General features: G+C 49.8%; 3 protein-coding genes and 1 long non-coding RNA gene across 7 annotated transcripts; 2 read left to right on the forward strand and 2 right to left on the reverse strand.

The window, feature by feature from the left end:
* Positions 1–29,994: 29,994 nt before the first annotated feature.
* On the reverse strand, positions 29,995–32,055 carry CEBPB (CCAAT enhancer binding protein beta). Its single transcript, XM_045771555.2, has one exon. It carries the CDS (start codon positions 31,659–31,661, stop codon positions 30,621–30,623), a length of 1,041 nt encoding a protein of 346 aa, XP_045627511.1. The 5' UTR covers positions 31,662–32,055; the 3' UTR covers positions 29,995–30,620.
* Positions 32,056–55,593: 23,538 nt separating this feature from the next.
* PEDS1 (plasmanylethanolamine desaturase 1) lies at positions 55,594–78,938 on the forward strand. 2 transcript variants are annotated; one of them, XM_045771528.2, is made up of 6 exons: positions 55,595–55,823; positions 63,501–63,620; positions 72,947–73,038; positions 74,185–74,329; positions 75,666–75,878; positions 77,871–78,938. In XM_045771528.2, the coding sequence occupies exons 1-6, from the start codon at positions 55,700–55,702 to the stop codon at positions 77,990–77,992; spliced, it is 816 nt and encodes a 271-aa protein (XP_045627484.1). In that variant the 5' UTR covers positions 55,595–55,699; the 3' UTR covers positions 77,993–78,938. The 2 variants fall into 2 exon arrangements, with proteins under 2 accessions (XP_087709635.1, XP_045627484.1); XM_087853509.1 differs by lacking the exon at positions 63,501–63,620 and having other exon boundaries at positions 55,594–55,823.
* Positions 72,457–74,189, reverse strand: LOC123775924 (uncharacterized). Its single transcript, XR_006775202.2, has 3 exons — positions 73,477–74,189; positions 72,930–73,129; positions 72,457–72,625 (listed from the first exon to the last, which is right to left on the reverse strand). It is a non-coding gene; the product is annotated as an uncharacterized LOC123775924 (long non-coding RNA).
* Positions 78,939–88,365: 9,427 nt separating the features above from the next.
* UBE2V1 (ubiquitin conjugating enzyme E2 V1) lies at positions 88,366–118,209 on the forward strand. 3 transcript variants are annotated; one of them, XM_045771529.2, is made up of 4 exons: positions 88,367–88,463; positions 105,504–105,652; positions 115,055–115,180; positions 116,413–118,209. In XM_045771529.2, exons 1-4 carry the CDS (start codon positions 88,442–88,444, stop codon positions 116,557–116,559), a joined length of 444 nt encoding a protein of 147 aa, XP_045627485.1. In that variant the 5' UTR covers positions 88,367–88,441; the 3' UTR covers positions 116,560–118,209. The 3 variants fall into 3 exon arrangements, with proteins under 3 accessions (XP_045627486.1, XP_045627485.1, XP_045627488.1); XM_045771532.2 differs by lacking the exon at positions 88,367–88,463 and adding an exon at positions 104,722–104,802; XM_045771530.2 differs by lacking the exon at positions 115,055–115,180 and having other exon boundaries at positions 88,366–88,463.
* The last annotated feature ends 3,687 nt before the right edge of the window (positions 118,210–121,896 follow it).

A 121,896-nucleotide genomic window follows, 5' to 3' on the forward strand; every position in this document is an offset into this window, starting at 1 on the left:
ATCCGTTTTGAAAATGACATCATTGTATAAATCAGATAATGTTCCTTCTTAGCTCAAAACCCTTCCACGGCTCCCACTGTCTTCGGGATCAAGTCTAGATGCCCTAAAACAGCCTACCGGGCTCTATGTGGTCTGGCCTCTGCAGACCTCTCTGGCCTCAGCCCTCTGTCCACTCCACTTGAGCCACACGGGTCTCCTCACCGTTCCTCCAACATGACAAGCTCTGTTGGTTCTCAGGGCCACTGCACATGCCGTTCCCTTCACCTGAGGCTCTTCCCCTCACTCTCCAACTGGCCAACTCCTCAACACCCTCCACCCCAGGTAGGCACATGGGGGCCCTGTCTTGCCTATCAGCTTGGCTCACTTGGCCTCCTTCCCCTGGCCCCTGCGAAAATCCACGCAAAACGGAAAGAAAAATAGTCAAGAAGGAGTGTGAGTCATTTGTTTACAGGCTAATTAATTACTAAGCTTGAAAACCTGATTTCCATTCTTCCTTTTTTTCCCCTCTCTGCCCTTTGAGAATGTTTGGAATCTACATTGTTTCCCAACGCAAAAGTATGTCAAGTTTATTTTTAGCAAACGCACATGATGGCTGGGACTGTTATTCATCCCCGCCCGCCCCCCATGTCAGTGAGGAGCCAGCCACAGAGCATGCTGGCTGCTTAATGCTCTTCAGATGTGGATCCTGGGAGGCCAGCAGGTCTGTAACAGCCCTTGTGGCCCTGGGTTCAGTGGGACCCTACCTGGGTCCAATGCCAGGGACTGGAGATAGAAGTTCCAGGCTGTATTTTCTCCTCCTGACCAGAGGTGGTGCTGTGGGAGGTGGGGAGCAAACTGTCCTACGCTGGCTGAGCAAATGCCTTTTCTCTGGACTAGCAAGTGGGGAACTTGGGTATTCCAGAGACTTGTCCCTCCACTTCTTGCCTTTACGAGGGCAGTGGGAGAAACCCAGTTGATTCACCTTTGGTTCAAGCAGGACAGAAAAGTGCTCATGCTTTGTATGGCTGATACTGTGCTTTCTCTGCTCACTCCCGCCCCCATCTCCACTCCCAGCCTTCCTACTCCCACCCTCCTCGCTCCCTCCCCCTAGCCCTGCCCACCCCTCCTGCATGGGGAGTAGTGGCAGCCTGTTGTGGGAACCCTTGCCAAGGGCTTCCTTCCAAGATGGCTGCCTCCAGTCCCTCTCCAGGGATGGGGGCCAGCAGCTACCCCAAGGGGATAAGAAAGGACCCGTCTCCAACAGACACTGTTGCCCAGCAATAAAAGTGACAATATGGCTGTGACATGGAAGACTGTCACCCCCAGAGGGCAGGACTTTGCCAATCGTGGTCCCTCTGTGTCCCCACTGCCTGGTATGCAGTGGGTGCTCAGTAAAGACTCGTTAAAGGTCTTTTAACAAGTGGCAACCTGAGTTCCAGCCTCGCTGTGCAATATCGGTTAAGTCACTTGCCTTTTCCAAGCCTCAGTTTCCCATCTTGCAAATAGGTAACTGACCTCTAACCCTAGAACAGGGGTTGCAAACTCAGCTGCCTACAGGAGCCAAGCAGGGACACAAACGTGAAGCAGATTGGGTGCAACTGTGGCCATCTCCCACCTGTGGAGACAGCCTCTCCTCTCCAGTGCACAGTTCCTGTGAGCCCAGAGTTCCTGGATCTTCCCATCTCTCAAGAGAAGCCAGAAATCTGGATGTTTTTATACAGTGTCCTAATTTTTCAGTGTTGGCCACTCATTTGACTTTCAGCAAAAGCACTCCACAGGCCAAACCCAACGCACCTCAAGGCTGACCCGCCCACAGACCCCCAGTTTGAGTCCTTGGTGGTTCATGTTTGTGGCTCACTAGGCCTTGAACAGGCCTGTCACACCCCAGCCTGGGACAGGGGGTTGGGATGGAGAAGGCAGCACAAGCCTCACCCCATGTGGGAGTAGCTATTATCCTGGCTTATGGGAGGGCCAGGCCGGACTCGTTGGTGCTGGGGCTGTGGGCATCGCCTGCAGAGTTTTGCCTTCCACTTAATTAAGGAAGCAGATAATCATCTAGGTGGAGCGTGGAGATAGGTCGAGAATGAGTTAGCAAACTGCGGCCGGTTGATTGTATCTATTGTAAAAAGCCTAGATATAATATAAGATTAGTACACTTTGTGTGCCTATTATAACACCGTGTCATTATGGGATGTGTTATAATTAAGGCCTGAGTGGGCCCCCTTCTCTCCCTGACTTTGCAGGTCCAGGCACTGAGGCTCCTCTTAACTCGCTCCTGGCCGTGACTGGCCCTATAAATGAGGCATGTGAGGCGAGCCCGGATCAGCCATCCACTGACCCATCCCACAGGATGCCAGGCCCAGTGCTGGGCCCGGGGGACAGCAGTGCCACTGAGGCAGACAGGTCCTGTCCTCAGAGAGCTCAGAGTCTGGGCAAGGGAAGGCTGATAATTATGGAAGCAAAACAGCACTCAACCTGCAGGCCTGGGTACCACTCTCAAGCCACCGGCCAGAGGAAGGAGGCTGGCGAGGTTTGCTGAGGCATGGTCTGGGCTGCTCTGGCCCCTCCTGCCCATCCATTCATGGATTCAGCCACTCTCTGTGGACCTACTAGGTGCCAGGCCCAGGCTGAGTGCCAAGGGAGCATGGTGACCAACACAGACAACCGTCCCTGCCCTGAGGAAGAGGACAATTGAAGGAAGAAGACAGACATTAAACAAATAAACAAATGTAGAATGATGGCAAGTCAGGAAGAAGGATTACGGGGATGAAGGTGACCATGGAGGGTGACACTTTAACAGGGTAGCCATGGAAGGCCTCCCCTAGGTGGTGACATTGAGATGAGATCTGAATAAAGTGAGAGATCCAGCTGTGTGAAAGAAATGGGGAAGAGCATTCCAGGCAAAGGAAGCAGCAAGTACAAAGGCCCTGGGGTGAGATCATCCCTGGTGTGTTAGAAGAAGAGCAAGGAGGCCACTGTGGCTGGAGTAAAGTGAGCAAGGGAGAGAGAATGGTGGTGATGAGGTCGGAAAGGCAATGGGGCCAGATGAGGCAGGGTCGTGTGGCCCTTGTAAGGACTTCAGCATGTGCTCAGAGATGGGAACCATGGAGAGTTCTAAGCAGAGACAAAATCTGACTTAGGATCCACGTGGCTCCAACAGAATCCCTTTGGCTACATGCGGAGAATGGATGGAGTTAAGGTAGGAGCAGCAAGACCAGAGGGGAAGTGCTTTGAATCCCATGTTCAAGTGGAAGGGGGGAACCTGGTTGGATTCTGGATGTATTTTAAAGGTAGAGCTGACAAGATTTCCTGACCACTTATTGGATGTGGGGCAAGACATGAGCAAGTTACCCAAGGCTTGGGCCTGACCACCTGAAAGGACGGAGCTGCCATTTCCTGAGAGTGGGGGGCTATGGGTGGACTCAGTGGCTGGGTCTGTTCTCTGCCCACTCCCCAAAAGCCCCATGCTGACCCCCACCCCAGCCTCTCCCAGGGTCAGGGTTGTGAAGGGAGAGAGTGAGGAGTCGGCCCCACCCAGGCCTCTGGGCAGGAAAGGGGCACCCAGGGCCTGGCCGCAGGATGACACAACACTTAATAATTTCTCCTCTGAGTTTTGCAATGGGCACCCTTTATCGGCTAGTGAAGGGAGTGGGGTTTTGCAATCACCCCAGTGGGTGATCATGGCTGGTGCCAGACCAGAGGGATATCAGGCCAGGCCACAGGCATCTTCTTCTTGACCCACAAGGATTGAGTCCCAAACAGGCCATCCAGGCCTGAGCCATCATTGTGGCGCAGAGGGCTGGGAGTGAGCACTGGCCTCAGACCCACGGGTTAAAATCTAGCCCCACCGCTCGGCTAGTGACGTTGGACAAGTCACTTCCTTCTCCGAACCTCAGCTCTTCCTCTAAAAAAAGGGGAGCAATTAAAGGAATTCTTTTTAAATCACTCTAATACTATTATCCAACATCCCTGCTAACAAGTACTGAGCACTTACTCTGTACCTGGCCCTGTGCTAAGCACTTTCTGTACATCATCTCATTTAATGCTTATATCAACAGGGGCGCCTGGGTGGCTCAGTCAGTTGAGCATCCAACTCTTGGTTTTGGCTCAGGTCATGATTTCGGGGTTGTGAGATCGAGCCCCATGGTGGGTTCTGTGCTCAGTGGGGAGTCTGCCTGAAGGATTTTCTCTCCCTCTCCCTCTGCCCCTCCTCCTGCTTGTGCTCTCTCTCTCCCTCTCTCTCTCAAATAAATGAGATAATAAACGAATAAATCTCTTAAAAAATCCTTTTATCAACCTTTAAACTGTTATTTTCCTATTTTACAATGTGAAAAGTGAGGCTCAGAGAGAGGGAGTGACTTCCCCAGATCACCCGGCCTGTCAGGTGTGGAGCAGGGACTCGGCCCCTGGCCTGCCTGACTTCAAACCCAGTTCTGTTGTTAGGAAGTCATTGCGGCTCTCTGAGGCTGTTTCCTCACCTGTAAAATGGGAATTACAAACTAAATGGAATTAAGCAGTGCTTCCCTCATGGGGTTGTTGTCTGGCACCTGGGAAGCCCTTAGAACACGGCAGCTATTATGATTATTATCGTTATTCCCAAAATTGTTGTTACTGTCTAGCACTACCCCTAGGGGTGCCTGGCAGCTAGGATACCCCCCTCCCTCCCCTCACTGCCCAACCTGGCTCTGTGGAGCACAGACAGGACAGGGGTTTAAGAATCACACCCACGGCCCGGATCCCTCCTGCCTTCCTGCTGTGACCCTGGGCCCATCACTGGGGCGACAATTCCCACCACTCCAGGCCATTTACAGGCCAAAGAAGGCCACTGGCCAATGGTAATCCCAGTGTGTTGGGCACCTCAGGACAGTCCCGTGAAAGAGGGCCATTTATCCCGTCCAGCAAAGGAGCATGCCAAGTTTCAGGCTGGACACACGACTCCCCCGGACATCAAGCCAAAGAGTAGGGAAGAGGGACGTTGCTTCCACCATGACAGGCCCTCCAACCATTCAAGGTGCTGATGGCAAAAGCCTTCCTGGCAAAGTCTCTCTCTCTCTCTGTTTCTCCCCTCTTTACCTCCCTGTCTCTCTTCTTCCTGTGTCTCTCTGACCAACCCTCAAAGTGTGGCCCCCTTTGTCTCTCCACTGTGTCTCTGTCTCTCCCTCAGTGTCTCTCCATCTCTCCATCATGTCTCTCTGTCTCTCCCTTACACACTCACCCTCTGGGCCCGCCCACCGTCTCTCCATTACTGCCCACAAACATTTACTGAGGGAAGGTGTCTGGTCACCTAATTTGCTTGAAACACTTACCCAACCCCACCTCCCTTCTCACACCACCACCCAAGGGCTCTCCGGCAAGGGAGGGCAGGTGGGGGATCCACATGAAAAAGGCCCCCAACTCAGGGGTCCACAGCTCATGGCGGGACCTGACCCCAGATGGAGTCCCGCTTCCCTGGGGAAGGGCAAACCACCTGGGGCTGAATGCTGATTGGCTTAAGTCAAACATGGCCCTCTCTCTCCCCCTTGCAGTGATTGGCTGAGGCAAGATCTGTAATGCGTCTGTGGCCAGTGAGATGGGGAAGTCTGCCAAGGGACTTCTGGGAATAGTTTCTTCATTCTTAAGAGGACACGTGAGGGCCTTTTCCTGCCTGGGCCATGGCTGTGTGACAAAGAGATGGCAGGAGCTTTGACTCCATCATGGACCTGTAAGGAGCTGGGCTGGGAGGAGACGGGAAGAACCTGGGGCCTCGATGACGCCCAGCCCCCCTAACCTCCAGCTCACCCAGCCATTACTCATTCCGTCAGTCAGCAAATATTTATTGAGCACCTACTGTGTGGCAAGCCCTGTAACAGGCACTGGTGATGCAGCAGAGAACAGAGTTAACATGATCTCTGCCTTGCTTTCTGGGAGAGGGGACAGACCTCAATCAAATAAACATCTGAGAAAGTGTAAAGGTACGGCCATAATGAGGGCTGCCAAGAGAGATCCATGGAGATGAGACCAGAAAGGGGCATCAAGGAAGGCTTCCCTGAGGAGATGTCTTAGGTCAGGTTGCCCAGAAGCAGAGCCTGAAACAGAGACTGGAATGTGTGTGATTCACTAAGAATGCTTTGGGGAGAAAAGGAGAGAGTGAAACAGGACATGTGGGTAGAGCGAAGCTAGGATATGGTCTCAACTTCAGTCTAGCTTTAGCCTAATCTGGAGTTCTGGAGCATGACAGTGCTACTGAGAGGATCCCACCTTGAACTAAGGCAGCTGAGCTTTGTTTCTCTGACTTAATCAGTCACTGGTTGTGTCCGTCCACCTCTTTGTCTGGGAGTGAGAGGACCACATAGGTGGGGCAGCTCCTGTTTGGTAAGAGCTCCAGAAAGCAGCTCTAGCTAGGTGCCCAAAGCCGCCAACATTGCATGCAGCTGAGAGATGAGTGCAGGGTCCAGTGTAAGGGTATCTGGGTGGGTCATCACAGTGCCCACTTCAGGAGGTCCCCCTGATCTGAGATCTGGGCCCTACCTAGATGAGGAGCAGTGAGGAAAGCATTTCAGTAGTGGATGCAGCATTTGCAAAGGCCCCGAGGCAGGCAGGAGCCAGATTTGCTAAAAGGAAGCCAAGGTAGCTCTCTTGCAGAATGAATGAGAGTGAGAGTAACAGGAGATTAGGAGACACGGGTCAGCCAACATGCAGCAACTGCAGGTGGTGATTAGCAGGCTAATCCTTATTCTGAGGGCAGCAGGAGTCATGGGAGACTGTTGAGCAAGGGACTATGGTGATCCAGCTTACGTTTTTCAAGGCTCCGTTTGGCAGCACGCGAAGAATAGACCTAGGGCTCAGGCTGGGAGCAGAGATCATTTGGACGCTATTGTAATCACTCAGGTGAATCACCCACGCTTGAATGGTGGTGGGGGTAGAAAGCACAGAGAGGTGGGGACAGGGTGAGGCAAGACTCTAGGAGGTGACAGTAATGGTAGTTATTGATCACTTCCTACGAGTCAGGCATTGTTCCAAGCACTTCGCAGAGAGGATCTCACTTAAGCACATCCCCGTGAAGTAGAAACTCATTGCCCCTGCTTCACAATGAGGAAACTGAACCATGATCAATGCCCTAGAAATGGCTCACACCTTATGTGCCAGTACTTTCTGTCCCACCTCGATGGGCCCAGGACACTTGTAAATCTCAGGCATCCAGGGGACCTTGGGCAGGACTCCCCCCACATACACACAACCCCCAGTTGGGAACCCATGGGAATCCAGCCATATGTCACCAATCACCTTCTCATTTCAGCCTCCTTGAGAAGTCGGTGTAATTATTACATCCATGGACTCCCAGCCACGGACCCCATTTCTACAGAGTTCCTCACTCTTTCCTACGGGGCAAGACACCACCCTGTGTGACCCCGTAACCCAGAGAGAGGCAGGGACTTCCCTGAGCCACTCAGCATGTCCCCAGGAGAGCTGCCTGCAGCTGAGGTGAGGCCACCAGGCCCTGCGCTGTTATCTGTGGCCAGAGGCAAGAGGCCCAGGGATACCTGGGGCCCCTGATACAGTGGCTTGTGGTCCCAGCCCCCATGAGGACAGGCAGGCCATGCGCAGCCTAGAGATAATCAAGACCAGATTCTGGCCAGTGATTCATTACAACACCATGGCCAGGGCTGCGCCATGGAGTCTCAAGACTCAGAGGCAGGATTTCCTGGGGCTGGAGCTGGGACTGTGGCTAGAGGAGGGATGGGGATGGAGAAGGGAGACCCAGGGGTCAGCAGACTCCCTTTCTAGGAGGAATCCATACGGAAAAAAAAAAAAAAAAAAGTCCAGGCTGCTTCTTGGCGGTCAGTGGCTTACTCGTGGAATACCTGTTGTGTGTCAGGGCCTGTGGGACACAGTGGTGACCAAGCAGACCTGGCACCTATACTCAGGGAGTCTCACTTGCATGGAGGAAGCAGGCATCAAATAAGGAATACCATTACGAGAATGGGTAGTGCTGAGCGCTGGAAGGAGAGATGTGGGGGACTGCTAAGGAATGTACCAGGGAGGCCTCCCAGTGACTTTGAGCTAAGGCCTGAAGCTTGTGTAGGGAGAGCTCTGAGAAGAGGTGGAGGAAGAGGAGGCTACAAGGGGATACAGCATATGTAAAGGTCCTGAGGTGGGCCAAGTATGGAATGTTGAGGGTAAGAGGGCAGGAAGGGAGGGCCACGGTGATTAGGCAGGAGCATGAACAGAGGGGCAGGTGGGTGGTGAGGAGGTGAGGCCAAGGTGAGGAGCTCGGATTATAGCTTAGGCCATGGGAGCCATAGAAGGCTTTAGGCAGGAGTTGTGGCAGACGTGATCAGACTGGAGTCCAGTGAATTTGCTGTACAGGATAGCAGGATAGCACCTGAGGATCCAGGCCTCCTGTGTCTCCCCACTTCCAATATACAGGGCTCGAACAGCCAGCAGGCAGAGGCCCGGCTGGGCCAATCCCAAGCACCCTGTGGCCCCTGGCCCTCTGCCCCCACCTGGACCTCCTAGGGAACATTCCAGACAGCGATTATCTCAGTTCTGAGCACTAATTAGCCCGGTTTCACCTCAGGCCTTCCCAGGGCTGCTCTGAGAGGGCCCCCTGGGGAGGCAGCCTCCAGGTACAAGGTCCCAGGGGAGGACTGGAGGGCCAAGAGGTAAGGGGCCCTGAGCTGCTTCCTAGGACTAGTCAGGCCTGCAGCTACAACCCAGAGGTGTGGAAAATGCCCGGCTGGGGATGTGGCTTCAGCACCCTGGGCCCCTGGCCTACACCTTCCCTCCCTGGCACTCCGCACCTTGGCCAGCCCCAGGCACCTGGCCAGCGCGCCCAGCCCCCACTCCCACACAGATCCAGACCCGGAGAGCTCCACTGTCTCCTTCCTCCCCATTGATTTCTTTGCTTCTCTCAGCCTGAATTTGGCTCCGCGCATGTGTGTGTGTGTGTGTGTGTGTGTGTGTGTGTGTGTGCGCGCGCGTCTTTCTCTTTCACTGTCTCTCTCCTGCCCTCTTTCTCTCTCTCCCTGTCTCCCTGTCTTTCCTTTGTTTCTTTCTCTCTTTCCTGTCTCTCTCTCTGTCTTTTTCACTTCCTAGCTGTCTCTCTCTCTATCTCCCTCCCTCTCTGTGTGTCTCCCAGTTTCTCTGTCTCCTAGTCCCCCAACCCTGGCCCAATGCCAGTCATTCTCCCCTTTCCCCTGGTCTCCAGCCTGAAGCTTGGTGGAGGGGGTGGGGGGCTGCTGTTATGGTCCCAGCCCTGCAGGGGCACCAGGTGGGGGTGAGTGTCCCTGGGCAGCCTCCAGGCAGAGGAGTGAAGATGGTGCCTGCACAAACTGCTCCAACCCTGCCGGTTTTTCCAGCTCAGCCCCACCCTGGACTGGGCCGCCCCCCTCCCCGGGGACTCACCCTCCCTGGGCCCAGTGGGGCTGCTAGAAGGTGAGGCCCAACCAGGAGTGTCCCAGGAAATGGAAGCTGAAGCAGGATCAAGTTGCCTGGGCCCTCCATGCTGGCTAGGCCCAGGCTAGAAGATTTACCGCCCATTTATACAAGGGGAAATTGAGGCTCAGAGAGGGGCTTCGGGTCACACAGCTAGTTAGGGTTTGAATTTCAACCCTGGACTTAGGAAGGGATTCAGACATAACCAAGGGTATTCTTCCTGCTTTTGGTCCCCCAAGTCCTTCCCCAGAGGCTACCGTGGCCTATTTCTCATGTGTCCTTCCAGAACTTTCCATGCATATCCATATTTCTCTTCTTGTATGAATGTTTTAACACAAGTGCTGAAACAACAAGCACAATTCTGCACCTGCTTTCTCACTGAACTGTATCTTGGAGGTCTTGCCTTAGCAGGACCTTCTTCCTTATTTCTAATGTCTGCTGGGTCCTCCAGGGAGTGGACCAGCAGCAACGTACTTAACTGGCTCCACCAATGGACATCCCAATTTCCAGGCTGTTTTTTTTTTTTAAAGAAAATGTCACAGCAACGCCCATCCCCCACAGCACACACACAGACACACACATGTACACACCGGGCTGCTGACCTGTAGGATCTAGTCATCCCGGAAGGTGGCAGTGAGTCTTACCTAGAAATGAGCTCAAAATCCTAGAGAAGAGCTTTTAAACCTGCGGAGTTCTGGGCCTGCTCCAAAGCACTGAAAGTGGAAGCTTAGGTGCAGGGACCCTGGAATCTGCATTTTTAGCAAACACCCCCGGAGCAGAGGGACTCACAGAGTCATGGACTGTGGACCGTCTGGCTGGGTTTTCATGCTCTGTTCCTGGCTCACTGGGCTGCTGGGGGGATGCCCTGCCCTCCCTGATGTTCTGTTCATGTGGTACGGCTCCAGAAAAATTGGGGTGGGGGGGCAGAAAGGGTTCTATGCAGTGAAATAAAAGCAACAATGAAGCAGAAAAACCGAAAGATAAGAAAACAGAGGCAAAGAGAGGCAACAAGCCACGCCCACGACTCCAGAGGCCTTGGTATTAATACGCAGCAAGGCTGAACTTGAACCCAGGTCTCTTGACTCTCAGGCCAGGAGTTTTCTGTTGCATTCTACCCACCTTGGTCCAGTCTCCTGTCACCTGGCCATTATTTACCCATGCACCCACCCACTTGTCCCTCCTCCACCCATTCCCTGCTTGCACCATCACCCAGCCCACGCCTCCCTGTCAAGTCCATCCCCTCACTTGTCCATCCATCTCTCTGTCCATCCATCTCTCACCAACCACCCAGCCTCCATCCTCCATCCTACTATGTGCAGGTGCTGTTCCCAGTGCTGGGAACACAGCAGCAACACGACAGACCTATTCCTGCCCCAGGAGCCCGGCGCCCCTGGGAGAGACTGACCAGAGACAGATAATCACACACTTATAGATCCCAAACGGGGGTCCTGGCGGTGCACAGGAACAGAGGGAAGAGGTGGGAGATCAACGAAGGTCTCCCTGAGGACCCTTTCCTCTGAGAATTAAGTAATGGGAAGGCCTGAACCCGGTAAGAAGGGAAAGAATAGAGCAGAAGGAGCACTGGCAAGTTGGAGGGATGGGGGAGACCGAGAAAAGGTACAGGTGGGAGGTAAGAAGCGGCTGGGGTGTAGGTGTGAGGAGGGGCACACCGAACATGGTGAGGATGTCCGAGAGCAGCCCCAGCTGTGGGGGTAGTGAGGGGGTGAGCAGCTCAGAGAGGCCAGGACAGAAACCCCAGAGCAGAAACCACCAAGGCAGGAACTGGGTTTCCAGGAAGTCCAGGGGAAGTCCATCCTGGAGAGGGACTGGGAAGCAAGGAAGCTCCACTCAGGGCCGGGTCCTGCCTCCTGCCTCTCTCTCCAGGAGGACCAGCCCCAGCCTGTCCTCCCAGTCTGAACACTGTCTCCCTGGCTCCCTGCCAGCTTCCAGCTCCCTGCCAGCCCTGGCCTGGCCTCCTCCTCCCACTCACCTGCTGATCCTGTCTCACTGCCGGGTTGGGGGGGGGGCCTCCTTCCCCGCCCCCAGCCCATCCAAGGGCACCCAGCCCTCCATGGTGGGAGGGGGTGGTAGATGGGACCCCTCAAGCATCACCCATTAAAGCTTAACAGGTCACTCCATTCACAGCCTCCACATACTCTCTACAGTAACAGAATGTTTACTGAGTGTCTACTGCGCACCAGACCCTGGGCTCAGCACTTTCCACCAATTCCAGCCCTCTGCTCCCTTCTCTCCCCATCTGCCACCACCTCCTAAACCTGAGAGGAAGTCAAATCATAACACTGCTGTGCTCGGAACCCCACCTGCCCACTACCCACATCCACACACCGCCCTCCAGCCCCCTCCCCTGCCCTCGCCCTCACTTACACGGGCCTCCCTGCCGCTCCCTGAACAGAGACCCGTGGTCCCACCTCAAGGCCTTACACTTGTGGTCGCTCCTTCCCCAGATATGCCCATGGCTCTCTCCCTTCCCTCTTTCAGGTCTGTGCTTCAGGATCACCTTCTCTCAGTGGGCACTCCCCCAGTGCCATCCCACCAGCCCCTCTCAAGGACCCTGGGACATCCACAGTGTCACTGTTCTTTTCCGGAAAACGCGGGGCTCAGTTCCTGGCGATACCAAATAGTCCATGCTTTTATAAGTTTCACAAGAAACTTCCATCAACCCAAACCCACCTTGACAGACCCCTCAATTATGCAGACCTAGGTGCTGTGGTTCTTGTCGTTTGCCATGTTTTCCTCTTATTTCCATCAGTTTATTTACCAACCATTTCCTTCCTGGGCACCAAGCATGTGGCCCTCCTGGGCTATCATGGACGCCTGCTTGCAGATGGGCCTGACGTGCAGAGACTCAGAAACGAGGAGCCAGAGATGGGCCAGAAAACAGGGAGCAGGGGCGCCTGGGTGGCACAGCGGTTAAGCGTCTGCCTTCGGCTCAGGGCGTGATCCCGGCGTTATGGGATCGAGCCCCACATCAGGCTCTTCCGCTATGAGCCTGCTTCTTCCTCTTCCACTCCCCCTGCTTGTGTTCCCTCTCTCGCTGGCTGTCTCTATCTCTGTCGAATAAATAAATAAAATCTTTAAAAAAAAAAAAAAAAGAAAACAGGGAGCAGCGTGAGGCCACAAGAAGATGTGCTCCATGAGTGGGCATGGGGTGGGCTGGGTTGCTGAAAATGTAGCAGCTCCTCTGGACCCAGGTTATGCTTCCATGGAAAGCTTACATTTTAAAAAGTATAACAGAGAGGCGCCTGATCTCATGGTTGTGAGTTCGAGCCCCATGTCGGGCATAGAGATTACTTAAAAAATAAAATGTAATCTTTAAAAATAATAAAATAACAAAAAATAAAAAGTATAATAGTAAAAAAAAGGAAGGACAGCATTAAGGCATAGGCGACTACTGCAAGTTTGCCCCCTCAAATCATAAAACCATGAGGAAGGGGCTGGCCCCAGGGTGGGTGGTCCAAGACTGACCCCAGCCTGATCGGAAATGTTTTCATGTTTTAAGAAAATGGATGTGTGTATTACTAGCATTGTTTTTGGGATTTTTAAAGATTTTATTTACTTATTTGAGATAGAGAGAGCACAAGCGGGGGGGGGGGGGTGCGGGCAGGGAGAGGGCAGAGGAAGAGGGAGAACCAGCCTCTATACTGAGCAGGGAGCCCAACATGGGGCTTGATCCCAGGACCCTGGGATCATGACCTGATCCGAAGGAAGACACTTAACCAACTGAGCCACCCAGGTGCCCCACTAGCATTGTTTTAAATCAAAATGTAATCGTGGAAAGGCAAAAAGACAGGCCAGCCTGGGGATCAAAGAGCAGCTTGTACCTACTAAGCACCTACTATGTGTTCCAGCAGCACACGCTAAGGCCTGCCAAGTCCCTATTTCCCCAAGTTTCATCTTTGCTCAGCCACCAATGGTAGCTGGGTACCAGGAAGCCCGGGTTCTTCTCATCTCCCTATGGCCTGGCACAAAGCACTTTTTCCCACTTCCCAGATGAAAGAACTGAGGTCCGCAAGGCTAAAGAATGTTCCTGAACGTCCAAGGACACAACCGAGGTGCACGTGCTGAGTGACCTTGCCAGATGCTATAGTCCTGCCCAGGACTAGCCACATGAAATGCCAAGGCCCTCGTTCTGAAATCATGAAGAATTTCAAGACACAGCCGCAGAGCATCAAACCCCGTGCAGGCCCCTTCTGAGCACGGAGCGCTGTGTGTGTGACCATCCAGGAAGCTCGCCCCAGCCCCGCCTTAGCTCACCAAGAACTTTTTCAAAACCCAGAATGGAAATTAGGAGTGTTTTCTAAGTAACCTCCAGGCAGTCTGAAAGCTCCTTTCTCCAGAACTTTCCATCCCATGCCAGCTGTCTTAACATGTAGGTGTTTGCAAGGCCTGAGGGCAACAGAGGCTCCCCCCTTCCCACATGCAGTGATAATAAACAACAATAGCAGGTACCCTTTTTGAGTACTTAGTATGTGAAGGCATCTTGTCAAGTTTTGAGCACACAGTCCACCAGTGCTATTAGGTACATGCTCTTGTGGGCAGCTCTGTAAGTGGAAACTGAGGCATGCAGTGGGAAGCCATTCACCAGAGGTAACATAGCCAGATGGAGGAAGAGCTGAGTTTCACACCCAAGGCTGTAGAGCTCCAGAGCCCACACTGGCCCAGGAAGGAAGGCAAAGGACAATAGGAGGTGGGCAAGGTTGGCAGGGCTGCCCTGGACCGGGGAGCGAGGCTCTGGGGATGAGAGCTGCTGCCCGGGCCAACCTCTGTCCCACTGCCTGCTCGCCCCACTTGGAGTCTCGAGCTCTGGGCTGGAATGGCCTTCGCCAGGCAGTGGTTTCGCCATCCCCACCAGGCCCCAGGGAAGCCTCTGGGAGCCAAACAGGCCCGTCCTGTCCAGTGAGTCCAGGCCAGAGCACTGGGTAAGGAGCACACCCCAGGGTCACCCAGCCCCAAGTTCAAATCCTGCCTCTGCAACCCACCAGCTGTGTGACCTCAGGCAGGGCAATCCCCTTCTCTGAGCCCTGTTGTCCTTTCCCGTTTTTCCCTTATTTATTTATTTATTTATTTATTTATTTATTTATTTATTTATTTTTAAGATTTTATTTATTTATTTGACAGAGAGAGAGACAGCGAGAGAGGGAACACAAGCAGGGGGAGTGGGAGAGGAAGAAGCAGGCTCATAGCGGAGGAGCCTGATCAGGGCTCCATCCCAGAACGCTGGGATCACGCCCTGAGCTGAAGGCAGACGCTTAAGGACTGCGCTACCCAGGCGCCCCTCCCGTTTTTCCTTTTGAAACTCAGGTATGAAGGGCCAAGTTATCCAACTCCTCAATTCCTTTTTCTTTTTTTAAGATTTTACTTATTTATTTGAGACAGTGGAGAGAGAGAGAGAAAAAGAGAGGGGTGCAGAGGGAGAGGGAGAAGCAGACCCCCCGCTGAGCAGGGAGCCCAAGGCGGGGCTCCATCCCAGGACCCCAGGACCATGACCTGAGCTGAAGGCAGATGCTTAACTGACTGAGCCACGTAGGCACCCCTCCAACTCCTCAATTCCTGCCATGCTGTCCGCATTGCCCTGCAAGCCCCCTCCCTGGTTTTATTTATTCCCTTCAACTCCACTCCCCCTCCCTGTCCACCTCATTCCCCTGTGTTTAATATGTATCTTCAATTTTTTTTTCTTTTTTTACTCTGATTTGGAGTTAAAGGTATGTAAAGTGCAAAAAGGGGATCTGTCTCAGTGAGTTTTTATCTCAAGGAGTATTTAGTTACATGTGTATAAATCCATCTCACCACCACCTAGGTCGAGATAGAACCTCTGCAGCAGCCCAGAAGGCTCCCGCACGCCCCTTCCCGAGCAGTGAAACTCCTCCACCCACAGAAGGAACCACTGTTGTGACTTCTAGATTCATCTGACCTGGCCCGGAACTTCCTATCAGAGCAATCACACAGGACGTGGTCTTTTGTGTCTGGCTTCTGCCCCTCGGCATAAGGCTCTCGACTGGCCCATCGTGTGTGGGGCTCCGAGCACTGCTGAAGAGTACTCCGTTTATAGATGCCCTACAATTTCTTGATCTTCTCACGTGCTGAAAGACATTGGGGCTGTTTCCAGCTTGGAGCTATTATAAATAAAACTGCCGTGAACATGCTTGTAGGTCTTTTTTGTGGACATATATTTTTGTTTCTCTTGGGTTTATTGGAGGTCAGATGTTTTGATTCACTTTTCAACTTCTGATGTCACACAACTTCTGAACTTACAGAAAAATTACAGGAGTTATAAGGAACTCCGGGATATCCTTCGCCCAGATTATTTACATTCTGTCCCACTTCATCATTTCCCACTCTATTTATGTTTCTCTCTTGTCCTGAATGATGGAGAGTCCGTTGTAGACGTGATGTCCTTTGATCCCCGAACCCTCCGGCAATGGATCTCCCGGCCCCCCTCCCCCACGACGCACACACAGTACACAAACTCATGACACTTATCTTCGATACAACATCACCGCCAAACCCACATGCCGCGTTCAACGTTCCATAATGGTTCCCAAAAAGGTCTTTACGATTTCTTTCCAGTCCAGGACCACACCTCACTTTCTTTGGTTGCATTAGGCTCTTTCAACAGCTCCTCAGACTTTCGTGGACTTTCTTGTCCTTGGCACTTTTGAGGATAACAGGCCAGCCTCTTTGTAGTTTGCCCTTCACTTTGGACTTGCCTGACGTTTCCCTCATCGCTAGCTGCAGGTCGTGCATTTTTGCACGGACCTCATAGAAGTGATGCTGTATTCTGGTGTGCCGAGTCGGGTGGCATGCAGTTGTGATCTGTCCCGCTGCTGGAAAATGGAGAAAATAAAAGCTCCCACCTCAACAGAGCTGTTACAAGGATTCAATGAGACAGAGCCCAAGGCACGGATTTGTACTTATTACCTCTCCTGCATTTGGAAGGAGGGCCAGGCATGGAGTAAAGAACGAACACGAGGCTGGACCCATCCAGACCTGTCGCCCGGGGCCCTAATCCTCATCCTGCCTCCTAGAAACAGGGATGCATAGGAGCTAGAAATCTAGGCAGACTGGGCTGGAGGCCGACTGATGCTGGCTCAGCCTGATCCCCTAATTAAGTGATGGGGACCTGAGGCCCTGCGAGTGCAGAGGGCTTCCCCAATGTCCCAGGGCAAGCCACTCAGCTCTGCCCAGCTGTTCGATCCTGCACACCAGGGATTTTCAACTGAGGGTGATTTTGCACCCCCAGGGGACACTTGACAATGTCTGGAGACATATTTCGTTGTCACAACTAGAGGCTGGGTTGTGGGGGGGGGGGGCTGCTGCTGACATCTGGTGCATAAAGGCAGGGAACCTGCAAATGCACAAGACAGTGTCCCCCCAACAAAGACCGATCCTGTCCTGGGGTGCCAGGGTAGTGCAGTCAGTCAGGCATCCGACTCTTGATTTCAGCTCAGGTCATGATCTTGGGGTCATGAGATGGATCCCTGCTGAGTGCAGAGTCTGCTTGAGATTATCTCTCCTTCTTCTTCTTCTGCCTCTCCCCCCCACTGCCAGAATAAATATATCCTTAAAAAAAAAAAAAAAAAAAAGAACGATCCTATCCTAAATGCCAATGGTGCTGAGGTTGAGAAGCCCTGGTTCCCACTAAACTAATGACAGCAGGCAGTGGTGAGCCTCTGGCCAACTTACGCTGTCAACTTTTATGGATTTTTTTTATTTTTTTATTTATTGGAGACACAGCTAGAGAGAGCATGAGCAGGGGGGATGAGGCAGAGGCAGAAGGAGAAGCAGGCTCCCCGATGAGCAAGGATCCTAAAAGACTTGATCCCAGGACCCCTAGACCATGACCTGAGCCGAAGGCAGACGCTTCACTGACAAAGCCACCCAGGTGTCCCAATGCCAACTTTCTCCTGGAGCCCAACTGGCTGCAAAGAAAAGTCCGCTTGGACCTTCAGCAGCATCTAGACCTTAAGAAGGACAGTCCTTCTTGTACAAAAGGGTTTTGCTACGCGAGGCTCTTTTTGTTCTGAGTCCGTGAGGGTTCCAATCAGCACTGCTGGAGAAGGTCTGAGGCTGTCCATCCTCAGGGTTGCTGAGGGGCAGGGTTTACAGGGGTGTCAGGATCCCTGGCCTGAAAATGCAGGGAGTGGGGATCTTAAACCACCCCCCGCAGCCAGACTGCTGGGTGGGAGTGGTTACACCCTGAGGTCCTGTCATGTTCTCTGGGTTCTGGTTTTATAGAACCTGGGGTTCCACATGCTTCCAGGTCCAGGTAGAGAGAGAGACAACAAAGCCTAGGATGGAGCAGGTTCCCAGTAGACGATTTGTTGAGGGAAAAAAAAATGAATTGTGAGGGTATATGATATTATTGAGCATTTACTATGTGCCAGGCAGTATTCAAGCACTGTGTATGCATCATCTCACTTAATCTCACCACCCCTGGGAGACAGGTTCTGTTGTCACCATCAGCATGTTGCAGAAGAGGGAGCACAGGCACAGAGAAGTGAAGTTACTGGCCTAAAGTCACGAGCTGTGAAGACGAACATGAATGAATGAATGCATGATGAAGGAATGAATACCAGTTCCCATCTACATTAGCATTTTTCCTTCAAATATTACTGAATCAAAAGCCTGGTTACAACTTTTCTTGGGACCTAACAACGCTAGTCCAAGTCCCCTGACCCCCTGGTCCTCTCCAGGTCAGCCCCCTCCCTCTCACTTAGTGGAACTATGTCCCTAAACCTAAGACTGAGGTAGAAACTTATGCCACAAAAGCCTCGGGACCCTAATGTAACGGGACCCTTTTGTTTATCAAGGGCTTCCTTTCCACCAAGCCCCACACTGCAGGACAGTCAGGGATGTGAAAAGACACACTGCACAGATGAGGAAACAGGCCCAGAAGGGAGAGGCCACTTAGATTAAATATCTAAGGGACAAAGCTGAGCTGTGAACACTTGCCCATCTGACTCGTGAGCCTGACAGGAAGACGGTGAGGGAGCAAAGGTCAGTGAGGGGAACTGTGGGACACCGGCAGGGGGACCATGGAGAGTCAACCTCAGTTCATCCATTGGTAACACTCTCCCCAAACTCCCTCTCAGTATCCAGACAACCTAATGGCAGCAGAGGCACGTTCAATGGTATTCGTCATAACGGTGGTTGTGGCCGTGGCACCATCAGTGTCCGTCACAAGGGGGAACAGTTCACGACAATGTGGCAGCTACACGCAGAGGCATATCATGCGTCAGAGCAAAAAGCAGTCAATTAGAGGGTCAGAGAGCAATGTGGAGACACCTCTAAAACAGTCTTACAGGCATCTACATTGCCTTAGCGCAAAAATGTGACCCATTTGATGTGGTTGTCCGATGTAGCATTGTGTGATCTGGAAAAGGGCTGGAAACAACCTCAATGCTCATCAAAAGGAGACTGGTTAAATCATTATGGTACCTCCATGCAATGGAATATTGTGTGATCATTAAAAAGAATGAGTTGAGGGGTGCCTGGGTGGTACATTCCGTTAAGGGTCTGACTCTTGCTTTCAGCTCAGGTCATGATCTCAGGGCCGTGACATCGAGCCCCATGTCAGGCTCTGCGTTCAGAGGGGAGTCTGCTTGAGTTTTTCTCTCCCTCTCCCTCTGCCCTTTATCCCCCCACTCTCTCTCTCTCTGAAATAAATAAATCTTTGAACAAAATAAAAATGAGGCAAAAAAAATTAAAAATAAAATAAAAACAAAAAGGGGGGGCACCTGAGTGGCTCAGTCATTAAGCGTCTGCCTTCAGCTCGGGGCGTGATCCCTGCGTTCTGGGATCGAGCCCCACATCGGGTTCCTCTGCTGGGAGCCTGCTTCTTCCTCTCCCACTCCCCCTGCTTGTGTTTCCTCCCTCGCTGGCTGTCTCTATCTCTCTGTCAAGTAAATAAATAAAATCTTTAAAAAAAATAAAAAATAAAAACAAAAAAGAATGAGGCAGCTCTACAGTACCAATATGAGCAACCTCTGAGATACATTGTTGAATGAGAAAAGCAAAGTTGAGACCAGCACGGACAGTGCTACAACGTGTGATGTGTGTGACTATCGTGTGTGGGCCCACAACCACATGCTAGCACAGACCACCTGAAACAGGAAAAACCCTTGGGAAGAGAAGGGGAATGTGAGGACCACAGAGGAGGAAGATCGGCTTCTCACTGTAAACCCTTTCATACCTTTTGAGTTTTGGACAATGAGTAGGTAGTATATATTCAACATAAAAAATTAAAATAAAAATGTGCAAATTCCGTGGGGTAGTGGAACTGAGATCACCCACAAGAAACATGGCACAGTGCAAGAAACAGGAAATTGGTTACATACAGGAGATTGATGAGATAAGGATATACATTAAGAACAATGAAAGCGGGGGCGCCTGGGTGGCACAGCGGTTAAGCGTCTGCCTTCGGCTCAGGGCGTGATCCCGGCGTTGTGGGATCGAGCCCCACATCAGGCTCCTCCGCTATGAGCCTGCTTCTTCCTCTCCCACTCTCCCTGCTTGTGTTCCCTCTCTCGCTGGCTGTCTCTATCCTGTCGAATAAATAAATAAATAAATCTTAAAAAAAAAGAAAAAAGAACAATGAAAGCGGAGGTCTCTGGGTGGCTCAGTCAGCTAAGCATCTGCCTTCATCTCAGGTTATGATCCCAGAGTCCTGGGATCGAGTCCCGCATCGGCCTCCGTGCTCAGCGGGTAGTCTGCTTCTCCCTCTGCCCCCTCCCCCCTACTTGTGTTTGCATGCGCTCTCTCTCCCTTCCTCTCGTAAATAAGTAAGTAAATAAATAAAAATTAAGAATAATGAAAGGTAATATTCTTCTGACTGTTGGGAAAGATAGTTCCAAACATGGAAAGAGAAAATTAGAATAAATTCTGTGGTGCTGGATTAGAAGCAGAATTATCTATATCAAAGCATAGTTTTCTAAATAGATACTACATAGAAGGTAGAAGGCAGATAATCAGTTACAGAAATGATACGGGTATAAATATATGTCCATGTACATACAGACACACAGTCTTAGGGTCTGGGAGCAGGGACACTGCAGCAGCGATGAGCACATTTTGTGCTGAGACCATTCCCACCCTGGAAGGGACCAGGGCTCCTTGGAGAAATGGCTGATCCCAGGGCTGGGGCAGGAAAGGGACCGGAGGAGCTGGAGCGCCTAGAGCACCTCATGCCAGAAAGTAAGGGAGCACACAGAGAATGAGGTTGACATGTCAGAAGGGCACAGAAGCCAGCTAGAAGTGGCTCCCAACCTCCCCTCAAACGCTTATTATTACAAAGAGGGGAAGGAACTTTACAGATGGGAAGACTGGCAGATTTATCTTCAATCAAGTAATCAAAGTAAACACCATCATTGTCATCACAAGGGGAGAAACTGTACCCACGAGAGGCAACGGATGTTAACTCAACTATTACGGTGATCATTTCATGATATATATATCCATCGAGTCATGATGTTGTACGCCTTAAACGTATATGATGTTATATGTCAATTTATTTCGATAAAACTGGTGGTGGGAGTGAACACCATTGATGATGGGACAAAGAGAAGAACACGGCATCAAGTCTGTGATTTACCTGCCAAGGATGCATAACCTGAGTCTAATCACAAGGAAACAACAGACAAACCCAAATTGAGAGACATGCCACAAAATAGCTGGCCTGTCATTCTCAAAAATGTCAAGGTCATAAACATCAAGGAAAGACTGAGGAGCTGTTCTAGATCAAAGGAGACTAGAGAGATGTGGGAACTAAATGTAACAGGTGATTCTGAACCGGACCCTTTTGCAGAACATGGTTAGGGCAGCTGGTGAAATCTAAATGGGTCCAAGGAGACGGCAGTAATGTGCCATGTTAATTTCCTGATTTTGATGTTTATATTGTGGTTATATAGCAAATGGCCCTGTTTGTAGAAAACATATATCAAAGTATTAGGGGGTGATAAGGCAACAGGTCAGCGATTTACTTATTTATTTTATTTTATTTTATTTTATTTTATTTTATTTTATTTTATTTTAGAGAGGGAGAGGTGGGGGGAGGGGCCGAAGCAGAGGGAAAGAGAGAATCCCAAGCAGACTTCCAGCTGAGCACGGAGGCCGAAGCAGGGCATGATCTCGCAACACTGAGATTATGACCTGAGCCGAAATCATGATCTGAGCCGAAATCAAGAGTCGGATGCTTATCCAACTGAGCCACCGAGGCGCCCCTATTCTTAAATAATTCAGGGGAAAGGGTGTTCTTTGTACTGTTTTTGTAATATTTCTATATAGGTGCCATCTTTTTCAAAACAAAAAGTGCTAGAGACTGAATGTGTTCTCCAAATTCGTATGTTGAAATAACCCAATGTGAGTGTTATTTCATGAATGGATTAGTGCCCTTATAAAAGGGACCCCAGAGAGCTCCCTCACCCCTTCCACCATGTGAGGATGCAGCATCTGTGAATCAGAAAGCAGGTCCTCACCAACACCAAATCTGCCACCAATTGATCTTGGACTTCTCAGCACTCAGAACTGTGAGAGATAAAATTCTGTTGTTTATCAGCCACCCAGCTTATGCACTCTGTTACAGCAGCCAAGCCGACTAAGAAAAAACTTTTAAATTGAAAAAAAAAAGTAAGAGGGGCGCCTGGGTGGCACAGCAGTTAAGCGTCTGCCTTCGGCTCAGGGCGTGATCCCGGCGTTGTGGGATCAAGCCCCACATCAGGCTCCTCCGCTGGGAGCCTGCTTCTTCCTCTCCCACTCCCCCTGCTTGTGTTCCCTCTCTCACTGGCTGTCTCTCTCTGTCGAATAAATAAATAAATAAATCTTTAAAAGAAAAAAAAAAGTAAGAAATAGAATAAGATCCAGGGTTAAATACCATTAACAGGAATTAAAACACGTTCTCACAGCATTTCCTATGACTCAGCACGCACTCCTAGGTATATGCTCAACTGAAATGTGTACCTATGTTCACCAAAAGACATGTATTCTAGAATGTTCATCACAGCCCAATTCTCAAGAGCCAAAAGTTAGAAACAACCTAAGTGTCTCTCAGTAATAAAATGGGTAAGCATACTGTGGGATATCCATGCAGTAGGATTCTAGTCAGTAGCAAAGAGGAGCAAATCTTAATACATGCAATTTGGATGAATGTTAGCTACAATACCAAGGAAAAGAAATCAGACACAAATGAGTGCATATCCTGTGATTCCATCTCTATAAAGTGTAGAAACAGGCAACTGCAGGGGAGCCTGCGTGGCTCAGTCAGTTAAGTTTCTGACTTTTGATTTCGGCTCAGGTCATGATCTCAAGGTTGTGGGATTGAGCCTTGCATCCGGCTCTGTGCTGGGTGTGGAGCCTGCTTGGGATTCTCTCTCTGCCCCTTCCTCTGCCCCTCTCTCTCCCTCTATAGAAAAGAAACAGGCAAAACGAATGTTTGCTGTTAGAAATCAAGATAATGATTTCTCCTTTCTCCACTTAGGTGGTGATGGGAGTGTCTGTAACTAGAAGGGGCACAAGGGGTTTCTGGGGTGCTGGAATGGTCTTTTTCTTGATCTGGGTGTTGGTTCCACCCATGGGTCTGGGCAGGGAAAAACCACCGACCCATCTGCCTATGTTGTGTGCACTTTCCTGTGTGTGCATATTTCAGTGAAAAGACATAAAACAGTAAGATGTACATATATAAGGACAGATATCAACCACAGTGGGGTAGGGGCTATGAGAAGTGGGTGGAATGGACATGGGGAGCTGAGATGAAGAGGGGAAATAAAACAAAAATGCAATGCAGGCTTTGCAAGGACTGGTAGCATCTTCAGAACTGAAAGGCAGGATTAGCTAATGCCCTGCACTTGAGTTTCAAGACTAAAGGAAGGAAAGAGTCCCATTATCTGTATGTCCCTCGCCAGCCCCCAGGAGTGAGCAAGGCGTGCTCGATGACCAGCCCTGTTTAGCATGAGGACTGAGGCCTGGCTTGAATCAGGCAGTCCCGACTCCTGCCCCAGTGTTCTCTCTTCCAGGGCCTACTGATCCCCACCCACCAGTTTCCCTGAGGAGCCTTCCTCCTCCCTGACCTCCTCCGTCCTCGCCAGAGCTCCAGGGCTAGGGCCTGTGAGGCAGGGATCTGGTGACAGCTATAAAAATAAAAGGTCCCCCAGCCTGGCTCCCTGGCCTACAGACTCACCCCATAGAGATCCCAGCTGCGCTGGCCCCAGGCGGGCTAGCAAAGGTGCCTCCCAGGCCTGGCAGGCTAAGGGCTCCATGGAGCAGGTGGTGGCAGAGGGGTTATTCAGGGTGGTGTGGGGTGTCGGGTCCCAGCACAGCTGCCACATGGCTCTGTGAGCTCTGCGGCAGGGACTGACCCTCTCCATTTCCAAACCGAGGACCTCCTTGGTGGTTTGCCTATGGAGCATGCGGGGCCACGATTTGACCTTGCTGGGGTTAGCAGAAGAGATTCTGTCCATTCCATATAGGCTGATTCCATGTGGGCAAATGTATCAGTCAGAAGTAGCTTCGGCTGCCAGTAACAGGGAGCCAAAATGACAGAGACCACCGTAAGATTTTTTTATTTTTATTTTTTATATCATATAAATAAGTCCAGACCAAGGCAGGCGAAGACTGGTGTGGCTGTTGCACTACCATCGAGAACCCAAGTGCCTTTTATCTTCCGGTTTCATCACCCTCAGTAGGTGGCTTCCATGCTTCAATGTTTGCCACATGGTTAAAACAGCCGCTGAAGCTCCAGCCATTGTATCTGAGTTCCAGGCAGAAAGTAGGAAGGAGTTGGGGGGGGGGGGTGGAGACGGTACAGAGGAAAGAGGCAAAAGGAAACGTACTTCATAGCTGAATCGCCCCCCCCCCCAAAGAGCTTTCCTGGAAACCTCACCTACAACTTCTATTTATAGTCATTAGTCATCCCTAGCTGCAAGAGAATCTGGGAAATGTAGTCTCTTAGTAGGGCACTTGCCCCCAACAATAGAGTGTCCCATTGCTAAGGAAGAAGGAGGGGAGCGACTATCAAATAGGCAATGTTAGCTACAATGAAGAAAAAATACACATGAAGTGAAAATTCTGGAAAGAATGGCATACAGAACTCGCTCTACCATTGCCCTGCATGAATTTACCTATCAAATCTTCACAAACACCATGAGGAATTTTATCATCTTCTTAGCACAGAGGGGGGAACTGAGGAACACCAAGATGCAGTCACTTGCCCCAAATCACACAGCCAGGAAATGAAGGATTCCGAACTAGAATGTAAGTTCAGCTCTGCAATTCAGAACTAGAATGCAGGCAGCTAAATTTCAGCGCGGGAGCTCACCAAAACGGTAATGACATTGTTAATAATAGTGATGATGGCCAATACTCACTGTTGCTGGCACTGATCTGAATATGCTGCATGGATTCACGCAGGTAATCCTCACAACAACCTTATGAGACAGGTACTATCATTCCATTTTACAAACACAGAAAATGAGGCACAGAGAGGTAAAGTGACTTGTCCAAGGCCACACAGCAAGTGTTAATGGGGTTTATTTCCAGGTAGTGGAACTATGGGTGCTTCCTGTCTCCTCCTTTTATTGATGCTCTGCATTCTCTAACCCTCCCAACCAGGATCGTGCACTGCTTGGGAAGTCAAATAAAAAGAAAACACCTCTCCTGGGGTGCAGCCTCCTGCTTACCCCCCAACAATCCCACCCCGGACGCCTCAGGGAGGCCAGGCCCCACTTCACTCTCCCCCCTGGCCATCCTCCCCCTGGTGCCCTCTCCTCTGCAGTCAGAGCTTCCCAAGGAACTCTCCCCCTCTTGGCTCCCAGCCTTTGCTCCTCCGGTACCCCTCCTGGCATGCCCTTCCCCTCATTCCTGCCTGGTGAACAGCTCGCTGTGGCTCCAGGCCCTGGGTCAGAGGCTGCTCACCCACGAGATCTCCTGGGCCCGGGCAGGCGGCCTCCCTGTGCCCTTCACCCACTGCACTTTGCCTCTTCCTGAGGCGTAAGGGCCTGTTCCGTTCCATCAACAAACTTGTCAAGGGCTTTCCAGGTGCCAGCCCCTGCCAGGGATACCCACTCATTCCTCCTCAAAACAACCTCCATCAGCCTCATGCTGGCCTCCCCAGCTCTGGATGAAAGGACCTGCCATCCCCCTGTTCTCCTCTGTCCATGTCACCAATCGCTGCCTTGACTTTAGCCACGCCAGCTCCTTGCTCTTTCCCTAAGACACGGAGCTCCGTCCTGTCTCAGGGTCTGTGCACCTGCTGCTCCTTCTGCCTGGAATGCTCTCTGAACACCCTCCCTTTGTCACGCTCTATCACTCCCTCCCCTTCATTTTCTTCTTTCTCCCATGCCAGAATGTCAACTCCGGGAGCCCAGAGACCGGCCCGGCCCACAGTAGGTGCTTGCTTCACAGTGACTAAATACGTGACTATACACCCAGGCCCAAAGAGGTCAAGCATCTTGCCCAAAGTCATCCAGCAAATAAGGGACAAAGTTCAGAGCATTTTATTTTTTTATTTTGGCCTGAGCATCTTACCCTCCAAAGGCTGTAAAATCGAGGTTTGTCCATCTGTGCCCCCAGAGTGCAGTGACAAGCAGAGAAGATAGGTAAGCTTGGGGCTCACACAGGCATGGATTCTAATATCTATTTTGTTTTCTGGGCAAGTCGTGTCCCCTCTCAGAGCCTCAGCTCCCCACTCTGTAAAATGGGACTCTTCATACTTGGCCTCAATGGACACCCAGGAGGGGCTCAAATTCTTGACAGGTGGGGGCCCCAGAAACTCCAATCTCCCCAGCACCCCCCAGCCTCCCTCACTCTCCTGCACATGGCCACAGCCAATACAAGGTTGAAAACCCCCAAGGAGGGGCAGCCAAATGGACAGCTTGACTCCCTCAGGGGTCACCCAGCAGGTCAGCCAGGTCAGGAAAGGATGGGGGAAGGGAGCAGGACAGGAAAACAGAGCAAATGAGAAATTTGGGGCCATGGGCACAGACAGGAAGAGAAGGCTTCTCAGGTTTCAAAGGTAAGACATGAATTCATATCTCATACCAAGTCACTCATCAGCTGTTGGGCCAGTGACTTCATCGCTCTGTGCCTCGGTTTCCCCAACTGGGGAAGTGGAATGATAAGCAGCACTCAAGTCATTGGGTTACTGAAAGAATAAATGCCACATAAAACACGGTAACACCCAGCATAGCGTGCGTGTGCCCAATAAACCAAGGCCCGTCCCCCTCACACCTCACCTGGCTCAGGTGTCTGCCCGAATTTCGCCTCCTAGGAGAGGCCTTCCTGGACCTCCCAGCCCCTCCCTGCCCCACTTTCCTTCCTTTGGAGCCCTTGTCCCCACCTGTCATTACCTCATTCTAGTTATTGGACACTTAGTGTCTGCCTCCCCCCATAAATTGTCACTTCTGTCTTGGTCACCACGTCCCCAGCACCAGCATCAGGCCTGGTACCCAGCAGGTGCTCAGCAAATGCTTGCCAAATAAATGGAAAAACTAACTGGACAAATAAATGTCTCAGAAACAAGGACAAAATGGTTCCAGGGACTCTGGGGGAGGAGGACACCTTTAAGTGTTTCCACAGGGGAGTCTCCCTTCTCTTTCCTACCCCAACTCCCCCCCTTCTCAGTTGTGCAACCTTGGACAGGTCCCTTCCCCTCTCTGAGCCTGTCTGCTTGGCAGGAAAATGCCCATAACCAAAGCCACAGCCTCCAAGAGGCGGCTGGGCTGATTCAACCGGCAAGCACCCGGCAGTGTCTCCAGCTTTCACTACGGACACCCACTTTTCTCCTTGGTGAAATCACCAGGCCGTGGGACAACTGCCTAAAATTAGGAGGTATGAATGTGTTTTTCAACTCTCCTGTCCTAAGCAAATACTGGTTGGGGTTCCCAGCTAGCCTCAGTGGTCAACCCCACTAAATGGGTCTGTGGTTAACATGACTAGTCTTCTTGGGCAGACAGAAGGATCCAGCGTGCCCATCTGAGCCAAGGCCTTGGAGTGGCACTTTGCCCATCCTAAGCACTGAACTCACACACACTGTTGTTACTATTCCTCGAGGCTCGTCTCTGGCCTCCTGGGCACCCCCTCACCCCGTCAGTGCTCCTTCCTCCAGCCTACTCTCTTGTTTCCTGACTTGTGAATGGCTTCCTCCCTCCTCCCTGCAAGCCTTCAGCCCTCCTAGCCTTGTGATCCATGCAGTGGCTGTCCCCCCACCTATGACATCTCCCAGAGTCCTTTAGGCACAGCGCTATCCACAGCTCTCCCACACCAGGCCACCCAGACCACCAGCAGAGCCCTCAACCTGTTAACTTTTTCCCAACCTTCTTCAGATGGGCTCAGGGTCAAATCCCCTTTCTTTTGCTTCCAATTTGTGAAACTGTATGCAAGTCACTTAACTCTGGCATTTGGGGTACTTGAACTTGGGGCCAGGCAAGGAGTCATCCAGGTAGGGCCCAGGATCACAAAACAGGCTCTTGACCCCAAGCTTTCCCCAGAGACCTGGGGGTCAGACCTAACTTTGGAACTGGCTTCACCCCATTCCTTGAGCACTAACCCCACTTTTGTGGGCCACAGCTTACTTTTATGAAATGGGTGTAACATCTTCCCTGGAGTGCTTCCGTAGATGAAATCCGGATGTGTGTGTGTAAAGGGCTGTACTCAAGGCTGGCTCCAAGACAGTACTCAGGAAAAAGAAGCTTCGGGGTCACTGTGTGGCTAGGCTGCTCCCCTCTCGCCTCCTCTGGGTATAGCGCAGCCACCAGCCAACTCTCAGTGACAAAGAAGAGAGGGGGGATTGGGAAGATTCAGTCCTAAATTGTGACCTCCCCACCCCCAGACAGACTGAGCCCCTCCTTCCCTGGAGCCAGGCTCCCAGCCTTTGCCCTTTAGCAGGTGAATCCTAAAGTTGGTTGAGCCAAAGTGCTGTCACTGGTACGTGACTGACTTGGCAACTCCAGGGATCCAACCAGTCACCCACCCACCCAGGACAGGGGGGAGACGTGCTGGAGGGTGGGAGGGACAATGGAGGCCCAAAGTGAGGTTTTCTGTGCCCAGCGTCCCATACAGCCCCAGTGCCACAAACAAAAGACGCTAGGGTTGAGGGATGGAGTTTGCCTTGACCCTCAGCTCCGTGATGGTGGGAGCTGCTTGTCTCTGTCCCCCATACCCTGGGCTCCCACAGAGAAAGCACATCCAGGCCCCCAGAAGGAAAAGCAGTGGAAAACGCATTTCCTCTTCTAAAACCACCGTACAGCAGCTGCTCCCAAGATCTCGGGCTGCCCCAGGCCCTTGGCAAACCAATCTATGAAGCTCCCATTCAACTCCACCCCTGAATTCCTAGGACACGGGGACCCCAAACCACCTTCATACTCTTAGGGACGGGAAAAAAGGCTGCTCCACGGCTCTGAAAACAGGCCCCATAACAGTACCCACCTGTGCGAAGGTTGTTGGGAGGCTTACATGAGATGGGTTAGGTCCAGGACTTACTGGACACCCGACCCCTGGCAGGCACTTGCGACACTCTCGCTGCACTGAAGACCAGTTGCCAAATGCCAGGAACCTCCCAGCAAAAAATAATAACAAGAGCAAACGCTTATATAATACCTCCTGTGTGCCAGGCACCGCGGGACGCCGAACATACGTGTATCCACACTAACCCCTCCATGTCCATCCTCAGCTCTCAGGAATGCTGTCCAGGGCTGGAATGGCTATGGGGGTGCAGTGCAGAGGGGCGGGAAGGTATCAGGGGCAGGGAAGCAGAAGCCTTGCCAGGGGTCCTTTCTGTCCCAGGGAATCAGAGACAGCGGTCCCAGGACCAAACCGGGCTCGGCCACCATGAACAAACAGGTGAGGCTGGACCTTGGTGTCCACACCGGTGCAAAGAAGGCAAGTGGTAAACTTCCCACCCCAAGGAAAGGGAATGGAAATGTAGGAACCCTTCCCCCACCTCTCTCCACCTGGCCCAGCTTCTCCCCTCTGGCAAGCCAGGGACACACAAACACAAGCTCGCCCACACACCCAGGCTCCTCTTAAAATAAATATATACACACACAAAGTACTTTTTAAACAGCCCACCCAACTACACTTACCAAAAAGAATCTGCCCCAACTTGGGCACCGCAGGACCAAGACCTGTACCCTCTCCTCCTACATAATCTGGCCTGCTGGCCCCATCCCGAAACACTGTACAGAGGTCAAAAACCTGCAGGCCCCTCTAAACCCAAGCCTGGCAGTCAGGACCAGTCAGCGGCCCTAGACCTCTCCCCAAGCAGGGCTCCCAGTCACTCCTCCCCAGCACCCAGGGGCGCTGAGTCACTCTGGGAGCCTGACCCAGCACTCCTCTGCCTCCCCCCGGACAAGCCTGGCACCCCCATCTCCAAGCACAGACCCTGGAGGGAGTAGCAGAGGAGGAAAAAAAAAAAAAGAAAAAAGAAAAGAAACAGCTGTAACACCCCCACCCAACCACCAAAAAAGCCAAAAATAGAACCCCCCCCAACACACAATAACCCCCCCAACATCAGGAAAGCAAATATAAAATCATATAAACCAAAAATTTAAAAAAATCAAAAGCCAACTACTGCCCCCAAAAGGCTTTCAACCATTCTCAAAAAAAAAAAAAAAGTTTATTAAAAGTGTTCTTAATGCTTGAAACGGAAAAGATTCCCAAATATACAGACGCCTCTTTTCTCATAGAAATAGATTATTTTTTATAATACAAAAAAAAAAAAAAGACCAAAAAACAACAACAACAACACAACATCAACAGCAACAAGCCCGTAGGAACATCTTTAAGCGATTACTCAGGGCCCGGCTGACAGTTACACGTGGGTTGCGTCAGTCCCGTGTACACACGCGTTCAGCCATGTTTAAACCGATTGCATCAACTTCGAAACCGGCCCGCCCGCCGGCGCCTGGAGAGGAGGCAGAGGGAGAGGCAGAGAGTTTATCATTCATCTGTACACATAGACATTTCTTCTTTAAATAACACCACGGGCGGGCGCCCCATCTGCATGTGCGGTTGGTTTGGACAAAAATATAGATATATATATAATAAAATATTAAAATTACCGACGAGCTCCCCGCGCTGCCAAGTGCCCCAGTGCCAAAGTTTTGCCGGCGCCACCAGGGGCGGGGGCGGGAGCGCGGGAGCTTCCCGGAGTCTCCGCGGCCGCGGCGCGCCCGGCAGCGCGGAGGCCGGCCGGCAGGGGGACGCGCGCGGGGGCCGCGCTAGCAGTGGCCGGAGGAGGCGAGCAGGGGCTCGGGCAGCTGCTTGAACAAGTTCCGCAGGGTGCTGAGCTCGCGCGACAGCTGCTCCACCTTCTTCTGGAGCCGCTCGTTCTCGGCCGTGAGCTCCAGGACCTTGTGCTGCGTCTCCAGGTTGCGCATCTTGGCCTTGTCGCGACTCTTGCGCACCGCGATGTTGTTGCGCTCGCGCCGGATCTTGTACTCGTCGCTGTGCTTGTCCACCGTCTTCTTGGCCTTGCTCTTGACCTGCGAGGGCGCCGGCGCCGCCCCCGCATAGCAGGCGGCCGGGGGCGCCTTGGCGTCGGCGGGGCTCGGCGTGCCGGGCGGGCTGGACGACGAGGACGTAGACAGGCTCCCGCTGCTGCCGCTCGGCACTGCCTGGTAGCCGAGGTAGGCGCGCAGCGCGTACGGGAAGCCAGCCGCCATGCCTGCGGCACCGCCGCCCGGCGCTCCGGCCTCCTCCTTCCGCTTGCAGTCCGCGGGCTCGAAGCCCGGCTCCGCCTTGAGCTCGGCGGGCTGCGGCGGCGGCGGCGGGGGCGGCGGGTGCAGGGGCGCGAAGCAGCCGGGGTGCAGCGCGCCCTTGGCGGCCCCCAGGCGCCCCAGGCTCACGTAGCCGTACTCGGACGCCTTCTTGCAGTTCTTGCCCCCGTAGTCGTCCGAGAAGAGGTCGGAGAGGAAGTCGTGGTGCTGCCCGGAGGAGGCGGGCGCGGGGGCGGGCGCGGGCGGAGCCGCCTCGAAGGTGTCCGTGGCTGTGGCCGGCGCCGGGGCCTGCGGCGCGCCCAGCGGCTCCAGGTACGGGCTGAAGTCGATGGCGCGCTCGTGGTCACCGATGCTACCCAGCTCGCCGGCGGGGGGGCGCGGCCCGGGTCTGGCCGCGGGGGGCGCCGCGGGGGCCGCCTTGCCGGCGTACGCAGCAGCCAAGCAGTCCGCCTCGTAGTAGAAGTTGGCCACTTCCATGGATTTAAAGGCAGGCGGCGGCGGCAGGGGCAGACATGCTGGGTCCCAGGCCACCAGGCGTTGCATGAACGCGGGTGCCCGGGGAGGGGGCCTGGGGCTGCCCGCTCCGGCCGGCCCGCAGGTGGCGCGGCCTCCTGGCTCCGAACTGTCGCCGCTGTGTCGCTGCTGCTGCTGCCGCTGCCGCCGGGGTGGCCGCTACTAGTGCGGGGGCTGACGACTGGACCCTCGCGTGGGTCCTCTTCCCGGTCCCGTGCGCGGCTCTGACTCGCTAAAGTTTCTCCTGAGCCCGGTTATTTATAAAGGCGGCCCATGGCAACGGCTGCGTCACGCTGGCAGCCGCCCCGGCCCCTCCCGCCGCCGCCGGGACGCGGTGTGGCGGCCCAAGACCCCCGGGAGGGCGTCGGCAGGGCACGGCTGCCAGACCCGAGACCAGGAGTGTGCCCTCGGGGGTCGGCGGGCCCCGGGGGGGGGGTAGCCTTACGCCCCCTGCCCACCCCCACCCGGCGGCCCTGGGATTGGGAGCGAAAAGGGGAGGTGCGACCCCGCCCCCGGACCGCCCCTTCTGGGCTGGAGGCTGTCCTGGAAGGGGGGGGAATCCGGGGAGGGGGCAACGCGATCGCCTTCCCCCACCCAAAACACGGCCGCCGCCCGCCCCCTGCTGGAGGAGGAGGTGGCTTCAGGATCGGCGGCGCCCAGCCCGGACGCCCCACTGAGGAGGCGTTCCCCATGCCGGATCCCGGAGACCCCAAACCCCCCCCCCAGGTCTGGCTCCTGAAGAAGTGACCCATCTCCACGGCCCTTCCCCGGGCGCGGCCCCGCCCCCAAACTTGCCCCCATCCCCAGCTCTTGGAAGGAGGGGATTCCACGCTGGTAGAGACTCCCCTCCTAAAGCCACGTCCAATACAAGGACCCTGATGGGGGGGGAGAGGGCAGTTCAAAGGAGCACTCTACCCGGGCTTCTGCTGTGGCGACTGCGCCCCTCCCCTAGCCCGGCCCACCGGACCTGCCCACCCCCTTAGACCACACCTGGGTACTCTGGCCCCACCCCACCCTGACCTGGGCCCAGGGAGGTGGAAGGGGGCGGGGGTGCTAGACTCTACCACACTATGTGACCTTGGGCGAGTCACTTCACTTCTCCAAGCTCCAGCCATGAAGGTGCCGTTACAGTTATTATTAACTGTATTACTGTCTCCACCACAGATTTCCAAACATAAGGCTTCATTTTTAAGTCAACTCTGGGAGGCACATTGGAAAGAAGCCACCCCCCACACAGGGTACAAAGAAGCCCGGGGGAGGGGGGGGGAGATAGGACACCCAAGGTCACATGTTCTCATGTACCCCACTAGTCTCAAAAGAAGAGCTCTTGTCAGGGCACCCTAAGACCTATTTGCCAATCTGAGACCAAAAAACCTACTTCTGAGGCTGAGGATGGGGGTGCCAAGCCAGATGCCACTGAGAGCCATGCAGGAGAGAAGGGACTTCCCCCATTGTTAGCAAGTCCCCACTTTGTATTGAGGGTGGGCCTGGACACAGGGTCCACTTTTCCACCCCGGCAGGAGGATGCTTTTGCTACTCCTGGTACACAGATGGGAAAACAGGCCATGGCCCATCCTGCATTGGAACAGTGGGCTGCACGGGCTCAAAGGGCCGCTTCCCCTCTCCAGCCCCATTCCTAGGCCATTTGGGCAGCTCCTTGGGCCCACCCTTCTGCCATTCCCGGTCCAGGCGGCCCAGGCAGGAGCTCCCAGCCTGCCTGGGGATAACCCCCGGCCCACTGACCCCAGCCCTGGCCCTGGCAGGCCAGCAGGCATTGCTCAACCTTCAGTGTTATCTGCTGAGCTGGGGTGACCTCCGCCCCAGAGAGCTGGAGAAATGACATCTCCAAGCGCCCTTGGGGGGTGGGGGGAGCAGGGAAGAACAGGATGAAACACTGACCGGGCCTGCTGGCTTTCTGGGCCTTCCCAGCAGCCTCTGGGCCAGGGAGGGATCTGAGGCCCGAGGGCCACTCAGTCAGGCCTTCCAAGCTGCAAAGTGGGAAGCTCACACCACCTCCAAGAGGCCCTCCTGGCCCCACCTGCTGGTGAATTTCCTTCCCAGCCTGTCACCAGCTACCATTACCCTACTGGTCCAGTCTACCTCAGTCGCCCCCCACCCCCGCCAAAAGACTGCCCATTCCATGAGGGCTGGCCCACGAATACTGGACCTCCTCCACCGGGCATGATCAAAATTTACCAGAGGTGAATGCATTTGCTATTCCCTGGACCAAGAACACTGTTCCCCTAGCTCTGCCCACTCCTCAGGGCTCAGCTCAAGGGTTACCTTCAAGAAGCCCTCCCTAACCTCCCCATCGGAAGTCCCAGACCCTCAGTCTTTCACATTCCCATATTCTCTTTACAATCAAACTTATCTCCCCTATGCATGTGGCTTTCTGTCCCCACTGCCCCATCCCCATGTCACCCTGTCAACAGGGCAGGGATTTTTGTTTTGTTCATTGCTGTGCCCCAGTGCCTAGAACAGTGCCCGACACAAGGAAGATGCTCAATGTATGGAGGAGGCGGAGAAAGTGAAGTCACCCGTGTGCTGGGCTATGTACCCTCAGACAGGATGGCTTCCCTTTCTGAGCCTCAGCAGCCCCCCCCCAACACACACACCTATCAGGGTTCTGGGGAGATTGCAGTGAGACCTGAGGGGGTCTGAAGCTAATTAGAGGATTTGCTGTGTATCCTCAAGCACGTCTTCCACCCTCTCTGAACCACATTTTAAGCTCTCTGCATGTATTAACTCATTTAATCCTCTTGATAATTTGTAGGAAGCAGATCCTATTATCTCCACTTTACAAATGAGGAAACTGAGGCCAAGGTCACATTTAAGGGGTGGGAAGGACTAAAGTCTTTCCAGGCTCACCTTCCTCCTTTGGGTTTGTAATAAAAACGGGTCTGGGGATGTGAACCCCATTTTCTGAATAGAAGAGCTAAGAGCCAGATGAGGGGGCCCCGGAGTCACACGGTGAGTCGGGGGGCAACCGGATCCTGGTGACCAGCCCCCAGGGACCAGACTCAGCCCATCCGAGTCTCGTTCTGCTGGCCTCCAGGATGGACTTCACCCACCAGACACTGAGCCTTTTGCTTCCTGCCCTTCTCTGCTCAAGATTCCCCACTCTGGCCTGACGGTGAAATCAGCGGCCACCGCAGTGCCACCCCAGGTGCCCGCACAGAGGCTGCCTGCTCAGGTGACGTAAGCCCTTGTTTTTACAAGCCTCGTTGCTCAACAGGCCCTGCCTGCTGCCGCACCATTAACGCTCAGCTCCCCTCCAAGGAGGGTCTGATGGGTGCGGATCTACCAGGGCTCAGAGGGCACCAGCCCGCCCTGTGGCCCTGCGCCAGGGAGAGCCCAGAAGCCAGGTTCCACCTGACACCACCCACAATGCCCTCTACCGGTTACCATCCCACCTGGGTGTCTGTAGGAGCCAGGGGTGGGGAAGGGTCTCAAACGGGCAGCCAGGAGTCACATCCAACCCACAGACATGCTCAGTGTGACCCCCTGGTGTTTTGCTTTATTGTGGGTGGTTTTTTTTTTTTTTTTGTCCTAATGAATTTATTGCCAACATTTAAAAATCAGGAGACTTCACATCAAAATTCCAATTTTCAGCTTCTCTTTTAAAACCAGAATCCGTGGGCTGGGCCTATGTGGCTGCAAGTGTGGGCAGGAACCCGGTGAGGGCTGTGGAGGAACAGGCTCTTTCCTACCCAGATACACACCCTCCTCTGCCCCCAAACCTCTTTCAAAATCCCTTCTCCCAACCTCTGCAGCTTCTCCTCAGCCCCATTTTCAGGAGGAGAAAACCAAGACAGCTTGCTCAAAGGGAGTCCCAGTGCCGCTCCCTTGTTGGAGAATGATTAATTAAAGGTGTTCGCAGGGGCAGAAATCAGCCAGCAGGTAGAAACAAGGCTGAAAGAGGAACCATCAGAGATGGTCCATGGAGCCGGTCTCTAGTGGCTCTGGAATGGCAGGCCTGCAGGGGTGGGCTTTGGTTCCTGTTCTTTGCCCTCCTGGCTGGCACACTCCAATGTGTTCTCTAGACCTCATTCCCTGGTCTACAGAATGGGATAATAATATCCCCTCTGTCTTGGGGATTCTGAGCCAGCAGTTCCCCCCCCCCCCAACTTGCGCACTGTGGCACATGGGAGTGCATCCCCTTGGCCTCCAGAGGGCCTGGTAAGTCATGAAGCCTCACAAAGTAGGCTGATGGGAAACAGGTCCAAAGAGGGTTAGGACCTCCCCCTAGATCACAGCGAACCAGTAAAAGAGCCAGACTGAAAAGCCAGATCCCTGATTCCAAGATTTTCCCCACTACACCTCCTCTTTAAAGCTTCACTTTCCCCATCTACCAAATGGGGCTGAAATTAGATCCCTGAGGGCTGCCAAGCCAAATACCCTGGGATCCAGAGTTTTGGAGACCTAGGAGATGCTCAGGGCTGGCTCGTGAAACTTGTCTGTGCATATGCTGCCACCATGTGGTGTGTTCTGGGAATGCAGGAGTGATTTAAGTGAATCCTCTTGCTATGGGATACAGATGCCGGCACTATGGCTATGACAGATACTCAGAGGACAGAAGCAGGCTACTGAAAGAATTAAAAATGTCCAACGAACCAATGTCTACAGACAAAAGGTGCTCATTTTCACTTAGTCATTCATCAAATATTTTTTGGCACCTATGGTGGTTCATACCCTAGAAACATATTCATGAACAAGACAGAGCGATTCCCGTTTTCATGGTGTTGACATTCCCCTTGGGAAGACAAACAAGAAACAAGATAAATGAGTAACGTATACATTGTGTTAGATCCTGGTAAACACCCTGGAGAAAAATACAGCAGAAGAGGGAAATGAGGAGTGCGGGCAGGGCAGTGGGGGCAGGGGCAGTGGCGGTGATGTGGATTTTAACTTTAGATTAGAGTGGTCAGAGGACGCCTCACTGAGGTGACATCGGAGCAAAAACATGAATGCAGATAGCTGTGGGGAGGGTGGGCCAGGCGTGTGGAGGAGCAGCAAATGCAAAGGCCCTAACGTAGGAGCATGCCTGGCCCATGCAGTTGCTGTGGGTGGAGTAGATGGACAGTAGGAGAAAATTATTTCAGAAACAGTGGGGGCCAGCGGCGCCTGGGTAGTTCAGTCCATTAAGTGTCTGACTTGGGCTCAGGTCATGATCTTGGGTCTTGGGATGGAGTCCCGCATCGGGCTCCCAGCTCAGCAGGGAGCCTGCTTGTCCCTCTCCCTCTGTCCCTCCCCCTGCTTGTGGTCTCTCTCTCTCTGTCTCAAATAAATAAATAAATAAATATTTTTTTAAAAAAAGAAAGAAATATTGGGGCCATATCACACAGGGCTTTGTGGGGCACTGAATAGACTTTGGCTTTTACTCCAGGTGAGCTGGGAGCCATGGGGAGTTCTGAGCAGACGAGGAACAGGAACTGACTTGGGTTCTAACGGAATCACTCTGGTTGTAAGTGGTGGGGTGGGGAGTGGATGCTCCTAGCAGTCAAGGCTGAAGCAGGGAGCCCAGGGAGGAAGTAACCGCAGTCCATGCAGGCAGCTGATGGGAGACTCTACCAGCGGGGTGGCCGTGGAGGTGGTGAGAGAAGGGGTCAGATTCTGAATCTGTTTTGAAAGTAGAACCTTCAGGAATTGCTGAAAGATCCAGTTATAAGACAGCCACACTCCACATGGACCACTCCGTAGCCGTTTAAAGGGATAAAGGTATATGACTACCAGAAGCACTGGCCCCCAAAAGAAAGTAGATAAATCAGATGATGTCAAAACTAAAAACTTCTGTGAAGCCGAGGGGAAAATCAATAGAGTGAAAAGTCAGCCCTAAAGAACAGGAGAAAATACTTGTAAGTCATGTATCTGATAGGTTAATATCCAGAATATGTAACGAACTCCTACAACTCAACAACAGAGAAACAGCCCAATTAAAAATGGGGAACGGACTTGAAATAGACATTTCTCCAAAGAAGATATGTGAATGGCTAATAAGCTCATGAAAAGATTCTCAACGTCACCGATCGTTAGGGAGATACAAATCCGAACCACCACGAGAGACCACACCCCACACCCACTAGGATGGCTACTCTCAAGAAAAATAGGAAATGACAAGTGCTGGTGAAGATATGGAGAAACTATGCACCACACCGTTGGTGGGAATGCAAACTGGTGCAGCCACTGTTGGAAACAGTACAACGGTTCCTCCAAAAATTAAAAAGATGAACTACCCTATGATCCAGTAATGATCTAGGTATGTATCTAGTATGATCTAGCTATATATCCCAAAAGAACTGAAAGCAGGGTTTGGACAATATATCTGCACACCCATGTTCATAGCAGCGTTATTCACAATAGCCAAAAAGGTAGAAGCAACCCAAGTGTCCATTGATGTATAAATGGATAAGCAAAATATGGTCTATACATACGACAATTATTCAGCCTTTAAAGGGAAAGAAATTCGGATATACTACAATATGAATGAGCCTTGAGGACATGATGCTAAGTGAAACAGACCAGGCACAAAAGGACAAATACCGTATGATTCCACTTAGATGAGGTCCTGAGAGCAGTCAAATTCATAAAGACAGAAAGGAGCATGGCGGATGCCAGGGGCCAGGGGAGAGTAGAGTGGGGAGTTGTTTAATGGGAACAGAGTTTCCATCTGGGACGACGAGAAGCTTCTGGAGACAGATGGTTATGGTAATGGTTGCATTACAGTATGAACGTATTTAATGGCACTGAACTGTACATTTAAAAATAATTAAGATGGTAAAGTTCACATTATCTGAATTTTACCACAATTTAAAAAAAAAAAAAGGACAAGGCAGATCTTCATATGTCAACATGGGAAGGTGCCCAAGGGCCCTATGAGGTGAAGAAGGATGTGGCGGAGCAAGATCCTGGTGAAGTTGTGTTTGTCTTAAAAACATTTGCCATTAGCTTAAAAAAAATGTTTTTAATTACACATAGTGTCGATGGTGCAGGAAAACAAACACTCTTACAAACTTCTAGTGGCCGTGTAAAGTGGCAGAACCTCTAGTTGTAATTTGGCCCAGAAACGTCGCTGAGCCCAGAAATGCTGGGCTTATACTACAAAGATACTCACAGCTGCACAAAGAAGAATGGCCATAGTAATAGCAGGAGTGTGTGGACAGTGTCAGTGGCTACCATCACCAGGGAATACTGTGCCGCTGCTGGGGAAGAGGATGAGGGAGAGGATCTAGACTAGGATGAGGTCTAGAGGACGAGGGAGATCCTGGATGAGGGAGAGGATCTAGCCCAGCACTGTCCCACAGAACTTTCTGGAATGATGGCAATGTTCTACATCTGTGCTGTGCCCTATGGGAGCTACAAGCCATATGTGGCCAGTGAGAACTTGAGGCTAGTGTGATGGAGGAAATGAATTTTTAATTTTATTCAATTTTAATTAAATTTAAAGAGCCTCCTGTGATTGGTGAGTACCGCACTGAACAACACGCATCTAGAACCAAGATCTCTCATTAAGAGAAAAAAGCCAAGTGCGGGCCAGAATGCGTGGTGTGCAAACCCCCACAGAATTGAGAGGAGGTGCAGGAATTCACCCATGTGTGTGTTTGAGGAGGTTTCTCCCAATGGAAGGGCCATAAGAAACTGGCGACCAGGGGCAGCCTAGGGCCCGGGGTGCTCTGAATACTGCTCTGTGATAACACACCCCAAAATTTAGCGGCTTAACACAACCGCCATTTGGGTTGCTCCCAACCCTGTGGGTCAGAAATCTGGGCAACTGTCTCTGCTCCAGTGCCGGCTGCTGGCTGGAATGTCCAAGGTGATGCCTTTACCCCATGTGTGACATCTCGGCTAGGACGGCCCAGATGGTTGATGGTGGGCTGGAGCGTATGTCTGCCAGCTTAGTCCTCGGTCCCTCGGTTCCCCGTTATGTAGTCTCTCCCTCCCCACGTGGTCCTCCCAGCACAGTAGCCACCCCTCTTATACAGCAGCTGGCCTCCCCCAGAGCACAAACACGAAAGCTGCTAGGCCTTCTTTAGGTTTAAGTCCAAAACTGGCACCACCATTCGTCCTATAGGTGGGACTACACAGGGGCACGCACACCAGGGGCAGGTTCACTGGAAGCCACAAAAGTAAGTCTTCCACGGGAAGAGGGCTGGGGGCTGACGTGGGAGGTGAAGGAAGACCTACATTTTTTTTTCTAGCTTTAAAACGTTCATAACGGATATGTGTTACCTTATTATGTGTTTGAGTTTAGAAAGCCATGTTACATGGTCCTGCCTCCACACCTTTGCCTGTGCTGTTCCCTCTGCCTCAACACCCTTCCCTTCCACCTGCAGCGGAGACAATGCCCGGAGAAGCTTTCCCTGAATGCCCAAGTCAAATGACTCCCTGTTTCCTCTGCACTCCCCACACTTTGTGCCTCCAGAATCTCATTCTGCCCCTACTGGAGTTAGTTTCGGGTAATCTGCCTCTCCCGGCAGCCCCTTAAGGTCGGCCTAATCTAGGTCATGTCTGTACACACGTATACATACACACAGTGAAATCATGCAGGTGCTGAGTACGTGCTCAGTGATTTGGGGACCCAACCACTTGCCTGACCCACAATCTCCCCACCCCACTAGGCCTTTGCGGGCGTCTGTGGGCGCACTGTCTAGAATCGTCACCAGGTGGCAGTAGAGCCCAGCCTCCGACCTCCCCAGCGCCTCTGAGCTGAGAAAGCCCCCGCAGGTTGAAAAGCTTGAGAGGTCAGAGAGGCCAGGGCAGGGGGCCCCAAGCCCAGCTTTGAGGATAAATTGCCCATCCTTATTGCCCGCTCCCCTCCTCAACTTCAAAATTTGCCTCCCCCCAAGCAAACTGACTTTAATTAGTGGTGTACCAACTACTGGTGGATGCAAACACCTACAAAATCCGCACGGAGTGAAAGATACCAGACACAAAAGAGTACACCCTGCACGCTTCCTTTTATATGAGGCTCCAGAATAGGCAAAGTTCATCTACGGCGGCAGCAAACATCAGAACAGCGGCTCCCTCAAACTGGGGGATGGGCAGGCTCGAATGGGGAAGCATGAGGGACTTTCTGAGGTGATGGTAGATGTTCTGTACTAGTATCCTACGGGGGCCATAACAAAATGCCACCACGAATTAGGCAGGTTAAAACAACGTACGTTTATGCTCCAACAGTCCCGGAGGTCGGAAACCTGAAATCAGGCCCACGCTCCCTCCGAAGGCTCTGGGGAAGAATCCTTCCTTGCCTCTTCCAACTAATGGTGGTTACCAGCAATCCTTGGCATTCCTGGGCTTGTCGCGGCATCCCTCCAGTCTCTGCCTCTGTCTCTGCATGCCCTTCTTCCCCCTATGTGTCCACGTCCAAATCTCCTTCTCCTTTCCCTTATAAAGACGCCAGTCATCAGATTTAGGGTCCATCCTTATCCTGGATGATCTCATCTTAACTCGGTTACATCTGCGAGACCCTATTTCCAAATCAGGTCACATTCACAATTACCAAGAGTTAGGACTCTCTGAGGAACTCGATTCAACCCACTTCATGTTCTCTATCTCGGAAAGAGTTTGGGCAACACAGGTAGATGCGCTCACCAAAAATAATCAAAAATACACCCAGGATTTGTGCATTTCACTGAATATAAGTTTTCCAGACAGAAACAAATGTTGAACTCTAGCTAATGATAGGCATGCCGAAGTCTTTAGGGGTGAGGTGTGCTGCGGTCTGCAACTCACTGCATTCAGTTGTCCTGGCTTTTTAAATCAGGAACAATCCCTCGGTCTTTCTCATTCATGACCTTGACACTTCCGAAGAGGACAGACCGGTTATCTTGCAGAATGTCCCTCCTGTGGCTCTGTCTGAAATTCCTCATGGTTAGAGGCAGGCTCTGCACCTTTGTCAGGAACCACCCAACTGGTGGTGTGCCTGTCCTCCTCGATGCTTGCCATCAGGAGACACCCAAGAGCCATGGTCCCCTTACTGGTGATGTCAATATTGGTCACGTGGTCAATGGGGAGATATTCTTAAACCATCTGACTATCCTGTTAATCCTCCCACGTTCACTAATTTTTCAGTTTCACTGATTTTCACTAATTTTAACATCATGTATGATGTTTGCCTCAATCGGTCTATTGCTATGTAATAAATGACCCCCAAACACAGCAGCTTAAGGCAACAATCATTCATTTTTCTCATCATGAGTTTGACTAGAAGGTTCTGGCTGGGGGTGTCTCAGGAGGCTGCAGTCAAGATGTCAGCTGGGGCTGCCATTATCTGAAAGCTCAACGAGACTGGGGCCTCGGCAGCCAAGAGGAATATAATACGAGCCGTACGTGAAAACCACATGCTTAACTTTTAGTTCTCCAGTAGGCACAGTTTAAAAAGCAGAAAAAGATAGGGGCGAAATTCATCTTTGTAATATACTGTATTTAATTCAATGGAACTCAAATCGCATTCCAACACGTTCTCAATAGGAAAAATTATTGACGTATCTGACATCTTTTCTCAAGCTGTCTTTGAAATTCAGTGTATATTTCTCACGGCACATTCTGATTTGGACTGGCCATAGCCAACGCGTAACAGCCATTGGTGGCTAGTGACTCGTGTGGGACAGCTCAGCGCGGAGGCACTTGCTTCCAAGATGACTTACTTACAGGACTGTTATGGGAGGCTTCGGTCCCCCACCATGTGGGCCTGCTAGTTGGGCTGCCTGAGTGTCCCCATGACATGGAAGCTGTCTTCCCCTGGAGAGAGTGATGGCAGAGAGCGGCAAGGAGGAAGCACCTGCCTTTTACGGACCTCGTTCTCTGACACAGCATTGCTTCTACCGTATTCTACCATCCAAACCAAATCACTGAGTCCAGCCCCCACACAAGGGAAAGTGAATGAGATTCCACCTCTTGAGAAGAATGGAGATAAAAGAGTAAGTCAAAGAATTGGTGGCATATCTTAAAATCGTCATACTCCCATTTGTTTATTCATTTATATCAGGAGGGACCTGTGGATTTTATGTGATCCCAGGGGTAATAAATCCATCACCACCATTACTTATTTTGATGCACAAAGTGACCTAGATTCAGCCAGCCTAAGTCACTTTTCACTGGCTCCCAGGTCTTTCCACCACGTCCCCATCATTCTCTGGGCATTCCCTTATTTCTGGGACAAGATGTTCCAGGCTCCATTCCTACTTGTCTTAACCCAGCCCCGGTTCCATTTACAGGAGAATGGCATTTTGAAACCAGAATCTGGGCGCTGTCCAACTTTTTTATTTTTACCAATCTCATAGGCATAAAGGGATGTTTCCTGGTTGTTTTCATTCACATATCCTATTACTAATGAGTTCGAGCCTGCTTCATTTGCTGGTAGTTTTCCTCTTCTGTAAATTGCTCTCCATATCCATTGTCCCTTTTCCTTGGGGGCTGCTGTCTTTTCCGCTGTTATTCATTTGCAAGTTTCCTGTATATTCTGCAATGTCTTCACACTCTGACACCTGCCTATTTACTCTGTCTGTGACATCCTTCAGCCAGAATTCCTTAATTTTTATGTTATCAGGGTAATGCCTTTTATACATTTGCAGGGTTTTTTTGTTGTAAAATACAGACAACATATAATTTACCATTTTAGTGGCTTTTAAGGATACAATTCAGTGGCATTAGCTACAATCACAGTGTTGTGCAACCATTACCACCATCCATCTCTGGAACTTTCTCATCTCCCTAAATGGAAACTCTGTCCTCCTCCTCCCCCAGCCTCTGGAAACTTCTATTCCACTTTCTGTCTCTATGGCTATGAGTGCTCTGGGTACTTCGAGTAAGTGGAACCATACAATATTTGTCCTTTTGTGTCTGGCTTATTTCCCCTGGATAATGTCTTCAAGGTTCATCCACGTGGTAGCCTAAAGGCTAAATAATATCCCATCATTCGGACAAACCACATTTTGTGCATCCATCCACCTGTCGACGGATATCTGCATTGTTTCCGCCCTTTGCTGTGGTGAATGATGCTGCTGGGAGCAGGTGTACGAGAATGTGAGTTCATGTTCAATTCTTTTAGGGATAAACCTAGAAGTGGAATTGGGGATCATATGGTATTTCTATGTTTTCACTTTTCAAGGAACTGCCAAACTGCTTTCCACACCAGCGGCCCCGTTCTGCATTCCCACCAGCACTGAGCAAGGGGTCCAGGGTCCTCACATCCTCACAGGTACACGTTATTTTCCACTGTTCTTTTATGAGAGGCATCCTATGGGGTGCGAAGTGGTATCCTCTTGCGGTTTTGACTTGCGTCTCCCTCATGATACCGAGCATCATTTCATATGCACACTGGCCATCAGAAGGGTTTTTTGGGGGGAGAGGTGTCTATTCAAGCTCTTTGAGCATTTCTGAATCAGGTTCTTTATGCTTGTGCTTAATTTAAAAAGTCTTTTCTCAGGGCGCCTGGGTGGCTCAGCCATTAAGCATCTGCCTTTGGCTCAGGTCATGATCCCAGGGTCCTGGGAATCGAGCCCCGCATCGGGCTCCCTGCTTGGCGGGAAGCCTGCTTCTCCCTCTCCCACTCCCCTTGCTTGCGTTCCCTCTCTCGCTTCTCTCTCTGTCAAATAAATAAAATTTTTAAAAATCTTTAAAAAAATAAAAAGTCCTTTCTCACCTCTAGGCATAGAGTGACTTTCTGACTATTCTTCCACCAATTGGGGAGTGCTTTTTTGGAGTGAAATATATATAATATTTATCATTTTAACCATTTGAAAGTGAACAATGCAGTGGCATTAATTACATTCACAATATCTTGTACCCATCACCACTGTCAATACCCAAAACTTTTCCATCGTCCCCAACACAAACTCTGTCCCTATTGAACAATAACATTCTGTCCTCCCCCTCTACAGCTTCTAGCAGTCACCATTCTACTCTCTGTCTGTATGAATCTGCCTATAATTGTTCTTCTGTGTCAGCTTATTTCCCTTAGCATAACACTTTCAGGAGCCCTCCACTTGTAGCATGTGTCAAAATTGCATTCCTTTTTTTTTTTTTTTTAAGATTTTATTGAGAGAGAGAGAGAGAGAGAGCACACGTGCATGCAGGGGAGAGGAGGAGAGAGAGAATTTCAAGCAGATTCCGCACTAAGCACAGAGCCTGATGTGGGGCTCAATCCCATGACCTATGAGATCACGACCTGAGCCGAAACCGAGAGTCAGATGCCTAACCAACTGAGCCACCCAGACGCCCTAGATTAGTTATTGTCGGAACATCAAGTACTTATGATGGGGGTGACTGAGAATCTCACCCAGGCACTAAGATACACCAAGCCCTGAGTCCTGCCCTCACAGGGCTTACAGTCTACTGGCAGAGCAGGTGGGGGGAGACAACAGACAAACAGGCATATGGGATAATTTCAGGTATTGATAATATGATAAAGGAAAATAAAGCAGGAGCTGGATCTGTGTGGGTGGCAGCATCATCATAGGGCATGTCTGAGGAGGTCTGAGCAGAAGCCAGGAGGAGTCACATCCTGTGTGTAGAGAATGCATGTAAAATACCAGTGGAAGGTGTGGACACATAGTAAATGCTCAGCTAATGGCGGCTCCCAGTCCTATCATAGAGATGTGTTTCCAGTTTTGCTGAGTGGCACAGGCCCTGGGCTACTGTAACATTTCCTCCTCCCTTGCTCCCTCCAGCGTAGAGGTGGCAATGACTTCTGCTGCAAATTTCTGAGCTTTCTCACACTCTCCTTTTTGACTTTTGGGCTCCGCCACCACCTCTGTCACCCATTCCCTGTTGGAAGGTCTCTCCGTTTAAATGTGGTTTCCTCTCCTGCTACAAGGAAGGGATCTGAGAGCCAACTGGCAGGTGAGCAGTAGAGCAGACTTTTAAGCAGCCCCTTCTCCCTTCTTGAAGCTAAAGCCCTGGTGCTGTAGACAGGAGAGGCAGCTGGGGGCTGGGGACCAGGCCCGGTTTTGTCCGAGCTCTGCCACTTGTCAGCTCTGCAAACTTTATCAAGTCACGTCCCTTCCCTGAAGCCTGTTTTCTCCCCTGTCCTGTGGGGAAAAGGATTACACTCTTTGACACAGGGCGTTCTGAGGGTTTGATGGGGTGTGGCGTGGACAGCCACAACCTTAAGAAAGAATAGTAAAGAGGAGACTTCCCATACCAGCCGAAAGAGGCACATGCCAGCATAATATAAATAGTGGGGCGCTGGCACACAGAGACACAGGCCAACGCGGGGATGCAGGGGGGCTGGAGCTGACCACAGTTGCCTGAGAACCTCAGTGCATGGAACCATAGCCTGCCCAGGAAAGGGGAGATGGTTCAGGGAATGCTGTTGGGAAACTGGCCCCGAAAAAAACGGCAAACAAAGGCAGACTCTCCATGTGGATTAAAGTCTTAACACAAAGGGTGGAAATCATAAAATTAGTCAAGTTATAGACACATGGTGGAATATTGCTCAGCCATATAAAGGAATGAGATTTGGGGGTGCCTGGGTGGCTCAGTTGTTTGAGCCCTATATGCTGGGCGGGGTGTCTGCTTGAGATTCTCTCCCTCTGACCCTCCTCCCACACGCTCACACGCACTCTCTCTGTCTCAAATAAATAAATCTTTAAAAAAACTAATGAATGAATTCTCTCATCAAATCCTTAGTAGACATCCATAAGGTGGCCCCGTGGGCCCATATGTTATAGAAGAAGAAACTGAGGCACAGAGAAAGTCCCAACTCGGCCCACACTCCCCTAGGTAGGAAGTAGTGAAGCTGGAATTAGAACCCAGGCCACCTCCTTGCCTTGGTGCCTTCCTTCCAAATCTCTCCTTGCTCTGTGGCTTCCCACGCTACCCTCACAGCCACCCTGAACCACTCTGGTTCTGGGAATTCCCAGTGCCTCAAGGAGCTGGGCTGCAGTTTCATTTTGTGCCAGGAGGTGTCACCAGAGAATTCTTGGTGGTCACAGTCCGCGGTCAGCACCCCAAAGCATGAATGTGCCATTGTTTATCTCATTACCTTAAGGATATTTCCATGTTTCTCCTCCACAAACGAAGGTACAGCTATATCCTAGCACCTGTGGTCACGAGCTTGGAGGTGAGAATTTCTCTGGGAATGTATTTCTAGAAATGGCATTGCAAAGATCAGCGAACATTTTTAAATTGCACGGATTCCACGTGAACTTGCTAAGCCGGGTGTACAGCTGAGGCGGGTGGGGCCCACAGAGGGCACATGGGTTACCCAGGAGCCCACGGCAAGTTAGTACAATGGCCAGGTCTGAAACTGGCTCCTCTGGCCACAGATTTTGCACTGCATTTGGTCGGACGCTCCCACCGAGGCACAAAGGCCATCTCTGCACTTTTATATGTGTACGGACCTGTATCTGACTGTTCCTTCTGTCATTCAGTCATCCACTCACTCACTTAACAAATACATTGGTGAGATACCAGATGCATGCTGTTCAAGAACGGCTCAAATACACTGGCTATTATATAAGACTGATGAATCACAGACCTGTACCCTTGAAACAAATCATACATTATATGTTAAGTAATTGAATTTAAATTTTAAAAATGAATAAATAAATGGCTCAAAGAACAGGTGTCTCCTAGACAAGAAAATAATTTATCTTCCTCTCTTACATTAATCTGGAGAAAAGCAGGCCTAGGTTGGATGGTGGCTTTATGGTATCAAGGTCCCAGACTCTTTCTTTTTCTCTTTTTTAAAGATTTTATTTATTTATTTATTTATTTAGAGAGCATGAGTGGGGGGAGGGGCAGAGGGAAAGGAGGCTCTCAAGCAGGCTCCATGCTGAGTGCAGAGACCAATGCGGGGCTCCATCTCATAACCTGAGTTGAAATCAAGAGTCAGATGCTCAACCGACTGAGCCACCCAGGCACCCTGGGACCCAGACTCTTTCTATCTTATAGCTCATCCATCTTCAACTGGCAGCTTCCATCTCATGGCCCAATGTGGCTGCTCTAACACTGCCATCACATCTACATTCCTGCCAGTGGGAAGTAGAGAAAAGGAAGCAGAAGTCAACCTCTTTAAGGGCACAAACTAGAAAGTTTTGTGCCACTTGCACTCTCATCCGATTGGCCAGAATTAGTCACATGTCCTATACTGCTGCAAGGGAGGCTGGAACAGTAGTCAGTAGCTAACATACCTGGGCAGCTATGCTTTCTGGGGTTTACAACCAATGAATATATTGTCCACTCTCTGCCACCCATAATTTTTCTGAGCACCTACCACGTGTGAGAGAAGTTGCAGCAGACTAGAAATAGCCCAGACTTTGGAATTTGACTCATCTTGGGTTGAATCACAATTCTGCCTTTCCCAGCTCTGTGTCATGACCTCTCTGAGCCTTAGTGTCCTCATTTATAACATGGAGATAAGAGAGTAAGTGTGCTCGTGCCATGCGAGAGCATGTGGACTTAGCCTTGGGCCTGGCATACAGTTGGCACCAAAGGAATGGCAGCTGCTTTTCCAATGAACTAGACCCTAAGCTGGGCTCCCAGGGGCCAGAGGTGACTCAGCAGAGGCTCTGCCCTCGATTCCAATGGGGAGACATTCCCGGGCAGCCTCCTGTAAATAAAAGCCCAGAGACTGGTCAGCACATAATCCCAATGCGTCAATTGTGCATGAGTCAGAAGGAGTTATGCCCATAAGTCATAAAGTAGCAGCTGGACCCAAGATAACTGGCATCCTTCCAATCCCACCCCTCCCCCAACCCCGTTTTACAGAAGAGCAAACAGAGCTGAGGGAAGAGCCGTGACCACAGCGTGACTCCACGGTTTTATTTTATCAGTCTCCTCCTAATAGGACACGTGGATTAGTTCCCGTTTGGAGTGATCATAAAGAGTTTTGGCTGGGCCTCCCTACGCCTAGAGGAGTGGGGGTTTTCCAGGGTAGCTGGGGAGAAATAGAATTGCTGGGGTGAATTGGAGGCCCATAGGGTGCTCCAGGTGCAGCAAAGGGAGGTGTCTCTCCGCCAACTTACTTGCAGGTCAGAGTTTCTCAACCTCAGCACTACTGACATTTTGGGCCAGAGAATTCTCTATCCTGCACATGGTAGGACATTTAGCAGCATCCCTGGCTTCTCCACCCATGAGATGATAATAGCATATCACTCCCCCCACTTGTGACAACCACAAATGTCTCAAGACGTTGTCAAATGTCCCACAGGGGTCAAAAGCATCCCCAGTTGGACACCACTGCTTGAGATATACAGAGCCAACAAGTAGGAATTCTAAGCACAGATTCTCTAAGCAGATTTATGGATGTTAATGATTTTCTTCTCTTCAAGCAGGTGCATATTTTTTCTCTTTGGAAGGGGTACAATGACCTTGGTGGTCACTAAAGAGTTCAGGTCATTATGGGTACAGTTAGTGGTATTTGAATATGGACAATAAAAATTATATTATAACCTTCTGCGAATGTTAAATTTCCTGATTTTGAAACCTGTTTCAAACCCATGGCCACATATGAGAACGTCCTTGTTCTTAGGAAAAGCACAGTGAAATATTTAGGGGTAAAAGGACATTGTGTCTGTGACTGACTCTCAAATGGTTTAGAAAAATTATACACACACAGAGAAAATGATAAATCAAGTGTAGCAAAATGTGGATTTTTGGGGGATCCGAGTGAAGGAGATATGGAAGCTTTACTGCACTGGTCTAACAACTCTTCTGTAAAATTAAAATTATCTTAGAAATTATGATTTTAAAAGGATTTTGTCATACTCAGCTATGTTTTATTCTAGTTTTTAAAACATGGCTTTAATCTGTTATTCCCGGGACTCTGAATTACTCCTGTTCCCTGAATAGTACACCGAGTACCTTCACAGTTCATGGCCCTTGATCTTGCCACACCTGCTGCCCAACATACCCTCCCTCACCTTTTCTCCCTGATGAAATCTTACTCATCTTCAGGCAAGTTAACTTTTCTGAGCCTTAGTTTTTTTTCCTGTAAAATGAAGCCAAAGAGCAAGTGTGCATAAAATATTCTGCTCACAGAAACAGCCACCTTCAAATACCAGCCCCTACACCTTTCTCCCCAATCCCACACTGATACTGATCCCTATGCTCAGCAAGTAAGAAGGAGGATGTAAAATAAAAACAGAGGATGTATCGGTTTCCTATAACTGCGAAGTCCAGAAGAAGATCACACACAGTTCAGGAAAGGTTTGCTCTATTAATGCTAATAATAATAGCTAAAATGTATCACCAGGCACTCTTCTAACCACAATATATGTATTAGCTTATCTTCACAACAGCCCCACAAGGTAGGCATACTCTTATTATCCTCATTTTCCACATTAGGAAACTGACATCCTGAGAGAATAAATAATTTGCCCATGGTCACACAGCACACAAGTGGTGAGGCTGAGACTTAAACCTAAGTCTGTCTGACTGGTAGGGAGGACCACTTTCAGGTAAGGCTTGATCCAGCCACTCAAAGATCTCACCAAGGACCTGATTTCTCTTGGTCTTTCCTCTCTGCCTTCTCCAGCAAACTCACCCTAAAGATGACCCCCTTATGGCTGCCAGCAGATTCTGATAAAACTTGCTTCTCATTCACATCCATGGGGGAAAAGCATCTACCTCCCAAGACACTTAGATTCCTGGATCCATGAAATTCCATAGCAGGATCCTGAAACTCACTCTGATTAGGCCATCTGAAGTCACACACCCATCTCCAAACCAATCACCATGTCCCAGGTGGCCAGACAATATCGCTTGGCTTATATTAAAGAGGCAGAGTCCGTCCCATACAAACCACAGGCTGAGAAAGCAGGCAAGAGAGATTCCTCCAAAAATTCAGGGTATTGTTTCCATGAAGGAGGGGGAATGGGTGTGGGCAACCAGAAGCAAATGTCTCCATCCCCATGACTCACACATACAATAAAACACTTTAAAATGTAGGAAAAAGGAAGGCTTAGTTTGGGGATGGCTGTGCCATAGCCCAGGCATGCGCCATCTGGTCAGTGTAGTCTTGCCATGACCCTCCAGGGAAAGAGGCCTTCCTGTCCATAGCCACGCCCTGTGGTGGTAGCAGGGTCAAGAGGCAGGCACCCTCAGAGGTTGGCAAACAGCTTGCCCCAGGCTAGAGCACAGCATGGGGCACTTCCTTCCGGGTAGGAGGCCCTGCTGGAAACAGGGGAGATGGTAAGAGAGGTTCCCATAGACTGACTTAGGGAGCAAGCAGCCCAGCTGGGCACACAGAGCCTCTAGGGGTAGCGGGATAGCTGGCATCCTGACCGCACAGCCGCACCCCCCACACCCTTGTCTCTGAGACTCTTTTCACAGCCAGGAAACTCTGACACCCTTGGTCCTTCCACCAGGCTATGACCTGGACCTTTTAAGCCCCTGTGGGCCCCAAGCCCACTTTTTCTTAACAGCCCACACATTCAGTCAATCATTAAAGCTCATAAGGCTCCTTCCCACCCCAGGGCTTTTGCACTGGCTTTTTGCTCTGTCCAGAACACTATTCCCCTGTAGTCCCACATGGCTCCCTCAATCCCCTCCTTTAATCTGCTCACCTTCTATCTTTAGTCTATCACCTTCTCAGTGAGGCATTCCCTGGCTACCCTGTTAACTACTCAACCTGCCCTCCATCCTCCCAGTTTCCAAGCCTCCTTACCCTGCTTTGTTGTTGTTGTTTTGTTGTTTTCCCATGTCGGCATAGTTTAGTACTTAGTAATTATTGTCCATCTCCCCCTCCCACTCCCCAGGTGTCAACGCCAGGAGGCAGAGATTTTTGTCTTCTCTCTTTCCTGTTACGTTTCCAGTACCTACAGCAGGTCCTGCCTAGTAATACATGCTCGATAAATATTTGATGGATGAATAAATGAACAGTAAAAATTAAAATTATAGTGAAGCTCACTTTTGCAGTCAATTTGTGTTGTTTGGAGCCTACGTAAATACGCATGAGGCAGGATCTTAAACGTTCTCCTCAACATAGGGCGCTGTGTGTCACTAGGAACAATTCTCAGGAATGAGACTCCATTCCCCACAGGTCCCTCAGCTCCCAGCACAGGGCCAGCTTGGGGCAGATGCTGAAAATGTTCACCCAGCATAAGCACACTCAGACGGATAAAGAGGATGCATAAGGAGGTGGGAGAAGGAAGTCTGCTGGCACAAGCCCCCATCACAGCCTCCCTTGACCTCCAGCCCCCTCACCCATCATCCCTGCAGACCTTTCTTACTCATCTCCCTTCCCTCTAGATTCACCTCATTCTAACCCACCTCCTCTCAGCAACTAGAGGGAGCTTCTCAAAGCACAAATTGGATCTTCAACTCTGCGGGGCGCCCTGGTGCTGCCTTTGGAAAGGTCACAATTCCTGTGTGGGGCACCAAGCATGCCCGGGCCCCCATAGAACTTCCATTTCTCTACAACTCTCCGCTCATGCTATACTCCAGCCTAGCTGATTGGTTTTTCTTCGATTCAGTGAGTAGAACAATTTCTCACCACTGGGTCTGTGCACATGCTATTCCCTGTGTCTGGAAGACCCTCATACCTCACCTGACTCCCCTTCCCCAGCCAGTTCTTACTTAACTTCAGATGTCAGCTCAGGTATCCCCTCCTCCAGGAAGCCGTCCCTGATTTCTCACCCTGAGGTAGGTAGCCATTATGTATGCATTCCAAAAACTCTCTGTTTGCCTCTTTCATTCATGCATTAATTCAACACTTATTTGGCCTAAATGGTGCATAATGATGTGGCTCCTTCATACCTCTCTGATCCCACCTTCCCCCATTTTCCTCTCGCCCTCTGCTCCATCTATACAAGCCTCCTTACTGTTCCTTGAGCACGCCAAGCATGCTCCTGCCTCGGGGCCTCTGCACTTCTTCTCTGGGTATCCTCTTGGCAGCTCCTTCACTTCCTTTAGGCCTCTGTTCAACTGCCACCTCCACGGAGAGGCCTTCCTGACACCTTCTGCTCCCCATCTGATGAAGCACTCCCTGTCATTCTCCACCCATCTCTGCAGCCTGCTTCACTTCTCCACATCATTGGTCCCTACCTGAAATTAGATTATCTTTTTACCTGTTTATTGTCTGTCCCTCTTGCATATCTAAGAGCAGGGCCCTCACATGTCTTGTTTGCTGCTGTACCGTCAGCATTTCACAAAATATCTGGCCCACAGCAATTCTCAGTAAAGGTCTGATGAATAAATGAATGGAGCGATCCAGATCAACAGGACTTGACGCAAGCCAGCAGGGCTCCATCCCCCAACACTGTGACACCTTGGGGGTGTCCATCTCCAGCAGCTTTGTAGCAGGAGGAACCAAAGAAGAGAGACCTAAAGGAGGAGAAGGAGCCAGCCACATGCCTCTCCAGGGAGACCATTCACCAGGAAGCATATACAGTGAGTGCAAAGGCCCTGCGGCAGGATGACAGTGGAAGATGTCAGGAGACAAGGCTGGAGAGTCAGCAGGGCCCAGATCAGCAGGGCCTTGAATGTCAGGTGAGGGTGTGGATCTCATCCTAACACCTTCATAGTCAAGTGTAACACACAGGGGAGGTGATGAACATTTCTGCAGTGTCTCCTGCCTGCCAGGTACCCTACCTCTCATTGTGTTCACTGTGAACATTACAAAAGCCTATGAAGCATTCTCTTTCCATTTAACGAAGGAAAATGGACCTACATAGGCTCAGAAACAGACTCCAAGTTTCGAAAGCTGGGCTCCTTCCTTTGCCCAGCACTGCCTTTGACCTTTGCCCCGCTCACCTATCCCCAGCTGAGGCCTGTGATTCCGCCTCTTCCCTCCTTTCTGGGTTTGCTCTAACTTGGTAACCAAAAGTGCATGTCATTCTCGAGGCCAGAAAAACAACTTGATGCCCACTTGACATCTCTGCTTGGAACATCCACCATGCATCTCACGCGCAATACACCCAAAACAGGGCTGCTGGTCTCTCCCCCTCCCCAAACATGCTCCCATTGTGTTCTCTCGCAGCTCAGTCAACAGCACTTCCACCCTCCCAGTGGCTCCAGCCCGGAACCTGGGAGTCATCCTCGACTTCCATTTCCCTCACCCCCATAACTCATCAACCAGCAAACGCTGGCCGCTCCCCCTTCAAAAACACATCCAGAATCAAGCACTTCTCCACGTAGACGATCACCCCAGTCTGACCCTCCATCCACTCCTACCTGAGCCATCACAGTCACCTCCTTCTGGTGTCCTGCCTCTGCATGGTCCCTGAGTCCATTCCTTGCAGGCAGCCAGAGAGACCCTATTAAAATGTAAAGTCAAGGTCACTGCACAACTCTTTACCAGAACTGCCCAACAGAACTTTCTGTGATGATGGACATGTTGTACATCTGTACTGTCCAATTCGCTTGCCACCTGCCACATGTGACTCCTGAAATGTGCTTAGTGTAACTGAAGGTCTGAATTTTTAATCTTACTTAAATAGCCACACTCTGTTGGCAAGGCTGTGGGAAACAAGCACTCTTGAACACAGCTGTGGGAGTATAAATTAGCATGTGATTCTAATCCCAGTATCCACCTACCTAATGATGGTTTGTCTATATCTACCAAAATGACAAAGGCATTTAACTTTTATCACAGCGATCCCACTTCAAGAGTGTGTCATCTTGACCCACCTTCACATGCAACTGTGACATCACATAAAAAGTTGACAACATCCAAAGACAGGACCATCCAAAGATGGACCAAGCGTCCATTCAATAGGCAATTAGTTAAATGAGTTATGGTCCAGCCACACAATGGAATACGATGAAGTTGTTAAACAAATAAATAAATAAATGGAAAAAAGAATAAGGAAATACGACACCTAGGGCACGAAGAAAGGAAAAAACACAGAAACTGGACTTCATCGAAAGTAAAAACATTTTTGTGCATCAAAGGACATCATGCAAAAGTGAAAAACAAAATGAGAAACAATATTTGCAGATCATGTATCTGATAAGAGTCCAGTGTCCGGAACGCATAAAGAACTCGTACAACTCAACAATAAAAAGACAAATAATCCAATTCCTAAATGGGCGAAGAATTTGAATGAAAGCATTGGGCTGAGCCTTAGTTCACTCAGCAAGCGTTTACTGAGGTTCTACCATGTGCCGCACGCTGATCCAGACATGGGGATTCAGCTGTGAACAAAGCAAGTCCCGGCCCTCAGGAACTGGTTTTCTGGTGGGTGAGCCATGAACTGCAAGTTCATTGCCCGTGACAAGTGCTGTGAGGACAAAACATGATGATGTCACAGTGACTGGAGGAGGGAGCAACTTTGAGCAGGGAGGTCGGGAGGGGCCTCTGAGGAGGCAACATCACTGGTTATTAGGAGCCAATGAAAGGCTGTTGACTAGCTCCTGGCCCGGCGTCTAACAGATGTTAAGCGCTCACCAAATCTTACAGTGACGCTTAAGGTCATTCTCATCAGTTTAGTGTCCTCTTCCTCAGGAGAACAGGAGGTCCTGGGGCTCAGGCTTCTCCTCCCTGGGCGCTCAACGCCAGCGGGCACACAGTAGGTGTACGCACGGTCCTCGTAACCTCTGCACGCGGTAGGGCTCGAGAAGCTAGCCCAGGCAGAGTGGGCCCCAGCCAGGGAGCACTGTTCGAAGTGTCCACCAAGCGCTGGCTCCCTGGCCCCGGCCCGGCGCCCTTCACTCGCGCTCCTTCCACACAGGAGGCGCTTGACAGTGCGTGCTAAAGAAACGCCTGTTTCTGGGTCCGGCGGCACACGACCTATGCCCATTGCACCGGCCGGTAAACCGAGGGCGAGGTGGGCGGTGCCGCGCCCGCTCCTTCCGTGGCGCCGGCTGCTGGCCCGGGCCGGGGGCGGAGAGCTGCCGGGAGGGACGCGCCGCCGCCCCACGCTTCCGTGCCCAGCTGCGCCCAGCTGCGCTCCTGCCCCCCGAGCGCCGCGGTTGGCTGCGGCTCGGCGGCCGCTGATTGGCCATCGCGGCCCCGGCGCGGTCCCCGATTGGCTGTGACGCGCGGCCGGGCGAGGCCCCCGCCGGCGCCTCCGCCGCGCCCGGCGCTGAGCGGTCATTGGGCGGCGTGATCTCGCCGCGGTTCCGCGGCCCTGCCGCCGCCGCCGCCTCTAGCAGAGCGCACCGGGCGGGCCGGTCGAGTGGTCATGGCGGGCGCGGAGGACGGGCCGGGTCAGCAGCCGGAGCTCGACGAGGATGAGGCGGCTTATTGCCGGCGCTGGGGCGCGCAGCACGCCGGGGCCCGCGAACTGGCCGCGCTCTACTCTCCAGGTAAGACCTCCCGGCCCCCCCCCTCCGGGCCTGCAGTCACCAGCCCGGGCTACGGACAGCGACCCGGGTTCCCCAGATCGGAACCCCAGTCTCAGGCCCCGATGCAGAACTCCAGCCTCGGCTTCTAACCTTGCAAATAGCGCCCCCACGTCCGGGGACCCCACCCCAGAGCCCCTTCCAAGCTCAAGCCAGAGCTCCAGCCACTGGGCTTTCTAGATGCACAGACAATCCCTATATCAAGGAACTGCCATTTCAGCTCCCCGGACCGCATGCAGAGCTCCCATCGCACCCCCAGATCCGGATCCTAACCTCAAAGCATCCTCGGCTGCAAAGAGCGTCCCTAGACTTAGGGACCCCCATCCCAGGCAGCCCGTCAGCTACATGCACTGCCACTCCCTCCCCACCCCCCCCCACCCCCGGCCCTGGCCTCTTGAAAGTCACGGCCTATCCCAGGTTCTCCAGATCTGGAATTCACACCCTAGGGCCCCATCTGTGCCCCAGCCTAGCAGCAGTGACCTCACCCTCCAAATCTGGGCACGTCAGCCTCCCTGCTTCTAGGAACCGCAACTCAGGAATCCCCAGCTACCTAGAGCCCCAGTCGCCGCCCTTCCCCCAAGCCCCATTCTAGTTATAGCTTCAGTGGCCACGGACCACCCCCTCTCCCAGCAGAGAGGAGCCTCAGCTCCCACTCTATTCCGGTATCCCGGTATCCCGAGTGGTGAGGGCACTGTAAATCTTCCAGTTTAAGCTCCTCCCATATGCAAGCCTCAAGTCCAGCCCTTGCCCCTTCCCCATTGCATATATTAGCCCCCTCAATTCTCCAAACCAGACCACAGTTTAGAGACCTTTACCTACCGTTCTGCCCCTAGAACATGGTCCCTGGCTCCCTCCTGCTGTGCCTACCATTTATGCTCCGGGGAGCACTAGCTTCCCCACCCTTTTCTGACTTCCAGTAGAGCCCAGGGAATCTCATTCCCTGGGCCTTCTGTCCCGAGGGGTTAAGGAAGTGCCATCGAGAACTCCAGAGTCAGGTGACTGGTTGCTGCAGGAGGCCCCTCTGCCTGGATATCGCCATCACACCAAGCTTTGTTTGTCAAACATTCTGACATCTTTCCTTTTGCCAGGGGACAGCCACCATGCACAGCCCTTGCCTGGGGTGGGCATGGGTCCACTACGACCTTCGGCTTTCTACTCTGACTGGCCCGGGTTTGCATACCATCTCTGCCATCACCGGCTATGTGACCTTGGGCCATTTGCTTTCTTGTTGAGTCCTAGGTCACCAGAGGCCCTTTCTGGGCTTGCAGTTCCATGCTCTGGGTGTGATTTTTTTTTTTTTTTTTCCAAATGACTTGGGTACCTGGCCCATGATGCCACGGTTTCTTTAGCTTGTTTCCAAAGCATCTAGCCTATGAACCTAAAACCTCCCGCACTCCCTGGGACAGGCTGGGCTTGGCATCCCGACTGCTTCTTGCTATGTGACCTGAACCAAGCCACTTTCCCTCTCTGAGCCTCAGTTTCCTCACCTCTAAAATGGACATAAAGTTTACCTGTTCCTTAGTGTTTGGGGGAAGAGGCAATGAGATCATCCACTTCGATGCAGTGCCTGGCATACAGTAGGTGCTCCCTTTTGCTACCCCAGTAGTCTGGTGTTTCCTGTGAGTCTCGGAATAAGGTGTTTCACCTCTCTTGTCCTCAGATTCACCACCTGAGATTTGCGGGTAAGGATTCAAAAGCTTCCTCCCTTGGTGTCCAGCTCTGCCCACCTGGGTAAACCCTACCCACTTTCAACCAAATCATACTCAGGCATTCTGAGCTCCCCCAGGAGACTGCCATTTCTCCATTCCCCCATGATTGCATCTTTGTCTCGTTCTGATTTCCCCAAATGCCCTCCACCCTCTGAAGAACAGCCATGCAGGGATCCGAGGCTGCAGATAGCCTCCAGATGCCCCAAACCTTCCGTAAAGGCCTTATCTCCTCTTGGCTTGGAGCTGGGAGGAGGCCAGGTGGTGAGGAGTGGAGAAGTGGGAGACTGGTCAGACTGGTTTCTCCAAATTTCATAGGTCTCCCTTCCTCTGTCTCTGTTCCATTCCTGTATGGCCTTGCAGAAGTACCTTGACCTTCTCTGGACTTGACTTAAAAAATGAGGGACCAGGCTCAATACATATGGAACATCTTCGTCCCAGTCTCCATTCTAAGCCCTGAAGGCAAAGCAGCGAATAAGAGGAAACATAGAGCTGGCATTTTACTAAGCCCAGTAAATAAGGAAAATAGTTCCCTTGCCCAGTAGTGGCAAGCATTATGGAGCAAATACATAGCAGAAAAGGGGGAAGTGAAATGTTGTTGGGGGCAGTAACATTTTAGAGATGGGGCAGTTAAGGCTTCACTGAGTGAGTAATATTTGAACAGAGACATGAAGGGAGGGAGGCCTGAAGATATTTGAGGAAGGATTGGTCCAGACCAAGGACCCAGCAAGTGCAAAGGCTCTGAGGTGGGAGCATGCCCGGAGTGTTTGTGGATATAAGGAGTCCCATGGGCTGGAGAAAAATAAGCAAGGAGAGAGTAGGAGAAGCTTCTGGGTTCCAGGACTGAATTCTTGATATTCTTGGGGCCAGAGGTGGATTGGCACGGTGACAGTTGGCAGCAATAATAAGGCAGTTAACACAGTTGACATTTATTTAGTACTGTTCGTGCTGGACATTTTCTCCATGTGATCTCATTTCATCCTCACCACAACTGTCTGAGGTGTCCCCTCGATACTAACTGCATTTTTCAGGGGAGGAAACAGAGGCTTCCCCCATTCCCCACATCTTGTAGCCTCGTCATAGCCCAGCCCCAACATGTGTTCTTCCTAAGCTTGTCCTGTTTGGGATCAAGCCTGCATCTACCCCTCCCAGAGGGCAGGGTCAGCAAGGCCTGGGACTGCTTGCATTTGATTTGCCTGGCACTTCATGAGCCCCCTGTCCATCTTGAAGACATTTCCTGAGGCTTAGCAAAGAGTAGAGACTTGCCTGCAATCACACAGCCAGTTAGCGGGGCCAGAACCAGAACACTGGTGGAAGGAGGGGGATGTTCTAGGTTCCGTGTTCTTAATCTTCACTGTGGAAGGGAGCCAGCCCAGGGTGGGTGTGCAGGAGGGGCCCAATGTTCCAGGTCAGTGGAGCAGCATGCGTGCAGGGCCGGTGACAGAGCGAGTGGGCCTAGTGTCTGCGGGGAGCTGTGAGTAGTCTGATCAGGGCAGCACTGGCTGGTGGGAACAGCAAAGGGCCAAGGAGTGAGGCAGCCTCAGCCTTATCCTGTGGGCTCCAAGTGTCTGGCCAAGAAGTTGGGGCCTGGTCCTAACGGATCCCGGGAGTCATGGAGGGTCCCTTAGCCCACTGCACTCCGGGTTCGGGGTTCACAGCAGCAGCCTGCCCTGTGCCAGGATTTGTGAAGGACTTGGCAGGCTTGGCAGGCCTCGTGGGCAAGCCCAGAGGTAAGGCTGGTGCCCAGCTTCCCCGCAGGTACCCGTGAAACGTGGCTGTGTATGTGGTACATCTCAGGTGCCCCGGCCTCTGGGGGTGGACCCTCAGGGGTCACTGGAGCCAGCTCTTCAAACCACCCTGGCTAACACAGGTACCTCTGGGCCTGGGGGAGACAAGGATCTCTTAGCTTGGGGTCAGGGCAAAGATTCGGCCCCCCAGAATGGACCTGGGGTCCCTTCCCAGGCCAGGCCTGGTCCCTGCCACTCTGGGCTGAGTTTTCACTCTGTCTCCTTCACTCTTGTTCTTTTTCCATTTCTTTGTCTCTCCTCTCTGGCCACGCTCTTTGTCTTTTTTCTCTTTGTCTCCCTATAATCTCTCCATGTCTCTGTTTTTTCCTCTCTTCCTGTCTCTCCCTTTCTCATTTCTCTGTGTCTCTGATTCCTGTTCTCTCTCATCTGTTTGCCTCTCTCTCTTCCTCTGTCTCTGTCTGGTTCCTGCCTTTTCTCTACCTCCTGTCCCCCCACCTCCCTGACGCCAAGGGCCATCAGAAGTACAGGTTATTCAGGGCTTGTCTGACTGAAACAAGAAGAGTCGGGCCTGATGCCAAGCCCTTGGCCGCCATGGCCTGCCCCCAGGAAAGCAAAGATGGCCGAGGCCTGGCGCCTGGCCTCCCCTGCTCCTCCCAGCCCTCCACAACCACCACACACAAGCCTGATCTCTTCCTCAGGCCAACAGGCATTCACGGCCATAACTCAGAGCCCAAATCATGGAGCCTGGCCAGGCCAGGGGCTGGCTCAGGAAAACAAGGCCCAGCAGTCTGCCAGAGGTGGCCCAAGCTCTCATGTCCTAAGCAAACCCCTTCTCTCCCCTGGGCCTCAGTCTGCCCATCTGTATAATGACACCACTTTAGACCACCTGGCCCTGCAGGCCCTGCCAGGCTGACTGTCCATGCTGTGACTTTGGGCCGGTCATTTAATCTCTCAGGCCTCACTTCTCCCTCTGAAGGACAGGGCAAATGGTCCCCAGCCCACAGTGTGTGGCGAGGATTGGCTGAGCTCATCCCTGGCACCATAACTGGCATATAGTAGGTGCTCAGTGAGGGCCACTTAGTATTATAGATGTATTCTTTATGGATCAAAGTTGAAGCACTTGGTCTGGGAAGGATCCAGATTCCAGAGGCCAAACATAGATGGCGTTTAGAAGGGAAACTATTCCGATTTCAGGGACATTCTCCAAGGCACGGGGAGAGAGCTGGGCGCTCTTTAGAACCAGGACAGCTCCAAACATCCAGGCTCACTTGTCCCATTGACAAGCCCAGGATCCAAACCCAGCTCTTCATTTTTACCCACTGAGCCTCAGTTTCCTCACCTGGGAAGTGAGATCATGTAGCTCGTCCCTGGAAGCATTGAGACTTGAATGAGGGACTGTGCATCCGGCTCAAAAATGTAGGTGACTGCGGGGCTGCCCCCAAAGGAAGCCACCCAGTAGAGGCCGCAGACAAGGGAGGAGACTGGACTGAGCCGGGAGCTCTTGCCCCATCCCATGGGGGCGCATAGCTGCTGCTGCTCAGGCCTGGGGTGCCCAGAGCCTTGTGTTCTCAAGAGAAACAGGAAATTAGGAATTGTAGGTGATTGTTTTTTAAGGTAGCTAATTTTATTTATTTATTTAGTTAGTTAGTTAGTTAGTTAGTTAGTTAGTTAGTTAGTTAGTTAGTTTTTAAGCCAAGAGCAGAATGTGCTGGAGGGAGCTGGTCTGCAGCATCTCTAATGTGAGCTGCACCTGGCACCCCAGCTGTGATAGGCCTCATTGTGTATCGGCCATTGTTACTGTTACTGCATCATGTTGCTGTCCCTGCAGGCTGGGGGGCAGGCAGGCTGGCATTGAAGAATCACCTTTCCCTTACCCCATCCACCTGCCCCCTGCAGACTTCTGCTTCTGAGTCCCAGGCCCAGGCCACAAACAGGAACCAGAAAGGGGAAGGCTGTTCTGGGCAGATTACAGTGACCCCAGGTAGGGGCTGCTGGAGCAACAGTGTCACGTGGCCCAAGGGAAACGGCCACTAAGAAGTGGGATACGAGAGGTTCCAGGCCCACATCTGCTGCTGTGGGATGGCTGTTGGGGTCCTCGCACTTGTTGGACCACAGTGTCCTCATCTGCATAAGAGGGGACCAAGGGAATGCAACCTGGGGCGTGTCCCTTCTCCCCTCTGACTCTCGGTCTTTTCACAGGGCAAAGGGAGGGCCACTGTTCTGATTCTGGCCCAGGGCGCAACGTTGTATGTCCTGGCCAAGGCGCTTCTTTCTCTCTCTGGGCCTATTTCCCTATCAGGAGCAGTGGAGTGTCTGATATTTCCTTCTAAGGTGCTTTGATGAGGGGCACCCAGAGACAAAGCCTGGCAGTGGTCCTCTAAGTTTCTGTTTAGAAATGTGTTCATTCCATGGACATTTATTGAATACCAGCTGTGTGCCAGGGCCCTGGTGAGCAAGCCAGACATGGTCCTGGGCCTCCTGAGTTCACATTTGGGTTGGGGAAGATGGATGTCATAGGAGCAGCCCTATTCTGGGGGAGTCCAAGAGTCAGAGGAAGCATCATGGATAGCCTCCTGGACGCGGAGGCTCCAGGCCGAGGTCTGCAAGGGCATTGCCAGAGTCACTCCAGATCAGAAGGGAGGGAAGGAAATAGCAAGCACTAAGAGAGGACAGACACAGGAGGAACCTCTCTCTCTCTGCCATGTCCCCTTCAGTTGTTAATCACTCACAGGGACCTGCCCGGCCATAGGATCCTAGTCTGTAGCTGACCAGCTCTGCAGCCTTAGGTTACTTCCTTGGGACCACTCTGACCCTCTGATCTCTCATCTGCAAAATAGCATCACCTCAGCAGGTACCTGGCACATAGCAACTGCTCAGTAGATGTTTAACACTAACGATAAGAAGATTACTATCATTAAGGGTCTTCTGTGCCCTTGGGACCAGCTGCCCGGGAAAACAGTATCCCCAGGGGTCCTGTAGCACAGTCTGCACCACCCACGCAATGTTTCCCTTCCCTTTTATTTTTTTTAATTTTAATTTACAATTATGAGGAAAGATTTTTGATAGAGGAGTACATTCACAAATACTAAATTCCAAGGGGAGTAAGTGAAATCCAGTCTTGACTAGGTAGCTTTTTCTTACCTAATGGCTGCTGCTTAGCGCTTTGCTTTCTTGTGCTCACCAGTATGTCCTGGACATCCTCCACGGCCACATATAAACAGCCGCCCAGGCATTTTTTTTCCTGGCTGCAAGGATGCCGTGGACCAAATTGATTTGGCTGATCCCCCAGGCGATGGACACCTCTGTTGTTTCCAGTGTTGAGAAAAAGACAGCTCAGACGAAGCTGCAGTGAGTGAATCAGCTTCTCTGAGCCCACATGCCTTTTAAAAATATGTGGCAGGAGATGTAAAAAGATCTCACACCCCTCTCCTGATTTCTGGCTTCTCTTAGGAATTAGAAGGTTGGGAATCCTGGGTCCACACTCCCACCTGGCAGGAGTCAGCCTGTTAGTGACCCTCCTTCACAAAGGGCACGTGTGCCACAGCCCACCGCCTCCACGCAGCCCACCTTACCCCCCGTCGCCTGCTTGACCCCTGGAGGCTTTGGGAGTTTACGACCCCTCATCTCTTGTGTCATGCTCCCAGACCCCCTGCTCCCGGCAGGAACCCTAGAAGTGGTAACCAAGGCCCATTTCTCCAAAATCCCTGACTCAATGGAGCCCTGCTTGATGGACATTGGGCGGGATCTGATCCTCTGGGGTTAAAAGGTGTTATTAGCCTCCACCTCCAAATAATTATGTACAAAAGGGGACAAATGATGCAATGATGTCAGTTAAAAAAAAGCTCATTGCAGTTCCCTGGAGCGTCTGCAAAGAGAGCCCACCAGGGCCCGGGAAACAAGTTCTGGTCCTGTCTGCCAAAGAATTGGCCTGCGCAAGCCAGCTTCATGGGCTGGTGCCTTGGGCAGACTCCTCCCCTTCTCTGGGCTTCAGTGACATCATCTGTGAAATGGGTAGGCCGGGGCCTGTTCTTCTCCGCAGCCCCTATGTTCAGCCTATGCCTAGCTCGTTAGACTCCTTGAACATGGTGGCAGAGCTCATATGGGTCCAGCTCTGCCTGGCTCTAGTCTGCAGCCCCGTGGCCTTCGCCACCCGGCCCGCGCTCACCTCTGGCCTCCTGTCCCCGCAGGCAAGCGTTTCCAGGAGTGGTGCTGTGTCGTGTTGTGCTTCAGCCTCATTGCCCACAACTTGGTCCACCTCCTGCTGCTGGCACGCTGGGAGCACACGCCCCTCGTCATGCTGGGTGTCGGTGAGTGCCCATGGCCCCCTCTCTGCCTGCCTCCGTTTCCCCGGGGGTCAGGGACCTACCTGCTGTCTGTGCTACTCTGGTGGCAACTTGCACACATGGGTAACGATGCGTGGCTATGCGTGCTCACATGTGTGTGCGTGGCTATGCGTGCTCACATGTGTGTGCGTGTGCCCGTGTGCACACGTGAACCAAGGACGTGCTGTGGGAACCCCACCTCTGTCTCAGTGACACCTCTGTTCCTCCTCTTACTTGGGCCAAAAGCCTGGGCATCATCCTCAGTTCCTCTCTTTGTTTTCCGTTCCACACACGGACCTTCAGCAAATGCCCTTGGCTCTTCTTTCTTTTCTTTTTTCTTTTCTTTCCTTTTCTTTCTTTCTTTCTTTCTTTCTTTCTTTCTTTCTTTCTTTCTTTCTCTCTCTCTTTCTTTCTCTTTCTTTCTTTCTTTCTTTCTTTCTTTCTTTCTTTCTTTTTTATGATTGTATTTATTTGAGAGAGAGAGAGAGAGAGAGAGAGAGTGAGAGCACAAGCAGGAGGCAGGGAGAGGGAGAAGCAGGCTCCCCGCTGAGCAGGGAGCCCAACACAGGGCTCAATCCCAGGACCCTGGGATCATGACCTAAGCTGAAGCAGACATTTAACCAACTGAGCCACCCAGGTCCCTTAGCTCTACTTTCAAAAGGCACCCAGAATGCAAACATTACTCTCCACCTCCACTGTCCTCACTCTGGTCTGGCCATTGGCCTCTCCTGCCCTGACTTTTGTGGGAGCCTCTCCCTGGTCCCCAGCCTTCCCCTTTGCCCCCATTGTCCGTTCTTCGCTGGTAGCCAGAGGATCCCGTTAGATCCTCATTAAGGTCACACTACACCCCCATTCTCTGTGTTAGTAGAATAAAACCAACTCCTCAGTACCACCTGGCCCCAGTTCATCCTCAGACACCATCCTTCTCCATTCTTCTCTGGGGTGTCCTGCTCCCTCCACACTGGCCTCCTCATTGTCCCACCACCATGCACTGTTGGACACCCTCCTATCTCGGGGCCTTTGCACATGCTGTTCCTATGCCTGGAACTCTCTTCCCACACACACCTACCTGGTTCACTTCCTCATCCAGGTCTCCACTCAGAGGTCACCTCCTCAGGGAGGCTCTCCCTGATTACCTCTCAAAAATAGCAGCCCTACCATACACCATCCCTTAGCATACTCTGTTATACGATGTATTTATTCGCTCAGTATCTGTCTCCCTCCACTCAAATCTCAGATCCCTGAGAGCAGACATTCTTGTGTGTTCGCTGCTGCAGCCCCAGCCCCAAGCACGAGGCCTGGCACACAGTAGGTACTCGATAAATATTGATGAAATCAGGGAACGAAGGAATGAGCAAGCTGCAGCTTACAGTACTTGCTGCGTGTTTCCCATTGGTCAGGGCTCCCCCGTCCACAGCCGGAGAGTTGGTTGCTACACTTGTCATCCTTTTCCAGAGGAGCAAACGGAGGCTCAGAGAAGGGCTGGCCACCATCACACCTCAAGCCAGAAGCACAACATATTTCTTCAGTCACAGTCTCCACCCCCAGGTCCTGGGGTGACTCCTTCCTGTCCGTGCACCGGCCTCCCCTGTGCCCTCAAACTCAGGCACTCATCCCCTCCCCTGCCCCAGGCTCCCAGGCAGAGGGGCCGTTGTGCCCTTGGTCTGTCCGCCTGGCCCTCCCTAAGTGTTCAGCTCCCACAATCTCATTAAAAGCACTCTGGCTGCATAAGCCAATAGTGCTCAGGCTGGCTAATTGAGCCAGCTGGGTATGCGGTGGGGTGGGCCTGTGCTGGGGGCTGGGCCAGCTGGAGGAGAGGGAGTTAACCCATCTGGTGCTGGGGAGCCACACATGCCCCCGTGGCGCAGGGGTGAGAGGGACCTCACCTGCAGCCCCTCTGCCTGCAAGCACTACATTCAAGGGCAGGAATGTGGCCGGCGTGAGCCCTGTTGCCCCCTCTGGGGGTGGTTATGAGCAGCCCTGGGTTCAAGTCCCAGCTCTCCTACCTCGTGGCTGTGGGGCCTTGGCAAGTGTTGTTACGTCTCTGAGCCTTGTTTTCCACACCTGTGAATTGGGGCTGTTTGCAGTACCTGCTCATCGGGCGGCTGTGAGGGCAAAATGTAGGTGCGTGTATCCGTTTCGCAACGGATATGTCCGAAGTGCCTCCCGTGCGCCAAGCCGCACGTTGGGCACTTTTAACTCCTGGTGCGAACCTTGTGAAGCGGCTTTGCTCACCATCCTGTGAGAGGCCGGGTGACTTGCCAGTTGGCCCTCCCCGGGGCAGCAGCAGAGTCTGGGCTCATACGTCCAGACCTGCCCAGCTCTTGAGCCACAGCCTCTCCCCACAGGGGCCATACAGCCTCCAGTTAGCGCTGGGAGGAGAGCGTGTCTGCACCCGGGTGTGTGTTGTATGAGCCAGGAGCCTGGGTGACCCAGGCAGGCCACCACCTCCTCTCCCTGGTTGGGATCAGAGCTTCCAGTCCCTGGCCCAGGAGCTCTCTGGGTGTCCGGTCACCGCATGTGACACCAGTTCCCCCATCCCACACCTTTGCCTCTGGGCCGATAAGAGCAGACAATTTCCTGATAGTGGTGTTTGCACAGTCCCTAATCGATTTAAGTAGCCACCCTGATTTGTGTATTAACATGCAGGAGGCCAGGCACCGTGCCAGTCTGCAGAGCCTGCCTCTAGCCCAGCACTATCTCCCCAGAGGTTCCGGTGTCCCGGCAGGCCCTGGAAACCAGGGGAGGCGGAAGCATGAAAAGGTGCCCAGTTAATAAACACTGACCGATGATGCAATGCTGGGAAGCAAAACCAAGATAAGAGAACAGGCAGGAAAGGCCTTTCTGGAAAAGTGGCATTTGCAGGGAGACCTGAAGGAGGCGAGGGAAGAAGCCAGGCAGATATCGGGGGGAGGGGGGGGCGTGCAGCAGGGAACAGCAGGTACAAAGGCCCAGAGGCTGGTGTGTGCCCAGGGAACAGACGGGAAGCCAGTGTGGCTGGAGAAGAAAAAGTAGTTCGTGGCAGCTCAGAGGCAGGAGAGGCGGGCACAGACTGCCAGGCCGTGGTCTGGACACGGGGTTTTGTTCTCTGGGCCACAAGGGGCCATTGGTGAGCTGCAGGGAAGATGGATGGGGGCAGAGAGGACCAGAGAGGAGGCGAGGATGGTGGCCCAGACCAGGTAGGGCAGTGGAGGCAGTGAAAAAGTGTCAGATTTTCAGTGAGCTGTGCAAGGTAAGCAGCCAGAGTGTCCTGTCAGATCAGCTGTGGAGGTGAGAGAGGGCCTGTCAGTGGCAACTCTCAGGCTTTGATGGAAGGGACGAGGTGGGAAGAGGCGGCTTGAGGGGAGATGCTTGAGCTGCCCGCCTGAGAGCCAGGGCTAGGTGCCGAGCAGGAAATTGGAAATCCATGTCTGGAGTCCAGGAAGGAGGCTGGAGATAGAAGGCTGGAGGTCCTCGCAGTAGAAGAGGTATTTGAAGCACAAATGCTGGCAGAGTGCCCCCAGCGGCTGAGTGTAAGTAGAGAAGAGGCCCCGGGGCCTCCAGGCTGGGGGGCCGGACGAGGTCACAGAGGGCAGGAGGAGAATGTGTCTCCAGAAGACTTGGGGGTCAACTAGGAGTGGCCACAGAGCAGACCAGCAGGATGGGGCAGCGAGGGGACCCCCGGATTTGTCCACATGGAGGCCATCAGTGACCGTGACAAGGACAGCACTGTCATCAATGAAAGCATGAACAAATGAATGCCTCTGGGAGCCTTTGAGCTGTTTGCTGTGCCTGGGGAAAGTGGAGGAAGAGCGTGGGCGCTTGTGAGTTGGCTCTTGAGGCACGAGTAGGAATTTCTGGTGGCCTGGTAAAGGGGAGGGTGTTCCAGGCAAGGGAGCACAGTGAATGCAAAGACTGGTGGTGACGTCAAAGGTCACATGGCCTCAGGTCAGGTGAGGAGTCAAGCTGAAAGCTGGGAAAAGGTGGTAAAGTGGGGATCTGGCCCAGGCCCCTGTGGAGCAGCCTGCCTACAGCTGATCGCTTATTTTTGTTGTTGTCGTTTTTTAAGATTTTATTTATTTGTCAGAGAGAGAGAGTGCCTGGAGCACAGGCAGGGGAAGGGCAGGCAGAGGGAGAAGCAGGAGACTTTGCTCAGCAGGGAGCCTGATGCAGGCTTGATCCCAGGAGGCTGGGATCGTGACCTGAGCCCCTGAGCCAGAGGCAGATGCTTAACTCATTGAGCCACCCAGGCGTGATCGTGTCGGTCTTAGCTGCTCTCACTGTCTCCACACCAGGCCTTGAAATGGGAGGGGGCTCACAAGTCACAGCTGGGTGACCTGCAGCCAGATGAAGGCCCCACCTGCTGAGTCAGGGTAGCCCGGAGTGAGTTTTTCACCATCCTGTACCCGATTGCAGTGTCCTGCACATGGGGCGCTGACCAGGCCCAGGCTGCCCCCAGGATGAGCCGGCTCCAGCCTCGGCCACCTGCGCTGGGACAAAGACTCCCTGTGTGTTTGCCCCGGCCACCCCTGCCCCCCGTTACAGCCTCCTCAGGCAGCAGGCCAGGAGTCCTGGAGTCACTGCTCTAGAAACAGCCACTTGCAGAGGCCCGGGGCTCACAGAGTCCAAGGGGGTGGGGTGCTCCTTCTCACCAAAAATAACTCCTGACATCTCTCCAAAGCACACGTCCCTCCCTGCTCAGCAGCCTGCAAGGGCTAGGTGCTGGTCATTCGACAGATGACAAGACTGAGGCCTGGGGAGGGGGGTAACCCCGAAACTACTAACTAGAGCTACCCCCGGGAGCACTTACCACGTCCCAGGGACTTACTTTACGTGCGTGAGCCCTAAGTTTACTAACCGATTGTACTTAAGGAGAGTAAGTGCCATTAACGTCCCATTTCTCAGACCTGGACATGGAGGCTCAGCATCTTTATGAACCGCCCTCATGATGGTCCCTGGCCACTCGCCTGCATCCCCTACTGCCCTTACCCTCCGAGTCTCCTTTGTCCTCTGGAAAGTCGGGATGCGTCAGGGCTTATCTCTATGGACGTGAAATAAGATGATACAGTTTTTCAAAAATAGACTTTATTTATTAAAACGGTTTTAGATTTACAGAAAATGAGCACGTAGTATGGAGAGTTCCCATAAGCCGCCTGCCCCCAGTTGCCCGTATTGTTAATATCTTACATTTTACAACTGTGTCGTACACATGTTAAAATCAAGATACCAATATGGAGACATTATTATGAATTAAAATCCATAGTTTATTCAGACTTCCTTAGTTTCTTTTTCTTTTTTTTTTTTTAAAGATTTTTTTATTTATTTATTTGACAGAGATAGAGACAGCCCACGAGAGAGGGAACACAAGCAGGGGGAGTGGGAGAGGAAGAAGCAGGCTCCCAGCGGAGGAGCCTGATGTGGGGCTCGATCCCATAACGCCGGGATCACGCCCTGAGCCGAAGGCAGGCGCTTAACCGCTGTGCCACCCAGGCGCCCCTGGACTTCCTTAGTTTCTACCTAACGTGTCCTTTTTCTGTTCCAGGATCCCACCTAGGATGCCACTCATTTACTTATCATGTTCCTTCAGGCTTCTCTTGACTGTGACAGTTTCTCAGACTTCCCTTGTTTTTGGTGACCTTGACAGTTTTGAGGAGCCCTAGTGTCTCATAGGATACCCCTCTATGGGAATTTGTCTGGTGTTTTTCTTTTCTTTTCTTTTAAGATTTTTTTATTTACTGAAGAGAGAAAGAGAGAGAACCCAAGCAGGGGGGAGGGGTAAAGGGAGAGGGAGAAGGAGACTCCCCACTGAGCAGGGAGCTGGAAACGGGGCTCCATTCCGGGACCTTGAGATCACGACCTGAGCTGAAGGCAGATGCTTAACCCACTGAGCCACCCAGGCACCCCTGGTGTTTATCTTTTTATTTATTTATTTACTAGAGTAGTGGGGAGGGCAGAGGGAGAGGGAGAGAAGTAGACTCCCTGCTGAGCGTGGAGCCTGACAGCACAGGGCTCTGTCTCACGACCCATGAGATCATGACCTGAGCCGAAATCAAGAGTCAAGACACTTAACTGAGGCAGCCAGGCACCCCTGTCTGGTGCTTTTCTTAGACCCCGTTCTGTGTTTGGGGGAGGAAGAGCTCAGAGGTAAAGTACCATTTCCATCCCATCATGGCCAGTGAATGTCTTATCAACATGACTTAGACTGTGATGTTGACCTTGACCACCTGGCCCACGGAGGTTTGTCAGGTTTCCCCACTGTAAAGTTACTCTCCTCCCCCTGCCTTACGGTATCCTCCCTGGAAGGAAGTCACCGTGCACAGCCCATATTCAAGGTGTGGGTGTTACATTCCCCAATAGTGCATTTTGACTTAAGGTCCGGCACGCAGGAAGCGTTCCGTAAATGTTAGCCGCTATCATAAATATTGTTTTTCTATTATTTTTATTATTATCATTCTTGTCATGTGTAAGGATTAAATGCTTAGGACGATTAAGGAGTTAAGATGTGTAACCGGTTTAGGACTAGCCTTGGTGCAGTTCAGGGATTAAGAGAGATAAAACATTTAAGGTGCTGGCGCAGGGCCTGGTACCTATAAGTGCTCAATAAATGTTGAGTGAGAACAAATAAATAGCTGGCATCTTTGCCCAGAGGCAGTGTAGGCATATGTCTGCCTACAGGCTTGTGTGTCAGCGTTCACAGCAGCTCGACTCCTCGCATCTGCATCTGAAACCCGCCGAGACGTCCAGCAGCTCAGTGGGCAAACTCACCCTGGTGCATCCAGACAGGGGACTACTGCTTAGCAATACAAAGGATGCGCCATGATAGAGATAAAGCCGGGGGATGTGACCAGGAGCACCTGCCGGGGAGGGTGCCTTTAGCCAGGGGTTTGGGGTGATGTTTGCCCTGAGCCAAAGAGGAGCTAGCTCCCTGGGGATCTTCAGGGAGAGATGGAGTGCCAGGTAGAGGGACAGCAAGTGCAGAAGCCCTTGGCTGGGGGCACCTGGGTGGCTCAGTCGGTGAAGTAGCTGCCTTTAGCTCAGGTCATGATCCCAGGGTTCTGGGATCGAACCCCGCCTCGGGCTCCCTGCTCAGTGGGGAGTCTGCTTCTCCGTCTCCCCCCATCCCTCCCCCCGGACTTGTGCTGTCTCTCTCGCTCTCTCAAATGGATGAAATTAAAAAAGAAAGAAAGAAAGATTTTATTTATTTGAGAGAACAAATGAGAGAGCACAGCGCGGGGGTGGGTAGAGGAAGAGGGAGAAGCAGACTCCCCAGTGAGCAGGGAGCCCGAGGCGGGGTTCGATCCCAGAACTCTGGGATCATGACCTGAGCTGAAGGCAGCCGCTTAACCACCTGAGCCACCCAGGTACCCCTATATAAAATCTTTAAAAAAAAAAAAGTCCCTTGGCTTTTGTCTCCCCGGCCTCCCCACCTCCCCTAGCCCAGATCCACTTCCTAACACTGTCATTGAGGAGCAGAACTGCCCAGCCTGGATGGCATCTAGGGGGTTTTCTGTAGCCTCCAGTGTCCCAAGGCCCTGGACCCCTGTCACCAAGGAGCTGAGGACCCCAGCAGAACTCAAAGAACCCTTAAAGGGCCCTAGCTGGACCTCAGAAGATTTCACAAGGAGAATCAGTCTGGGGAGGAGGAGGGAAAGAGTTTGCCTGAAGTTCTGTGACCCATAAGACTGCACATAATGCCACTCAAAACTGCATTCGTGGCCTACGTGGTTTACAGCCCCCCCCCCATCGCTCTGCCCCAGGGGACAGTGAGCTCAGCGTCTGCTGCATCTCTGGCTCTAGAGCTTGGCACACAAAGACAAAACGGCTGAAGAGCAACAGCAGTTGATTGGTTTGCTATATGCCAAGCACTGGACTTAGTGGTTTGCATTGATTAATTCAAGGAATATTTACTGAACCCCTACTAAGTGCCAGGAACGGAGACGCAGCCATAAACAAAAGACTAAAACCCCTGCCTTCGTGCAGTTGACATTCTTGAGTGGGAGAGACCATGAGCAAACAAGTGACATCCACGAGGATAGGCGCTTGGAGCAAAAGAAAGACAGGAGATAGGAAATGCTGCTGGAAGATGGGGGTGGTTATAATTTTAGATCAGGTGTCCCCAGCAGATGTTTGAGCAAAGACCTGGGGGAAGTGAAGGAGTGCGCTGTGCTACACCTGGGGAAGGAATATTCCAGGCAGAGGGAACGGGAAATGCAGAGAGCGATGCAGAGGTGTGTGAGGTGAGCGGGAGGAAAGGGAATAAGCCAGGAGGGCTGAGATGGCAGTGAGCAGGGAGAGTGATGGGGGATGGCACCGGGGTGTTCCCTTGCACAGGTACGGGGCCACTCTGCCTCAGTTTCCCCCTGTGTGCAGGGGCGGTGGTACATCCTGCTATGATAGATTTGGACCTCAAGGCAGGTTAAGAGCCCAGCTGTGCCACTTGCCATCTTTGTGGCCTCTGCCTAGTCACTTCTGTTCTCCAGGCCTCCTGTTTCCACCTCTGTAAGGGGACCATGAGGATGGTACCTACTTGGACCAGACTGAGAATCCACTGAGATCAAGCATGTAAAGCACTTGGGCCTGGCACTGAAAGTGCTCAATCAATGGCAGCCACTGTGTTTTTTGTAGTGGCAATTCCCATCTATCTAGAGGAAACTAGGGCACAGAGAGGTTAAGTATCATGCCCAAGGCCACACAGCTAGTGAGAGACAGCTAGGATTTAAGTCCACATCTAACAGCTCTTAACCTCTGTATTATACTTAACCCTCAAGTGAGTGAATGGTGTTGAGGTCTTTGAAGGAACCCCAGTCCAGTTCCGAACACATTGAGAACAAAGTCAAGGAAATCACTGCCGGAGACCAATCGTGACATTTATTGTGATCAAAGCTACGTTGGAGAGGAAGGCGTGGCTCCTGTCTGCATCCGAGGTGTTTTCCGACACCAGACCCCAGAAGGAAATTTCCATCTAGTCACTGGCAGCACCCAAGCAGAGCGGGCTTCCCTCTGTGGAGTGACTGGGGGTCAGAGAGAAGGGAACAGTCAGCTCCTACTAGGGAAAAGTTGAGTTGATCTGCTCATGCCCGGTTTATTTCCTCCAGACCCACCAAGCAAATGAGTCCCCACATATCCCCTGGGCAGAGCAAGTAAAGCGACAGGAGTGTTATACCTAAGGCTCCATTCACAGGGAAGTAGAGAAGGGACACCACCCCCATAACAAGTGAGTGAGCAAGCAGGCGAGTGCATGAACGAGGGACTCCCTACTGTGGGGTGGAGGGTGGGCAGGGCTGCCCCGCTTGGGGTCCCCCACCCCCACCTCACCCTCCTTTTGTCCACAGTTGCAGGCGCTCTCATTGCTGACTTCTTGTCTGGCCTGGTGCACTGGGGAGCTGACACTTGGGGCTCCGTGGAGCTGCCCATCGTGGGGAAGGTGCGTATGTCGACCCAGCCCTGCCGCCCAGCAGGGCGTTGGGCTGTCTGACCTTGAGTGAGCCCCCTTCCTCTCTGAGCCTCCTGTTTCCCTGTTTGAAAGACAGAAACCATTGTTCCAGCCTGACCCCATGCCCATCCCCTAGGGCCAGAACCCACTGGAAAACCCCCTGGGATTTTCTGGAAGCAAAAGCATCAAGCATGGGATAGTCAGAAAGTTTTGAGCCCCCTGAATTTGGAGGCCACATCTTGTTCTCCTTTTCCAGCCCTGCTGTGCCTCACCGTTTGTTTTAATCGAACTTTACCTTCTATCAGACTTCTTTGATTGTGACAGAAAGTCCAGCACAAGCTGGCTTAGCCAAACGAAGGTACCGGTTTATGTAACAACATTTCAGAGTAGAACCAGGGTAAAGCATGGCGGGGCCTAGGACAGTCATACCGTGTTTTCATGACTCCATCTCTCTCCACGTCTCCCTCTGCTTTCCTCTGTTGGCTTCACTGTCACGTGGGCTTTTCCTTCATCCTGCCAGCTTGGCCCCATCGGTGGAAAGAGAACTCTCCTTTCCCACAATTAGAGCCAAAGTCCCATGGCTCCCTCCCATTGCCCCAGCGCAGGTCACCTGCCTACCCCTGTCAGTCAGGGTGGCAGAGAGATGCTCTGATTGGCCGGGCCAGGGTCACATGCTTACTTTTAACTAAGGGGTGGAGGGGTCAGTCCCATGGGAACATCTTGTACCAATGGAAGGGGAAGTCGGGGACACTGTTACCAGGAGGGGCGTGGCCACAGGGGAGAATTAGAGGGGGCCTGCCTGCCGCTGTGAGGGGCGTCCTCAGCTGTATTAGAGTGGGGAAGAAGGGTGGAGATTGTCTCCAACTCCCCTCACGTCCCTGATGAGGAAACTGAGGCCCCAAGTGGGGCATTACCATCCCAAGGTCCCCGCCAAGTCATTGTGACCATTTTCTGCCAGAGCTGCTTAGACCTGGATCCTGAAGGCTCCATATCAGCAGCATGGTGGAGTGTTCTGGCATCCCAAAGGCCAGCAGGCAAGTCCGAGTCCAGTGTGCATGGAAGGTGGTGGAGAGAGGCTGGCCACCCCAGGCTGACTGGTCCGATATATCCCTTCTCCCGCCCGCACCCCCACCCCAGGCTTTCATTCGACCCTTCCGGGAGCATCACATCGACCCCACAGCCATCACCCGACACGACTTCATCGAGACCAATGGGGATAACTGCCTGGTGACACTGCTGCCTCTGCTAAACATGGCCTACAAGTTCCGCACCCAGAGTCGCGGTGAGTGTGCCAGCTGGCGGTGGGCTGCAAGGGGGCCGTGAGGACAGACTCCCTTCACGACGTTATAAAACATTTTTAGTTATCGTCCTGGAAAATTGGGATGTTCAACATAAAAATCTGTGTTACTAGCTTCTCCTAGACAATCCGCTCTGGCCATCCTGGGTCCTCGTTCCCATTTGGCTCCACTGGGCGGGAGCTGAGCTGCAGCTGCCATCTTTAGCTGGTCCCCCCTTCCCCGCTGCTGTCCTACACCGGGACCGCCTTGCTCGTCTGCATGACCTGCCCGGCCCTGAGGGCTGCTGGCTCGGCTGCCCTGGCTTAGTAGCAAGAATAGAGGCAGGAAGTTCCGAGTTCTGATCTCTGCTCCGCCTGTTTGGGGGAAGAAAGCAAGTCATTTTCACCTCTGCGAGCCTCAGTTACCTTATCTGTCAGGTGGGCAGAAGCAAGGGGGGGGATAAGTACTTCCTCTGTGCCATGTCTTGTTCTAACAGCCCACACCTCATCGATCCTTAGAGCAGCCCCTCCCTCTGTGGGCAGATGTGAGGACTTTCTGTGGTACAGTGGCTGCTGCGGTGCCCGCCCATATCCTCTTACACAGGCATGCGCCCATCCCCCAGTTACCAGGAGTGGTAGCTGCTAAGAACTCCCAGCTGTCCCTTCTAAGAACTGCCAAAGCAGGTCTCACATCTCCCCTTGGGATAAGCCTAAAGCCTAAGGCTAAAGTGATAGGAAAAGCCTACAGAAGACCAGCCCTCTCATCTCTGGGTGGGACCAACTCTGTGGAGCCCTTAACCCTCCAGAGCTGCCCCCAGAATCAGACTGAGTGAGACGAGACTCCCCCAACTCCATCATTGCTTAGTTCTCCCCCTGCTTCCCTCACCCCCTCAGATGTTTTTCTGAACAGAGGACGCCCCCCCCATTCCTCCTCATATAAATTATGAGCACAGGAACCCTTGTCTCAGGCTCTGCTTCTAGGGAATCTGGACAAAAATCTATTCCCATTTTACTGATGACGAAGTTGAGACTCAGAGAGGCAGAGGCACTGACCCAAGCTCATATAGCCAAGAAATGTCAGAGCACGGACCTGAACCCAGCTCTGCCTGACTCCAGAGCCCTCATCTGCAACTCTTTCTTATGCTTACTCCATTATCTGCCCATCGAACAGAAGACAAGACTGAGGCCCAGAGGGGAGTCTGAACTTGCCTGAGACCATGGGGGAGGGTGTAAGGAGGCCTGGGAGCTGCCCAGAGGCAAGTGGTGAGGGCCAGGCTGGTGGCGGCCCCTCCCTGTGACAACTGTGTGGCCCTGTGGGCACCACCCTCTCCCTCCCGTGCAGAAGCCCTGGAGCAGCTGTACCCCTGGGAGTGCTTCGTCTTCTGCCTGATCATCTTCGGCACCTTCACCAACCAAATCCACAAGTGGTCACACACGTACTTTGGGCTGCCACGCTGGGTCACCCTCCTACAGGACTGGCATGTCATCCTGCCACGCAAACACCACCGCATCCACCACGTCTCTCCCCACGAGACCTACTTCTGCATCACCACAGGTGCGGCTGCCGGGTGGCGTGGAATAGGCTGTCCCCACCTCCAGCTGTAGCTCCATCCCTGGGGTCTGTAGGGCAAAGGTCACAGGAGGAGGTCCTGGAATCCCTGTCCTGCAGGAACATGCTCTTACAGCACACACGGACCTACTATGTGTCAAGCATTCTAGGTGCTGAGGACACAGCAGTACAAGGGAGATAACCTTCCCCACTCCCACCTCCCACCTCATGGAGTTGAGATTCCACCCATCCAGCCAGCAGATATTTGTTGAGCACCTACTATGTGCCACACACTGTCCTGGACTTAGGACACAGCACTAAATGAACAGGCACAAATCCCTGCCTTTATGGCATTCCCATTCTCATAGGGGCCATGCCAGACAGCACCTAAGTAGTAACATTTAACCTGCTTACTGCTGTGGAGCAAAGTAAAGCAGAGGGTTGGAGAAAGAAATGAGGGACTTTACCCTTGAGAGAAGGTGATCGGTGAAAGCCTCGCTGAGAAGGTGACATTTGAACTGAGGGAGAAGATTGCAGATCTGGAGGAAGAGCACTCCAGGCCACAGGAACAGCAGGTGCAAAGTGCCTAAAGGAGGAACAGCTGGTTGGTTTGAGGAACAGCAAGGTGGCTACTGTGGCTGGAGTGAAGGGCATTAGGGGCAGAAGAGAGGGGAGATGACCGAGTCTAGAAGTGAGAAATGCTTTGGGGGACAGAGCAGGGTGAGGGGCAGAGAGTCATGGAGTGAGGAGGCAGAGTTGCTGTTCATAGAAGGAGGTCAGAAATCTGAAAACAAGCGTGGGGGAGACCCTGCAGCCAGGTCAGGACAGACCAGTTCAGACAAAGGGAATAGTAAGTATAAAGGTCCTGAAGCAGGAACATGCCTGTTGTGGCTGAGGAACAGTAAGGAGACCCACATACCATTAGCAGTTCATGGACCAGTACCAAAGGTGAATGGAGCAGGTTTTCTGGGGCCAGTGGGCATCAAACTTCAATGTGGCAGAGCTGCTCTCGGCATCCTGATGGCAAGTCAGGCCAGCTTCGGCTCAACTGTCAGCTTTTCCATGTGTGCCTTTAGGAGTCTCGGAGACCTCGCTGATGTCCTTTCTCTCCCCCACGGGATGGGGCTGCAGCCCCCTCCTTCCATACCGCCTTCCCAGGCCTGGCCGTGAATGACAGTATGGCAGACGCCAGGTGCTTGGCATGGGATAGGTACTTGATAAGTTAAAGCTCCTGGTTTGCGCGGGGCACAGGGTGCGTTGTCTGTCTGGAGGCAGAACTGAGAACCACAAAAAATATTTCTTGTAGGTCTGAAAGTCATGTTCTTTGAGGCCAAGTGGAGGGGTTAGAATTTAGGCCTACGATCGATCCTGGTTTGGCCACCCACTAATTGGGAGACTCCCCTGCAAGCCTGTCTTCGCATCTGGAAAATGGGACGCAGTAGTACCTACCTCATGATTTGGGTGGGAGGCTGCAGTAGAGAGGAAGTAAGATTGTAAGCAATATTTATTAAGCAATATTTATTGTGCCAGGGGATCACCAGTGGAAAAACATGGGGTTGTGCTGTGTGGAGCAGGACATTCTAGTTGGAAGTTGCAGAGAAAAACCAACACAAAACAGGAAGGTGGTGAAATAATGAGAATGGTTACAGGTTATCATAAAAGCTGTAACAAAACAAAAGAGGGTGATGTGGTCAAGGAAGGCTTCCTGGAAGAGATGGCAGGTGAGCCTAGTAATAAGAAATGCTGCCACCGTGCCTGGCACACAGTAAGCACTGGGTAAGAAAGTGAATGAGTGAGGGGCCAGAGGCATGTGTGAACAGCCCTTGAGCCCATTGGTGGGAGGTCCCCAACCCCAGATACCTTGGTCAGCCTTTGTCCCCTGCCCTGTACAGACTTACTCCTAGGTGCTCCTGCCCCAGGCAAAGCCAGCACTTTCCTTCCATCTCCTCGACTGCTGCTCTCCCATTCAGCCCCCCCGGTGCCCTGTTTCCACTGCAGGCTGGCTCAACTACCCTCTGGAGAAGATAGGCTTCTGGCGACGCCTAGAGGACCTCATCCAGGGCCTGACCGGCGAGAAGCCTCGGGCAGATGACATGAAATGGGCCCAGAAGATCAAATAACTCCGAGCCTGCCACCTTATTGCCAACCTTCCCCAGCCCCCCAAACCGAAGCCATCTGCCAAATTCCAGCCTCCTTGTGCTGGCCCCTCCAGATGGAGAGGATGCCTCCTGGGCTGGGCCCGGGCACCCCCCAGCCCACCCCTCGTGACACAGAATACTTGAGCCACTGATTTTTCATTTCCTATTTTTCATTTTCTTTCCTTGGCCCCTCCCCAGCCACCTGAGCTGCTCTGTCTCCAAGCCTGACTCTGCAGAAAAACGAGCCCCGCCCTGCCAGCCATTCCTTGGGTAGAGGGGAAGCTCATCCACTCCCTGCACTCCTCCAGCCCCCCGCCTCACTGGGCAGTCCTTCAGTGTGGCTGGCGTTGGGGCCACTGAGTCGTCTTATCTGTCTCTCCTTGTTTGCCCCCAGTGGTCTAGGAGCCCCCCAGGCACACCTATGTGTCCCTGGAGCATTGCCCTACTATGGCCCTGTGAACTGACCCTGAAGGCCTGGGTGGGTGGACAGTCCCAGGCACCACCTTCGGCCTAGCCTGTCCACCCAAGGATGGCCAAGTGCAACAAGGGTCTGAGGGCAGCCGGCCAGAAGAGGCAGGAATCCCCTGCCCAAGCCTGGACCCCCTTCTCCCCTGCCCCTCCCCATCTGCCCATGGGATTCCAGCCAGAGCTGATATTTCTAATCAGAGGATGTCTTCACAGAGTGCAGCCCCTGCAAAGGGCCTTGGTCATCTGGAAGGGGACACAGAATCCCCTCTGGCTAGGGGGATGTCCGAGAAGGAAGAATGGGGCTTTTTTGTTTTGGTTTGTTTTTTTTTAAAGGTGCTTGCTTGTTTAATGTAAATAATAGAAAGCCTTAATATCTTTTCTGTAACACGGAGTAATATTTTAATGTCATGTTTTGGATGTACATAATATATTTATAACAAAGCAGCAAGAGTCTACTTAACCTCGGCTGCCTCGTGTTTCCTGGTTGGCTGGGGGGTAGGGGGTTTAAGGATCCTGGAGGGTAAGGCCCTACCCCTAGCCCATTCCTAGCTCCCCTCCTCCCACCTTGGGCTCAACATGGGAGCTTTGTCACTTGAGAGACAGTGAATTAATGTTGTCATCTGCTCCAAACAGTTTTGGAGGAGACCCACAACTGGATGAGGAATGGTCTTCCTGCAGGAGATCATGATGATAGAGTGATGAAGGCGGATCCTATTAGTGAATTACTTCAGCAAATGTTATTGGCCCCTGGTGTGTGCCAGGCTCTGCCTGGACACTGGGGCACACAGCAGTGAACAAACAGACAAGGACTTACCCTGGTGGAGTTGACCTCCTGAGGAGAGAGACAATAAACATAAATAAATGCACATGTACATTCAGATGGTGATTTGTAAAGGAAATCAAAAATAATGTATCACATTGGAAAAGCAGGGTGGGGCAGCTTTGGCAGGGTGGTCAGGGAGGGTCTCTCCAGGGAGAGATATTTGACCTGAAACCTGGGGGAGGAGATGGAGCCATCGAGGGGTAGGAGGCTGGCAGACTGGACAGCAAGTGCAATGGCCCTGAGGCAGGAACAAGTCTGAGGTTTTCAAAAGACAGTGGGGCCAGACTGGAGTGAACAAGAGAAAAGTGGAAGATCCGGTTGGAAAATTAGGGACTTGTTACATGGAGCCTCACAGGCTGAGGAAGTTGGGAGACATTGGACATTTTAGACAAACGAGCATCTTGTTCATTTATTCATTGAACAAGACATTATAAGGCACCTCCCATGTGCGAGGTACTGAGATTCTGTAGTGAACATACAGACATTACAATCAATACCTAGTCTGGGCTAGATAGTTTCTGCAATATTAGCCCAAAAAGTGGGGGGGGGGGGGGGGACAGATGATAAAATACTCTTTAGAGTGGTCACAGATAAAGCTTTTTAAAAATTGTGACCCATAACTTAATTTTCCTTAAAGTTTGGCCACCACTAGATTTGTGACTGTCCGAGGGGACCACAAAAGGAAAGGGAATTAGAGTTCATAAGTGACAGGAAATAATAGCTTAAATAAAAATAGCTAAAATAATTTGATTAACCCCTATAGCTGAAAAGTTGAGAGGAGGTGGTTGTGACTTCAGGTTTGCCAGGAGTCAGAGGCTCACATGATTCACCAGACGTTGGTCAGTTCGGTTCCGTTTTTCTCTGAGTTGAGACTTGACATCGGACCAGCTCAGCAATCTCAGTGGGAAACGTTTCCCCTCCCAGTGGTTGCAGCAAAAGCCCAGGGCAGGCTCTCAGGGGGACAGACTGGGTCTTGTAGTGAATGGTTCTGGTTGGCCAGGTTTGAAACATGCTCACCGGGGGCTGCAGGGGTGGGAACAACACTTCCCGAGCTGCAGGATGAGAGGAGGGAGAGGTGATTTGTTCCTCCCCCCCAAAAAAAGTAAGGTGTTACCAAAGGAAGTCTACAGCGGGTGGGGCAGACAGCCAAATTTCAGAAGGGTCGGAGAAGCAGCCTCGGGGCTGCAGGGGTTGGTTTCCCGTTCAAAGGCCCAGGTGGAGCGATTTTCCAGGCCCACCAACCTGTGTTAATTTCCCAGAGCAAGCAAAAAAAACCAGCCTGAGTCCAGAGGTAAACTGACTTGCCCAAAACATCACAACTAGTAAGAGAGAGCCAGGCCTCACACAGACTTAGACTTGTCTCACTGCTCCTGAATCCCAGGGACTGGAAAAACACTTTCAGAACCAGAAGGAGTTATGTTTTGTGTCTGTGTTGGGATCATTTGTGAGATTGGGGGCGGGGGGGTGTTGCAAACAACTGCCTGGGAGGGCTGGGCAGGGGAAAATGCTCACATCCGCTGAAGGCTCACCACACGCCAGACTGCACAGAGCTCCATGCACTGAATCTGAGAACACTGAGGCACTGAGGTCATGTAACAGGCCCAAGGTCGCGCAGCTGATAGGTGGCAGGGGTGGGACCTGAGTCCTAATCTGCCCCAGACCCCTTATGCTTTAACACTGGCCTGTAGGCCCAGGGGAGGGATGGAGGTGAAGAAGCAGGTGGCGAGTGAGAAATGTGTCCCCTGCGAGAAAATAGCTACAGTGCAGGATGGGAAAGAGCAGCTGACACTGAAGACTGGGATGCCCTGGGGACATCAGGCCCAGAGGGCAGCTGCTGCTCACATCAGCTGATTAAAGAGGAACCAGAAATCCAGATTTTTTTTTTTAAACACTGGCTCCATTTTTTTAAACAGATGGTAGGCAAAATAAAACAGGTGTACGGGCTGACTTCTGCCCTCAGCTTCCCAGCTGGGGTGGGGACGGCCTACTTTTCCGTGGATTTGTGCTGCTATCTGGTGGTGGACTGGGGCAGGTAGCAAGCAGTGCAGGGCCAACATGTATTTCCAGCTTGGCTGGGAATGTCATGCAACCTCCCCCCTCTGTGCTGGCTTCTTCCTAGAAGGGGTCTGGACAGGGCACCTGTCCCCAACTTTAACCCCACCCCCTTTGATAAACCTAAAAATTTCAAGCCACCCTTTAAACATTTTTTTAAGATTTCATTTATTTGAGAGAGAGGGTGAGCAGGGGGAGGGGCAGAGGGAGAGAGAGAATCTCAAGCAGACTCCGTACTGAGCGTGGAGCCCAATACGGGGCTCGATCTCACGACCCTGAGATCATGACCTGAGCCAAAATCAAGAGTTGGACACTTAACCGACTGAGCCACCCAAGCACCCCAAACATTGTTTAATAGGTAATGCATGCATAAGGTAAAGAATAAGAATCAATACAAAAGGATCTAGAGCAGGGGTCAGCTGATACCACCAATGAGCCAAATCTGGCCCACCTGTTATGCTATGGCCCTGTAAGCATTTTTTTTAAGTGGTTGGGGCAGTTAAAAAAAAAAAAAAAAAAGAGTATCACCTAACACATAGTTTCAAATTTCAGTGTGGTGGTAAAGTTTTACTGGCACATAGCCACATCCATTCATTTGCATATTGTCTAATACAGTGACAATGCTGAGACCCAAATGGCCCTCAAAGCCTAAAATACTATCTGGCCCTTTACAAATAATAATAATAATAATAATAATAAAAATAATAAACTTTTAAAAATCTACTAACTCCTGATCTAGAGTGAAGAATAAATTGTACCACTCGAGGGGCGCCTGGGTGGCTCAGTCGTTAAGCGTCTGCCTTCGGCTCAGGGCGTGATCCCGGAGTCCCGGGATCGAGTTCCACATCAGGCTCCTCTGCTAGGAGCCTGCTTCTTCCTCTCCCACTCCCCCTGCTTGTGTTCCCTCTCTCGCTGGCTGCCTCTCTCTCTGTCAAATAAATAAATAAAATCTTTAAAAAAAAAAAATTGTCCCACTTGAGTTCCTCCAAGCCCTCAGTTTCCCTCCCTAGAGGCCATTGTTTCAAAGACCCTTCCAAGTCCCTGGGACAGGCAGAGAGGCATGCCCGCCCCCACTTTCACATGATAGGTAGAATATTACATACTCAGTTCTACACTTGCCTCTTTTCACTTAGTGTATTGTGGAGACAGTGTTCTATCAATTGCTTCCTTCCTCTTTTCAACAGCTGTGTAGCATGCCAACTTCAGAACGGACTTTTCATGTTTTAACTCGTCTTTTGTTGGACATTGAAGTTGTTTTCAATCTTGGGTAATATGTACCGCTCGCTGTTTGTGGGCACAGGAGAACTTAAGTCTTTGCTCATGAGGGCCAGTAGACCTGAGGGGTCAGGCCCTAGGAACTGAACTGATGGGTCCGGGATGTCTGTGTTCTATTTGAATAGCTCACGCCAAACCCATCTAAACTCACAACTTTTGAGAGTGCCAGGTTCCCCACACCCTTGCCAACGCAGCGTGTTATCAAGTGTTTTGTCCTTTGCCAATCTGATAGGTGGTTTTAATTTGCATTTCTCTTACTCCATTTCATTGAATCTAAGATATCATGGATTGTAAAATGCATCCTGATTCCAGAGATGTTTGAATGTAAAAATGTGCATCTTAGAATCACTGAAATGTAATATGTTGAGTGAGATCGGGTATCTTACCTCATTTCCTTACTCTGTACATGTCCTTTTCCTATTTTTCTTGGGAAGCAGGGTAGTAGTGGTTAAGAGCTTGGCTTTCAAATCCCAGCTCTGCCACTTACAAGATTGTGACTTTGGCCAAGTTACTAAAACTTTCTGTGTCAATGTTTCCTCATCTGTAAGAAGGAATAATAACAGTACTGACCGTACAGGATAGTGGTGAAGATTAAATTAATTAATATATGCAAAACCCTATGTTCCTGGAACATAGTAAATGCTACAGAAACATTTGCTCTGATTAACATCTCTCTTTTGGAGTGTTTTATCTTTTTTTCACGATGAGTTGCAAGGGCTCTTTTATAATTTAGGGAAATTCATCCTTTGGCTCCACCCACCCTGACGCCCCAGACCTCTGGTTCTTATTTATTTTTCCCTGACCACAAAAGTAACAGTTGATACAAAGTTCCGAAAGTAGAGAAGTAAATTATATAGGAAGAAGCCAATGGAAACAATTCCGATGTCCATCAAGAACGGAGTAAGTAAGTCGTACCATGACCCCTTACCCCACCCACTCCCATCCCTCTTGGGTTGCAGACTTCAGCAACTTCATCAAACCTTAGATAAAACATCTTAATGCTATGCTTCAGACACACCCCAGAGGGACATGATTCCATGTATGTGCCATGAAATGCCATTAGCAAATGCGTCTCCCACACCCCATCAACCACAGACCCCTCCCCTGGCATTTGGCTTTCTGTCTTCCCTGGTGCCCATGACCCTTCCTCTGTCAACAATTTGTCAGCTTTACTTTCTGTAGTTTGTCTTATAAAAGCTATAGCAGGAGGTTGGGGGGTTTTCTTAACTATAAATTGGAAATATGAACATAAAATTACACAATGTTATCGACAAGCTTGCTACTCAAAGTGTGGTCTGTGCATCCCCTAGGCACTTGTTAGAAATGCAGAATCTCAGTACAACCCCCACCCCCAAACACAAACACAGAATCAGAATCTGCATTTTAACAAGACTCCTAGCGATTTGTGTGCACAGTCGAGTTTTAGGAGTATTGCTCTAAAAAGTAATACTGTTGGTTTTATAAAAAGTATATTGCATTTTTTTACATTTTGAATATACTACTTACACCTCTCACATCACAGAGATTCCCAAACTGCCCAGATGTTTTCCCACCTTGTTGAGAATAGTCTTTGAATGAACACTGTGGAATAGTCCACCTCTGTGTCTCTTCACTGGGGCACTGTGCCAGCTTCCTGTACCTATTAGATATGCTTTTGACTGTAGGTAACAAAAACCCACCTTTAAAAGCAGCTGAAGCGGGGCGCCTGGGTGGCTCAGTCCTTAAGCATCTGCCTTCAGCTCAGGGCCTGATCCCAGGGTCCTGGGATGAGCCCCGCATCAGGCTCCTCTGCTAGGAGCCTGCTTCTTCCTCTCCCACTCCCCCTGCTTGTGTTCCCTCTCTCACTGGCTGTCTCTCTCTCTGTCAAATAAATAAATAAATAAAATCTTTAAAAAATAAATAAAAGCAGCTGAAGCAATACAGACTTATTATCTCATGTCTTAAGAAAGCTGTAAGTAGGGGCGCCTGGCTGGGTCAATAGAAGAGCATGCGACTCTTGATCTCGCCGTTGTGAGTTCGAGCCCCTTGCTGGGCGTAGAGAGTACTTAAAAATAATAAAATCTAGGGGCGCCTGGGTGGCAGAGCGGTTAGGCGTCTGCCTTCGGCTCAGGGCGTGGTCCCGGCGTTATGGGATCGAGCCCTACATCAGGCTCCTCCGCTATGAGCCTGCTTCTTCCTTTCCCACTCCCCCTGCTTGTGTTCCCTCTCTCGCTGGCTGTCTCTATCCTGTCGAATAAATAAATAAAATCTTTAAAATAATAATAATAATAATAATAATAATAAAATCTAGAAAGAAAGGAAAGACAGAAAGAAACCTGTAGGTGAACAGCCCCAGGATTCCTTCAGCAGCTCAACCACATCATGGGAGGTCCCAGCTCCTGACATCTTTCTGTGCTAGCACCTCGTTCTGTGGACACCTGTAGTGTTAAGTACAGGTTTTCTGGCCTCAGGATCGCCACAGCTCCAACCATCTCAACGTCCTTAGGAAAGAAGAAAGGGGACCAAAAACGCTTTCTCCTCAGCTATTCTCAAGGGAGGGAAACTTTCCAAACATGTCCCCTCTTCAACTCATTGGCCAGAAAGAACTAGGTGACGGGCACACCACTGGACCAATCATTGGCAAAAAGAAATGGCCGTGCCAGCGATTGGCTCGGATTCACACCTGGAACTGGCGCTTCAGGCTGCTCAACAAAACCAGCTGCTGTGGGCACGCCGTCGACAGTGTCCAACACACCAGGTCTCCGGACTCCCCGCCTCCAATCTTGCTGCCGCCCAATCAATCTTCTCCAGGCAGCCAGGCTGCACTTTGTGAAAAGGCAAACCCCCCACGCTTTGCTTAAAACCTCCCAGGCTCCACAGAGGAAAAGGCAGGTGCCCCAGGGTTAAGAGAACTGAATTCCAAACCCGATTTTACTCCATCCTTGTTGTGTGATCCTGGGAAAGCATTCTAACGCTTCCGGGTCTCGGTTTCCTCATCTGGCAAATAGAGATAATAAAAGCTGCTTTGCAGGGTCACCGAGGATTAAGTAATAAGAAATAATAAGAAATACATAATAAGAAAAATAGTACCTAATACTTATATAGCACTCGCTGTGTCAAGACCTTTTGAAAATTCTTTAGTTCCATTAACCATTTTAATCTTCCCAACAATCCAATAAACAGGACGCTTAGCCGCATCAGCTGAAGCTACCAGCTCCAGCGCAAGGCGGAGATGGGGCGCAGACACCGGAGGAATCCGGCTCTGGGGACTGGCTGTGACTTCCGAGAGAGGGGGCGGAGCCTCTCCTAGGGAGCTTTCGCGCGGAGGACCACAACTCCCGGTGGGCTCCGCGACGCCGCTGAACTATAATACCCAGCATGCCGCGCGCCGTCAGGCTTAACCTATTCCTCCTGCCAGGTCGTCTGTACGGGAATTTGCTCTACTGTCAATTTTGCTTGCCAGAAATTCCCTACGAGAACCAAGGAATCTATGCGAGTAAACGTTTAGGAGCATCGTGGATAAGAGGCTTGTGTTTTCATCCTCACTACTCTTCCAGTTAGCTCTGAGTCTGTTTTCTCATCTCTATAATGGGGATATCCCTAGAATTTGGTGCATCCAGTTGTGAGGATTAAAAACTGGATATGACGGCTTGGTAAATATCAGCTGTTCTAGTGTCCCCTCCTCCCTCTGTGCTAAAGGTTTTATCAAAGCATTTCATCTCTTCAACAACCCTATGAGGTTGATACTATCACTCCTCTTTTCAGGAGGGAGTACCCGTGCCAAGAGAGATTCAAATCTCTTGGCTGAAGTCACAGCAAAGGGAGTGGTGAAAGAGCGCTGGAATCCAGAAAATTTCACTCCGGGGTGAGTCCACTTTAGAGCCCAAATGTTTCCCACTTGCCACCCTACGCTTTACAACGACCCAAAGTTCAGGGTAAATATTTTCTGGGTTTTTTTAAAGATAAATTTGAATCACATGATACGCAGAATATCAAGATGATTCCCCGTTACCAGTGCTGGGAAGGAGACATATGGTGGCACTTGGAAAGTCAATTATAGCTGAATTGGACCTGGAGAAATCAGGGACAGCTTCCCTGAGGGGCTGATGCTGGATCTAAGAACTGAGGAGTGGGAATAGCACCGGCAAAAACCCTGAGGAGGGAGAGGACATGTACTGCAGAGGCCTTGAAAAGGGTCAGTATAGCAGGAGAGGTATAGGCAAGTCCCAGAGGTACAGGCTGTGCCAAGGACAGGGGAAAGAGGTACCCAGGGTGCAAATTTTAGGAAAGTATTCACTTGCAGGATTGTGCAAGTGCAGAGCTTAGACCTAAGAATAAAAGTCTCCTTAAACGAGGCTTAAGTGAAAGTCCTAGACACCTCAGTGGCCTCACTGGTCATAAGCCTAGGTACGTGGCCTTTGGTTAGGGTGGCCATCCACCGTGGTTTGCCCTGAAGAGTCCCATTGTTCCGGCAAGATTACACTAGGTCTCCTCTCAATCTGATGACTGTCTTTGTTGGATGATAATTCTATGGCCATGCAACTTGTCTGTATTTTATCAAAAGGAAATGGGGAGCCACTGAAAGATTTAACTGAAGGGTGTTTTGAGCAAATTTTGGCTGTCATACGGAGAAGGGACCATGGCAAGAATAAAGGCTGCGGGGATCACTCAAGTAGGAGACAAGGGCAGCCTACCTTAAGTGGGAGAAATAGATCGAGCCGAGAAATGCTTAGGAGGCACTACTGTCAGAACAAGGTAATGCACTGGATGTGCTGGATGAGGGCTTCCCATTTCCTTGTTCCTCTGTACTGAAAGTCCCTGTCCTTTCTCTGCCAGTGTTTAGCTGTGTAACCTTGAGGCAGTCCCTTCACCTCTTTCAGCTTGTTTCTACATCCATATTAGGGCTTCTTAGACCATTTCTGATGAGGGGGCAGTCCCTTCTTGGATTTAACATATATTTGCAAATATGTGTCTGTAGGACCTTTGCACATGCTGTTCCCTCTACCTCCTAATCATGCAGTCTCTGTTGAAATATGACCACTTTAGGAGGCCCTCCCTGACCACCCCCTGCTGCCCCTTCCCTGGTTTACTCTCTATCCTATCATAGTTATATTCTTTCCTATTTCTTTGTTAACTAGCGCTCTATCTCCAACTAGAATGTAAGCCTGTAAGAGCAGACTTCAGGGATGTATATCCATTCCCAGGACCTAGCACAGCGTCTGGCACATAGTGGGTCTTAGTATTTCTTTGGATGAATAAATGGATTAATGAGTGAATGAATGAATGACTGAATGCTTTACTTGCCACCTTAATGCCCCAGAATAAACCTTCTCTGGCTCGGGAACATCTGGCGTGGGTTCAAATTCTGACTCAGCCACTTAACAGCTAAGTTTAGATAAATCGCTCAAACCGTCCCCCCCCCCCCGCCAGTTTCATTTTTCACATTAATCCCGACCTGGTAGGGATATTGTGAGGATACAACTAGATAGGAAAATGGCCGAAGCTAAAGAGGAGATTTTTTAAAGCTTTCTTCTGTATCTTTCCCAATCGCATCCTCCCAAGTCTGATCACCCCTGCTTTTCTCATCAAGCACCTCAATATCTCCTTCGCACCGCCGCCTGGAGGGACATGCGGTTGCTGGGCCCTCCCGCACGCAAATCATGTTTCCTTCCTCTGAAAAGGCAGGAAAAAGCCTTCCCGGCAACCGGTCGCGCTGTCCGCGGAGCGGGCGTCAGCAGCGGCATCTGCGCACGCGTGCGCGCCTGCGCAGAAGGGCCCGGGGACGGGTTGGGGGGGTGAAGAAGGGGCCGGCCTTCGAGCGACAGCGACGCAAGATGGCAGCCACCACGGGCTCGGGTGAGCTGGGGCGCCGGGCCGGCCGGCCAAGGGGGCGCGGGCTTGGGCCGGGGACCGAGGACCCGCAAAGGTCCTTGCAGCGGGACCAGGGCCTCTGCGCCGCCTCTGTCCGCTTGGCTTCGTGGTGGCGACCCGGACGGCCTGAGTGGGGAGGAGGAGCAGGCGGTAGCCGGAAGCACGGGCGGGGGCCTGAGGGGCCTGTGGGCGGTGCGGCGGGGCCCACAGGCTCCCCCGGGCGGCGTGAGGGCCCCGCTGAGAGGAAGGACTGGGCCCCAAGGCACTGCTGAGGGGCCGGAGCTAGCGAGGGGCGAGCCCAGAGACACTCCTGAGGAGACCAAGCTGGTGCCTCGGGGGAGATCAAGGGGTCTCCTAGGGGGTGAGAAGGCTCTCCAAAAAGGATGAGAGTTCTTTACTGGGTTCTAGAGGTCCGAACCAGGGGGGAACCTCGGCATGTCCCTTTGGCGGGGACTTCAGAAAACCCCTTAGGGTGGATGGAGAAGAAAACGGGATCTCAAGGGGTGACCGAGGATCCTCCATTGGTTAAGGGGACGGCTCCAGCGTTAGTTTGGGGGATGGGGTTAGCTGAAGAAATCTCTATGCTGATTGGGAAGGGGGTGTCTTGGGGTGGCTGTTTTTGGGGGAAGGGGGATTAAGGGTATCTCTACAGGATAAGTGAGAAGAGAAAAACGATCTCTTAGATTCCAGAGGGAAATGACCCCGTCATTATCAGGCTTTTATTTGAAGGGACATGTTAGGTTTTAGGAGGCAAGCTCTGAGTGGGGCAGTGGTGAAAGCTTTCGATATTAGGTGAAGAACAGGTGAATTGGGAGCCCTGGAGGTGTCTGTTTGGGGCGGGAGGGTCAACTGATGGAAGCTCCATGCAGTAGGTGGGAGTGGGGAAAAGTCCGGTTTCAGAGATGTTTCTTTTAGAGAAGAAAAATCTCCTCTTCTGTTGGGTGAGGGAAGCATACCCTAGAAGTGTCTGTTTTAAGGAGATTGTCACTTCCTAGCATTCCTTTGGATATTGGTAAAAGATATGTGGGTTCAGCTCAGAAGTTCCCCATTGAGTGGATGGGCATGGGAGAAGAAATGAAATGAGAATTCTGGATGACTTTGGGGCAGGAAAGCTGAGCAAACCCCCATCTCCAGGATGCAGAAGAGGGGATAAGGGAGATATACTTTGGGGGAGGTTAAGGGAAGCAGCATTTATTTTGAGACTTGATTCCTTCTTCAGCACTCCAAAGATGGGCCAGAGGATCAAATCCTGAAGGGTCTGTTTCAGAGTTAACATTCCACAAATGGGCATCAGGGGATGGATTTAGATGGCCTTCTTGAGGGGGCAGGGTAAAGAATAGTTGGGGGAGTTACCCCAGAGGGGCTAATAGGCAAGAGAGATTCTGGAAGTGCAGGTTTTGGAGGAAGACTGAGTGTCCCCCTTATGGCCAGGAGGCTGTACCCTGAGGTACCTCGCAGTGATGTTGACCAAGGAGGTCCTCACAGATAGGGTGATGATGGGTGACCTCTAATGAAGGAAGCAAACTGGGCCACCAGCCTGGGTACTGAAATCCTCTGGCTAGTTACGGACACAGCATCAGCCCTGTTATGAGAGGCTTGGTGACCTAAAGGGAACAGATGAGGGGAGTCCATCTTTCCAGGATGTTGCTCCTCCAGTATCCCAAGGAGTCAGCCTTGTTGGTTACAATGGCAATAGAATTGTAGGGAATCAGACTAAAGTGACCTATCACAAGCTGCCTTTTATACTTAAAGCAGTGGTGTCCCCCATGAGGCATAGAGGAGCCCACACATCCTTTTCCTAGATTTTGGTTTTAGCTGGAATAGTGCTGAGTCAATTCATTTTTTAAGATACTGCCACAGAACAGAGAGGCTGAGTCAGGCCAAACCGCTGTGGGAATCTTCTCACCGTAATAGAACCCCTGTCAGGTTGCTACGAGGTGGGGGTACATTGTGCCTGTGGCAGCCAGCATTATGGTCGTATTGCAACTCAGCCCTGTTTGCAGTCGCTTGGGATTGGCTACCTACAATCTGGTGTAACAGCTACTTAATTCTAACTTCTTGAAGCCCTGCCAATTGATGAGTGCTTCATAAATGCTAATGCGGTCAGATAAAACATCATCAGCTGCTGTCTAGTGTCAAGAGCACTTGGCATGGTTTAGATAACATAGAACGGGCTTTAAGGTGCTCTAAATAGTGGGCTTCCCAAAAGTCCTTTGTTTGTGTAATTCGACAGATATTTATTGAGGGCCTGTTGTGTCCCATTGCGGATAGTGGACAAGATGGACATAGCCCCTGTCCACAGGGAGCTTCCATTCTAGTCAGGAAGAAAGCCATTAAAGGAGTAAATAATTAAGCCAATTTCAGATAGCAGTTAGTGCTAGGAAGGAAATTGTGTGATGTGATATAGTGTGGAGTGGTAATCAGGGAAGGCTCCTCTGAGAAGATGGAGTTTGAACTGCTAGAAATGATGGAAGGAGCCAAGCCTGCAGTGTGTATCACCAGCAGGGAAGGTAGGGACAGTGAGTGCAAAGGCCTTGTGGCAGGATCAAGCTCGGTATGTTGAAAGAACAGATTAAAGGCCTTACTGTGTACGAGAGGCTTGTTAAGGAGATGAGTTGGTGAGATACAGCTTTGGATTTTATTAAGTGTGAAGGGAAGCCATCAAAGTGGCCAGTATGAAGTAGGCATTCAGTAAATATTTATTGAATGAATGAGTCTGAAAATGACAGGGGAATGACGGGGTGCCTGGCTAGCTCAGTTGGTAGAGCTTGTGACTCAAACTCAGGGTTGTGAGTGCAAGCCCCACGTTGGCCATGGAGCCTACTTAAAAAAATGAAAAGAAAGAAAAAGGGGAATGACAGGATCTGACCTGTGCCCCTATGTAGTGAAGGAGTCAGGGTGTTCAGAGTGGAAGCGGAAGGGACTTAATTGGGTTAAGTCGAAATGAATGTTCAAGCCCTGCTTTCTAACTCTGAGAAGTCTTTCGGGTTGGTCAGGGGCCCTGAAGCCTTCCGCAGGTTTAGAACAAGCCACTTGATTCATCTGTGACCCTAGTTGCCAGGAAACAGCTCTGAAGTCTTTGAGTTCCTGTAAAGGGCTGGCCTTCGTTGTTGTTGTTGTTGTTTTAATGGTCACTGCTTTCAACACTTGGGTAAAACATCCCCACCTCCCTTGGTTCTGCAGTGCATGAATTCTGCATAGATCTTAGAGGGTGGACTGTGAGAAGCCCATGAGAATCCCTCAGGATGCCGGTGCTATGACAGGTGACTTCCTCCTGCCTTGGCCAGGATTGCAGGACCTCAAGCCCTTGGTTGCCGGGTCCTTCCTCTCACCCAGCATCCTGCAGGCTTCCCAGACAGTTAACCAGAGGCCTGAGTGGCAGAAGAATAAGCCCTGGTTGGGCCTGATTTTAAATTTGCATTCTCTGGATGGCCTGGTGTACACATTCAGCATATGCAAATTTAACCATATGGCCAGTGGAGGTTAAGTAGTCTTCCATTCCATTCAAGGGCGTTCCCAGAGAGCTGGAGATGGCAGATGAGAGCCTGTAGTCTGTGAAGTTGGTTTTGTTCCTGTGTGTCTCACCGTGTGTCTTGTTGTGCTGATTGTAGCCAGCTGCCTTTTGTACAATGTGGGCCCTCCATTCAAGAGAACCGCGACATGTACTTAGTGCTCAGCTGGAGCGATCTGCTCCAGGGACGGAGGGTGGTCCAGTACCATCGATTGCTCTCTTCAGGGATTCCCAAGGTTAATTTTGATGATTATGATTTTCCCCTTCGTGGTACATTTCAAACCATGCTTTTCACTCCACCACATTCTCTTTCTCCCTCCCCTTCTCTCTCACCTGAATTGTAGCTACAGGACTTTGATAAAAGTGGAATACAAAATGTGAAGTCAGGAATCCTCTGTTTAATTCCAAAAGGCCCCCGTGAAGTACAGAGCAGTATATTTGGTGAAGTAAACATTTAACACTCTAAAACACTTTGGAGTTTTCCAGGTAGTTTGACTTACCTGTTGGGTCATCTCATCCAGCACTCCACAACCCAGTGAGCTAACCAGAGAAAGTTTTGTCCCCACAGTATTACGGAGGGAGAAGGGTGGCTGAGTGGTGGCACTCAAGACTAGAGCCCAGGGGGTTTGGCTCCACCTCCCTTTCCAACTTGCTCCAGTACCTTAGGGAAGAAATGGAAAGGCATGGATTTTTGGCATATGCTCTTCCTAGGTATTGGAGTGTTTAATCTTGGTGAGAGAAAGGGGCTTAATGAGAGGGATCTGCCAGCTGTAGCAGGGACCCTTTTTATAGCAGGCCTGGCCACTGTTTGTCTCATTCTGAGTAACCTGCTGTCCAGTGATACTGAAGTGCATTTTTAAGGAAGCTCTTTCTGTACCTTATACTCAATACTCGCTGGACTTGGGGCCCCTCATGTCATTTACAAAGAGGGCCTTGTCCTCATTTACATGCAAGCCCTTCAGGCTTTTTTTTTTTTTTTTTTTTTTTAAGAGGGTAGGGAAGGGCAGAGAAAGAATCCTAAGCAGGTTCTACACCCAGCACGGAGCCTGACACAGAGCCTGACGTGGGCTTGATCTCACAACCCCAAGATCATGACTTGAGCTGAAATCAAGAGTCGAATACCCAGCTGACGGAGCCACCCAGGCACCTCCAGACTTCTTTTTAAAGTGCACTTCTAGGGCCTACTATGTGCTAGACACTGTATTAAATTCAATCAAATTAAACGATCTCACTCCTCACAGCAGTCCTTGGAGACAGGTATCTGTTGTGAAGGTAGGAAACTGAGGCGCAGATCCAATGACTTGTGGGGCTAGGGTGCAGAACAGTTCTGCTCCAGGGCATGTGCTCTTTTCCACATTATCATTCTTCTAGCCCCAATTGCCTTCTCTCCAGCTAGGCATCTCACATTCCTTCAGCCTCTGGCAGGTCTGTTGACATTTCCGACTTGGCCATTAGTTCTTTCATGGGTGGATAGTTGAGGCCCTCAGGTAGGGTCCTTTCCTCATCCTCACATCCACCCATCACAAGTCCAGTAGGTATAATCCAACAAAAGATGCTAATCCTCCTCTCCATCTCCACTGTTGTCATTCCTACTGGGCCAGAACCATCTCTCATCTGAAAGATTGCAGAAGCCAGCTTCCAGTCTCACCCTTTTCCAGTTTGTTCTCTAGAGTAAGGAAGCACAATGATCTTTTGCAGACCGAAAATAGAAACTGCCACTCCACTGCAGAAAGCCCTTAGAATCAAATCTCCTTGCGCTTTGAATCAAACCACTCTCTTTTCTGGGGCCCAGAAGGCTCTCTGTGGTCTTGGTCCTCCCCACCCCCTGACCTCACGTGATATCACGCACACCTCTGCTCCTGTTTTAACCCCTAAGGGAATGATCTGCCTCCCGTTCTTCAGGTCTCTACTCTGCAGAAAGGACATCCCTGACCACCCCATTCAATATAGTCTTCTCAGTCATTAGCACATCTCTTTTCTGTTCTCTTCTAAAGCCCTCGCCTTATCTGAAGTTTTCTTGCATATTTTCAGTGCTTTTCCACAAGGGCAGGATTCTTTCGTGTTCTCCACTACTATGTGGTGGCACCCAGCACAGTCCTTGACATAGTAGGTGCTCAGTAAATATTTGTTGACTGTTGCAGTGAATTAATCCATGGTCTCACCTTGATGTAGCCAAATATATAAATTTGACATATTTGGAGAAACAATGTGTCTGATAAGGCAGAAGCAAAAGTGACTCTTCAGCCTTTCAAAAAGGAAAGCTCTTGTCTTGGTTGGTTGGTATTTCTAGAGGGACTTCAGCTAGGCTTTGTCCTCTCCTTCCCTGACTGTCCTGATACACTTCCCAAATCTTATTCTTTGTCTCCACCCCTGTCGGAGAAAATCTGGTCCTTGTCCTTGGTCAGTCTAGTGTCTGAGAAACCTAGTGTCTCGAATTTTGTCCCCAGCTCTTTGTTGTCCCATCATTGGGACTGTAAAGACAGATTGCCACTGTTTCTTTCCCTAGATCAGCAGCTCTTGAACCAGTGTCCAAATCTCCAGGATTGCTTGTTCAGTTGCTGGGCTCCACCCTGAAAGTTCCAGAGTCAGTAGTTCTGTAGTGTGTTGTGGTGTTCTGGGATGGGGTCTGCGAATTTACATTTCTAGTAAGTTCCCAGGTGATGTGTAGGCTGGAGGTCTGGGGACCATACCCGGAGGATGATTGCTGTAGAGGAGAGAACAGTTCTGCTCCTCTGGGCGGGCACTAACTACGCAGCCGGACTGCACTTGCCAGTTGCTCAGGAATAAAAGTTACCTGCCCCTGACTTTATATCTACTTTTCAGGAACATTAAATCTGGTGCATCACCATCCAGGCCTCTCTTTTCCAAAAAGGGAGTAGCACCAGACTTCTAGTTTAGTTCACTGTCTCCCTTAAATGGGCAACCAAACCAGTTTTAACTGGCAACTTTCTTTTCAGGAGAAAACCTGTGAGGCTCAGCCAGGCCAGGGTTTTCCAGGATTGACGTGCTATATGGTAGCTGCTGCTTTGTGGCCATGACTTTCCCAAAAGGTGTTTTAAAGGGCTTCAAATCCATTTTGTACCACAAATACTTTAATATGTTGCTGTGTTTCAGATTACTGCATTAAATGTTTTACTATAACATGGTATAAAACCCTATCAAATATTCATGCTTTTTCAACCTGGTTGTCATATTTTCTTTGTAATATCCTGCAGCTGCTGACTTTTCAGTTTATATTTAGCCAGGAGAATAACTGGCTGACTTTTGATACTGACACAGATCCAGGAAAAATCTTTCTGGAAAGAATTCTAAAGTAACAGGACAAACATTTTCTTTTAAAAAACCTCAGACTACTGTAATATTTTAGCACCTTGGTGAAGTTATCTTAACATTTTCATAATTAACTTTTTAATAGTTTATTACGATTAACAAAAGTTCGTTTTTACATCCTCTATATTGTCCCTTGAAGCTGCTTCTCCAGCTGCCTTTTGGTGTCAGATTCACACACAAATACTGGGAATCTTAAAACTGAGGTTGATTATTGGAGTATTCTTAAGTTTTTTGACCTGTTATGCTTCTGTTCTTTGACATGTGTGGATATAATTTTGAAACATATTCACTGAAATCTCTCGTTAAAATTAATGTATCATGATTTTAAGCTTCTCTTCTCCATTCGGGACGGGATGAAGTCCTAACTTGTGACTGACACAAGGTCTATAGGATCTCTGAACTCCACTAATATATATTTTTAAAGATTTTATTTTTAAGTAATCTCTTCACCCGATGTGGGGCTCAAATTTACAGCCCCAAGATCAAGAGTCGCACACTGCACCTACTGAGCCAGCCAGGCGCCCCCAAACTCCACCAATATCTGGATTTGTGCCCCTGGATAGCCCCTGAAGTTCTAGCTTCAGGGTGTAGTCAGGCCATTTGGAGTTAAATGTGCTTGCTTTATAGAAAATACTGATATATTACCTTTGTATACAGTTTCTAAATGGTGTAGAGTATCAGTAACATGCTTTCATATATATTTTATGAAACAAAGGTCATCTTGTAGTGAAGAATCCTTTGGCTTGTGTGCTTTGGGTAAAAAACCAGTTTTCCGTTATTTAAAAAAAAATGTAGGTTTCCCTAAAAGTCTCTATCATACTTAATTAAAAAAGTAAAACTAGTTATCAATTTTTAGTGTTCTTAAAATAGAAGGCATTAGGTTTCTCAGTTACATGGTGTCAGTGTTCGGTTTTTGGTAGACTATGTTAGGGTTTACAGTAGGAAAGGAAGAGCTAGTGCTGTGTCCTCCTGTCAGGAAACATTTATTGAGCACCATTGTATGCCAGGTAACACACCAAATTCTGGGGAGGCAGGATTGAATGAGTCATAGCTCTAGCTCGAGAAGCTCTGAGAGTGAGTCAGAAAATAAAAAGGAAAGAAAATAAAATGTAAAGAAAAAGAAAAGGTCCAGCACAGACATTGTGTGAGGGTAAAGGGATGTGGGGGAGGAGCGCTCTGAGAAGACCTCTGTAGACTGCCTGGCTTCTAAATTAAGATTTCTACTTCTTCTCAAGATCATTCCGAATTCAGTGTATAACTTTCCTTTGGCTACTTAAAATCCATACTTTGATAATCTTTCTAATATCAAGACTTTCTTTTAATAGTGCTATGAATGTTCCCATGTTATATTTTCAGAAATAAACCAGAGTTAGAATTTTGTGACCTGGAGCATTATTCATTCTGAAATAAGATCCCTCGCTAACACCCGGCCACCCATTCATTCAGTCAACAAGCATTGGAGCACATACTCTGGCAAAGCACCCCTTGAGGGGTTGAAGATTTGGCAGTGAAGAAAAGAGATGAAGTTTTACTCTCATGGAGCATATTTATGTTCAGATGGGAAAGACAGTAAACAACTAATGAATTAGAAATGAATATACTTAAAATGTCAAGTGGTAACCAATGCTGTGAAGAAAAACGAAACAAGTTAAGGGAATGGGCAGTTCAGCCTTAGTGAGGAATGAGAGAGCCAGCCCATCAGCCATTCAGAAAATCCCAGGATGAGGCAGAAAATGAGGTTGCCAGTTCACTCGGGAACTGAAAGAAGGCGGGTATGGCTGAAGGAGGACAAGGAGCAAAGGAGAGGGTGGCAGGAAATGCTGGAGACACAGGCGGTGCTCCGGAGGCACGGTAAGGGGTTCAGGTGTATGCTGGGCCAGTGGAGGGCTGGGTGAGTGACAGGAGCGAACTTACTTTTAAAAAGCTCACCGTGGAGACTAGGCTGTAGGTGTAGGCCAGTAGGCTGAGCAACCAGTTAAGACGCTGAGGGGGCACGGACTACAGGGATCACAGTGGACATGGCAAGAATGACCATATTTAGAATATATTTGGAAGTAGACTGCGTATGGGGTGTAAGGAAAAGATTTCTCATCTTGACTCCCAAGATACTTGGCCAGAGCAATCTGGTAATTGTTTGTGCCATATACTGAGATTGAGGAATGAGTGGTTTTGGGGGGCTGGGTTTTTTGTTTGTTTGTTTTTTGGTTTTTTTGAGGAATACAAGGGAGTTCTGTTTGGAAGTGTTTTAAGTTGGAGAGGCCTCGTAGAGATGTCAGGGCGGCAGTTAATTGGAAATGTAAATTGTAAAGTCACTACCAGCCTTCTTGGTCTGGGTAAAATCGCTTGGGGATGGGGGAGTAGAGTAGACAGAAAGGAGAAGGTCTGAGGGCTGTGACCTGAGGACAGGCAGTCAGTATTTGGAGGTCAAGGAGGTGAGCCCAAGGAGCCAATGAGGCAGGAAGAGAACCTGAGGCTCAGGGAAGCCCCTGGAGTTGCCACTGGAGCTCTAGGGGAAGTGGGGGTGGGGGCTGAAAATCTGTCCCAGAATTTGGCTAGAGGGTGCCCCTGGTACCCCTGACCAGAGCAGTTTTGGTGAGTGACTAGACAGAAAGGCTGATTAGGATAGGTGTAGGGAAGATGGAGAATGGCAGACAAAGAGTCTAGACAACCCCTTTGAGGTTTTTTACTAAGAAGGAACGAAGAAATGAGACGGTAGCTGGAAGGGGTATGGGATCAGTAGAGGGGTTTGGGTTTTTATTTTATGATGGATGATATAATGTACTAATGAAAGTGATGCGATAGAAAAATTACTCTGCCAGGTATTACACACAGTGCTTTACAGATTTTATCTCATCGATTGTTCCTTGCCATCCATAGCGTCAGGGAGCGTTGGTATCCCTGTTTGGCTGAGGCTCAGGGTAACTGGTACAGTCACACAGCTAGATTGCTAGGAGACTGTGGAGCCAGGATTTGATCCCAGGTCTTGCTCTTAATCCTCTGTGGGGAGATTATAGAATTTTCTCTAAAGTGCACTCTGATTCTTTTTTGTGGAAGATGACTTAGCCATTGCTCTGATGAGCATCTAAGAAATGGAATGGTATGGGGCGCCTGGCTGGCTCAGTCAGTACAGCATACGACTCTTGATCTTGGGGTTGCAAGTTCAAGCCCCATGTTGGGTATAGAAATTATTTAAAAATAGAATCTTAAAAAAATAAATAACAGAATGGTAGGCCAAGTATTCTCATGATTGTGTGTGTGACATATAAAGATCATTATACCATACAAGGAAGCATGGGTGGCCTTGTGCCTTTTTATAGGGGAGAGGGGCAGAGAGAGCATGCAAGAGAGAGAGAGAATCTTCAGCAGGCTCCACATGCACAGTGCAGAGCCAGACACAGGACTTGATCCCAGGACCCTGAGATCATGACCTGAGCTGAAATCAAGTCAGGCACTTAACTGACTGAGCCACCCAGGCGCCCCTGTGCTTATTTTTTGTAAAATGGGGTTTGCATACCTTTTATCCTCTTCCCCTACCTCCACTTTGGGATTTTTCAACAAATACTTATGTAAAGCCTGCCATGTACAGGCCAGTTGTTTTTATGTCACATTGTAAGAATGGGGACCACCGCCACAGTCATGCAAATTAACATGCCCTACCTTAAATCTCTTAACAGTCTTTTGTTTTTTAAGATTTTATTTTTTTATAAAAATAGAGAACATGAGCGTGCACAAGCAGGGGGAGTGGCAGGCAGAGGGAGAAGGAGAAGCAGGCTCCCCGCAGAGCAGGGAGCCTGACATGGGGCTAGATCCCAGGACCCTGGGATCATGACCTGAGCTGAAGGCAGATGCTTGATCGACTGAGCCACCCAGGCGTGCCTCTTACCATTCCTTCGGTTTCCCACCCCCGACCCCTTGATAAGATGTTCTGCCACAATATTTGCTCTAAGCAAATGCTTCTGGCTTTGCATCCTGAGACTTCGATGGTTGCATACCCATAACCTGGCCTCTCATCCTTCCCAGCCCACCCTGAATGTTGCTCTGGAGATTCGCCTTATCTCTCGTCCTACTTGGAGCCTTCTGCGGGTCCTACTTGGAGCCTTCTGCGGCTCCTGCCTAGTGACCCTGGGGATAAAGTCCAGTCCCTCTTGGTAGCATGGCCCCACCTCTTTAGCTTTCATCAAATTCAGAGGGGTCTAGGACCCCCAAAAAGGTTAAGAAACATTGTCTTGTGATAGGTTATATTTCTCTCATCAGTTTTGATACTGTTCTGTTTTATTGAGCTTTGTATGTGTGTATCTTATTTTCATAGTGAGACTTTATACTCCAGTTGGGAGACTTCTGTTTTTATTTCTTTGATAGCCCCTCAAAAGTCTAGCTTGGTATTGGATAAGTATTGGGTATTATTGAACAGAAAGAAGTTGTGTACGTATATGTTACTGTCAAATTTATGTATAGGGAAATTTTGACAAGCAGGTAAAAAAGCCTAGCAAACTTTTTTTTTCTTTTAAAGACTTTATTTATTTATTTATTTGGGAGAGAACAAGCAGAAGGGAAAGGCAGAGGGAGAGGGAGAGGGAGAAGCAGGCTCCCCAATGAGCAGGGTGCCCGACGTGGGACTTGATCCCAGGATCCCGGGATCACAACCTGAGCTGAAGGCAGACGCTTAACCAACTAAGCCACCCAGGTGCCCTCCTAGCAAAATTTTTAAATTGCAGTCCTGAAATGTGTGGATTTTTTGCTTGGAAGTATGGTGTGAGCTCAGTTTTACACACATTAAACATGGTGAAGCCCAGAATGGTGCCTTACCAAATAAAGTTCAGTTAACCAGGTGCTAATTAGCTACGCCTGTGTAAGTATCAGAAAAAACTAAATGAACCACTCCATAATTTTATAATTCCTGATCTCTGCTAGCTGTTATTATTCTCTGCTTTTAGTCAGTTTTTGAGTGAAAATAAAAGTTTATGTCTTAGTAAAAATGAATTCAAAGTGGCAGTTCCCTTTTAAAGCTATACAGTTTGTGGACTTCAACTCTTCAATATTTAGCTAAATAAAGGTTAACAGAGTACTTAACCACCCAATGCCAGATTACCACAGTGTTGATCAAGCTTTACTTACCCTTCATACAAAAGAAAGGGTTTTAAATACTCTCTGAGCTGAATCTAGCTGAATTGGGGATCAAAAAGATTCTTGAGAACAGTTAGGTGTCCCCACATGTGCAGTGGTGGTCCATAAGCAGAACTTGACCCACAGACACTTGGCTAGACCAAAGGCGTGACTGTCTCCTTTAAACAGAACATGTATTCTCCAGCTCATCTCAGTTCTTAACACTCCCTATTTTAAGCCAGACATTAAAGAAAATTTGTAAAGCCATCCTGCTGTTCTCACTAATTTTCTTTTGTTATTTGAAAACTAGTTATGTCATTAGATGTGTTATTTATCTCAACACATGATGATTTGTTGTAGTTAGTTTTAAATGAATTAAATGTTTTTAAATTTCTAGGTTTTGATTTCTGATTTGGCAAATATCAATAGCTATAACCAACATAGACAAAAGCTCTTTGAAGTCTGCAGTAATTTTTAAGAGAGTGTAAAGGGGTCTTGAGACCAGAAAAACTTGAGAACTGCTGTTCAAATGGAATGAATGCTTATTGTAATTAGTCACTAATGGTACAGTTATTCTGATATTTATATGTATGTTCCAACTCCCGCTTGGAATATTTTTTGACTGCCTAATAGATATTAGTCAATCTAAAGTTCTTGATTTTTTTTTTTAACTTTTTTTTTTTTTTTTTTTAAGTAGGCTCCATGCCCAGCCTGGGGCCCAACACCGGGCTTGAACTCACAACCCTGAGATAAGACCTAAGCTGAGATCAAGAGTTGGACACTTAACCAACTGAGCCACCCGGGCGCCCCTTAAACTGTTTCTGAATCCTGTTTTATAACTTGAATCAAATTGAATGACGCTGTGATGTTAGTGCTGCCAGAGCCATACACTGCTCTGTGCTGCCCTGTGACTGTTCCACATGCTAACCTGAAATAAGGGGAACTGATTCTTAATTTCTTTGGTTCAGTTGTATACATGGGCTTTAACTGGATGTCTAATCCAATAGAAATGTCTGTTGGAAGTATAGGATTAAATAATAGGATACTTTTCTCTATTTCACGAGTAAAAATCAAACATCAGAAAAATATAACTTGAATTCACTATTTGAAACTAATACATTGAGCTTGTGATCTTTGGATTAGAATTTCCTAATCAGATCTGATTGTTAATGAAGAGGTAATATTTCCAGCCACAAAGTTTTGCTAAAGTTTCCAAGAGAGATAGTTGTACCAGAAATAGTTAATCCAGCCTGATTTAAATACCTGACACAAGAAGGCGCATTTTTCATCTTTCCAAAAAGAGCAACTTGAAATAGAGGTCACACACATAGCTTCCATTCAGTAATGAAGGGCTTAGCTATGGCAGCCATTGTACTTTGCCATTGTGCATTTGTCTTGTGAACAAGTTTTAATAATAAAAGACATGGACCACTTACTTAAAATTAGTCACTTAGGGAAAACCATTGAGATTCCTACTCATGTGAGTAAGGCCCTGAGAAGGTAAGGGAACTTGGTGGGTATTTGGGGGAAGAGTGTCCCAGGCAGAGGGAACAGCAAATGTGAAAGCCCAGACATAGGACCTTGTCTAGAATATAGTTGGCATAGTTCCTAAGTGTTGTGTTTTGTTTTGCAAATAATGAGATCCTGGTAAAATAAATCAGAAAATACAGAAAAGGTAGGGGATGGAGATTATAGAGTACACCTATCATGATGAAAAAAATAAAATGATTAAAAAAAGAAAATACAGGAAAGGGATTGGAATCACTCATATTCCTTGCACCTAGAGATAACTGCTGTTACATCTAGGTCTCTAACCTTTTCAACTTTGTTAAGCTTCTTAAAATGTCACCTAGCATCTGTGTTAGTTTCCCAGGGCTGCTGTTAACAGTACCACACACTGGGTGGCTTACACAACAGGAGTTTATTTGCTCACAGCTCTGGAGGCTAGAAGTCCAAGCTCAAGGTGTCAATAGGTTTATTTCTTCTGAGGCCTCTCCCCTTGGCTTGCAGAGGGCTGCCTTCCCCCGTGTCCTCACACAGTCTTTCTCCATGCACTCATGCATCCCTGTTGTTTCTTTGTGTGCCTAAATTTCCTCTTGTAAGGACACCAGTCAAATTGGGTTAGGGCTCATCCTAATGGACTCATTTCATTTTTCATTTATATATGTGTGTGTGTATTGTTTGTTTGCTTTTTTAGAGAGCATGTGCACGGGGCGGGGGGGGGGGGCAGAGGGAGAAAGAATCCCAAGCAAGCTCCCTGCCTAGCGAGGAGCCTGACATAGACCTTGATCCCACGACTCCAAGATCATGACCCAAGCCAAAATCAAGAGTCAGACGTTCAACCAACTGGGCCACTCAGGAGCCGCTTTTATTTATATTTTTTAAGAGATTGTGTGTGTGTGTGTGTGTGTGTGTGTGTGTTTAAGTAACCTCCACCTCCAACATGGAGCTCGAAATCACAACCCCAAGATCAGGAGTCACATGCTCTACCTTCTGAGCCAGCCAGGTGCCCCGATGGACTCATTTTAACTTAATCACCTCTTTAAAGGCCTGATTTTCAAATACTGTCACATTCTGAGGCGCTAGCAGTTAGGGCTTCAATATATGAATTTGCAGGGACACAGTTCAGCCTATTACACCACCTGTGGTATTTCTCAGTCTTCCTCTCCGTGTGATTCTGGGTTCCTTTGGTATTCATTTTCATTAGTGCAGGCTTATACATTAAACAGTAGTAGTAGCAGTAGTTCTACACAGTGATCCCCCTCCCTGCTCCGCTGCCCAGGCAAATGAGTTAGGATTACTAAAGATTCAGATTTAACTCTCTCTGGACAAAAGACATTGTATTGTCTGGCAGTTTGCTTATAACGTCACAAACATCCTTTAGTTTTATGTTCGCTAGAGAACACAATCCAGTATAGCTGAATAATCCAGTTGACTATTTGGATTAAAAATGCCAGTGTTTTACCAATGAGCTATTCAAGTATGCTTTCCGGTTTATGCTATTTCCTTCAAAGTACTGTCTGTGTCATTTACTATTACCTTCAGTCAACCGACTCTTGCTTACATTTATGCTAGAAGGAAATTTTTTACCATCATTGTACATGGGAAGTTAGTATAATATTACTTGCCTTAAATTATCTTTAAAAATGAATCCAGAACTGTCAAGTGAATTGCTCACTTCCTGCCCCTAAAATCCTCTAATGTGCCTCTAAGCTGTACCCTTCCACTTGCTCAGACAAAAGCCTGGAAGCCAGAGTAGTTGACTGCTCTTCTTCCATGCTTCTCAGGCTGTCTCGCAGCAAATCTTACCAGTATATACCTCCCAAATATCTAGAATTTCTGGAACTATTTCTCACCACCTTCACTGGTCCAGGCCAGTATTTTCTTTTGCCAGGATGATTACAGTAGGCCGTAGCTCCCTTCGCGATATTATGTACACAGCAGTCAGAGGGATCCTGTTTTAAAAAGCAAGTCAGATCCCATCACTCCTCTGTTCAGAACTCCAGTAGCTTCTCAGGTCAGTAACAGTTGAGTCCTTAACCATCCACTGCTCTTCTGTTTCATTGACCCACTTCTAGCTGAATTGGGATCTTGGTGTTCTTCGACATTCCAGGCAAGGTCTTACCTGAGGGTCTTAGCACTTGCTGTTTCTTTGTTGGAAGATTGTCCCCTCAGCTGTGCATAGCTCCTTCACGTCAGGTCTTTACTCATGACTGCCTGGTCGCAATAATGCTTTCCTTGAACACCCCATTTAAAATTGTAGCTCCTCCCCCTACTACTCCCTGCTCCAGAACTCCACCAGGTGTCATCCTATATAATTTGTATTTTTGTATTGTGACTATATGTTTCCCACTAGAATGTAAGCTCCATGAGGGCAGGCATTTTTGTTCTGTTCACTACTTATTCCCCATTGCCTAGAAAAGTGCCTGACCTACAGCAGATGCTCAGGTATTTACTCCAGTTGAAAGAATAGTAGCAGGAGTCCCACTTTGGGAAACACTGAGATATACTGGGAACACCTCCTGGTCTGGAGTCCCTCCAGTGGGTTTTTCTCCACAGCTTCGTGGTAAGTGTTGCTCACCTCAGGGAGTCTGGCCAGCTGGAGGCTCAGCATTGAAGGCAAAAGAGAGCTTATAGTCTGTCTGAACTTGAGTTTTTTTCCCAGAGGTAGTAGTTCACATATCAGGGAGGGAGGTGGAGGAGGGGAGAGGCAGTCAGGATTGTTTGGGAGAGCATCCCTGGGAGAGTTGCTTGGTGCCCAAACACAGGAAGAAAATTGCTCTCCCTGCCCTCCCACAGCCTCGTCCCCCACCTGGCCCCAATACTTCGGTTCTGTTCTGGAAACACCCAGAAATGGCTCAAGCCTCAGTCTGAACTCAGGTATAGTAGCTTGAACCTATGAGATGTGTTTGTGTGATTTCTTCCATGAGCTACTTGCCAGGCTTTGGGATTTTTGGAAACAGAGAACCAACTGCCCTCTTTTGGCTTTTTCAAAAGAGAGAAACTATGGCTTGAATAATTGAAAATTTTTTCCTTGGCCCCTCCAGTTGACTCTTAGCTGATCAAGAGGCCGCTGTTTTTATTTCATGCGGCCGTGGCGGCTGGCTGTCCCTCCTGAGGTAGTCTGAGCATCATTCCAACAAATGCACACGCCCTTAGCCTCAGAAATGCGTAATGAGAATGAAGCAAAAGCAGTAGCCGCTTCTCTCCCGAGGCACGCACTACTCTTGATACTGATATTGGTGGTTTTCGTCTGTTGTGGACCCAAATTGGTCAACATTTTGACACGTAAACTCTTGATGAAGTTTATCAAAGCTATGGGGCCGGGGTGGGAGGGAGGGTGGTCTTTCTATGCTTGGTTTAGTGGTCACTTCACCTGAAACAAAACCACGTGGCCCTTCCTTGTGGGCGCACTGGTCGGTACCAGAAGTTCTGTAAGCAAGTTTGAGGGACGACAACTTTCAGCCTTTTTTTGCATGTTAGCATCTTTATTTCCACGTAGTAATAACAAGCAGCTAGATCTAGGCTTACAGGTTCCCCTGGAGTTGCTAGTATCTTGAATTTCTTTCCATTTATTTTAGGAGTAAAAGTCCCTCGCAATTTTCGACTGTTGGAAGAACTGGAAGAAGGCCAGAAAGGAGTAGGAGATGGCACAGTTAGCTGGGGTCTAGAAGATGACGAAGACATGACACTTACAAGATGGACAGGGATGATAATTGGGCCTCCAAGAGTAAGCGTCGAGCTACGGCTATAAATGTCAATGTCTTAAATTCACTGTGCCTCCTTTTAAGAAATATTAGCCTTATCACGGAAAAAACTCACCAATGGTATATTTTCTGAAATGTGGCTATTCTTTTTTGACCAGTTTCAGTTTATATATTTGAACCTCCTCTGATGCTGTTTAATCCCTCTACATGGTAAGCAAAAACCTGTTTAGACTCATAGTGTGAATTTACATGGCAATGTAGACAGGGAGGTGTGAGGTCATTGCACCCTCACATGTATTTTAGAAAAAATTCTTGGGCTTATCAAATAACAAGTTTCCAGATAACAGCCAGCATTCTGAAGACAGCGTCCAAACGAACTTTGGAAAGCCTTCATGGTTGTGGTTTTCATTCACGCGTTCCTGGGTCTGCCACACACCCATATCCTAATTCATCGGGCTGTTCAGCAAAGGCTTATTGCCTGCCTGGTTGGCCCTGGTCTCTTCCAGACACTATGAGACCCAGAGGCCTTTGCATAGAAAGCAGTGACAACGGAGATGAGAAAATTGACCTCTCTTTTAGAGCTTCATGATTTGTGAGAGTTCCCAGGCTTTGTAGTGCCAGCTAACTTTTTGGTGTACATAATAAAACCCCCAAGAAATGTCATTGAATTCTCACAAGAACTTGTTGTTAGGAGCTGCTATTGTGTCGTCACGTCCCATTTTACAGGTGAGGAAACAGACTCAGAGAAGTAAAGTTACTTGCCCAAAGTCACGTAGCTGATAGTTCCTGAAGGGGCTCTGACTCCAGACCCTGTGCTCTTAACCCTGTGCTGCATTATCTCCTTTCTGTTTAGATTTTGAGTTTTCATTTGTTCCCATTATAGAATTATCCAGAGTGTTAAGTAGTAATGTGAGGTAGGAGTAAGGAAGTAGATTCACATAATGTTTCAGACAATGGCAGATTCTGCCTGAACGTAGCAGGACCTTTCCTGTGTGTGCTTGTGTGCAAAGATGATGGCGGCTGTGCATTCTGTTCACTGCATGCGCAGGCTCTGCACCAGCCCTGTGGGAAGTAGAGAGACACGTGAGATATGGCCCTGGCTGAAACAAGGGAGAAAGTCATACTCATTAAGTGTTAGGAAAATCTGTTCATCTTGGACCGTCGTCAACACTCATGGTGAATGACTGGCTTTGCCATTTAACGTTACTTCTTGAGTCATCTTTGACCCTATGGTTTTGGTTTTTGGGTTTTACAAAAAAGTTCAATTTACTGTTTCTACTCATTTCTTTATCTTTTTTAAAAAATCTCTGAAAACCAGGATTTCTGGATCTATTAAATACTGGGGAAAACTTGATCTAGAAAGTTTGTTTCTTCATGGAGATTATTTCTTGCTGTCTCAGAAAGCCCACTGTATGGTGATGTCTTCCTTCACTGCATTTCTTCTCTGCCTAAGAATGGTTTAGGTTTCTTGAGGATGAGAACCATTCTTCCCTCCTCCTAACGCAACAGAGCACCTGGAAATGACTCAGCATGAGGTAGTTGTTCAATAGACTTGTTCATTAGCCGACATTTTCAGGTTCTAACAAATTAAGAAGGAACCAGTGTACAACATTGCGAATACACTAAAGACCACTGAATTATACACTTAAACAAATGAACAAACAAAATGAACCACCAAATTCCATTGAAAATAATTCTGTTCTACCTACAACACCTTGGATTACCCTGGGTTTCATTTTAACTCTTTCCACAGGGAGCTCCCTTCTAGTGAGTGGCTGCAGTATGCAAGGTGCTTTCCAAACATTTCCATATATATATATAATACATATATACACATATATATGTATATAGGAGCTTTTCTGAGATGTAATTCACATATCGTAGAATTCACTTACTATAGAATATACTTGCAAAGTGTACCGTTCAGTGGTTTTTATTATATTCGGAATTGTGCAGCTGTCACTAATTTCAGAACATTTTCATTACCCCAGAGAAAAACCTCCTTCCCTGTTGGCATTTGCTCCCAATCTGTCCCCCACCCCCTCTCTCACCTCTGACAACCACTCATTTACTCTGTCCCTATGAATTTGTTCTGGACATTTTGTGTAAATGGAATCACACAACATGTGGTCTTCTGTGGTAGCTTTTACTTTTACTTTTAAGGTTCATACACGTTCTAGCACTTACCAGTAGTTCATTCCTTTTTGTGGCTGAATAATAGTCCATTGTGTAGATAGACCATATATTTTTTTTTTTTTAAGATTTTATTTATTTATTTGACAGAGAGAGACAGCCAGCGAGAGAGGGAACACAAGCAGGGGAGTGGGAGAGGAAGAAGCAGGCTCCTAGCAGAGGAGCCTGATGTGGGACTCGATCCCAGAACACCAGGATCACGCCCTGAGCCAAAGGCAGACGCTTAACGACTGCGCCACCCAGGCGCCCCAGACCATATATTTTTTATCCATTAAGTACCTGATAGACATTTGGATTTTTTTTCCATTTTTTGCCTGTTATGAATAATGCTCTGTGAATATTTGTGTACAGGTTTTTGTGTGGACATATGTTTTCATTTCTCTTAGGTGTATACCTAGGAGTGGAACCATCTGGATCATATGGTAACTTTATGTTTAACATTTTATATAGCTGTCAGACTGTTTTCCCAAGCGGCTGCACCAGTTTACTTTTCCACCAGCAATACATGAGGGTTTTTCAGCTGCTCCACACCCTGACCAGTGCTTGTCACTGACTGGTTGTTTTACCCCTAGAGTTATGCTTGCCCTGCCTCCCCAAGGTTAAAAGCAAAGTTGTAAAAGGAACTGTTTGCTTCGAGGTGCTTTCTGTGGCCAGTCTGCTTTATGACTAGCATACAAGACACATGCTGGGCCTCTGGAATATCAACGTAATTTTTGAAGTAACGCATCTGCCCATTGTATTTTTGTGACTGTATAACAAAAGAAAATCCTCCATCAAAAGTGATGCAGCAATTCTAGGAATTTAGTCAGCTTTTTTTAATGTGTTGCCCAAAGGCCTGTTATGTACAGTTACTGAATGCAGTGTTTTCAGTAGTAGTAAATACTGGAAAACACTTCAGTGTCTTTCAGTAGACCATAGTATGTGCTGTTAAGCTGTTGAAAAGAAAGACAGAGATTAATGTGTGCTGAAATGGAATGATCTCCATGATATTTAAGTGAGAAAAGGTACAAAACAGGACAGGATATGCTGCCACTGGGGTGGAGAGGAGTGGGGGGAAGAGGAAGAGGTCATATATATATTTGGGCTTCTTTGTGTTTACAGTACTTTTGGGGGGAACATGAAAGAAGTTGGTGACAGTGGTTGCCTCCTTCAAAAGGGATTTAGCTGGCTGGGACCAGGGTGGAAAGGAGACTTATTTTTTACCATATACCTTATTTTTTACCATATACCTTTTGTACTGCTTTAATTATATGTGTGTTAGCTATTTGAATTTTTTTTTTTAAAGAAAGCAAATTCTCCAAACCTGAAAGCAGAGTTTCTCATCCAAGTGCCCTTTGCGAAATTCTGATAAACGTCCAGCTGTCCACCACATTAGATGTGGATTATTTCTACTCTGACCGCAGAGGCGCTAAGAATAGCCAGGTTGCAGAGCAGTTTCTCAGCTTCAGCGCTGTTGACATCTTGAGCTGGATCATTCTTTGTTGTGGGGCTGTCCTGTGCATCGTAGGGTTAGCAGCCTCCCTGGTCTCTGCTCACCAGATGTCAGCAGCACCTCCCTGCCCCAGTTGTGACAGCCATTAATGTCTCCAGATGTTGCCTAATTCCCACTGCCCCTTGAGGGGCGTGGGCAGAAATTGCCTTGGTTGAGAAACACTGTTTGTGTCTCTGGGGTTGTCCAAGATAATGTTTTTAGGTGCGGGTTAGAGCCTGGGTGTGTGTTTATACACGTACTTATCTAAAAATACTGTGTGCATGCTTAAGAACAAAACATAATTACAGGAATGTGTGAGGTGAAAGGAAAGTGATCCTTCCCCCATTTCATTATACTCCCCACAAAATGAGTGTGTTTCTACTGGCTTTTGCTTCGGGTACACAAACATAAGTACATATCCTTTTTAATAAAAATTGAGGCCTCGCTATACACAGTGTTTTGCAACTTCATTTTTTTCACTAACAGATGGAGAACGTCTTTCCTTATCAGTGCATATTAATCTGTCTCTTTTTAAAAGGCTTTATGTGGCATGTCTGATACCTGAATATATCCTCATCAAAATTCTCAGACAATACAGAGTATGTAAAGTAAGAAGTTCACTTTGTTCCCTTTAACTCTTTGTGTTAGTCAGGAAAAGAGAAACCATGCTAGGTATTTCAGCAGAGAGAATTTAATATAGGAAGTTGATGAAATTAGTGTTGGACTGAGAAAGCAGAGAAGGCACACTGTGGGACCACAGAGATAACACTGCAGGAAACAATAACTTAACTCTGGGGCTGGGAGGACATGGGGAGCACAGCTGTCAGAACCATCAAAACTGGGAGGAGCAGTCCTAGGAGGCAGTGATAATGTTGGGGTCACTGAAACGCTGGAAACCACAGCAGCTCTCAGGGGCGTGTGCAGGCTGACATGACAGGAACAGAAAGCGAATGGAAAGGAATAAGTGCTTCCTTTCTCCTTTGTATTTTATATTAGGATTGTGTGGTTAACTGGACAATTTAGTCTTTAGGTTCTAGAATATTCTAAGTGGCACTAGCATTGACTTGGAGAAATGAGTAATTAATGTTTCCTGAAGACGGTCGGGTGGCTCACTCAGCAGGATACCCTGACCAGAAGAGGGAGAGGCTTGGTACAGAGGAAATTGTGTCTTGTTGCTGTCTGGAGGGGTGTTTGCAGGTGCCCACTGAAGCTCCAGGTCCAACTTCTCAGCTCTGCTTTTGGATCCTGGGGCTGGGACTCTGCAAACTACGTTTTTCTTTACCAATTGGCGCCCTATTAGGTTCCTCCAGTCAGAGACACAGGCGAGCGCCTGAGAGGCAAGGAGAAGGGACTTGCTCCTGTTTGCCTGTTCTTTCTGCGCCACTCTGGTAATGGCCCTTCATCCAGGCATCAGCAGTGGGTGCCCGCCTCCAGCTCTTGGGGGCACTTCCAGAGCCGGCCTGCGGCGCCTCCTCCTCAGAGGTCTGAGTTCAACCCTAGAGACCTCTGGCCCTGAACCTCTCGGTCTGAAAAACCGTGGCTTATTCCCTACGTTCCCCCAGCCTCAAAGGGTCCCACCTATTTTCTGCAGGTTACCTCTGCGTTAGCTCAGGTTCCTTTTTTGTGTTTTCAGTGCAGTGACACCTGTTTAGCCAATTCCTGATGTTAAATTCTCTGTTAAAATGCCTAGTGCTGTGTCTTGTTTCCTGGCTTATTCCTAACTGCCATGTCCCCACTCCCCAGATGAACTGTGAGCAGCATCCGGTCCCTCTCCTTCCACACCTCTTCCTGTGCATTTTCCTCCCTGTGTTCATCTAGAGCCATTTAGACTTTCTCACCCCTCATTCTCACACAGTACGTGCCCACCTTGGACATCACACATAAGTTGCGCAAGATTTCACTTGAGTAGCAGTCGTCTGGCTGACCTGAGTCACCTTTTTATATACTCAGAGTTTGTGATTTTCTCGTTTTTGCAACCAGTACCTTTTCCTTTTCTCATATCTCCTACATTTTAAAGATACATTTATTTCACAATACTTTTAGACTTACAGAAAAGGTGGAAAGGTAGTATGGAAAGTTGGGTGTGTACCCCTGCCCCAGTTTCCCCTGTTGTTAGCATCTTCTATTGGGATAGTACATTTGTCACCACCAGTGGCTCTGTATTGATACATTACTATTGACTAAAGTCCATATCTCATTCAGGTGTTCTTAGTTTTTTTACCTTGTGTCTATTTTCTGTTCCAGAATCCTATCCAAGGTACTACATTATATTTTGTTGTTGTATCCTGGGCTCCTTGTGGCTGTGACAATTTCAGATTTTTCTTGGTTTTGTTGCCCTTGACAGTTTTGAGATATACTGGTCAGGTATTTTGTAGAATGTCATAGAATTTATCTGATGGTTTTCATCATGATTCAGCTGGGATTCTCATATATATATATATATATATATATATATATATATATATATTCTCTCATATAAATATATATATTCTCTCATATAAATATATATATTCTCTCATATATATGTATATCCATCCCAGGAAAAGTTTGTCATCTTCAGGCTCTGGGCCTGTAGTGTCTAGTGGATGAAACAACATGTGTGCCCATTCACATAGTCTCGGTTAGAGGGGGTGTCTGTCTGCTTTTATAGGTTGTACATATTCTGCAACTGGCTGGCTCTACCAAGATCCATGCCTTGGCAGTCTTTCCATGTGTGTGTCTGGGCCTCAGCCGTTGAAAAGGCTACAAAGTATCCAATTTTATGAATATGCCATATTTGTTCAGTCAGTCGCTCGCAGGTGGACATTTCGATTGTTTATAGTTATTTTTGCTATTGCAGACAACGCTTCACTTTTTTTTTTTTTTTTAAATGCTTCACATTTTTGTGCCTGAGTACAAGTCTGCCTGTGGGAAGTTCCTAGAAATAGTCTTGCTGGTTTAAGCATGCCTGTTTCACAATTTGATAGGCGCTGCCGAATTGCCCCATGAAGCTCAAGCCACGTCAACAAAGTGGAAGGTGTTTCATGATCAAATAGTGACTCTTGAGCAGTGTTCCTCATTCACAGAATGTTCTAGCAGTTCTTCTCCAGGCATAATTCCTTTCTTCAGTGAAACCTTTTTAGCAGGTTTCTGGAACACTAGTAAACAAAGAAAAAGAAAAACCCTGTTTTCTACAAAAGTCTTGCTTTGTACTTTTTAATGATCCTTCAGGTGTTTTTATGTTGACTTGACTTGAGGCATTTTTTACTGTGTTCCAGTGAAGTTGCCAGTTGAACATCAGTGGTCAGAAATTTAGTATTTCTTGTTTGCTTTGTGAGAAGTTAGTCATAGAACGCACATTTTTAAATCAGACTTCATAGTGTCAGGAATAATATGATTTAATGTATGTAATAATCAGAATCCTGGTACCAAGCTGCTCACCTTAACCATTTTGATGCTGTTGTTAATAGATAATTTTTTCGAGACTGATAAGCCACAAAACATACTGGCTGGCAGGTGAATACATTGGTGCATCAAAACCTCCATATCGAATATCGAAATACTGAATATTTTTTAAAAGTCTTACTGATTTTGATATTTACCACAAGCCCATGCCCCCAGGGACTATTTTATATAATATGTCTGAAAACATTGAGATGAATGCAAGACAGATGTCCAGAGATGAACTTGGGATCCGTGCAGTCAACAGATACTGCTGAGTGCATAGCTGCTGAGGGAGACTGGGCGAGGTGCTGAGGATAGATCTTTTATCATATTTTTCATAAATCCCTGTTTGCTTCCTTCTTGTGTTGACTGAGTGAATTTTTGTCTTCTGAGGGAGCACCTTAGCTGCAATGAGCTATTCATTCTATAAACTTGTAAAGAGCAATATTCAAGTCAAACATCTGAGTACCAGTTCTGTTGAGGCCCCGTCCTCCTTGTTCTTAGTTTATCAGGAGAGGTCTGACAGGAGACTTCAGATGGGGAGTCAGGAGGACTTCTGAGAGGAAGGTGCCCTTGAGCCAAAGAGCAGCAGGATGGACACAGAGCGGCAACTGGTTTTGGGGCCCCAAGGTAGAGAGACGTTGGGGCTAGATGGAGAGGAAGAAGAATAAAAAGAGAGGAAGGCAGGGGTGCTCAGGGTCTGATCCAAGAACGTAGGCTTCCTTCTCGGGTCACTAGCCACCATTGGAGGGGTTAAATTCTTGGTTTTGAAAGATCAGTCAGGCTGCCGTGTGGAGAACAGATTGTAGGGGGAGCAAGAGAGAGCAGAGACCTGGGGTGATTGAGACCAGGGGCATGGTAGAGGGAAGTGGGTGGGTGTGAGATCGCTCTTGGAGGTAGAAGCTGAAACTTTCTTTTGATTAGAAGGTAGAGGGTGAGAGAAAAGGGAATTGTGGCTGGCTGCTAGGTTTTGCTTTAACTGCTAGATGGTACTGCCATTTATAAGGGAAGAAGAGAGGAAGGGCAGGTTGAGGGTGGGTGGAAATCCAGAACTGAGTTTAGGTTTGTCACAGTTTGGAGTCTCTGTTAAGTGGATGTGAAAGGTTTCTGTGGGTATATTATGAATGCCTTCTGAATTTTAAAATACGTTCCAGTTTTTTTTTAGGGGTAGACCAGCGTGTTTAGACAGTAACGTTTTCATGGGTTTAAATCACATCTTCTGTAATTTATTCCCCCCAAGCACAGCTAGATGTCGCTGTTTACACAGGAGCCTTTACTTGTGCAGGAGACACTGAGGAAGGAGACGCTGAGGAAGGCGAGAGTACTGGTGCCTGAGAGGGGGACCCATTGGAGGGTGGGTGTCCTCTGCCTTCAAGGGGGCCAATCTAATAGGGACACGTCACCTTTCAGGGTGATCTTTAGACATGTAAATAATAACATCGCCACTTCATATGGGACAGAAGGCTATGGACTAAGCTGTCCTGTAGGATGACTGAACTCGGTGACATTTGAGCAGGTGATGTGTGAATTGGTTCCTAATGGATGTGTGGTAGTTCAGGCGGGAGCAGGGCGCTCTAGGCAGATGGAACAGCCTGCTACCGACAGCGCATTTTGCTGTTCATCAGGTGGAAGTTACAGTGAAAAGTTCATTGCCACGGGGGTTAGACTTTCCAGTGTCTTTCTACAGAGCCACAGTTGGCATTTGAAGAAGGACAGTCTTTTCCTCTGCAGGCCTGGCATCCTTGGCTCCTCACCTCACCCACTACATGCCTATAATCTCTCAGGCCAACGTAAAGCGTGCAGGGAGAGATGGTGCGGCACAGAACCCCAAAGTGATGAGGAAGTGGGACAGCGGCTCTCGTGTGTGCACCCACACCCCCTAACTCGTGTTTCATTGTGAAGTTCTTCTAAAGAGCTGCCTGTTCTGTGCTCTGCACACAGTGCTGGTTAATGCACTGGCTGCTGACCCTGGCGTGAGTAAACGTTTAGTGTGGCTTCCCAGAGTGAAGAATGCCTCTTACCATTGTGCAGAGCACAGGACGGGTCTGCAAAGTAGAGAAATCAACATAAAAACAAGTCCATCTGATTGAACTGAAATAACACTAACTTGAAACTTCAGTGATCCTGTTTTAAATTTTCTTCGTATTCCCCCGAGACAAGAGGTCATAGACACTAAGGTGGGGCCTCATCCCTGCAGACCTAACAGATAACAAGTAGACTCTACAAAGGAAGCAGACGCCCGAGTTCTGCAGGCAGGAGTAAATGGGGTTTCACGAGATCTGCCTTTTTGAATTCATGGTTTGTAATTGCCTGATGTCTCTGTACCTTTTTTTTCCAGACAATTTATGAAAACCGAATATACAGCCTTAAAATAGAATGTGGACCTAAATACCCAGAAGCACCCCCCTTTGTAAGATTTGTAACAAAAATTAATATGAATGGAGTTAATAGTTCTAATGGAGTGGTAAGTTGTTTTTCCTGCCCATACTTGTTCCTTTGGGTTGAGAAATGCTTTGTACTTAAACATCAGGGGCACTGTGGCCCTCAGTCCGTATATTTCTTGGTTGTTTGATGCTGAAATCTGCAGTACAAACATACGCAGACTTGGGGTGAGGGCCTGTTCCCCAGCTATATTTAAATCATCGTCCGTGTGACATTCACTCTGGGCCACCACCGTGCTGCTCACTTGAGAGAGGAGCTCGTTCTGTCTTCACGATACACCCTCCTGAGGCAGAGATGAGGAGCCTGAGGCCCAGAGGTGCAAAGGCCTGTCCAGGCTCATACTTGTACTTCCTGAGCTTTATTTATGGGACATGCTGTTTTTCCCCTTTAATGGCCTTGCTTTTTAAGTTTATTTTTACTCCCATAAATAGAAAACCAGTCTCACTTTTCATCAGAAGGCAGTAATGGCAACAGTAAATACCACAAAATCAAAGTGATGTTAATAAATTCTTCCTCCATAGGTTTCTTGCCAAAGGCTTTGAGCCTTTGAGATTGGCTCTCTTGTTCAAAGGGGATATCAGCAAGCGTCGAGGGGGTTTACACGTTAGCATCATGTGAGCTAAGCCTTTGTTTTGAGGTATTCAGAAGACGTGAAGGAAAGGCAAAAAGAGATGAGCCTTGTTGCTGTGTGTTCAGGGTTTCATGTTGCATCTGAGTTCCACCGACAGTCCTGAACCCAGAACTCTACCTACGCTTTGGGAGATTTCTTTTGGGAATTGCTGCACTACCTCGAGAGAGTGTGGCTTGGAGAAGGGTCCTGTCACAAGAGTGTTAATCTGGGCCACCGCTTGCCTTTGCTCCTTACTGCGCTGTGCGTCGTTAGCACCCACCACCTGGGTGTGGAGTCGGGAAAGGACCAGCCCTGAGCAGTGACAGCCAGTCCAGGAGAGCAGGTCACTGTTCTAGAGCCAGCTGGACTCTTGCCAAGTGTCAGGGCCATTTCTCTAAGGGTGGCTTTACTTATCCCTAGTTTCCTTCTCCCAAACAGTGAGGGTTTGGGACGCAAACAGGGAAACACAGACTGACCGGAGGGAGGGAATCACGCAGGTAATTCTGCATGTCAGATACCACTGTGTGATGTGATGGGCGTGTTCAGCTTGAAAAATGCATTTTATTCCTATCTGCCGCTTTGCTCCAGCATATAGCGATTCATTTGTTTGAGAGCCTGACAGTTTTTTGTTTTCCTTTTCGTAGGTGGACCCAAGAGCCATATCAGTGCTAGCAAAATGGCAGAATTCATATAGCATCAAAGTTGTCCTGCAAGAGCTCCGGCGCCTAATGATGTCTAAAGAAAACATGAAGCTTCCTCAGCCGCCCGAAGGACAGTGTTACAGCAATTAATCAAAAAGAGAAACCACAGGCCCTCCCCCTCCCCCCCATTCGATTTAAGCAGTCATTTTCCACAGTAGTACATTTTCTAGATACGTCTTGTAGACCTCAAAGTACTGGAAAGGAAGCTCGCATTCAAAGGCAATTTATCTTAAGATACTGTAAACGATACTAATTTTTTGTCCATTTGAAATATATAAGTTGTGCTATAACAAATCATCCTGTCAAGTGTAACCACTGTCCACATAGTTGAACTTCTGGGATCAAGAAAGTATATTTAAATTGATTCCCATCATAACCGGTGGGGCACATCTAACTCAACTGTGAAAAGACACATCACACAGTCACCTTGCTGCTGATTACATGGCCTGGGGTCTCTGCCTTCTCCCCTCCTCCTCCTCCTGCCTCCCTCCCTCCCTCCCTGCAACAGCCCTCCAGCTTGGGGTGGCTTGCCAGAGTAGGCGTGAAGGTTTCAGGTCGCAGCCTGTGGGACTACTGCTGGGTGTGCGGGGGTGCTCCAGCTGCACCCCTGGTTTCTTTTTTTAAGTCTTAAATGAAGCCCTCCCCCCTCCAAGCCATCATCCTTTCTCCACTTCCCATGACCACCCTTGGCCGAAGCATAGATTGTAACCCCTTCTGCTCCCCTCTGAAATTGGCCTTTGGTGAGGAATTCAGGGCTTTCCCCATATCTTCTCCCCCACCTTTATCGAGGGGTGCTGCTTTTCCCTTCCTCCTCCTCAAGACCCTTTTTGCACCATCACCACCCAACACTTTCCACGACACTTCCTTGCTTTGGCCAGAAGCCATCAGGTAAGGTTGGAAAGAGTCTCTGACTTCCCTCGTTTAGTTTTGGAACCACATTTACTCACTCTCCACCAGCCTGGGAATGAATATTGGGTCCTCAGCCCTGCCACCCTCTGCTGTCATCGTCAGCTGATGCAGTTTTTTAGCTCAGGTTTTGATAAAGTGAAAAGAACAGTCACCAGGGGTACTCAGACCTGCCAGCTCTCAAAGTGCTTGGTGGTTAAACTTGGAGAAAGGCCACAGAAGACACTTGTAAGCACACACGATCCTCTGAATGAATTGTTTTCTTTTCCTGTAATTGCTTTTGCTTTTAAAAATTGAAGTTTTAAACAGGGTTCTCATATGGTCATCTTACAATCCATTTGGGTCTAGTTTGGAATCTGACAACTGGAACAAAAAAGAACCTTGAATTCGGTGCGTACTTTGGTTTTGGTGCTGCTGCTTCTCACGGTCCTCAGCAGGGATTCAGAAAGAACTCGGTGTGCACAGCAGATCCCCGAAATTGGCGGGCTTGACTTCCTGGCAAATTGCTGCATTTTTCCACTTTTCTGTTCAGGACCACTAAATGCTGAGATGTGGATGCATACCGAAATAAAAGCGATTCATTGTATTCTAAAGGTTTTTTTTTTTTTTTAATTTAGTGTTTGTATAAAACCACCTTTTGAAGCAGCAACTATCAAGTCTGAAAAGCAATCGATGTTTCCATTAATCTTTTTCTGGGGGATACCTTAGTTCTAAGGATTTAACATCCTGTAAGTAAAGTTGAACATAACAGTATTCCATAAGCAGCCTTTTTATTGTCAGACCATTGCCTGATTTTAATATAATAAAAAAAAAGTGTGCGTTAATATTTAAGAAGCTGTGCCCTTCTTCCCCTTGGCATATGATTGAGGAACAGAATTTGATATCTTAGATGCTTTGGGATTCAAATTGATGTCCTAAATCAGGGGTCGGCAAACCTCCTTCCACCAAGGGCCTAAGTCAGTAAATACTTGGGCTTTGTGGGCCAATAGGCAAAATTGAAGATACTGTGTAAATATTTATATAGTGAGAGAAAACGGATTTCCACAAAATTGTTTATTGATGGAATTCAAAATCTAGTGATTGAATATCGTTCTTTTCTAATGAGAAGGTCTACTAATGAGAAGAATTCTGTTTTTAGAGGATAACATTTTGCTTGCTGGAATTTAAAGTTAGTGTTCCTGATTTATCAAATCCATTGTAAATGTTCATCTGTAAAAGTCATTCTTCATTAGGGGCTGTATACAAACAGGCAGTGGGTCCGATGTGGCCCGTGGACCACAGTTTGCCAACCCCTGTGTGACAAGATTATGGTGAAAAGGTGGGGGGGGGTTGGTATTTAAGTAGCTTTGTGGGACTCTAGCTATTAAGTCCCCTCTAGTACCTACTTACCAGCTGGATTTAGTAGTCTGTTAGGAAGGGGAAAATGGGACTTCCACATGGATTTCTGGTGTTTGAGATAAGAGTTTTGCCTGACAATCGACAGTTTGACTACTGCCTACTGTGTATGGGGTGGAAACGTGTCTGTGGCTGTTTGTATCCAGGACTTGAACTTCCTGCTGTGGTCCCAACCACCAGCAGACATGACCTTGGTGTCCTGTGGCAGGAGCCAGTCCATTCCTTTGTGGCTGTTGGGGCCAGCTCAGATGTCAGAACCTGGTGCCTGGGTAGAGTCAGATTGTTCCCACCAGGCCACCCTCCAGAAAGCACTGTCCGAATTTCTGCCAGATGGGCCCCTAGGAGGCCTCCAGAGTGAATTACTGCCTTTTTCAGCTGTGGGTTCTTCGCCCTTAGTCCTTAGCTCCCCCGAGGGAGGGAAAGGACAGGGGAGGTTCTAAAATTATTTCAAAATGCTGCTGGAAAACCCCAAGGCAAATTCAAGGCTAAGTCTAGAGGTGGCAGCTCTAATGTGCTGCGTGACCTCCAGAGAGAACAGCCATCAAAATGCTGGAGTGTGCACCCTTCACCTTCTCAGTGCGCCACACAGCCTGACCTCAGAGCTTTCAGAAACGCAGCTGGAGCTGTCTTGTGATCACGGGGTCTGATCTGTGGTTATGTCCCATGGTCCTGTGATTTGCTCCTCATTGTTGCGAATGGGTTTACAGGTGGTCTGCAATTCGGGCCTAAGTTTAGGGCAGAGAAGAAGCGCGTGTCTAGGGGGCTGAGCGCACTGCTTCACCAGGTGGCCTCGGCTCACATGCCTCCAGTCCCCAGTACCTGCCAGGTCTTTGCTCTTGAGAGAAGATACTTGGGTTCTTTTTCACTATGTAGACCTGCAGGGTGTGGGGGTGCACGGAGCTCTCCAGGGTGATCAGAGTGGGAGAGGAAGCACCCCCTCTGATACACCAACAGCAAACTGTGGTGGGTCTCTACTACCCCGTGACCTTGGACCTCGATCTTCGGATGAAGGCAGGGCTCTTGAGCTTGTCTCTGCCCTGCTGGGAAAGTTCGTGGAGCCTTCTGGGTGGGGGCAGCACGGGGGCACTGGTGCGGCGAGTAGTGATGGTGTGGAGTAAATGGCACAGACTCCACGTGCTGCTGCTCTGTCCGCCCTGGCTGGCAGGGCTCCCTGCTTGGCCTCTTGTCCTTCTGTGCTCCCTCCCTGCCTTCAGGGAGCTAGCGGACACAACCACGTTCCCCTTCCTTGCTTGTGCCTGCTCCGTATTACTCTGTCATCAGAGTCCCTTGGGGCATAGCATCAGGGATTTCCCCTTCCTTACTCAGCAGCAGAGGAAATTCTAAGGAAGGGCCGCTTGTGAGAGCCGGTCTCCAGCCTGCGACTCGTCCTCTGCCGGGCTGGGGGCTGTACAGACTACATCGGTCTGCGCTGTGCGCGCAATACCTGGACGCACCTTAAAGGCTTTCTTGGGATGACATGAGGTTACCTGCTTTTGCTTTTAGTCCAAGCCGCCTCACGTTGCTTGGAGGTGACCTTGGAGGAGGGGAGGTCTTAGTGCTCCGAGCCAGCCTCAGTGCTGCTGTCAGACGTCTCACCGTGGACAAGAAGGCACAGGCCACGAATGGAGTTCCAGTGTGTGCCTGATGCCGTGCGGGTGGGTGGGGACCGGTACGTGTGCTGGGGAGGTGGGCTCAGTGAATGCCAGCTGCCAGACAAACTGTGAATGCAGATTTTTATGTGAATTCTCCCAACACGAGTGTGTCAACTGACCAACTTTTCATTCTGTGTGTAGAACAAAGTCCCAATATAGCTGGCAAGCCATGGGAGAGCTCTGCATACCTAAGGCTCTGTCACCAAATGCACCTTGGCTCTCCCAAGATGGTGACCATGGTGGCCTTTGACCCCTGGGACAGACCACGGGTCCTCGGAGCAGGGGCAGCACCACCTGTGGCACGGGTGGAAGGTTCTAAGAAACCAGAGTTGCTGCAGGACCCACAGGAAACAGACCCAGGTTTCACTGCATCAGATGATGCGGTCCACCGAGCTGCACCATTATTCTATGTACCGCCAAGAAAACATGCTGTCATTACAAGTGTGAGACCCTACCGATTGGGGCGCCTGAGCGGCTCAGTCGGTGAAGCGTCTGCCTTCAGATCAAGTCCTGAATCGGGTTCCCTGCTCAGCGGGGAGCCTGCTTCTCCCTCTTGTCTCTGCCGTTCCCCTGCTTGTGCATGTGCGTGCGCGTGCTCTCGCTGTCAAATAAAATCTTTAAAAAAAGAAAAAAAAAAGGCCCCTACTGATGATAAGGAATGTCCCAACCCAGAAATGTTCAGATGTGAAAGTGTCCAGTTGGTGAGAAGCAGACTGTATTGTCAGTTGTGATAAGGACAGAGGAGGTGGCCACGCTGGTAGCAAAGGACGGACAGCACATCACATCCCCTGCAAAGGACGTTCATCTGCAAACCTGAGCTGGAGACTCCCATTTCTGTCTTGACGAAAGAGAGAGCACATGGACCTAGAAAGTAACCTCAAACAGTAGAAAGGGAATAGGATGGAAGGTGAGGTTCTCTCCCGCTTCTGACCCCATCCTCTCCGGACCAGCCCCAGGCTGTGGGCCCTCTGAGAGGCGGTACGCACGTGCAGACCCGTCCTCCTGTGTCCTCTCCCTGTCTCTCCTTCCCACCATTGTGTTTAGCGTAACTGGGAAGGTGGCCTCCACTTTGTTCTTCCCCTGGATGGTTTCCTCCCAAACAGGGCCTCTCGGGGTCCCCACGGGGCAGCACCAAGGGAACAGCCATGTGGTTCTGAACAGCTGCCGAGCACCCAGTACACAGCGTGCCCCCACCCAGGTGACCCGGCCCTCATGGACACGGAGGTGGTCTCTGATGTTTTGCAGCACTTTTGTGTGTGCACACGCGTGTGCAGACACACATCTGTGGAGTCAAGGCCTGGGAGTGGGCTTCTCCATCCAAGGACGTGGACACTTGCTGTCATTTCAAGCTGTCTGCCAAAGATGTATCAACTCACCCCTCTTCCATCAACAATGAGGGACAGCTCCCCCCCCCCACTCTGATCGTACTGTGAGGCCCCTGGCTGCTACATGACATGGGCCAGTTCTCACCTGC

The sequence above is a fragment of the Ursus americanus genome, chromosome 22 (genome assembly GCF_024610735.1).
Source record: "Ursus americanus isolate L20-20 chromosome 22, mUrsAme1.1.p, whole genome shotgun sequence".
In the NCBI taxonomy this organism is placed as follows: Eukaryota; Metazoa; Chordata; class Mammalia; order Carnivora; family Ursidae; genus Ursus; species Ursus americanus.

Excerpts from the sequence above, each read along its gene's own strand:
- PEDS1 (XM_045771528.2), top strand. The coding sequence starts at position 55,700 with ATGGCGGGCGCGGAGGACGGGCCGGGTCAGCAGCCGGAGCTCGACGAG. Across the intron at positions 55,824-63,500 it reads GGCCGCGCTCTACTCTCCAG|GCAAGCGTTTCCAGGAGTGG; the intron begins GTAAGACCTCCC and ends CTGTCCCCGCAG. Across the intron at positions 63,621-72,946 it reads CCTCGTCATGCTGGGTGTCG|TTGCAGGCGCTCTCATTGCT; the intron begins GTGAGTGCCCAT and ends TTTTGTCCACAG.
- UBE2V1 (XM_045771529.2), top strand. The coding sequence starts at position 88,442 with ATGGCAGCCACCACGGGCTCGG. Across the intron at positions 105,653-115,054 it reads TGATAATTGGGCCTCCAAGA|ACAATTTATGAAAACCGAAT; the intron begins GTAAGCGTCGAG and ends TTTTTTTTCCAG. Across the intron at positions 115,181-116,412 it reads TTAATAGTTCTAATGGAGTG|GTGGACCCAAGAGCCATATC; the intron begins GTAAGTTGTTTT and ends TCCTTTTCGTAG.
- CEBPB (XM_045771555.2), bottom strand. The coding sequence starts at position 31,661 with ATGCAACGCCTGGTGGCCTGGGACCCAGCATGTCTGCCCCTGCCGCCG.